Source organism: Balaenoptera musculus, chromosome 1 (genome assembly GCF_009873245.2).
Source record: "Balaenoptera musculus isolate JJ_BM4_2016_0621 chromosome 1, mBalMus1.pri.v3, whole genome shotgun sequence".
NCBI lineage: Eukaryota > Metazoa > Chordata > Mammalia > Artiodactyla > Balaenopteridae > Balaenoptera > Balaenoptera musculus.
In genome coordinates this window covers 183,210,669-183,354,847 of record NC_045785.1, presented here as the reverse complement: position 1 = coordinate 183,354,847, position 144,179 = coordinate 183,210,669, and the positions used below count along the sequence as shown (strand labels likewise).

General features: G+C 46.2%; 3 protein-coding genes and 1 pseudogene across 14 annotated transcripts in view; 1 reads left to right on the top strand and 3 right to left on the bottom strand.

Moving 5' to 3' along the window:
• Positions 1 to 4,830, bottom strand: part of INAVA (innate immunity activator) — a 16,406-nt gene extending 11,576 nt beyond the window's left edge. The window contains exons 1-4 of one of the 3 annotated variants that reach the window (XM_036873366.1): positions 4,651 to 4,830; positions 1,891 to 2,039; positions 1,057 to 1,181; positions 521 to 637 (exon numbers count right to left, since the gene is read on the bottom strand). In XM_036873366.1, the coding sequence (XP_036729261.1) occupies positions 521 to 637; positions 1,057 to 1,181; positions 1,891 to 1,945 (297 nt within the window). In that variant the 5' untranslated portion in view covers positions 1,946 to 2,039; positions 4,651 to 4,830. Of the gene's footprint in view, positions 1 to 520; positions 638 to 1,056; positions 1,182 to 1,890; positions 2,040 to 4,650 lie in introns of those variants that run through there. The other 2 variants (XR_005022410.1, XM_036873358.1) reach the window with 2 other exon arrangements.
• Positions 4,831 to 22,868: 18,038 nt separating this feature from the next.
• Positions 22,869 to 24,754, bottom strand: GPR25 (G protein-coupled receptor 25). The gene has a single exon (XM_036823319.1). It carries the CDS (start codon positions 24,701 to 24,703, stop codon positions 23,582 to 23,584), a length of 1,122 nt encoding a protein of 373 aa, XP_036679214.1. The 5' UTR covers positions 24,704 to 24,754; the 3' UTR covers positions 22,869 to 23,581.
• A 10,052-nt stretch (positions 24,755 to 34,806) lies between these two features.
• Positions 34,807 to 139,653, bottom strand: CAMSAP2 (calmodulin regulated spectrin associated protein family member 2). 10 transcript variants are annotated; one of them, XM_036846573.1, is made up of 19 exons: positions 138,843 to 139,653; positions 120,077 to 120,336; positions 82,840 to 83,001; positions 73,736 to 73,819; positions 67,942 to 67,974; positions 64,967 to 65,108; positions 64,533 to 64,672; positions 59,676 to 59,769; positions 57,563 to 57,647; positions 49,435 to 49,449; positions 49,255 to 49,337; positions 48,913 to 48,982; positions 46,437 to 48,600; positions 43,608 to 43,744; positions 42,978 to 43,198; positions 40,898 to 40,997; positions 40,040 to 40,155; positions 38,351 to 38,469; positions 34,807 to 37,716 (listed from the first exon to the last, which is right to left on the bottom strand). In XM_036846573.1, the coding sequence occupies exons 1-19, from the start codon at positions 138,979 to 138,981 to the stop codon at positions 37,411 to 37,413; spliced, it is 4,470 nt and encodes a 1,489-aa protein (XP_036702468.1). In that variant the 5' UTR covers positions 138,982 to 139,653; the 3' UTR covers positions 34,807 to 37,410. The 10 variants fall into 10 exon arrangements, with proteins under 10 accessions (XP_036702468.1, XP_036702486.1, XP_036702477.1 ...); XM_036846591.1 differs by having other exon boundaries at positions 40,898 to 40,970; XM_036846582.1 differs by lacking the exon at positions 49,435 to 49,449.
• On the top strand, positions 98,752 to 100,326 carry LOC118892260 (annotated as a pseudogene).
• Positions 139,654 to 144,179: the final 4,526 nt, after the last annotated feature.

Below are 144,179 nucleotides of genomic sequence, written 5' to 3'. Positions count from 1 at the left end.
CAGCGTCCAGGGCCCAGGCCCCCGAGCAGCCGGCCCGGGACCCACCCAGCAGCCTGACCCCGAGCCAGGCGGGGAGGGACTGAGGTGGACGCTTCCCTCCCACCCCAAAGGGCTGGGCAGAAGAGCCACCCGTCACACCACGGGGAGGGACCCGAGGGCCCAAGCCACCCCACGGCCCTCCTCCCGTGCTGAGAAAGGGAGGACGGCCCCAGGAGCCAGAGCGGCCCGTCCGCACAGGCCACTGCCTCTCCGGGCCGGCTGCGCTCTTGGCTGGCCTTCTGCCCACAGGGGACTGAATCCCATGTCCTCCCTTGAGGTCCCAGCCCTCCTGGTTCTGGCGCCGGCACGGCTTCCCTGAGGCCACGTGGGCTACACGTTGGCGGGTGCCCCTCATCCACGCGGAGCCAAGAGGCCCGAGCTGCGTGATGCTAGAGCAGAGACCCCTGCAGAGGGGAGGCAAGGCCTGGGGGCCACAGCCGCCAGCCTCGGGGAGCAGGGGCGGTGCCCTGCAGCGCCTCACCTCTCTGTGCAAGGCCCACTCGTCCAGCTTGTAAGCGGCTCCGATCCTGCGGCGGACTTTGGGGGCCTTCTCCCCCAGTCTGAAGGGGTACTCTGCGGGCAAGATGCCCGTCAGCTCCTGCGGGGGAAGCGAGGTCATGCCAGGCCGCTCTCCGCGCACCCAGCCCTTGGCCAAGCAGGAAGAGCCCGTCCGGCGGGCCCTGGGTGACCTGTGCCCGCCCTTCCCCAGAGGCCCCTGCCCACCTCCGCGCGTCCCAGCGTCCAGGGCTGTCCTTCGTCCGGGGATCTGCCCTGGCCTGGCTATGGTCCCCCCAGGCGCCTCCATCCACTCGGTCCCCTGCAGCCCCTCCTCTGCCCGGCCCCATGCCTGGGCCCTGCCGGGGAGAGCTGTCCCCTCGCTGTGCCATCCGGTGCCCCGTCTGACCCCCAGCACTCTCTCAGGACTGGGGCTCCCACTCCTCGGCACCGACAGCCCAGCACGCGGCTCCGGCGCCTGGGGTTAACCCCGCGCTCGTGCGCGGCGGGGCCCAGCCTCACCGCTTCCCGCAGGCAGAGCCGCCTCAGCTCCTGCAGGCAGGCCTCCAGCCGCTCCTCCAGGGCCCTCTGCTGCTTGCGCACCGCGTGGGTCAGCTCCTTCACGGGGGCCACCGGGCTGTCGGGGCCTGCGGCGGGGCAGGGGCGCGCTCAGGGGAGCCTGTCCCGGGCGCTGCTGGACGCCCCCTGGGCTGATGGCGCACACGCACGCAGACGGCCTCACGCCCGCCCAGGCTGCGGGCCGGCTGCCACAGCGGGCCGAGTCACACCCGAGAGACGGCATGTCCCCCGGCGGCCTGACGGCACCGTTACGGCTCGGAGGGACCGGCTGCCCCTCGGCCACGTGCGGTCCTGTGGTCAGAGCCCGTCCCTTCCCGCCCGTCCCTTCCCAGCCGCCACCCACGGCAGGTGCCTTCTTCCCTGGCTCCTCCTCCCTCCTCTCTCTCCCGCACTCTCTCTCTCTCACACTCACACACACACACACACACACACACACGCCTCTTCTCTCTCTGTCCAAACCAGACCCGACTGGGCCCATCGGCTCGGGCCAACCTGAGCCACGGCTCCTTCACGCGAACCAGATAAGTTTTCAGCTTCTTAGGAATCACGGGGCCAGAGCTGAACACGGCAGGTAGCTGTTCAGACAGGATCGACACTCCAGGCCAGACCCCCCCACCCACCCAGGGAGGAAAACTCCCAGCCCTCCCAGGGCCTGCACCCCCCTTCCCTGCACAGCGGCCTCCCCACCGCCCCCCCGCCTTGGGCCCCTCAGCCTGGCCGGGCCTGGAGCCTGGGACTCGAGGAGTTGGTGGGGTCGGGGGGGCCCGAAGCCCTCACCGGACTGCAGGATGATGCCGCTGTCGGTGTCGCTGACCTCATCCTTGCTCTCCATGGTGGACTTCTGGGAGGAGGGGGCACAGAGGAGGAGGGGCCGACACCCTTCCCAGCCTGGGCCAGGATGTGCAGGTGGCCTGGAGTTTCCCCAGCTTTTAAAAGAACAACAAAAAATGATACATGTAAACCCCCTTGCCTCCAAACAGAGCTGTTGAGTCAGGTGGGTGAGGCCGGGAGATGTGGCGTGAGGCCCATGCTTCCGGGGGAGTGAGTCTGGGATGGGGGTGTCAGTGCTGGGGAGCTGCGGACAGAAGGCTCTGTGGGCCTCTCCAGCGCACCTGCCCTGGGCCCAGGCTGGCCTCCTGCCGCCTCCTTCCTAGAGAGACCTCCAAGCCCAGGGGGTGACAGCAGTGGTGGCCACAGGGACCACGATACTGGGAGAAAGACCATAAGGAGAGGAGCAAAGAGAGAGGATGAAAAGGAGGGGACAAGAAAAAGGTGGGAGGACAAGTCAAGGAGGAAGGGAAGGAGAGGAGGGAGGGGAAGCGTCTGTGCCAGGAGGGAGGCGCGGCTGACGGTCCTCAGCCCGAGACCCATCCCGCTGCCCCCGTGGGTGAGGGCACTGGGCACTCAGCCAGGCCCTGTCCCGAGGCCCACGGCCCAGGCTGCCTGCTGTCTGTCTGCACTAGGCGGTCCACCCGAGGGCAGGTGCCCAAAGCCGTGAGCCAACTCCCGGGCCACCAGCTATGCCTGGGAGGCCCCTCGAAGGGGAGGGGGCCCGGACCCCACACCCCACAGCCGGGAGAGAGGCAGCGCGCACGTGCGTGTGTGTTGGGCGCGTGCTGCCGGGGCTGGAGGGGTGACCAGAGTCGAAGCTGCCCGAAGATGGGAAGGAGACCACGGCCACCCTGCTTGCCCGGGCTGGGCGCACGTGTGCAGCTCAGGTACAGTTCCAGGTGTGCGTCTGCCAGCAGCAGTCACCCCGGCCGCACCTGCTGGCGCCCCCTCTCTCCTGGCCAAGTCTGCACCCCTGCTCAGGGTCCCAGCTGGCCAGGACCTGGCAGCAGCTGGCTGGAACCAGGGCGGGGAGTGCGGGCGGGGCCCCGGCAGGCGGCCTGGAAGGAAAGCCCAACCACCTCTTCCCTGAGTCAGCCATTGAGCAACAGTCCGTAAGTCCTTCGGAGCCTCTGTCTGGAGCTTATCCTGCTTCTCCTCAGGGCACCACTGCTGGGCGGGGGAGGTGGGCTCCTCAGCCACCGGGAGAGAAGGAGGCCTGGGGAAGCTGAGCCCGCAGCCAGGCCCGTGGGGGCGGGACCGCTGACGGCCAGGCCCCGGGAGCACCTCTCTGCCCATGGACAGCTTTACAGACCTACGTAAACAACACAGCCTATCAGAGCACCTTGGGCATCAGTTAAAAACCTCGCCCTGAAAAACAACAGGTACCTGCACTTTGGAGTTTCAGTTCTCCAAGGAAGTGTAGAGAGTGGAGGGTAGGATTTTTTTTTTTTTTAAGTCTATACGGGGCCTTTGCAAAGATGCCAAGGAGAGAGCCTGGCCACATGTTCTGGGAACCGAGACCAGGGTACTTGGCGTGAGTTAGCTCTGCCTGGTCCACCCTCCCAAACCCTCATCCCTCCTGGAGATGGAGCGGGACAGAGGGCAGGCGGCTCCCCCGCCGCTCGCTGCACAGCCCTGGGCAGCCTGTGGGCCCCCCCAGCAGCCAGGGGCAGGGCCCCGCCGGAGCGAGGAAGCAAGGCCGTCCTAGCACGTCTGCTTGGACGGGGGAGGGGGTGATGTGGGAGGGAAGCCATCAATTACTCACACTTACTAATTAATAATTAACCATTAAGGAGCTGCCTTGGGAAGCTCTGACAGCTCAGCCCTGCCTCTCCTGCTCTTGCCTGTTGCAGAGTGAGCAGCAATTGCGGGGACCGAGGGGTGGCCCGGCACAACGGCCCCCTCAGCCCCTTCCTCCCTCTGGCCGGGGTCGGGGGCAGGCCTGCTCCAAGTAGGGCAAGAGAGCACGGACCACAGGTTGGAAGCCTCAGATTCCAGCCTGGGTCCTGCCATCACCTATGTGATCTTAGGGGAGCTCACCTCACCTCACCTGGCTGGGCCTCCCGTCCTCACAGGCACGGTGAAAACTGCACGGTACCTGGGGCCCTGGCCAGTCCCCATACTGAATCTGGATAGCGCCAGGCTGAGCAGGAAGGACCCACACACGTGCAGCCCACTCGTCTGCCCCTCCGGAGGCGGCCCTCCAGCTTCGGGGACCCTGTCCCAGGGCCCGCAGGCTCCCGTGGGTGTTGAAGGCTTGGCTTTCAGATAAAGGCAGTTCCGGGAACATCCCCGCCCCTCCGCATGGGAATCCCTCCCTGCCCTCCAGACCCGCAGCCCCAGGTGGCAAGCCCCGTGCACCCCGGAGAACAAGCGAACGAACGCAAACGACGTCCCCAGGAAAAGGCAGAGGAGGACAGAAGGGGAGGAAGGGGAGCGCCGTGCATTTTCCCTCCGGCTGAGCCACTGGGACCCTCTCCTGTCACAAATGTGGCCCCAAAGAGAGGCCCTGGGCCTCCCTCCTCCCGGCCTTCCCCACTCCCGTGGAAACTGAGGCCTGGGAACTACAGCGCCGGGAACTCATCCGAGCCCGCCAGCACCCCCATCACCCCTGTGCCCTGTGGCTGACGGCCACTGCTGGGCCCCCCACCCCTAGGCCGGCTTGCCCCTCGCCCCAAAGACCCGCTCCAGCTGCCCCGCCCTCACCTGCTTCCAGCTCTTAGTCCAGGAGTCCGGGAAACGCCCCCTGGTCCCAAGTCAGGGGACCGAGGGGCCTGGCATGTCACCTCAGGGTGTCCCAGGCCGCCCTGGGCTCTCTGACCCGGTTCCGCTCCACACCGATGGCCGGTGGCTGTCCCTCCCCTGGTCCCGCCTGTGTCCCTCCCAGGCCGCCCGGCCAGGGGAGCCAGGTTGCTTGTTCCGACTTGAGTCAGAGGGAGGAGCGGGTGAGCAAGCCCTTCCCAGAACAGATCCTGCCGCACAGGCAGCTCGGGCCTCTGCACTTCCGGGGGCTGCGGGGGCGGGAGAAAGGGGCTCCCCTCGGAGGAACCCCAGAAGAAGGCAGCCGGGATCAGGCCTTCACGGCCTCAAGGGCCCCCCCTGCCCTGGGCTGAGCCGCCTGCCTCCCCAGATTACGGCTCCGCGCAGCGCCCAGAGCGGGCGAAGTTCCCGGCGCATGGGGAGCACCAGCGAGAAACCTCCACGCTGACAAGGAGGGTCCCTGCTCCCCAGACCCTGAAGCGGGGCCAAGGCCAGATCGGATTAGAAACTCCGGGCCGGGCCGTGACCCCGGCACTCCACGCGGGGCGGCTCTGGGGTCCCAGACAGGCCAGGCCGTTCTGATCACAGACATTTCCCTCCAGAATCATCATGGCCGCCACCTCCCTGTTTATCATTTACAACCATCCCTCCACAGGGCCCATGGCGCATTGACCTGGACCCCAGTCCTCTCCCTAGTCCACAGGAGGGCCACTGGGACCCCAGAGTCTAAGCCCACTCCCCAACCACCGGGGGCCAGAGACCAAAATGGAACTTGTTCCCGACAAGCAATGAGCCTCTGGGTCTCCACCCCACTGACCTTCAAGCAAAACCAACAGTTTGGAATTCAGCCTATTTCATTGGGGGAAGCAAGGGGCAAAGACACTGTTACCCATCACCAGGAGGCAGGAAAACAGACAGTGCTGCACAAGAAGGAGACCCCTCAAGGCTTCCCCCAACACCTCCTTTTCTCACCACGCCCCTCACCCTGGGATCCCAGCACTCACGCATCTCCAGTTGCTCCCCTCCCCCAGCCCCAAGAACACCTCCCCAGCCCCAAGACCACCTCCACAGCCCCCAGTCCCAAGACCACCTCCATAGCCCCCAGCCCACCTCCCCAGCCCCAAGACCACCTCCCCAGCCCCCAGCCCCAAGACCACCTCCCCGGCCCCAAAGACCACCTCCCCAGCCCCCAGCCCCAAGACCACCTCCCCAGCCCCAAAGACCACCTCCCCAGCCCCAAGCCCACCTCCCCAGCCCCCAGCCCCAAGACCACCTCCCCAGCCCCAAAGACCACCTCCCCAGCCCCCAGCCCCAAGACCACCTCCCCAGCCCCAGCCCCCAGGGCAGAGATGACTGAGGAAGTCACCCCCCCAACCATCTTCTGTGGAGCTGTGTCACCAACACAGGCAGCCTCCCCACTGCCCCTGCACACACACCCAGCTCCCCTCACATTCCTGTGCACACCCTCTGTCCAAACAATGTGAGCCCCGAGCCCTCCAGGCTGACTACCGCCTTCTTTCCCCAGGCTGAGGCTGAGGGGCCCCAACAGGGGACAGGCCCCCTGTGCTGGGGGGCCTGCTCTGGGTCTCCCAAAGAGCCTGCAGCCCTTCCCTTCCCCCACTACAGGTTTGTCACTGTCTTCCCACAACAAACAGAGGAATTGACTCTGATGCTGGCACCCAGCCTCCACCTTGCCCATCCCCCAGCTCGGGGGGGGGGGGAGGGAGTGATGGAAGTTTCTAGAATCAACTCATAGCGTATTTTTTAATGCATAAAATAAGATGAAGAGAATCACTAAGATAATGGATTATATTAAATACAGTTCTAAAAACAGTAAAACATAGTAATCTATATATGTTTCTTTACTAACATTAAACAGGATCTAGTAGTGGGCAATTCCGTAGCAATGACGATGGTAAATGATGTTTCATGACCGATGGTAAACCAGGTTTCAAGATAGCTATCACAACTGCACTGTGATATGAAACCCTCTGTGGTGTCTATTAATGGCAAATCACAGGTACTACCAATGATTTCAAGGCAATGCTAAATGTCAGTAAAGGTTAGTGAAAAATAAACCCTTCCCATCCGAGTACATGACCCTCTGAATGCTATCCACAGAGGCTTGGGTGCCCATGGACCCAGTTAAGAAACCCGCCCTCAGGTAACCACCCCCATCTCTGAGCTCAGGGAGAGAAGGACAGAGGACCAACCAATCTCCGCGTTGACCCTCTGGAATCCTCAAAGACCCCTTGTTCCCTCAAATTCACACGCAGCATTTCCCAGCCCAGCAGGATCTGAGGCTTGGAGTGGGACCAGCCAACCAACTCTCCCAAGAAGCCCAGGGCCATGGATCTCCCTGGCTGCCATGCCCTTCAATTCAAAATATCCAGAGTGGGCCTTCCAGAGGCCTGCTGAGAACGTGGGGTTCAGCACCCTGCTCCCAGCCGGTGCCCCAAACCCCAACTGCACCGCATCATCACCAAGACCACCAGGTGGTGAGGAAGTGGGGTTTCCCCACACACTTGGAATCTGATGGTTGAAAGAAGGGGAAAAATTGCATCTCTTTAGGGTTTTCATCTCCTAAGGAAAAGTCCTGAATCAGAAAACTCTTGCACCTCCTGCATCCACCCACTCTCCATTATTTTTTTTAAGTTCCTCCTTTAAGTTTCCTGTGATACATGAGATCGGAAGTCAAAGCAAGGGCCCGACCTGATGCCCCAACCAGCACCCAGCAAAGAAGAGTCTCAGGCGCTCCTACAATTTCACTTAAACCATTAAGGAGCCAATGGTCGGCTGCTCGAGCCAAAACAGTGAAAAGAGAAAGGAGGGAAATATCCCGGGACCCTCCAGGCGAGGGGGGCGGGAGATGGTTCCTTAAACTGTTTTCTTTCCCCTCTCCTCCCTTCCCAGTGGGAAAGGTGCTCGCCTGCAGCGAGCGACTGTGGAGCGGGCTGGGACAGGGGACTCCAGGACGGCCTGGAATGCGCCCTGGAATCAGACCTCTAGGCTCTCCTCAAAAAGCCCCTTTGTCCGGTCCACCCTGCTCCCCTCCCCCACCGCGCCCTCCGCGTCCAGGCGGCCCGAGACTCGGCTCCTTTTGTCTGCCTTCCCGGAACCTGCCAGGGGATCCACAGGCGTGGGGAAGGTCGGAGGAGAAAGGTCGAGGAGACGGAAACATGCATTTTCGGTAGGAACTCGGAATTCCCACCCCCCGGCAAATTCCCCCCATTCCCCGCAGGGCCCCCTCCTCTAAGGCGGAAGACTGTGGGTTAGGGGCTCGATCCCCCCGGCTCCCGCGTCGCGCCCCGGCGCTTCCCCTTACCTGTCCCATGGAGATCCCTCGCCGCCCGCCTGCCCCCGCGCCCCCCGCGCGCGCCTCGCAGCCTCGGGACCTGCTCGTCCAGGCCAGCTCTCCTCCCCCCGCGACTCCTCCCGGCCTCCCCTCCCCGGAGGTATTTCATTTAACTTCGGCATTTGCAGCATCCCAAATGTTAAAGATCCCAAGACATCTGTCCCCTGGGGCGTACCAAGGCCCAGAGGAGAGAGGGGAAAGACGCAGGAAGGGACCCGGGATTCCGATCCGGGAGCCGGGGCGGGGCCGCGCGTCGGGGCGGGGAGGTGCCCGCGGGGGTGGGCGTCCCGCGGGGACCCGGGCGCGGGGCGAGGCCGGCCCCCTCTTCCCGCTTCCGGACGCGCGCGCGGCGGGACTCCCCCGCGCCGCCAGTTCCCGCGGCCCGGCGGGGGAGGCTCCTCCCGGACCGGGGCCGCCTTCCCTCCGCGCGCTCCGGCCGGCCCGGCGGCTTCCGCGCCTGGAGACCCGGGCTGAGCGGAGGGGGTGCCGCGCCCACCCCCAAGGGCGCTCCCCGCCCCCCACCTTGCCGCGGCCCCGCCGCCCCCCGGCGCCCCTGCGGCCCCGGCCGGGCCCCCTCCCGCCGCTGGCGGACCCGGCGGGAGAGGGAGGCGCGCGCTCCGAGGGGGCGCCTCCTGCAGCGTACCGCGAGCCGGCGCCCCGCCCGTCATTCATTCACTCACCCACTGGTTCAGGGAACACACTGAGCACCTACTAGTGCCCGTCCCGGCGGATCAAAGTTAAAGGGCCTCGGGGCTCCCCAAGCTAGCCGAGCAATCACTTGGCAAGAGGGTCAGAGGAAGAAGGCCGACAGCACCCAGGCGGGGGGTGGGGGGCTGACCGAGCTGAGGACCGCACAGCCTGCCCCAGGAGGCCATGCCAGGGAAACTGGGGGTCGGGGCACGAGGAGGAGCCCAAGGCAGCAGCGACGGGATGCACAAAGGCAAAATGGCAAAGCAGCTCAGGAGGGTCTAGGAGCTGAGGGGACTTGGGGTGTGGGGTGAGGAGGGGCAAGGGACTAGAAGACTGGGGCCGCAGGCAGTGGGCCGGCAGGAAGCAAGGCCGCTCCGTGTGGTTGTCCAGGTTGTGCACCAAACTAAGAGGGAACGCTCAGCCAGGCTCCACCCACCAAGCCGTGGGCCTTGGCCAGAGCCGCATCTGCCCAGAGGCGGTGGCTTTTTCCAATTTGTACTGAGGCGCTAGGTGAGCTAAGCTGGCTGAAGAGTCATGTGGGCTGACTAAGGATTTCAGATTTTTATCTTGAAACTGACGAAGAGCTCCCAGGAAACAGAACCAATAGGGGATCCCCGGTGTGTGTGTGTGTGTGTGTGTGTGTGTGTGTACACACACAAAGAGAGGGGAATTGGTCCACGCTATTCCTATTCCAAAGGCTGACAGGTCCACAACCTGCAGGGTGGGGCTGGCAGGCTGGAGACCGGGAGGAGTTGCAGTACGAGCCCAGAGGCTATATGCTTGCTGAACTCCCTCTTTACTAAAGTCAGTCTTCTTGCTATTCAGGCCTTCACCTGCGTGGATGCGGCCCACCGACATTATGGCAGGTCATCTGCTTCACTCAGAGTCTACTGTTTATTTCAATGTTAACCTCATCTTTAAACAAATACCTTCGCAGAAACATCTGGAATAATGTTTGACCAAATAGCTGGGTACCGTGGCCTAGCCAAGTTGACACATAAACTTAACCATCACGCTACTGAAGACTGTCCATCCGAGGACAAGCCGGGCAGACTCACGTTCCGGTCACTTTGGTGTGTGAGCAATTGGCGCGGGGAGAGTTGCAGAACAGGGGCACCGTGGAGAGACGGTATCCAGACAAGGGGTGAATTCACGCTGTGGCATTGGGGGGGATGGGGGGAGTCAAGAGCTCTTTGGGAGCAAGACCTAGTCTGACTCTGTAAGTGATTGACTAAAGGCTTGGCAAGAGGAAGGGGAGGAGCCGGGGGTTCCCGGGTCTGCTTGAGTTCGGGGTAAGGTGTGTTCATTTTAAGGCATGGGTGACAATGTCCTGAGAGCAGCCCGGCCGCAGGAAGGGCTTGGGAGCCGCAGCAGAGCTGCAGCTCCGGGACCGGCTGAGATCGATCGCCTGGGAAGGGTGTGCAGGATGAGAAAGGATGGGGGCGGGGGGAGGAGATTCTGGGAACACTTAAGGGATGGACAGGTCGTAAAGTACCTCCAAAGGTAAGCATTATTATTATTACTCATGCGGTGGAATAATTTGTTGAAATGTCGATTTGCGGCCCCTCCCCCTCCCAGTCACCCCTGACTTTTCTCTGGATGGTAGGCAGTGGCTTCCTGAAGGCCTCAGCCCCGGGCCCACTGAGACAATGCCAGGGGGCCCGAGGAGCAAGGGTAGGGATGTGGCTTTGAGGGCCCGGACACAGAGGGGAGATAGACTGGGGACGGGAAAGAAGACAGCCTGTGCAGCGAGGACCCCGAGGTGCCTCGGGAGGTGATGAGACCTCAGTAGGGATGGGGGTTGGGATGCGGGGCCCCAGATTTCCGGCCTTGACAGATTCTTTCACTGCACGTGTCCAGGGCGCAGGAGCCCTGGCGACAAGAGACCCCCGGGGGCCAGAGCAACTAGGACGGCTGCCTTCCCCCTGCCTTCTGGGCTCCTTTAAGCCTTCAAGGATACTGCATGAGAAAATGCAATTTTTTGCCATCCCAGCAGGCCCAGGACAGAATCAAACTGATTTAAAAGAAATTAAGTAATATATGTGTCTTGCAAGCCTGAGCTTGTAGGTTGAGATTTGCAGCAACACTATTACCTTCATTTACAGGTAAGGAAACTGAGGCCCAGAGAAGCTCAAGCTGAGTTAAAGGCACACAACCAGTAAGGGACTGATGTGCTTTTTCGAGGTAGACCTTTCTGATTCTGTAGCCCTAACCTGTGGCCAAAAAACTCCAGACACGTAAAGGGATCAGACAGACATGGTGAAGGGAGGAAGCATGTCAGGGACAAGAGTTCTGGTCACTGCAGCTCTCACTCGGCCTTGGTGTGTATGGCAGGGCGGGGCAACTGTGGAGGGCTTCATGGAGGCAAAGTTCAAACACTCAGGCTCTGTCTCAAGGGGCCATCACTGCAAATGTGGTCATAAGAAAAAGGCGTCTGTTTCAAAGACAAAGCTGGAAATCCACATTTTCTATGTGAAATCAGATTGGTACACCTTCGATTTTCTTGTTAAAAATTCAGAGGCGTCTGGGCTTCCCTGGTGGCGCAGGGGTTAAGAATCCGCCTGTCAATACAGGGGACATGGGTTCGATCCCTGGTCCGGGAAGATCCCCCATGCCGCGGAGCAACTAAGCCCGTGCGCCACAACTACTGAGCCTGCACTCTAGAGCCTGCGAGCCACAACTACTGAAGCCCACGTGCTACAAGTACTGAAGCCCACACCCCTAGAGCCCGTGCTCGCAACAAGAGAAGCCACCGCAATGAGAAGCCCGCGCACCGCAATGAAGAGTAGACCCCGCTCGCTGCAACTAGAGAAAGCCCGCGCGCAGCAACGAAGACCCGACGTAGCCAAAAATAACTGATTTAAAATAATTTTTTTTTAAAGATATAATTAAAAAAAAATTCAGAAGGGTCAAGCAAACCGTGTCTACGTGCGTTGGGCTATGGTGCAAGGTGCTGCTCCAGGACCCGCCACCTCTAGGAGGCCGGGTCGGAAGCTGGTTTGGACAGGAGGCCCGGAGCTCTGGAAGATGCTGGGCTTGGAAACAGAAGCCGGGCCCTCACTGGGGACTCACCGGCTCAGACCGTGGAGGGAAGGGGTGGGTGCAGTTTGGGAGAGACCACCAAGCCCGGATCAGCCTTCCCTCCTGCGCACTTTGGCTGAGGGGGGCAAGGGCACACCTCCATCAGCCATCAGAGGGGCTTTGGGTGGCTGGGCAGTGGCCTGCCTGCGCCCTGAACCCACCCACTCACACCCCCGCCCCAGTGGAGGGGGCTCACCCAGACCTCTCCCTGCCCAGTGGGAGCTGCCCTGGTCCCGCTGACTCGTCCCCTGGGGCCTCAGGCCCAGCAGAGAGGGTGAGGTTCCCCTTGCGCACCCCTCCCCCTGCTCTGTGGCCCAGACGGTGCCCTGTCTGTACCCTCAGCCAGAAGCTCTTTGGAGACTCCAGGATGACTCGGAGCCGAGGCCCTGCTTCCTCTCCTGACCGCATCCTGCAGCTCACAGCGGGGGCAGGTGCAGGGGAGGCACTGCCCCGGGCCTCTGTTTTGGTTGCCAGAAGCTAGAACGGTCCAGACGGCCGCAGCCTGGTGAGTAGCTCTGCGAAACGGAGACAACTGACTTTGGGGCCAAGCCGGGGGGCTTCATTCCACTTCTTCTCAAGGGAAGGGAACCCCGACACTGGGGCCAGACAGGAGTCAGAGCTGCTTGGAGTGCAGGGCAGACCCATCCCCGGGGCTCAGGCTCAGGGCGGGAAAGGACCCACCGCCCAAGAGGCCAGCATCCTCCAGGCCGGCGGCTCTCCCTGGTTTCTCTCCAGGGTTTAGGGTCCCGCCCCGCACCCTCCCCGCCTGCCGTCTCTCTCCTCTTTCATTTTTCCTGTGCCTTCTCTCTTCCTTCTCTGCTTCATCTCCAGCCCCTCCATCCCGGCCTGCGCACTGCCTGGACCAGGATCCCTGGGGCGCCACCCTCTCCCTGGCCCTGCTGCCCCCGCCGAGACCACCAGGGGGCGACAGTTCCCGGCGGAGCCTCCGGTCTCCGTGCGCCGGCGGGTGGACAGGGATGGAGAGCCAGCCCGGGCCTGGGGCTCTAATCCAGCAGGGTCTCTGCCCCGCTTCCCGCCCGCGAGCCCGCTGGCCCCGCTTCCCCTGCGTCCGCTGTGGGACCACGTGTCCAGCCTGCCCCACCGCCCTGGCCTCTCTGGCCGGACCCCCTTTCCTTTCTGGAGACGCAAAGAGAACTGGGAACTTAAGAAAAGGTAGTGAATGGTGTTAAACATAATACAAGTGCAGAGATAAAGCTAAATACCAGAACAAGGGGAGACAGGCATTTTGGGAGCTTTCCACCGTGGCAGAGACCAGCATCCAGACCAGAAGGCACCCGGGTCCTGAGGGCGGGTCCAGAGGGCGGCTCTGCCCCAAGCTCCCCACCGGGAAGCGCGTCTGCTTGTCAGATGGCAAGTAGTGGTCACTGCCCACCTGGTCCCCACCCCTGTGGCCCCTGCGTGGGCGGGTGCGGTGGAGAATCCCAGGCCCCGGGAGCAGACCCGCCCGCGGGACCCCATGGTGCTGCCCCTGGCAAAGGCTGAGAACTGGGCAGCTGGGGGGGGGGGTGCCCTGCCCAGGGCTGGATTATCGCCAGTACTCCAGTAACCCCTGCCCTTTTCAAAGGCCTGGGCTGGAGGTGCCTCTGAAATAGCGCCGGACCCTCCCGGGGCCCTTGCATCACTTTACCTGGCAGGTGCGAGCGTGCAGAGTGGCTCAGGTTCATCATTTAGGAGAGATGTTAAAACACGTGTTTTGGAGTCAAACAGCCTCGGTTTCTTCCTCTGTAAAATGGTGGTGATGGGATCACGCGTGTGGCCTTGATGAGGGTAATGAAACTGTGCAGATAGAATGTACTCCGCACGGAGTAAGCTCCCAGAAGAAGGCAGTGATTTGTTAAAAGATGTTATTTCGACATTCCTCGTCTTAAAAAAAAAAAGTTTTTCTTCTTTCTCACACTCAATTCTCAGGAAAAATTAATAATATTTCTGCACGATAATTGCATCTTTCATGTTCCAAACCTGTTACCGGCGACCAAGTTCCACTTCCTGTGGTTTAGCAGCTTCAGGCTTCAGAAGGCAAATCTCCTCCTGTGACCAGGCCGCCGGGCCTGCGGCCTTGGCACTGTTAACTGAAAACAAACTAGTGCCTCACACCTTTGGCGTCTCTTAAACTCCTCAGTGATGAGAATGGAAGGGAAGGGAGTGTTTTGAAGGGAAGTTGGTTTAAATTGAGGTCAGATGCTGTTGAAATGTTCCATAAACGCCGCTGCATGTGACCTTTCGGCACCTCCCTCAGAGCTCTGGTTCCAGCCACTCCTGCCCTCACCCTCTGTGACCTGGCGACTTAGGTCGATGCATTTCCACTGATTTGTTCATAAATGCACTCACCAAAGTGTTCTAGGTGCTCTGATCACTCTGTAGGGGGTGGGTGGGTTCCGTGGAGTGGCCGAGAGGTCCTAGGAGGAGCTCAGGCTTGCTGGGCACTTGTGACGGGACGGGCAGAAGGTCCCAGGCTGGAATCGGGGGGAGATGCCACCCGGTTTGTTCAAGAAATGTCAAAACTTCACTGTTGTCTTGGAGGCTGCAAAGTGGGTGATTTCCATATTCTTACCCACTGTTAAGAGCTGGGATTTCCAGCAGGAATAGGTAAGAAATTGAGAAGCAATTAAGATGCACCCACAGGGTAACAGGGAGGGGGGAGGTGAGAGGACAGAGGGACGTAAGCTTTACCATTTCTGTGTGAGCTTTTTGTTGTGAAAATGCATTCCCTGTGTATGTGCAATTTCTGTAATTAAAATAGTGTAAAACTTAATATGAAGACTCTCCACCATTAGTAAAAGCAGAGTCTAGTATAGTGAACTCCCATTTATCCATCACCTAGACTTAGTAATTATCAATATTTCCCTGTATTTCCATAGTTTATTTTTTCTTTAGTGAAATATTTTAAAGAAAAATCCCAGGCCTGGTAACCTATCACTTCTAAATGTTTCAGAACGCATCTCAGAAAAAAAAAAAAAAAAAACTGCACCTTTTCCTATATAAACATGTGGCCCTTATCACAATAACTCCTTAATATTACCTAATACCAAGTCCATTCAGAGTCCTCCAGTTGTCCCAACACTGTCTTTTAAAGTCAGTCTGTTTGTATCTGGATCCAGTAAGGCCTACACGTTGCATTCTGCTCTTTTAATCTTGTGTGGGTCCCCTCCCCACCCTGATTCTTTTTTAATCATGTCAGTGACTTTTTGAAATCAGGTTAGTTGCCTCGTGAAATGACCTACATTCTGTGTTTCATCTGCTGCGTTTAACTTGCTCCTAACCCCACATTTCCTGCAACCTGGAAGTTATCGGCAAAGCCTTGATCGGGATTCTGGCTTCTGTTTTGGGTGAGAACACCTCACAGATGGTGTCGGACGCTCCAGCCCCCTCCTCTCCCAGAGGCAGGTAACCTCTGGTCGCTTCTCTTACCTGGAGGTTCCGGGTGACGGCGATCCTCCACCATCCGACTGTGTTTCCCCCTTGTCACTAGGAGATAATCTGTGAGGTGACATGTCCAGCCCCCATCAGCTCCCACCGAGTGGTTTTAGTATCTTTTTATCTAACAAACACCCATCACTGTGGCCTGAGTCAGTTATTGTACTGAGGCTGCAAAAGGAGATTTTCTATGTCTAATTAAAATATTTTTTTCTCTTAAAAAGCAATAAATTTCATATGATGTGAGCCGTTTCCTTCTTAGTGATCCATTTTCCCAATTCAGGTTGTGACACAAGAAAACCCCCAGAAGATGTCCACACTGGTTTATTAGATTTTACAATAACCTCCCTATTTATACCACATGCTGGGGAGCCCTCGGCAGGCTCTGCTTACGTGTCTTTCCTGGTATAACGTCTGAGAGCACAGTATGTGTGGCTCTCTTGGTGCAGGACCCAGAGAAACAGGCTCTTACAAAAAGCATTTGTGAAGTGGCTGACACATGAATTTTACCTGCAGATTTGATGTCAGTCGTTTGTCTTTCTTTGGCCTCCTGTTGATGGGTTTGTCCATAGCAGTGGATGGCACGGTTGAGTTTGTGTGTATGTGGATGGTTTTCCCTTGACTTTAATTTTTAATTGATGCTTCTAGCCTTTGATGGGTGCATTCTATAAAATATTTAAAGTATTTTTTTTAAAGCAATAAACTAGATTAGTCTCTGGAGAACAGGCTGGGCCCCCAATCATGGGATTGTGGATTCTTTGGACTGACAGGGGCCAGAGAGGACCCCTCACCCAAGCCCACCCAGTGCTGGGCTGGTTACAGCGCCTCAGCAGAGTGGTGACTGTGGGCGAGGCTCTCAGCCCCTCTCACTGCAGGGAACGCTCTGACCTCTGCAGGACATACCCAGGCCGGAGGGACCAAGTGTCCTGGGTCTACTCATAGGCTTTCACTGAAGGGTCCCTGTGATTAACTGACACCCTGGAAATCAGTGACGTACAAAAGCGGCTCAGTCACAAGACGGAATGCTGTGTGTGATTTTCAGTTTCAAGAAAAGAGATATAGAAAAAGAAAAATACAGCTTTACCCAAGTGACGGGTCCACATGGCTTTATTTCCTTCTTTGATGCCAGTGAGGCTACCATCCCCATCTTTTTTTGTGTCGCGGATGGAGACTCAAGTTACCAGGCTTGTCCTGGAGGCGAGCTGGGAGTCTTTTTAATTTCTGTAGTCCTGTGGTCTTGCACACTGACTGGCACATAGTAAACTCAAAATGAAAATGAGTTGAATCAGTGATTTTGAGAAGAGAAATCCAAAACGATGGTATGACTCAATTCCATTTAACGAATGTCTCTCTTGGGTTTTTTACTCCCAATAGTTACAGCAAACATGCAATGCTTAAAATGTGTCAGATAGTCCAGAGCGCTTCACATATTAACACATCTAACTCTTTCACATTCTCTTTGTGGTAAGAAACATTATTCCCGTTTTAGGATGAGGATTTTGAGGTGAATAACGACAGGGAGGAGGCGGCTGAGAGCTGCTGGTGTGTTTCACAGTCAGCACCTGGGGTCTAAAATAATCCTGGTAATTCTGACAAGAACTTGGTTACATAGTTGTTGTGCTACATTTCAAAGTGCTTTGTTCCCAAAGCTGCTGCTACTGGAGAAGGTGAGGCGGTTTCCAGAGGCGCTGGGAGCCCCGAGGAGGGCCGGGTGGCAGGGGGTTTGGGACCCACGTTCAAACCAGCCCTGAGCCAGGAGGCGTAGGTGATCACCGCACACACCAACCAGAGCAGGGGTGCTGGCACCTCAACTACCTGACGGCGGAGGCCCCGCTAGTTACACGCAGCCTGGCCCCGGACGGAGCCTTCAAAAGGACCACTGTGACATCTACGTGGTGGCCAAGAAAAATGCTTCTAATACCTTCCGGGGAAAAAAAGCAGAGCACCTTGTGACTGCAGTAACGTGACGTGGGACCATGACAGGAGAAGGGCTTGGGGGAGAAGGTCAGAAAATGAAAGAGTACAGTTAGGCTGCAGGACCCTGAGCTGTTCTACTGTGAATGGGACCTTGTCTCTGTTTATAGGATCACAGTTTTAGAAAATGAGACCTGAGAAGGTTTGAGGCAGTAGCTTCTATAAAAACCGAAACTTTGTTTGAAAAGATAGAAAGAATTGGGCGAATCTGCGACCCTACCCGGTGCTGTGACTTTGTGGGCACGGGATCTGGTGTAGGGACAGCCCGGGCGTGAGCTGCTTGTTTTAGGGTGTCTGCGTGGCAGGGGATCAGAGGGGAAATGGAGAGTGTGCACACCTGAAGACAGTCATTTTCAGAGCAGGGCGAGCTAGATTAATCACCCCTCGTCTGGCACCTCTTCCTGGGCGAACCACAGCCTCCCAGACGCTGCAGCTGCTTCAGCTGCTTCGCGGGCCGGTGCCTGAGGCTTCTGCCCAGCAAAGCCCAGCACCTTCCACCCCGCCTGTGGGGTTACCCAGGCAGCCCTGGGGGTGGGCTTTAGCACTGCTTCTCTCAGTCCTGACCCCGACCCCAGCATGCCTGGGAAAAGCCCCCTTCCCCCTCTTAATCGGATGCCCAAACTTCATCTCCTGAGGGGACCCTGGTTGTATTAGTTCGGGTTCTTCAGAGAAACAATATATATAAAGACGTTTATTATAAGAAATTGGCCCAGCCTTCCCTGGCAGTCCGGTGGTTAAGACTCCGTGCTCCCGATGCAGGGGGCACGGGTTTGACCCCTGGTCAGGGAACTAAGATCCCCCGTGCTCATCACGGCCACCACCCCCCCCAAAAAAACACACAACAAAACAAAGAGACTGGCCCTCATGGTTATGGAGGTTGAGAGGTCCCAGATCTGCACTAGGCAAGCTGGAGGCCCCAGAGAGCCGACGTTGGGGGTCCCAGTGTCAGGCTGGGCCCGAAGGGAGGAGAAGCCTGACGTCCCAGCTCAGCTGGTCGGTGGAGAGTGGGTTCTCTCTGACTCTGCCTTTGTGCTCTAGTCAGGCCTTGAGTGGAAGCATGAGGCTGCCCCTGTGACGGAGGGCCGTCAGCTCTACTCAGTGTCTGATTCAAATGTTAATCTCATCCCAAAACACCCAGAATGATATTTGACCGAGCACCCAGGCACCTGGTGGCCCAGTCAAACTGACACGTGAAGTTAAGCATCACCCTGATCTTTTGAGAACAGAAGCAGGGCCAGTGATGGTGGCCTTCACCCCAGGGCACCCTTCGGTTTAGTGCTAATTGGTGAGCAACAGGGTAAGCCAGGCACTAGCAAACTAGAGGAGGTGGAGGATGGCTTGAGCTGTGGACCAGGATGTGGGCTTTTCTAAGTCCTGCCCTGTGCGTGACCTCGGCAAGTCAACAAACCTTGGTGTTTGAGTTCCCATCTATAAAATGGGGGTAATAACACAAGTCCTTAAGGCGAGTTACATGAACTCTCCAAGGCTCAATTTTTTCGTCTGGTGAACAGGGAGAATAATATACATGCCATAAAGTTGTTGTGAGGATTAACAAGATAGTAGATATAAAACCCTTAGGTCAGCACCTCTCACATAGTATGTGCTCAATAAATATTAGCCATTATTTTAACACCTACTTCAGAGCTATATTGTGATAATATGTTGTATAAAAAAGGTCTTTGAAATAACATAATAAGATGGTAATATTGTATTCTTTTAAACTTGGGCAGATACCAAATTGGCAAATATTTTTTTTACGATAATAACGCCTGGTGTTTGTTCAGGGTGTGGTGAACGGGCACCCGCATACCTCCAGAGAGAATGTAAATTTTTCAACATTTTTGGCACAATGTACCAACGTCTTAAATTGTTCATAATCTCTGATGAATAATTTCACTTCTAGGAGTTTGTCCTGAACAAAGAATCAGAAATGAATATAAAGATTTTTGTCCAAGGATGTTCATCACAGAATTACGTATAAGAATGAAAACTTGAAAAACAGTTTAGGGGCTTAGTTAAATAAATGCGGTTACATTTCATATAACGATGTAATGTAACCTTAAAAAGATGTTTAGAATAATATTTAACGACCTGATAAAATATGGCATTTTGCAAGTGAAGGAAGCAGGCCACAAAATAACATATATAACGTATATTCAACAAACTGTTACTGAATGCCAAGTTTGTGCCAGACACTGGGTACACACTTGGGAACACCATAGACTCAGTGTTTGGTCTCATACAGATTGACCCCAATTTACTTGTTTATTTATTTATTTTAATTGGATTTACTTGATTTACTTATTTATTTATTTATTTTTGGCCGTGTGGCAGGCAGGATCTTAGTCCCCTGACCAAGGATTGAACCCGTGCCCCCTGCAGTGGAAGCGCAGAGTCTTAACCATTGGACCGCCAGGGAAGACCCCAATTTAGCTGGGAAACAATGTACATGTGTATTATTATATACACAGAAAAAGAAGAAGGTATCTCTTCACGGTAGAATAACGGATGTTTTCCATATTTTTCCTTTATATTTTCCTGTAATTTCCTTTTTTTAAAAAAACAAAGAACCTGCATTACTTAAACAATCGGGGGTGGGGGGTGGAAATTTACAATTTGTAAGAGACAGCCTGGGCCTGGGCATCCCTGGGCATGAGCTGGGTGTCACACGGGAGGGGTAGCAGGGTCCAGAGAAGTCGGGAGGGAGAGACAGAGGCTTAAGCTGCACTGTTGCTGGTCTGCGACCCTGACCAGGCTGCTTCCAAGCCCAGCCCCATCATCAATAAAATGAACCGATCATTCCTGCCTGCCCCGGGGTCATGAGGACCAAGGAAAGCATGTCTATGTGCCTTTTACAAACGTGTGCTGTGCTGCAGAGATGCAAGTGGTCGCTCTTACCTTAAGCAGGTGACTTCCTGGGTCTGGTCCTCCCTGCCCTCTTGGAATGAGCAAAACGGGCCTCTGGCTCTGCAGGCCTGTGGTGGACGTACATAGGGAGCTCACACAGCGCCCACTCTCACGAGAGATGCAATGGCACGCTCAGCAAACACTCTGGTGACAATAGGAGGAGAGTGGTTTCACCTCCTCGCTTCCTCCTTCCCTCCCGCGAAGCCAGCATCCCTGCCCTTTGGCTCCCGGCTCTTTCCATCCTTTGCCCCACTGGCCTGAGCGGGGGTCTTGATGGGCGCGGGGGAGGTGGGTAGCTTCCTGCAGGCCACCCAGCCAAGGCAGGGCAGCATTTAGACCCCATGGGCTCTGACACACGAGATGTCCTCACCATGTCCAGAGTGACGCTGGGGCTGAGTCATCTCACCAAGCGTGGCCTCACGCACTCTGCCATTCCCATGAACTCCCCAGATCACTCACCCAGGGGCCTGGGTGACAACACGGTGCCCTGAGAAAGGGCCCAAGGAAGCCCAGAATTAGTCACAAGTTCAAATCAGAGTCACACAGGCCGATGTGCCCAGCCTTTGCCCAGATGTTGACCTTTAAAAAACCCAGAGCAGCTCCACCCCGTCCTCCTCTTCAGGCCACAGACTCGGGCAAGGGGTGGGGGGGGCAGCCACGGAAGGGGAGAGGCAAGGGCAGCTGGGCCTGGACCGAGCTACTCCTGAGGGTGGGGCTCCTGGATTTCTCATGTATGGCTGTGCACCTGAAACTATCACAACGTCGTTAATCGGCTATACTCCAATACAAAATGGTTTAAAAAAAAGAACGTGATTTCCCTTGATCTGTGAGGCGCCTGAGCAAAATAGATAGAACCATCTCCATCCTTCAGATGAAGAACGAGAGGCTGGAGGGAGCTGGCAGAGATGCCCAAGGCAGGCCCCGCCGGGACTGAGCCAGGTCAGGACCGGCTCTGTCTTTAGCTCCAGCGCTGGGGCACTGGGACTGCTCTTTGTTCACTGACCTTAAAAGAAGCTCGCAGAAAATTTCACGACAGAGAAATGGAGGAGAAGGGGCTACCACTCCCTTACTCCTACAGCCCTTTCCTGTGTGTCCTTTTTGTAGATCATAATACCACGCAACAGACCCCGCTTTTAGCCTTCACGTTATTTCTTATCATTTCGGGTGAAGACGGGGTCCCGATGATCATTCCCTCCACGGGGGGTTCATGCGTGTCCCCTTCCCCACCAGGCACTGGGGACACAGCCTCAAACCAAACAGACATACTCCCTTGGCTTATGGAGCTCGCATTCTCAAGCGAGAGACAACAAAAACAGAGAGAGACCGGACGGCTTCCCATTAGTTGAGAAGAGAGACGCCTATGGCGCTTAACTGGAGCTAGAGAAAGAAAAGCACAAAAGGTGTTTTTTACCCAAAGGACTCTGGGGTTCCTAATGTTTTGCTTCAACAACACCAAGGCTAACAATTATTTTATATCCTCCAGCCTTGAAGTGTGTGGGTGTTTATTTAACACAAGCAATTCTGTTACCCCTTTTTTCTTTTCACTTATCAGCATTTTCCAATGTCCCAGCAGCGGGAGGGAAATGCTGAGTTTTGATAACTACTGTGCCGGGAGGAGATGGAGAAGTTTTCTGTCTGTCTGTCTGTCTTCAGGGAACTCAGTTCATCAGCAAGTCGGGAGAAGCAAGGTGACAGGGGTCCAGGTAGGGGCTCCGTCAGAACAGCCCAGAAAAGCGCTTCTGCTGTAAGCTGAGGCCTCGTCATATGAAACGGTCATCTCTTGCCTCGGAGGGCGATGAGGTGAGGATGGGAGGAGCCCCGATGTACCGAGGGCTTCAAGGTTAAAGTGTCTGGACTCGGTCCTGCCAACCCGGCGGCCCCACAGGCTGCCAGGCCTGCCCCCCTCGGGTGCATGGGGAGGACGTGCCCAGGTGCGCTCCTCCCAGCTTGACCTCCCAGGGCCGCTGACAGGCGGCTTCGAACTGCTCTCACCCATCAGCCCCAAAGACTGGACTCCATGCCTGCCCGGGGGTCTGGCTGAGAGGCGGGCTCTCAGAGAGAAATTCTGAGCTCCTTTCCGCAACGACTGACACTTCTTCAGGCCAAATCCTCTTAAAAGTAGAAACACTGAAATTTCCACCTCTCCAGAAACCTCAAACAATGTCACAGAGTCAGAAAATGGAGACCCTCAACATCTGTACTGGATGGTCTCAAAAGGGGTAGGAAAAAAAGCCCTGGGCTGATCTGAGAATCACAATGACACATTTCCTCTTTGAAGTGACACCTGGCTGGCAGATGACCTTAAATCTTTTATTTTATTTTTTTCTCTCTCTGAAACCTTCAAAATGTGAAGCATCCTTTAAAATAATGGGAATAAAAAGATATGCTGCCCTCCTGTGGGACTGCTGTGCCCACGGTGGGATCAACTCTCTCGGTCCCTGACTTCACTTCAAATCCCGATCACTTTGAGGTCAACCTCAACTCCTGGGTTGAGTTTTGTCTGACCCAGTGTTCCATTCGCCTCTGCTCAAGTAAAGACAGACACAGCTGTCAGGCGAGGGCAGCGACAGTGTTTATTGAGAAAGGGGAACTCACACCGGAGGGCCTGGTGTCCGGGCTGGGGGACAGAGAATCCAAACACCTGATGAGAGATGCCAGAACCCTCTGTCCAGAGGGAAGGTCCAGGATAACTTCCAGGGTGAGTCCTGCCGCTTGTTGGGAGTGGGGAGAAGATACAGAACCGGGGCAGGCCCGGGCTTCTGGGGAAACTGTCAGGAGGAATGGCTGGGTGACCCGACAGCAGGGCTGGTTCCCACGCTTTGGCGAGCTTTGAAAATGAAGATCTGAACTGACGGTGACTAATGATTCAGCAAACTCTGCCACCAAGACCGCTGAGTATAAAGGGCTGTCGGTTTCATAGTCTGTAGGATTTTTTTGGAAAGTGAGGGGCCAGAGGGTCTGGCTTGGAGGAGGTATTTCTCAGAAGGCAATGGCGATTGTAGGGACCAAAGGTAACAGAGCCCAAGACAAGAGTGGCTTTTGGGGGGCTCTGGCCTGTGCTCCTACCCACGGGGCAGAGCAGGGAGGCCCACTTCCCCTTCCCCTACTTGGCAGACCCTGCGGTGTCCGGGCTGCTGTCGGCTCCATCTCGCAGGACCTTTCTTGGGCTGCAGACAAAGAGCCCAGGTGCCCACGGGGCCGAGCGGGAGAAGAGCTGGTCTCAGCGGCCTGGCGTGGGGGGAGTTCGAAACGCTGAGGTTCTGGGAAAGCTGGTGAAGGAGACCCGGGGGGTCTAGGCGGTGCCGGCGAAGCCGCTCTCCGCGCTCGGGAAGGCAGGGCCGGGGAAGGCAGGTAGGGGGTTGGGGGCGGCCCGCCTCGCTATGCCTCCCTCCCCCCTCCGCGCGCCGCTGCCGCGCGCTCCTCCGGGCCGGCCAGCTATGGGCCCACGGCCGAGGAGGCGTTCGTCGTCTGGGCTCGGCCCGCAGTGCGGGCCGGGCTCCGGAACGGGGAGCCGTAGTCCTGGGAGAGCGAGGACGCCGAGCTGCCTCCGCGCGCCGCGCGCTCCGCGCGCCAGCAGGCCCCGCGCCGCCGCAGCTGCGCGCGGAACGAGCGGTCGAGCAGCAGGTAGATGAGCGGGTTGGCGCAGCTGTTGACGAAGGCCAGGCAGGTGGCGACCGAGAGGCCCCAGCGCAGCGCCAGCAGCAGGCGGCAGGGCAGCGGCAGCGCGCGCAGGCTCGCCAGGTGGAAGACGGCGCGCAGCGCGCAGAAGGGCAGCCAGGAGCCCACGAAGGCGCCCTCGACGGCGAAGATGATGCGCAGCGAGCGGCTCCGGGCGCGGCCCAGGTGCGCCGGCCCGCGCAGGCGGCGCGACACGCGGCAGTAGCAGACGACGGTGACGGCCAGGGGCAGCGCCAGCGTCAGCAGCAGCAGCAGCAGGCTCAGGCCCTGGAAGGCGTCGGACGGCTCCTCGGCGCACTGGCTGCCGCGGCCCCCGGGGAGCGGCCGCAGGCGGCGGAAGGCCAGCGAGGGCAGGCCGGCCGCCAGCGCCGCGGCCCACACGCCCCCGCACGCGGCCAGCGCGCAGCGCCGGGTGCGGCGGGCGCGCGCGGCCAGCGGGCGGCCCACGGCCAGGTAGCGGTCCACGCTGAGGCCGGCGAGCAGCAGGGCGCCCGCGCAGCGCGTGCCGGCCATGGCGAAGCTGCTGAGCTTGCACAGGCCCTCGCCGAAGGGCCAGACGCCGCCCCGCGCCGCCGCCGCGGCCCACAGCGGCAGCGTGAGCACGAAGCCCAGGTCGGCGGCCGCCAGGTGCTGCACGAAGGTGTCCACGAGCCGCCGTGGGCCGCGCCGCCCGACCAGCAGCCACAGCACGAAGGCGTTGCCCGGCAGGCCTATGGCGAAGGCCGCCAGGTAGAGCGCGGGGATGTAAGCGTAGCCGTAGGGCAGGTCCCGGGCCTCGCACAGCTCCTGCTCCAGCTCCAGCTCCTCTGGGGCGCCCGACCCTGAGTAGTCCCAGGACGCCGTCCCCGGGCTGGGGCTCCAGGGCTCGGTGGGGCGCATGGCCGGCGAGGCCCGGGAGGACGCGGCGTCGAGAGGGAGGGTGGCTCTTCACGGCCGGTGCCCAGCACCTCCCTTCCTGTCACCCCCGGGCCGAGGCGACTGGGTGGGCAGGAAGGGGTGGGGGAGGAGGAGGAGGGGGGGGAGGAGGGGAGAGGGAGGGGAGGAGGGGGGAGGAGGAGGAAGGGGGGAGGAGGAGGAAGAGGGGAGGGGAGGGGAGGGGCGAGGGGCAGGCTCCTGGGGGTGGAGACGGTGGCCAAAGATTTGGGGCGGGGAGGGGCGGGGAGGGGCTTTCCAGCTGGATCCTTGAAGGAAAAGTCCCCAGGGCTGGGACACCGCCCTGCCTCCCTTGGGAGCCTGCCCTGTCTCTCTCCATAAGTCGCTCGGTTTCTTTGTTCATGAGCCAAGAACGGCAACCGTCTCAGGGGTCTGGTGGCCGGTTGAAGAGGCGCTCAGAGCCCCAGGCGGTCCTCACCCCCGCTTGGCCCCTGCTCCCCGTTGCTGTCTGTCTCTGTGAGGAGACAGGACCAGGGGTGAGGATTTTATCTGGGGAGGAGCCTCCCGCCGCGGTTCCCCTGCCTTCTAGGAAAGAGGGGTTCTGTCATCTGTGCACAGCAGGCATGTTGCGGGGAGCCTGCCCTTGGGGGGCCTACCTACTATCAGGGACTGGCCACCAGGCCCTCAAATGGTGTTAGCTCCCTGAGCTGCTGGGCCGCGTGCCTTAGCCCAAAGAGTGGCTTTTCTGACCAACTCAGGTTCTCAGGGAGCCACAAGGGAGGGTTTGACCCTGGAGAGGGAGGGTCAAACTGTCCAGATGAAAGGAGCAGAGCCTGGAATCCAAATCCCAGCTCTTCCCCATCTTCCTGCATGGGCAAAACCTACCTGTTAAGCCAGACACAGATGTAAGTTCAGTACGAAAGATGACACGAGACGGTACCTGACTCAGCAGCAGATTCGTTGTCCTAAATCAGGAGTCAGGAGCTTAGAAGGAGGGTGAGATCCCTCGTGGACTGAGAGAGGTGGGGAAGGATACACGGAGAAGGGTGGGCATGAAGCCTGGCCTTGAAGGAGGCGGTGGGGCCAGGGAGAGGATGGGGAAGGGTGCAAGGGGATGCTGGACGACTCCAGTTAGGACCCAACTCTTCTTAGCAGACTTCCTCCCATGAGCTGCTGTGTAGCAACTGATGTGACAGTGTGTGTGTCCCCCCAGAGCCCCCGCCCCATCGTCACCAGGAATGAATGAACTGTTGGGCCATCTGGTGTTAAAAATTGGAGGTGGAGTATTTATGCATTTTATAGCATACCGTCCCATTACAGCGAGCTCCTCCATGTGCAAGGCCCTGTTTGGGCATCGCAGAGATGCCGTCCTTGACCTTGGAGGGTCACTGATTAGGAGGCACGGGAGACAGATCCATGTGCAGGACGTGCAGTGGCCAGTGTGCTAGAGGTCGGAGGGCCTGGAGTGAATGTTAACAGAGTCCCCCTGGAGCTCAGACGAGGGAACAGCTGCCTCTGATGGGAAGAGTAAGTCAGAAGTCTTTCCCGGCACCTGAGGTCAGTTCCAGAAAGGAACTGAAAGGTGAATTCTTCGAGCAGCAGAGCCCAGGCGGGAGGAGGGTGGCAGGAGGGGACGCAGGAGAGGCAGCAGGGGACTTGGATGTCACCAGTAGGAGCCACTGGACATGTTGAGGAGGGCAGTCCCCCCATCTGCTTTGCACAGGTCAGTGCAGAACTGTGGACTGGACGGGGAGAAGCTCCAGCCGGGGGACCCCACCGTGGGCTGTTGTCGTTGTTTGTGTTGGGGAGAGGGAGGGTCGGACATAGGGAACTGGAGGAGGGAACAGAAAGGAGAGGATCCGTTCAAGAGAATTGTGGCATCGAGGGCCTCAGCGCAGAGGAGTCGACTGGGCCTGGACGGCCAGTGGGGAACGCCACGGGCGCTGCCCGTCCACTGAGGTCGGGGCCACGGAGAGGCTTGTGTGTGCATTCTGTTTCATGTTGATTTGAGGTGGGGTGATGGAATCATTCTTGATCCACAGCAGGCACTTCTGAGAGTGAAAGAAGCATTATCACAATCACCCTGGGCCATCAACCTGGCCCGTTCTGTGCAAACTGGGACATGAGGTCACCCTAGCTGTGGCCCCTCTGGTCCATGGAGATCCCCAGGGGTGGTGAAGCCTAAGGAGGAGTGGGCGCGCGTGTCCACGCCGTTCCGGGCAGGAATTTCTCTCCTGGGCCAGTTACAAGACGGGAAAGGCAGGCAAGAGAAGAGGCCGGGGAATGGATGGCTCTGGCCCAGCCCTCTACGGCATCCCAGCCCCAAGCCTGGGTTTCTCCTGAAGACCCACATACAGCGTGGGCACCTGAGGGGCCGCGGGAGACGTGGAGCCGTTTTTCTGATGTTTGATCACGTGGTTGCTGGCGAGGGATGCTCTCGTCCTGGGGGGCCTGGGGGCCACAGCCTCCTTCCCCAGAAGGCCAGCCGAGGTGGTGCGCCTTGCGCGAGCCTGGGACAGTCAGGGACAGGCCCAGGGCTGCCCGGGCGCCTCTCAGCCTGGGGCACAGAAGGGGCGTGATTCTGAAAGCTCGAGATGAACGGCCAGAAGCCTCCAGGTGAAAGAGAACAGGGCAAGGGGGCCAAGAGGGCCATGGAGGCAGGGGGTGAAGGGGAGGCAGAGTGGGTTGTTTATTAAAAACACAGAGGTTCTTGTTTCCTGGGCTGTGGCCTTGTGGTCCCGAGCACATGGCGGGTTCTCTCTGCCAGGGCCTGGGCGTTGAGCCTTTCCGCATGTCTCTTGGTGGCAGGAAGCAGCTCGGGCCAGAGCTGGGGACGCCGCTCTGGGCCTGGCCTGCCACGTGTCCAGCTTGGCTTCAGTGACTAAGGCCACCTCCATGACACTGGTCTCTCCTCCCCCCACCTCAGGGGACCCCCCGCAGGGTTAGAAACAGTCCATTGATGGAAACTCATCCCGGTCAGCTGAGAATCCCGGCCACTGCTGATGGGTGTCAACACAGCGGAGAGGAAATAGTCCTCCCTCTCTCCATCCCACCCGGGGGCCTTCCTACGCCAACGGGCCCTCCTCCCTCTGGACGGCTGGAGCCCGGGTGGCTTGGTTACCTGGGTCAGCCTCACCCTGCCCGTGGGATTATCACCTCCTGGGGTGAGGGAGGTTCCCCGTCACCGCGAATGGTACAAGCCTGAGATCAGAGGAGATACTTAATAAGTAAACATCCAATGCTTTGAACTAGATGGCTTCCAGAAGTATTTTTATTTTATTTCTGGCCCTTTATGGGCTGTATATTTAAGCTCTTACCACTCTCCCCCTCAATGTTAATTTTTCTGTACAAATAATCATCTTAACTCTTTCGGAAAAATTTTGAAAATTATCTTGCCTTTTTCATCATAAAAACCACAGTCACGTCGCAGAACGTGGAATAAGAAAAGGCGTCCCAGCCCTCGTGAAGCATGACATGGTAGTGAATTTCTTTCCTACCAGTGAAAGACGTTTTCAAAAGTGGAGAATTCGTCTGTAATCCCATTATTCTTGGGTTTTCTATTTTGTCAACATTCCATTTCAGATGTTCTCCACGTACATATATTTTACACAACTGTTTCAGAGGCATGTATGTAATCAGAATGTGCCCTGTTCTATAGCCTGCTTTTCTCAATTCATGCAAATTCACGTTTTTCTATGTTGCTGAATTTTCTAATCCCTTAATTTTGGACATTTAGGTTGTTTGCAGTAATTTTTGCTGTTATAGAGATTTGTAATGAATAACTGCACTTACGGCTTTTTTCTTCTTTCACACTGTTTTCAGGGTATAAATGCCCTCGTGAAGGTCAAAGGCTATGAGCATTTTCTTGGCTTGATACAAATGCTTGCAGTGATCAGTAATTATCTGGCATTGTAGGAGGGTACGGGTTCAGTGCAATCTTGTTAGAGATATTAATCAGTAAAATATATTTTTCCACTTTAATAGGTAATGAGGTCAAATGGTACCTCATTTTAATCTACATTTCTTTGAAAACAGTAAGACTGAAAATCTTTCTAGATGTAATTCCTCTTATGTGAACTGCCTAATTACGTCTTTCAGACATTTATCTATTATAATCTTTTGTATTTCTTATTAATGTGTATGAACTGTTTATTTAGGATAAACCATTGTCCCATTTGGTTCAAATATTTTTCCAGACCTTTTTCTTCGCGATTTTTAATTTTTTGTTTTACATTTCCATAGTCATTTGTTGCTTTTAGCAGTTTCAGAGTTTAGAATGCTATTTTCTCTTTGATGATCTAAAAACATTCAATTCTATTCTTGTTAAAATTTTGTATCTTTTTTAATCCACCTAGAGTGTAATCTTTTTTTTTTTTTTTTGATTTCTGTCGAACTTTCCCAACACCATTAAATTAAAAATATTTTTTAAAACCCTGCTGTGTTGTGATGTCAAGTTCATTATGTACACGCCTCACATGCTGTGTCCGAGTGTCTGCTTCTGGCCGGTGAGCAAAAACAGGTCAGATTGTTACTGACCTGAGTTTGGCTCCCACGTCAGTTTTATAACTTGACGGTTGTGTGCAGCTGGGCTCCAGTTCCCGTGTCTTAGAGCGGGCGGGAGGGGGTCTCCCTGAGCGGGTGAGAATCACATTAGAGTCCTGGGGAAGGCCCCCCTCCAGCAGGGTCTGAGCAGGGGGGTCATGGGCTCCCCCCACCCCGGAGCTGCCAGGCTCAGCTTCCCCCAGCCCCAGCCCCTCTTTGCTTTCTGGTGGGTGGTGGGTAATGATTTGGAATTGCTCTGGGAAACTGCCAAGGGATCATCCCCATCTGGGGGCTTCTAGACTCGACCACCACAGGTCCCTGGGCCTGGGCTCATGGGTGGTGAACTCCACGGGGTGAGGGGGCTTCTGCTGCAGATGCCGACAGGGCTGAGGCACAGGTGGCATCTCGCCAGTTCTGCGGTCGACGGGTTAACGGCCCGTGTGTGTACCTGTGTGTGCACTGCGCGTGCGCGTGTGTGCATCCGAGCGTGTGTGCTGTGTGCGTGTGCAGGGCAGGGAGGGGTGTCCAGGGAAGGAAGGCGGCGGTCCTGCCCCTGCCCTGCAGCCTGCCCAGCCGAGGGGCGGGGCCCCACCCTGGCTGCCGGGGCCGAGCAGCGTGTCACATGCTCGACTGTTTCAGAAACTCTCAGGAACTAAATCTGGGTGGCTGGGAAGGGGCATCAGTGTACCCCAGCTGCGCCCAGGTGACTCAGAGTGAAAGTGCCTCAGGGCTGCGACCTCACTGCCGGCCTGGGGGTCGGGGTGCCGGGGGGTGGGTGTCGGGGGTGGAGGGTGGCTTTCAAGGAAAGGGAGACGCCATCCCCTCCACGGCCGGGGCACACACAAGGCGGCAGGAACCTGACAGATGGGCGGCAGGGAGGTCCCTCGGCAGGACCAGGACCCCAGAACGTGTTCGGAAAGGAAGTCACAGCTCTTGGTAGCGATTACTCAGCCCACGCAGGCTGCTCACTAGGACCTGCCATTACTTTCCAGTGATTTCACTGAAAGCTGGGGTGGGAAAGTGGGTGCACATTTCTAGTCATTTCAGTAGGAACTGGAGCGGGGTGGGGGGGGGGGCGACTCTCTTGGTGCTGTGACCCTGCCCTTCCCACCCCATCCTGCCCTTGACCCTGCCCTTCCCACCCCGTCCTGCCCTTGACCCTGCCCTTCCCACACCGTCCTGCCCTTGACCCTGCCCTTCCCATCTGACCCTGCCCTTCCCACCCCATCCTGACCCTGACCCTGCCCTTCCCACCCCATCCTGCCCCTGACCCTGCCCTTCCCACCCCATCCTGACCCTGCCCTTCCCACCCCATCCTGCCCCTGCCCCTGCCCTTCCCACCCCATCCTGCCCTTGACCCTGCCCTTCCCACCCCATCCTGACCCTGCCCTTCCCACCCCATCCTGCCCTTGACCCTGCCCTTCCCATCCGACCCTGCCCTTGGCCCTGCCCTCCCCACCCCATCCTGCCCTTGACTCTGCCCTTCCCATCTGACCCTGCCCTTCCCACCCCATCCTGCCCCTGCCCCTGCCCTCCCCACCCCATCCTGCCCTTGACTCTGCCCTTCCCATCTGACCCTGCCCTTCCCACCCCATCCTGCCCCTGCCCTTCCCACCCCATCCTGCCCCTGCCCCCGCCCTTCCCACCCCATCCTGCCCCTGCCCCTGCCCTTCCCACCCCATCCTTCCTGACCCTGCCCTTCCCACCCCATCCTGCCCTTGACCCTGCCCTTCCCATCTGACCCTGCCCTTCCCACCCCATCCTGCCCGACCCTGCCCTTCCCACCCCATCCTGCCCTTCCCATCTGACCCTGCCCTTCCCACCCCATCCTGCCCTTGACCCTGCCCTTCCCATCTGACCCTGCCCTTCCCACCCCATCCTGCCCGACCCTGCCCTCCCCACCCCATCCTGCCCCTCCTACCACGGGGTGGATGCCCCACCTGGCAGGTAACAAAAGACAAGAAAATGACGCGGTGCTTCCTTGAGAACCGCTCTCACGTTACTGGAGAGGATGAATTCTGCCACACGAACCAGCATGACTCGAGGCAGGCCGTGGCATCCTGTCCTGGGTGCGGGCAGCGGGGCGGCCTCGCAGAGGAGAGGACTGCGTCGGGGGCAACGTGATAAGCAGGGTGATGTCCTGAGTGGCCCCAGCGCCAAGGGGTCACAGTCACCCCAGCACCGTCCTCCCCGCAGCTCGACTGACACAAGAGGGTCCGTTAAGATAAGCCCAAGACCGTCCTTACAGTTTGACCTTTTCTACGACTACTTTGATGACTTACCTCGGAATGTCAGACTGTCTTATTTTCGCGGTGTCTACTGGGGATCTCCCTGCCGGTTGCCGTGACGGTGGCCGGGCCGGCTGGGGAGGGCTCCCAAGGCGAGGTCCGGGCCCAGGCGAGGCGGCCCCGGGGTCGTGGGGGGAGACACTCGAGATGCATCGGGACCCGAGGCTCACCTGCGAGAGCCGCCCGACACGAGACGGGGGGCGGAGGGAGGTGAGGCTGGGACACGTGACGGGGGTCCGGGCCTGGTGCCTTCCGTGCTGCACGGGGGAAGGAGGAAAGGACGCTCTTGAAGGTTTCGGCCTTGGTGGCTGGAGGCGGCCAGGAGGGAGCTGGTCCCACTGGGAGGTTGCTGTTCGGTTCCTGAGCAGGTTGGGCTGGAGATGGCCGTGAACTTCCAGGGGACAGGTCAGACGCATGGTGGCGGCGGGCGGGGCGGGGAGGGCCGGGACCCTGAGGGGCTGGAGGCCCCAAAGGAGCGCAGGGGGTGAGCAGGGCCTGGGGTGGGCCTGGGGGAGAGCGGAGCTCTGAGACAGGCCCATAACTCGCGGGGGGAAGATGGGGGCCCAGAGAGAAGGTCAGAAGGTCACCGTCGTGATGACCCGGCAGTTTGGAATTTCGAGCTGCCCCCGGGTCCCAGGGAATGGTGTGTGAACCGGAGGAGTCAGAGCAGGAAAGCCAACGCGGGGTTCTTATTTTGAGGGCAGAAATATCTTTAGTAGGAAAGCAGGGGTGGCCCAGCAGAGACCAGACTAAGTCTGGGTCTGATTTTGAATTCTGGGCCTCCACTGACTCATCTGGCGAATACCGGCTCAGCACTGTTACGTTTACACACGGATCGCAGGGTCAGGGACGCAAGCACAGACTTCCAGTGTCCGCAGCCACAGCTGTGCGCTCCCCCAGGACCCCGCGCTCCGCCGCCTTCACACCCTGTGGCACGCGGGACGGGCAACACAGTGGCTGCCTCGGGCCCCAAGTCAAGAGGGTGCAGTTTACAAGCCGCTACCTTGCTGAAGTGCTGTGGTCGTAAAAGTAGGCCCTTACGGCGACTCAAAATTCAGGTCTGAGACCACGTTGCACGTGCGTCCTACCAGCTGATACTGTAGGACCGTCTTATGTTCCTCACAAGACAGGCTTTCATGAGACTGAACTTGCTGCCTGTTAAGGAGAAAAGGACTCACTTGCCCCCATCACAGCAGAGACTCTACCAGCTGTTTTCGAGGTCTGAGTGCGTCTGCCTGAAGGCAGTCGAGTTCCCTGATGGAAGGGGCCCTACCGTGGTGGCCCTCGCATCCGACGACTCTTTCCTCGATACGTGTAGTCACCCTGTTGGCAGGCTTCGTTCATCTCCAGTACACTCGCAATCTCTCCGTTCGCCCATCCTTGTGAATCTAGGTATCCAAGGCCACGGGGACACACCAGCCTGGTTTTAGCTGCTGCTGCCGTGGGGCTGCTGGTTAGAGAACCGGGCACCAGAGGGAAGCCCACCTCAGCCCCACGTGCCGTTTCCCACCGCTAGTGAACGCGGGACCGCCTTTTGCAACTGTCAGACTCTGCGTCTTTTCGTGCCACAGCACCTGCGGCGGCGGGAAACGCTGCCCCGTGCGGCCCGGGCAGGGAGGGGATCTGAAATCCGCAGGCTGACACGCCGGCTGGGACGCCGCCACTTCTTAGCTTTGTGTCCGTGACAGAGTCACTAACCTTCCAAGGCCTCGTCACCCTCATCTGTAAAATGGAGATGTCAGTGCTCGCGTCTCGAGAGAGAGCAAATCAAAGAACCTTTTAAGTCCTCAGGCGATGTGACGGTTTCCGTTTGGTCGGGGCTGAGAGCCACGTTTCCTTTCTCACATGGACGTGCACACCCCGAAGAACGAACCACTGCAGCCGAGTGTCACTGTCAACGACACACGCCATCCTGTGTGTCTTCAGCCTGCGATGCTTCGCACCCCAGCAGGTGCTCCTGACGGAAGGTGAGGACTCAACCACCTCAAGTCACAGACTGGGGCGAAGCAGAATAAAATACATCAGGAGCTGAGGTTCCACGGTGGCTTTGCTTAATGTGGTAAAAAAAAAAAAAAAAACCCTTAGTGGGCCTTAAAATATTTTTTTGTTAACTCAATTGCTTTTGCCTTCTTCAATGGAAAGTAAAAAAATCCTTTTTTTCTTTCTTTCCGACGTAAATAGGAACTCACTCTCGTCGGAGCATGTGGAAGGGAACCCGGAGGTGCGGAGAGCCGGCCACCAGACGAGGTTCTAGAGCCGCGATGTGAAGAACAGCTGACGTACCCCCCGAGTGACACAAACAGTTAACTTCTCACTTGTCTCTCTGAAAAGCAAAACTGCCATTTTAAGGAGATGCAGGTCTACTTCTTAAGCACCCGTAACTTCCGAGGGAGGGCAGAATTCCAAACTCACGCCCGATTCCTAGGTCAGAGCCTCCCAGCTGTGTTCCCTTTGCTGTTACCTCTCCGTGTGGACAGGTTACGAAACAAAGGCGCCTGTTCCCATCCACCAGGCTACCTTCCTCTGCCCTAAGTAAGGACTCCCAGTGAGCCAGGCCAGGGGGCACACTCCCGGGCACCAGGGTTTGCGCACGCTTCTCTGGTGTCGCCTGAGTCTCACGGTTAAATACTTTGTTTTGAAAACGCAAGTGCAACTCTGAGCTGAGGCCTGAGTGTCCTGTCAAAGGGCCGAAGGCGGAGAACACACTCGGGCTTGGCACCTGCAGACGTTTCTTCAGGTGTGGAATTGTGTAGGAAGGATTTCTGTTGTTGTTAAACAGGTGTTAGATTTTTCTTTTTCTTTTTTTTAAACTGCTCTGGTCTGAATGAGGAGGATCGGCAAAATCAAAGTGAAACTTATAGAATAATGGCCAAGACCTGGCTTCCCACTGCTGCCAGAGACGGCGGGGTAGGGGGTGAGGAGGTTGCCTCGGCAGCCGTTCAATTCCAAAGGTACAGAGGGTTAGTTCTGACGCAGTTTAATTACTAACTCCCAGAAGAAAGTGAAGCAATACGGACAAAATTAGTGTAGGATGAGCACAAACATTTACACACCACCACACAGACCGTCTGAGCCGAGCACAGAAGGCAACAGACTTTCAGCATTGCCTAAGTCAGGGTTCAAACAATATCTAGTATTAGTTACCTCTCATGAATATCTAAACTGTTCGATTTAAACAGAGGTTAAGAGGTAGGAAAAACTGTATGATGAGTTTGCCCAAGTTCGAATATTGCCAAAAAAACCCGTATTTTACTCAAGAAACAGAAAAGGTCATTTGGTGCCATGCTTTTATTCAAATGAAAGGGGAAAAACTACACTGTACCAGGAAGTAGCAAATATGACAGTATTTTACAGCTCAGCGTCGTAAAAAAACCTGTAAGCAAGGCTCCAGAGCAGACGGTAAGCACACCAGACACTGTACACCGCCCCAAGTGTCCATGAGACCACAACTAAAAAGCCGAACTTGGCTTTAAAAACAGCCACATAAAAACTGTAACAGTCATTCTAAAGCAAAATGGAAAAGCCGAGAGGAATGAAAAGCTTTCCAAAGCTGTGTCACATGGCAGAATTTGACAGGCCGCACTGGTAACCATTACAAGTTTGTTTGGCAAACTGAATTGAATAATTACCCTAATGATGTGACCCTCCAATGATGAGAAGCACCAATGTGTTTCAATAAGGTTCATGAATATCTCCAGACTTTATGCAATAGCATAATTTTCATTTGTGTAATTTTAAAAACATAATTTAAAAAAAATCTGCAGACTTAAATACATCCATATTCTTTCTGCATGAAGAAAGTAAAACAATCATACTGAGAGCAAGGAACTTCTGTGGCAATATTCACATTCTACCTTTAGACATCGTGGACATTGTTGGACACACACGAATTTGAGAATAAAGGGTGGTCCTGTCTGATTTTACATAGTTAGTTCCTCCATTGTCTGGCAGCCAATTAAAAAAAATTTAATGGCCAAGTAATATCACCAAGAAGATTGCTTTGATAAAGGAAATTTAATTGATTGAAAAGAACAAATTTAGTAATGTAGAACGCTTATTAATTCTCCTTTTGACTCTCTATTATTTACCACATTTTGATTAGATTCACTTACTATTTTTTTTTTTAAACTAGTCAATCTAAACATGTATTTGACAATCATTTCCTTCTCATTGTGATAGAAACGGTTGTCTGAAAGGTAAAATGTGCAGTCCCCCAGTTTAAATCTCCATATATTATATACACAATATGTATACACTTAAAATATAAGAGTTACATATATCCTGGTCTCTTACATGCAAACAGTAGATCACAAATAATTCTGAGCTACACATATATCTTGCACAGGTACTGGAAAAAATCTGTGAAATTTTTTTTTTACAGTTTTAACAAATATACATAAATATAAGAACATAAATTACAGTAAAATATTGACAGCATTTGAGAAAATGTTGATAACCCAGATGCACTGATGCCTAAAGGCCTTATAATAATAGAAAAGTACAGTTCAGGGACATCTCATTCCTACTCTTTTTAAAAAATAAGTAAATACATCATATGAGATATTAGTTATTTCTCGAAACAACTCAATTAGAGAAATGTATATACTTTAGTCTCTACTTCCCGTGAAAGAAAACAGATTACACATCTCATATATGCTACAATACTGTCTTTCCCTCTAAGTTTACACGGTTTTCACAACACTGAAACATAACAGGGTCACAGAATCATTCAAGTCTTTTCCTGAGAATGAAGTTTTTCCCCAACTAACCCTCTGGTACACACTGTTAAAGGAACAAAGACCACATAGAGAAGATTTCAAGTGTGTACTTAATCTAAGCGGAACCACTTGAAAAGGATAAAGAAGAAGAAAAACTCAACATAAGCAAAAGAATGTGAAGCTATTTTAAAATTAAAATGTAGCCCTTTGTACATGTTTAAAAATTCTAAATATAATTTTTTATATCAAGTTATAAATATAATGTAAAGACCTCTTGAGAACTCATGGCAGGAAGTCTTACATCCTCAGATTCCGAGACTATTCTCCAAGTGTCCTTCACTTCCGCCAGCTTATAAAGTGACATACTTCAAAAGAGATAGAAAGCCTTTTTGTTAAAAGAACAATCCAAATTATTCTGAGTTGGCCAGAAGTGGTGTAAAAACAGCACTGATTTAATCAGCAACTTCTTATAACATCTTCTTGGTTAAGCTCATGGGGTTTAAGTGAACCTATAGCAGCTCTTCACAACTTCTCCTCTTATTTAATAGAGAAACATTAATACTCGAGTGAATAATAAATATGGAATTGTAAATACTTAGCAGAATAATTCTTGCAAATGCTCTAACACCATTAAAACATGAGGGTTACTGTAAAACAAACACTAGTGTCTCTCTCAGCATCGTAAGAACGACGCCAGTTACCTCTGAAGGCCTATTTCCTACTCGCATGATCTCCACATCAAACAAAATACAAAGGTATCTTGGAACAAACCCCCAGGAGAGAAAAACAGCAAAATAAACCATCTGAAGACAGGCATGTACATTAAAAAGTTTTTTTAAAAAAGCAACAAACAAAACACACAATTCGTTATCTTAGCCGTATTTCAACTAGTGTCCATGAGAACTCAGTGCTTCGGTGTATCGAATACCAAAGCAGGCGAACCTCCACCTGTGAGCCGGACAGCGTGTCACCACCTGGCCTATCACCCAGGTGAGTCTCCTGCACTCCAAACACTGCGGTCTACATTCCAGTTGTCATGACAACAGAGCTGGATGTCCAGTTTCAATTAATAAAAGTCTGTTGGCAATTAGAAAGGTTTTCTATAGGCAGGAAAGATGAAGTGCAAATTTAGCATGAATGTTCTGAAGCAAATATTTCCCGGTTCCTATGCTTTAGTGGGTAAAAGTTTCTTGGGCGTCACTGGTCTCTTGGTCTGCCATAAATGGCTGTGAATGGTAATTGCATCCACACTGGCAGATAAAGTTTTAGCGGGGATGTGGCTGAACTGTTTCCTGTCAGAATTATATTTGTAAAGGCCCTCGATCATCTTTTTAGTGATAGATTTAGGGCCTATCCCCGTCAGCTTATTAATCTCTTCAGTCTCTGGGCAGTAAGTGTACAAAGACCTGAACTGGCAGCCTGAATCCCGGAACAAGATTAGGAAGTTGTTGGCATCTGACTTCTCCATTTCCTTTAGGATAAGAAACAAAAATAAAAGCCCTTAAACATTTTGCTGAATATAATTTATATAACTGTGTTACATTTCTTGGCCAGTTTTATGACATGTAATTTCAAATATAAATTCTTAGTAGCCAAAATGAGGCATGCGGTACACGTCCAGCACACGGGGATTGAGATGTGTGCAGAGACCTTACCGCTGAGGTCCTGTTGGCTGTGCCGGAATTGTAATCCTGGAGGGACTTAAAGGGCTGCAGGATCTGCTAACTCTCGGTCTCAGTCAGACTGTCTCTACCACTAACAATCAAGCACTGGTGATCTCCTTCGCGACAGAGCTTCATTTTAAAAACAGGCAGATCATGTTATCTACATTTATGAAACGTGAATGAGTGACTCTGGGCAAGAAAATAATTTATAATTTTATATTATCATCTTAAGTCTATGCCTAGTCTTTAATAAAATCTAAGGTCTTCCAGAATCCCGTTTGAAAGTAAACTCAGTCTAACAATGAGAACATAGTTACAGATCTTTCATATGCTGTTGAAATTCTAGGAGTCCCCTGAAGAGTATTTCCTCCTGAATTGAAAGAGAAGACTCTGACAGTTTTACAATGTTGCCAAATCTAATTTTCATGCAAACATGCTTACCTCCAGTATTTTTTTCTTCTGACCTTCATTTACTTTTCCAGCCAAACAGCAATGAGCTAAAGCATTTTGTATTATGTGCTTATTGGATTTTGCACTGGGTTCTTTGAAGAGCTTTGGTCCTATGGCAGAATTTAATAACAGTAATAAAACAAAAACAGCATTCCTAAGTCAGAAAGACGACTGTGTTTAAACGATGCAACCATCCCTACACTGATTAAACTCTGTAATAGAAAACCACATTCTGTGCCTGAGGGCCTCTGGCTGCTCGGCATTGGCATTGGTCTGAGCACTGTTGCGTCCGCAGGGACACCCCTGGGGGCCTTTGCTGACCTCCCCAGGCGGCTCTCAGGCCTTGCTGTGATCGTCACACTGCCTGTTTCACCTCTTTCTCGCGTTTGGTAAGGTTATTGGTGAGCTTAACGCAGAATGGGACCGCGAGTAATTTTAGCTTTGAAAAGACAAGAAAAAGCTTCATCTTTTTCTTCTTCCATACCTCTGGGGTTTTTTTTTAGCATTTGTTTTTCACAACGGCGTCTGTAAAGCACAGAAGCCCTTTTGCCACTTCGCTAGGACATTCGCGCTCGTGAAGGGCCGTGTGTTGCCAGGCTCCCTCCCCCTCACACTAACTCAGCTCTGCCCCGAACGGCCCTCGGTAGTGTGCCGTGCCGAGAAACTGGTTCTTTGGGAGAGAAAAAACACGAGCCCTGAGTTTTACCTATTTCTAGAGTAAACTACTCCTACCATGGCTGACTCAGGGCCAGCGATTGTTCTGCAGCCGCGTAATTCCTGGAATTTTAACAGTCAGTCCGTGAGCTGGTCTGAGCCGGTCAGGTGCACGCCGCAGCCCTGCAGCTCTGGGCTCTCAGCGGTGCCGCAACACGGCCGTTACGCTGGCCTTAAAGGCTGACACGCTGCTGAAGGAGGCTGTCTTAGAAACCACAGAACAGGGAGGAAAAGCTCACGCCAAGTCAGCAAGCTCTGCCTCCTTGGGCCTTTGGGGGCCACTTCCAGGGCCACACGGACACAGGCGGGACGCAGGCGGTCCCCGCGGCCTCTGCTCCTCCCCACCGTCTTCTCCTGTCCTCCCACCTACCTCTCCACGGCGCTCACATTTCCTCTCCTGCTTCTCTTCCTTAGTTCTTACCTACTTTCCATTCTATGCGGTTTTCCTTCAATAACACCTCTGCAAACAGAGGCTGGAGGAGGGCCTGATGGGGACGGGCAAGGCCGAGTGCCCTCCTAGACCCAATGCATTCCCATGTCTTTTAGAGCCTCTCAACACTTTTTCAAGACGCACTGTTCCAGATACTGAAACCCCAGCGTTAGAGGAGGGGCTCGGTGGACTCTAGCTGTTCCCAATACTCAGGACCGATGCACTGCTGAGGGACCCTCTCTAAAACCTCTTCAAACCCAAACTGCAACACAGAAACGGCCTGCATTTTTAAGGGAGAAGCAGAGGAATGAGGTGTTAAGTGGTACTACTACTTTTTAGAAACTTACCTTAATTCTTCTGGGACAAACCATATCACTGAAACCGACTTACCTGAAAGTGACCACCTGCGTTCACTGTTTCGGATCAGTCTTCCGTGTTTAGACCGAGAGGCAAGTCAGTGAACCTTTCCTAGCACAGCCTGCAGCTAGTCTCAGCCCCGTGTTAAACTGTTTCCCTAAGAATGCACAGGCACTGACCTGTGTACTCTGTTCCAGAAGCCACAGAAGAAGTGGTCGAAGCGTTCTCCCAGTCCTTTTCGCCATTTCTACTGCCACACCGGCTTGGAGATAAGAAGCCTTCTACAGACTCTGATCTAAATAATAAATAACATTTTAATGCCTCAGGTAGAGAAAAACATTCGGGGCTCAGAAGGGTATACGTGAGCACCAACCAAACTCAACCTAGAGGCTTAAAAACAAGAAGACGGTGATAACTTTGTCTCGTTCACAGCTCTACATCCAAGTCCTGAGAACTCAGCAGGCACTCCATAAGTGTCTGCTGAATGACAGAATGAATGTTTGTCCACATGACAATCGGCAATTAATGCAGTAGGGTGGTAATACAAAGATCAGAGCTCAGAGCTGGTGACTGTCACTAGAAACGTTTTTTTTTAGATGGGTATTATAGTATAAAATAATGAAATACTGATTTTTAGCTTCTAAGGTATATATATCCTAGAGAAAGAAAGAGACAGCGTACAAAAAAGATCTTTCCTAAGTCACGAGCAACTTACTCTGGAATTATTCTAATGGGGAAGAAAACTAGAGGCCGGCACTATACAGATGAGGTACTTTCTGTTTTTACCATGACTGTATCACAACAGTAGTAGCAACGACTGATGTACAATTACGGTTAATGTCTTATTGGTGTCATAATTCTAAAATTCTAAAAGATAAAAAACTGAAAGAGGAATAGACCTCTTTACATATAAATTTCTTTTAACAGAAACCCAAACTGTCCTAGTGAGCAACACTTATAAACATTTGTGACTACGGTTCATTCACTGGGAAATATAAAATAACGTTTTCTATGAAAACGCTTATGCTGCAACTTACCTCGGGGTCCTCCTGCCTGAATGCACACTCTCGCTGTCGCCTGTGTTCAGTGACGCCAAAGAAAGGCTAGAGACTGAAAAGACACGATAAATTCGTGATCCTGAATAAAAACAAGATTAGAAATTCAAAAGGAACAACTAGAAAAGAGTCTGCTCATTAGACAACACCAGCATATGAAAATGGAGCTCACGTAGTTTCTTTTCCTTTTTAGATGCATAATATGTTTGCATGCATATACGCACAATTTATTCAAAATTAGCAAGGAACTACTTTTGAGAAATAATGAAATAAGTGAGGAATTAAGAGGTACAAACTTCCAGTTAGAAGATAAATGAGTCACGGGGATGAAATGTACAGCGTGGGGAACATAGTCAATAACTGTGTAATATCTTTGTACAGTGACAGGTGGTAACTAGACTAACCTTGGTGATTATTTTGAAATGTATGGAAACATCAAATGAATCACTATGTTGTGTAACAGGAACTAACACAGTGTTGTAGGTCAATTATACTTCAACAAACAAACCAACTCATAGAAAAAGAGATCAGATTTGTGGTTACCAGAGGTGGGGGGAGGGAGGGGGAACTGGAAGAAGGTGGTGGAGAGGTACAACTTCCAGTTATAAGACAAAGAGTCCTGGGGATGTGATGTACAGCAAGACGACTACAGTTTATAATTTATCTAACACTGCTGTGTGATATACGACACGAAAGCTGCTAAGAGTAAATCTTAGGAGTTCTCATCACAAGGAACAAATATGTTTTTCTTTTCCTTTAATGTTGTATCTATGCGAGATGAGATGATGGATGTTGAGTAAATTTATTGTGATCATCATTTCATGATGTGTGTAAGTCAGATCATTATACTGTACATCTTAAATTTATACAGTGCTGTATGCTAATTATATCTCAATAAAACTGGAAGAAAAAAAAAGAAATAATGATAAAATTAATTGCTGTTAGGATTTATTCCAGAAACAATGTGGTAATACGAGATATAACACAGTGATTATAAGAAAAAAAGTTAACAATAAGAAAAATTAACAGAGAAATTAACAAGAAGAATAAAATATATTTAGGAATATCTAATTACCAGGTAGAAAATTAATTTATTAATTTCAGCCAATACTGGGTATCAAAAACTTTCACTGACTAGAAAAGGTAGAGTTCTCTTTATTTTTTGAATTGAAGTATAGTTAATTTACAATGTTGTGTTAGTTTCTGGTGTATAGCAAAGTGATTCAGTTATATATTATATATATATATATATATATATATATATATACACACACACACACATACATTCTTTTTCAGGTTCTTTTCCATTATAAGTCTATTACAAGATACTTAATATAGTTCCCTGTGCTGTACAGTAGGTCCTTGTTGGTTCTCTCTTTTATATATAGTAGTGTGTACCTGTTAATCCCAAACTCCTAATTTATCTCACCCCCCCGCCGGCCCCTTTTCCCCTTTGGTAACCATAAGTTTGTTTTCTATGTCTGTGAGCATTAGAGGTCTCTTTAAACAGTCAATGTTATGTTATTTTCCTTCAGTTTTAGAATTACTCTAGGAATTCTCTAAAATCTTCCATGGCATTTAGTTTTTATAAAGTAAACATTAAAAAAATAAGAGTATGCATGTTGAATTTAGAAAAAAAAAATATTATCTCAACTCCAGAAATTACAGATTTGGATTTTTGACCATTTATATCTTAAAGGAGGGACTCATGAACTCCTGATCTTATATTCCTGGTTGTACTGACATGTCCTGTACACATTCCAGGCACACAACGCTTATCCTTAAAGTTACCAGTACAGAAAGGGCAGTTAATGATCCAGGGAGCTGACGTCTGAGGGCGAGCTCCCTGCCAGGTTAGTGTTTAAGCTGGATGTTCAGCCCCTGCGTTTGCTCTGTTGGCCGTATGCATGCACACGTAATACACTCAAGTCACCGGAAGCATCCTCTGCTCGTTCTGGTTCTGCACACAGGGAGTGTGCAGTTCAGCCCCGAGCACCCCCAGCCAGCGTGACTGCCCGGGCTGCTGTGGCTATGAACAGACTCCTCACAGTGCACGTGTTACCTGGAGGACCTTTTATGGGTGTTTTGGGGGATTCAATGTGGTCTCTGTGGATAGACTTTGGCCGCTGCTTTTTCTGCTTTGCTCCCTGAGGCCGAGGCTTGATGACCGTGTCCATGTCTTCCATGAGCTTCAGCTGCTTGCGCCTCAGGTACTCCTGCCGGATGAACTCCCGGCGGGCTCGCTCATCTTCCTTCTTCTGACGTTCTTCCTCGGTTTTACGCCTAGGAAACAAGCGGGTACATTTCTTTGTGCACAACGCTGTCAGGTGTGCGCTTACGTGAGAAGGAAGAATGATTCAGCCCCTGGGAAAATGGTTCATTTAAAATGTACTTGAGATAATTTAGGTCACTTAAATATACTATTAATAAGTAACTACTTAAAAAATGCATGTGTGTTGTGTGTGTGGGTGTGTAAAACCCAGGGAAATTACTTTCAATTAATGTTTCTGGAGAACTTTAAGATGTCTCAAACTCAGGATAAAAATATGCAATCAAGTAACACTTTGGGAAAATAACTTCTAAAAAGCACCCCAAATCAGCGCTGTCTCTATATTCTGCAAAGGTCCCTAAACACCGTTAACAAGAGTCAGGGGGACACCACCTCCCACGGACCCTGCGCAGCAGACCCCACCTGGTCTCCTCTTTCTTGTGCTCCATCTCAGCTTCCAGCTGTTGCTTCCGCAGCTGGGTCTCTTTCTCCCTTCTTAATCGTTTCTCCAACAAAGCTGCCCGTTTCATTGCCATATCATTTTCTGCTTTTTGATCATCCTACGAGTGAATGTCATTGAGAAAGAGGAAACATCTGAGGCACCAATATCCTCATGTTCAATGCTTGTGGCCACATGGAGGGGTCACTCTTAACAACTGAAAATCCAAACCGTCTAGTGAAGCTCACTCCAACCCCACCATAGATGGACATGTTCCAAAATTATGAGGGAAGAAATGAATTAAAGTGGTAATACTTTTATCAAGTAACAAAGGACACACACTTCTTTGATTACATGTTTTCAAAACTTAGGAAGTTAGCAAAGAACAACATAAAAAGGGAAAAAAAAAGACAAAGTTTTTTTGGGCCCTGATACATAACTGATAGAGTGGAGAGTTTCCCCACAATTTTTAAAACTGCATTTAAATTGTATTTAAAATACATGCTTAATATAGAAAACTCAAGTAAAAGCATCACAAAAGTTATCTACCCAAAGTTGTATCACATAAATGAAGCTATTGCTGCATGATTTTTTTTAAAAAGTTGAGGTCCTGACAGTTTGCTTGCTGGGTTCTGAACTATGCCACAGGTTTTTCCTTTGAAGAGAAGATGGGCATACTTATACTCCTAACCCCAGAGCTAGTTCATGACCTGTAGGTGTCCTGAGCCTGCTCCAGCTTCTACCTGAACGCTCAGGGAGCTCAGAAGTCAGGAAAGTAACCAGCTGTAGAAGTGGTTCCCTGTCGTAATGATGCCTTGCTTATTAATTCAACAAGTGTTTCCTGTGTGTCTAATACATTCACAACATAATGTCAGACATTACAGATACTAGAATATGAAAAAGACAGGGCACCTTAGGTTAAGGAGCTTCTAGATCCCACGGGGAAGAGGTACAAACAAGGTGCTTTGCACAGAAACCCAGAGAGAGATGAAGTCTGAATGGAGAAATTCAGAAGATACCATTCAAACAGTCAGTCCAAACATTCACACGTCTGTGTCAAACAAACTACACACACTGCAATTTGCCAGGCACTTTACGATGCTCTGGGGATAAGGAGATGCAGTGTCTCTAGGAGTTCACAGTCTAAGAGAAATCGTAACAGAAGCAAATCACAAGGCAGTTGGAAATTCTGGGCCAGCAGCATTACTATGAGGATGTTTAGGATACAACAGACACAGAGGAGAACATATTCACATCTACCCAAGGAATCATGAAAGGCTGCAGCAAACAGATGAGGCTTGAAATTAGTCTTACAAAACATCCCAAACAGAGTTATGGGGGGAGAGGGTGGACCAACAGGCTTGGATCAGTCTGTGAAAGGCCCCTGAATACATGCTGAGGGGTTTAAGTTTATCCAACAGGCAACTCTAAGAGACCCCGTCGAGTTATGCTACCAAGTGGCAGTGTGACGAATGGCACCATGACCGAGGCAGGGAGCCCCGTGAATGAGCTATGACCACGGTCCAAGGGGGGAGTACTGGGCAGTGAAAACTGAAGTGAGGAAACGAGGGTACACATGGACTGTACGTTTTACACCCAAGGGTGCCCCTCTGTTCTCCTTTCTCTGCAGGAGCAGAGGTAGCAAGGTCTCTAAAATTAAACACATCTATTACTGTCTACAGTAGCAGCCTATTTAAAAAAAAAATAGTAAGTTTTACACTGTTAAGAGACAAAACACAACCCACATTCAAATTTCTAAACATTAAAAAGGGCCGAGAGGGCCATCTCTCTATGACCAACTTCAAAGTAACTTACCAGGTTCCAATATTTAATGATCCTAAGTAAAACTAACGATTGTAACCACTTTAGTATTCCCGGGTTTTGACCCCAATAGGACTGCTGTACGTTTCATTTAAAACCCGAAATTATAAACTGTTGCCACTGAGTGCTGTCTTTCTATCCATATTCCAAATTGTGGAGCTATTCAGGATCACAAACTATCTACTTTAGTCCCTTAACTAAAAAAAGAAACATGAGTACCAAACATATACATGTTTCTGATTATAAAAAACCATATTATTCCCTATAGGGAAGTTGGAAAAATATAAAGATAAAAAAAAGGATGACAGGAGAAACATTTTTAAATAATATTAGGCTTTTCTGGTTCTAATATCTATGATAAATTTCAAGATCTTACCATCACGAGGTGACACTGTTCAGTATTTGTGTTAGTTGGCTATAGTATTGTTTAAACATATGTCATAACCAACACCGATCCTGAGATTAGGGGTCATATGCTACACCTTCGCCAATGCTTCTAGAGAAGCTATTTCAATGACAACTGCTTCAAATTATATACTTTTACATGTTTCACCTTGCAAGAGTCCGTCTGGTCAGTTTTCAAAAGATTTTTTAAAAAACAATACATATAAGGTTAGATGGTCAACATTAAGAAAATAAACTAAAACAGACTTACATGCAATGCCAAGTTATGAGCTTTTTACAAAGGGGCCACTGAACATCTTTTGGAAGAGTGTGAATCACTCGGTTTTCAAAAGGCTTTGGTGAAAGTGAAAGAGAGTCAGAGGGGACAAAAACAGCACGTCTAAACATGTACCACGATGTGATGAAAGGAAGACTGTTCTAGAAACCAGTGTGCCCGAACAGAACTGCAGTCCACAAGGGGCGGGCCAGAATACATTTCAGGGTTAATGGCAGACCTGTAACGAGAAGGGCTGTTGCTAAAGAAGCAAGCGCGCCCACTCAAAACACCCGCCAGTGAAGAGGTCTAGGACCACGTGGTCTAGGTTTACCTTAAAGAAGAATCCGCAGCATACTTTCTGGTCGTCATCAGCTTGTTCTTTATCACTTCCTCCGTCATATTTTTCAACAGATACATCAGCCTTTTCAGGGGCTTTCAAATCTGAGAGGGAGACTTCAATCAGATTAGCACTTTTAGGAGGAGCAGGTGGGAAGGCAGGTCTGGAAGGAGGTTCTGCAGGGTGATTCACGCAGTCCTCGCTCAGGGTGGGCCACGCCGTCTCCGTGGCGGGCTGCGCCGGGCCCTCGGGAGCCGCAGAGGGCAGGGCCCGCGCCTCCTCGTCCTCCGGGATGTGTCCCCGCTGCTCCCGAGGGCCCGTGGACCCCTCTCCCTCCTCCTCCTCCTCCGCTCCCTCCTTGCGTCTGGACTCCTTGGCTTCCGGCTCTCCGCCGCACCCCAAGCACACGAAGGACCTGGTCTGAATGGGGACCTGACTCGGGGAGAACCTCCTGAGCCGAGGGAGGCTGTCCACAGACCGAGGGGGCGTCAGCGTTCGGTGCAAGGGCGTGAGCTTTAATTCATTAGGCCTGGGAGTCCTCTGAGTTTTGACGGAGAAGGAGGCGCTCTTCCGGGCAGCGGGCTGCGGAGACGGGTGCGCGGGGCGGGGGGCGTCGGCCGGCGGCCGGTGGGGCTTCCCTGCGCGGGCCGGCCGGTGCGGAGAGGGCGGGGGCGGGGAGATGACCCAGGCCTGCTGCTCGCGCATGTGCATCAGCAGCTCCTGCTGCAGCGCCAGGCGCTGCATCTCCCGCTGCAGGACGAGCAGGGAGGCGTTGAGCCTCTCGATGGAGCGCGTGTGCTCCAGCAGCTCGCCGTCCTGCGGCGGCTCCTCCGCGGGGCCGGCCGGGCTCCACGGCCCCTCGGGGTCGCCGGGCGCGCTCGGGGACGGCGGCCACCTGCCCACGGGGCTCTCCGCGCCCTCCTTGGGGTCCGCCGGGGACCCGCTCCTCGGCCCGTTCGCCTTCTGCGGCTCCTTCTCCGGCGGCCGCTCCGCGTACACTTTCCCGTCTTCCGCGCCGGCCGCCTCCTCCCGGGGCGGGGAGGTGCCGTCCCCTTTCCTTTTCACCACGGTGAGAAAGGCCGTCCGCCCCATCTTCTGCCTCTGCTTGGTGAACGCGGCCTCCATCTTCTTCTTCTGGGCCTCGATGGCCCGCCGTTTCTCCTCCAGCTTCATCCTGAGATGCACCACCTCGGAGGCCAGCAGCTGCGTGGTGTCCCGGCCGTGCGGAAGGCCCGTGTCCTCTGGGGTCTGGGCCCAGGCCACCACGTGAGGGATGTTGAGCTCCGAGCCCTCCGGCGTGGTCTTCTGAGAACTGCTGCCACTGCTTTTTCCGTCGGTGTGATTCAGCTTCCTGAATTTCTGTTCGGCAAAGCTGGTCATCTTCACGCCGGAACTGGAGGAGGCGCTGCTACCGGGCTGGGACCTGGTGCTGATGGTGCTGGGACAGGGACTCGGGGCCTCTCTGGCGTTGTAGTCCGGGAGGAATTTGGACGCGTCGTCCACGTCAGAGTCCAGACTCACGGTGTAGTCTCTCAGGGAAGAGTCTTCATCCATAGTTTCCGGAATGTCTTCTGAAGGGACGTGGATCCCCGTGTCCACCTCCGTGTTGTCAGTGACGGGGCTCGAGGCACCCTTCGTGTCCGCCATGCTCTCGGGGCTGGACTGGCTGCGCGGGATGCTAGAGTGCAGGACGCCCACCTCCTGGCTGTGGAGGAAGAAGCCGTTCGCGAGCTGGTCCGGCCGAGGGGTGTGGGCAGGCTTCTCAGTGTCGTGGATTATCTGTAACGCTTCTTCGATGCTGGGGGTCCCGACCTGGCTGCCAAACTCATCGAGAAACACTCTGTTCTGCAGAGCTCCATTCGGAAGCCTGTGATGCACGTTCTGCTTAGAATCTAGTTCGTCTGTGTTTAGGGGCACGTAGGTCGTCAGGTCGCCGTGAGAGCCCACGTGAAGTTCCTCTTCGATGCTTCCTGCCCCCTCCTCCCCATTTACTGGCTTGAAGGACAAATTTTTCCTAATGTTCTTGGATACACGACTGTTGTTCAGAGTAAGTCCTTCATTACTAATAGAACGAGTGATTCCTTGGTTTGGAGTGGATCTCTGTATACTACTTTCTTTATCAAAAGAAATATCAAATGAAACGCCATGCACTGATGATCTAAAAAAAAATTAAAGAGAAAATCTTTAAATAATCCCAGAAAGGAAACAATCTGATATCACTGAACAACAACAGTTATTTGAAATTATGCTTCCTTTCTTTCCCATTTCTCATAATCACATTGTCCTCAAGGCGAGGGTAAGGCTATCAGGCCACCCGTCACGTTTGGCCCCTTTGGTCAGTCTATCATCGGACCACGTTGCCCTTTTCAAATGCAGGTACTAATTAAATTGCAGTCTGGCTAACAAGGGGGGGCGGGGGGATGGACAGTTCTTGAGAACGTGAGTACACTAAAAGTAAGTCTCTGTTTACCTTTTCTCCTTGGGCCATGTCCCTATGAAGCTGTCAACATAGGACATAGATGAAGACCTTCTTATTCCTCCTTCAAATGCACAAAAGTAAAAGTCATTGAAATCACGTAAAAAAAATTTAACTTACAACAATTCAACAGATTTCACATAAGGTAAGTACATGTGGAGAAATAAAGATCATTTTGTTAAGAAAAGCAAGCATAGAGAAACAGAGCCCTTTTAATGTGTCATATGTAACACTTCTTAGAAAAAAGAACTGGATACTTTTATTTACATTTATTCTCAATCATTTTCTAGTTAACCACTTAAATGGCATTTTCCTAGGCTTTTTCAAATACATTACCTGAGGCTGAAGGATGAGCTTGGGGACGTGAGTGTCTAGAAGGCAAATGAAGACGAGAGTGTGTAAGCGCAGCTCCTTCCCCGCTGCAACGTAAAATACACGTCAATCAAGTGTCATAAAATGTCTAGCTCGTGCATATAAATTTTAGATACAACAGCTGAAGTCGGAAACAACACTCACTTCCGACTCTCCATCCTAAGTGAAAAAAAAAAATAAGGAAACATAATATAGTGTTTAAACCAAAGAATGGTGGTGATTATATGTATCTCTATGTATTTTATGTCTTTTAGCCCAAGAGCTTGAAACACTACTTTCATGTACAGCTCAAATGTCCTTGTGAGATAAGATATGGCACATTATTTTCATTTTACAAATAGAAAAACTGAGAAAGAAAGGAAAGTCATCAACTTGCAATATTCTGGTCGAATCTCAATCTCTGAAAGTACAGGAATGATGAATCCTTGTGAAAGAGCCTGGCACCTCCTGCTCGCGGGCCTGTCTGTAGGTCTTTAACACTTACATTTTTTCTGATTTAACTCCACCCTGTTCCAATTAATGCAGCGGATTACATAGTCTACTTCTCAGTTTCTGATGACATTTGGCCACAATTTAATTTTTCTATTTCTACGTTTTCAGTCCACCACGGCCTACCTTGTAGCAGGCGAAACTAAGCATCCCGACCCCAGTGGGCTGAGAATAAGCTGGGAGCAGGACGCAGTGAACTCTGCAGCTCTCCGTGACTACACTACCTCTCGGCTAATGCGAACTGCGAAGATGAACAGCAACTAAAGGATACAAAGGTAAACCACAATGCTGCATTCTTTTTTTTTTTCATCTTCATCTTCTTTTTTTCCCAATTTGGATTCATTTCTTTCTTTCTTTTTTTTTTAATCAGTCATCAATTTTATACACATCAGTGTATACATGTCAATCCCAATCGCCCAATTCAGCACACCACCATCCCCACCCCACCGCGGTTTTCCCCCCTTGGTGTCCATATGTTTGTTCTCTACATCTGTGTCTCAACTTCTGCCCTGCAAACCAGTTCATCTGTACCATTTTTCTAGGTTCCACATACATGTGTTAATATACGATATTTGTTTTTCTCTTTCTGACTTACTTCACTCTGTATGACAGTCTCTAGATCCATCCACGTCTCAACAAATGACTCAATTTCGTTCCATTTTATGGCTGAGTAATATTCCATTGTATATATGTGCCACATCTTCTTTATCCATTCGTCTGTCGATGGGCATTTAGGTTGCTTCCATGACCTGGCTATTGTAAATAGTGCTGCAATGAATATTGGGGTGCATGTGTCTCTTTGAATTACAGTTTTTTTCTGGGTATATGCCCAGTAGTGGGATTGCTGGGTCTTACGGTAATTCTATTTTTAGTTTTTTAAGGAACCTCCATATTGTTCTCCATAGTGGCTGTATCAATTTACATTCCCACCAACAGTGCAAGAGGGTTCCCTTTCCTCCACACCCTCTCCAGCATTTGTTGTTTGTAGATTTTCTGATGATGCCCATTCTAACTGGTGTGAGGGGATACCTCATTGTAGTTTTGATTTGCATTTCTCTAATAATTAGTGATGTTGAGCATCTTTTCATGTGCTTCTTGGACATCTGTATGTCTTCTTTGGAGAAATGTCTATTTAGGTCTTCTGCCCATATTTGGATTGGGTTCTTTGTTTTTTTAATATTGAGCTGCATGAGCTTTTTATATATTCTGCAGATTAATCCTTTGTCCGAAATTCATTTGCAAATATTTTCTCCTATTTTGAGGGTGTCTTTTTGTCTTGTTTATGGTTTCCTTTGCTGTGCAAAAGCTTTGAAGTTTCATTAGGTCCCATTTGTTTATTTTTGTTTTTATTTCCATTACTCTAGGAGGTGGATCAAAAAAGATCTTGCTGTGATTTATGTCAAAGAGTCTTCTTCCTATGTTTTCCTCTAAGAGTTTTATAGTGTCCGGTCTTACATTTAGGTCTCTAATCCATTTTGAGTTTATTTTTGTGTATGGTGTTAGGGAGTATTCTAATTTCATTCTTTTACATGTAGCCGTCCAGTTTTCCCAGCACCACTTATTGAAGAGACTGTCTTTTCTCCATTGTATATCTTTGCCTCCTTTGTCATAGATAAGTTGACCATAGGTGTGTGGGATTATCTCTGGGCTTTCTATCTTGTTCCATTGATCTATGTTTCTGTTTTTGTGCCAGTACCATATTGTCTTGATTACTATAGCTTTGTAGCATAGTCTGAAGTCAGGGAGTCTGATTCCTCCAGCTCCATTTTTTTCCCTCAAGACTGCTTTGGCTATTCGGGGTCTTTTGTGTCTCCATACAAATTTTAAGATGATTTGTTCTAGTTCCGTAAAAAATGCCATTGGTAATTTGATAGGGATTGCATTGAATCTGTAGATTGCTTTGGGTAGTATAGTCATTTTCACAATATTGATTCTTCCAACCCAAGAACATGGTATATCTCTCCATCTGTTGGTATCATCTTTAATTTCTTTCATCAGTGTCTTATAGTTTTCTGCATACAAGTCTTTTGTCTCCCTAGGTAGGTTTATTCCTAGGTATTTTATTAATGGAAAATGGGAGTGTTTCCGTAATTTCTCTTTCAGATTTTTCATCATTAGTGTATAGGAATGCAAGAGATTTCTGTGCATTAATTTTGTATCCTGCATCTTTACCAAACTCACTGATTAGCTCTAGTAGTTTTCTGGTGGCATTTTTAGGATTCTCTATGTATAGTATCATGTCATCTGCAAACAGTGACAGTTTTACTTCTTCTTTTCCAATTTGTATTCCTTTTATTTCTTTTTCTTCTCTGATTGCCGTGGCTAGGACTTCCAAAACTATGTTGAATAATAGTGGTGAGAGTGGACATCCTTGTCTCGTTCCTGATCTTAGAGGAAATGCTTTCAGTTTTTCACCATTGAGAATGATGTTTGCTGTGGGTTTGTCGTATATGGCCTTTATTATGTTGAGGTAGGTTCCCTCTATGTCCACTTTCTGGAGAGCTTTTATCATAAATGGGTGTTGAATTTTGTCAGAAGCTTTTTCTGCATCTACTGAGATGATCATGTGGTTTTTATTCTTCAATTTGTTAATATGGTGTATCACACTGATTGATTTGCGTATATTGAAGAATCCTTGAATCCCTGGGATAAATCCCACTTGATCGTGGTGTATGATCCTTTTAATGTGTTGTTGGATTCTGTTTGCTAGTATTTTGTTGAGGATTTTTGCATCTATATTCATCAGTGATATTGGTCGGTAATTTTCTTTTTTTGTAGTATCTTTGTCTGGTTTTGGTATCAGGGTGATGGTGGCCTCATAGAATGAGTTTGGGAGTGTTCCTTCCTCTGCAATTTTTTGGAAGAGTTTGAGAAGGATGGGTGTTAGCTCTTCTCTAAATGTTTGATAGAATTCAGCTGTGAAGCCATCTTGTCCTGGGCTTTTGTTTGTTGGAAGATTTTTAATCACAGTTTCAATTTCATTACTTGTGATTGGTCTGTTCATATTTTCTGTTTCTTCCTGGTTCAGTCTGGGAAGGTTATACCTTTCTAAGAATTTGTCCATTTCTTCCAGGTTGTCCATTTTATTGGCATAGAGTTGCTTGTAGTAGTCTCTTAGGATGCTTTGTATTTCTGCGGTGTCTGTTGTAACTTCTCCTTTTTCATTTCTGATTTTATTGATTTGAGTCCTCTCCCTCTTTTTCTTGATGAGTCTGGCTAATGATTTATCAATGTTGTTTATCTTCTCAAAGAACCAACTTTTAGTTTTATTGATCTTTGCTATTGTTTTCTTTGTTTCTATTTCATTTATTTCCGCTCTGATCTTTATGATTTCTTTCCGCTAACTTTGGGTTTTGTTTGTTCTTCTTTCTCTAGTTCCTTTAGGTGTAAGGTTAGATTGTTTACTTGAGATTTTTTTTGTTTCTTTAGGTAGGCTTGTATAGCTATAAACTTCCCTCTTAGCACTGCTTTTGCTGCATCCCATAGGTTTTGGATCGTCGTGTTTTCATTGTCATTTGTCTCTAGGTATTTTTTGATTTCCTCTTTGATTTCTTCAGTGATCTCTTGGTTATTTAGTAACGTATTGTTTAGCCTCCATGTGTTTGTGTTTTTTATGTTTTTTTCCCTGTAATTCATTTCTAATCTCATAGCGTTGTGGTCGGAAAAGATGCTTGATATGATTTCAATTTTCTTAAATTTACTGAGGCTTGATTTGTGACCCAAGATGTGATCTATCCTGGAGAATGTTCCGTGCGCACTTGAGAAGGAAGTGTAATCTGCTGTTTTTGGATGGAATGTCCTATAAATATCAATTAAATCTATCTGGTCTGTTGTGTCATTTAAAGCTTCTGTTTCCTTATTTATTTTCATTTTGGATGATCTGTCCATTGGTGTAAGTGAGGTGTTAAAGTCCCCCACTATTATTGTGTTACTGTCGATTTCCTCTTTTATAGCTGTTAGCAGTTGCCTATGTATTGATGTGCTCCTATGTTGGGTGCATATATATTTATAATTGTTATATCTTCTTCTTGGATTGATCCCTTGATCATTATGTAGTGTCCTTCCTTGTCTCTTGTAACATTCTTTATTTTAAAGTCTATTTTATCTGATATGAGTATAGCTACTCCAGCTTTCTTTTGATTTCCATTTGCATGGAATATCTTTTTCCATCCCCTCACTTTCAGTCTGTATGTGTCCCTAGGTCTGAAGTGGGTCTCTTGTAGACAGCATATATATGGGTCTTGTTTTTGTATCCATTCAGCGAGCCTGTGTCTTTTGGTTGGAGCATTTAATCCATTCACGTTTAAGGTAATTATCAATATGTATGTTCCTATGACCATTTTCTTAATTGTTTTGGGTTTGTTTTTTTGTAGGTCCTTTTCTTCTCTTGTGTTTCCCACTTAGAGAAGTTCCTTTAGCATTTGTTGTAGAGCTGGTTTGGTGGTGCAGAATTCTCTTAGCTTTTGCTTGTCTGTAAAGCTTTTGATTTCTCCATCAAATCTAAATGAGATCCTTGCCGGGTAGAGTAATCTTGGTTGTAGGTTCTTCCCTTTCATCACTTTAAGTATATCATGCCACTCCCTTCTGGCTTGTAGAGTTTCTGCTGAGGAATCAGCTGTTAACATTATGGGAGTTCCCTTGTATGTTATTTGTCGTTTTTCCCTTGCTGCTTTCAATAATTTTTCTTTGTCTTTAATTTTTGCCAATTTGATTAATATGTGTCTCAGCGTGTTTCTCCTTGGGTTTATCCTGTATGGGACTCTCTGCACTTCCTGGACTTGGGTGGCTATTTCCTTTCCCATGTTAGGGAAGTTTTCGACTATAATCTCTTCAAATATTTTCTCTGGTCCTTTCTCTCTTCTCCTTCTGGGACCCCTATAATGCTAATGTTGCTGCGTTTAATGTTGTCCCAGAGGTCTCTTAGGCTGTCTTCATTTCTTTTCATTCTTTTTTCTTTAGTCTGTTCTGCAGCAGTGAATTCCACCATTCTGTCTTCCAGGTCACTTATCCGTTCTTCTGCCTCAGTTATTCTGCTATTGATTCCTTCTAGTGTAGTTTTCACTTCAGTTATTGTATTGTTCATCTCTGTTTGTTTATTCTTTAATTCTTCTAGGTCTTTGTTAAACATTTCTTGCATCTTCTCGATCTTTGCCTCCATTCTTATTCCGAGGTCCTGGATTATCTTCACTATCATTATTCTGAATTCTTTTTCTGGAAGGTTGCCTATCTCCACTTCATTTAGTTGTTTTTCTGGGGTTTTATCTTGTTCCTTCATCTGGTATATAGCCCTCTGCCTTTTCATCTTGTCTTTCTGTGAATGTGGTTTTTGTTCCACAGGCTGCAGGACTGTAGTTTTTCTTGCTTCTGCTGTCTGCCCTCTGGTGGTTGAGGCTATCTAAGAGGCTTGATGGGAGGCTCTGATCAGAAATTTCTAATTTGGATATGTAATTTGATAAATTACAATCTCTCCTTTGGTTGTTGAGAGAGCTATCACCACTTCAAAACTATGATGCTTTTCTTCTCAAAGCTCGTGTTAACTGTATTGTTAACAGATTGAGTCAGGATAATTGTCCTTGACTACTGACCTGGGGCGGTCGTGGTTTGAAGCCGGGTGCTTAATAAACCAAAGCTCACCCAGTCACTCCTCCAAACTCCAGAACTCCACACTCCAGAGGCCCTCCATTCGATCTGCATTCTTATTATTTAATGAAAGCTTAATTCACGAGCTTTCCAAAAGCAGCAACACCCGGAGCACGTGTATACCTTTGCTGTCGCTTAGCTCCCACAGCCCCCGCCCCTGCGCTGCACATCACTCGCGTCCCCGGTCGTTTCCTGGGAAACCCGAGGGAGAGGACCCCACGCTGCTCCCTGTCACATCCGTCTCTCTCATCCCCCCTCCAGTAGCCTTTCCACAGCCCCTACCCTTCCTACGTCTACAACAGGAGCGTAATCCTGAAGAGATGCAAGTTCAGTTATTAAAACAGGTTCACTCTTTTGTTCTTCCCCAAGTAATGGCTAAACTTTTGTACATTCCTACAGCTGCCTTACTTCACGCCTGCATAGAGGATTTTGATGTGGGGTGATTCCCGTACAGGTTAGTAGCCAAATGTGTGCAGTAGCTGCTACAAATGTCTTGCTTTGCTGTCTTCTTCCTTTGGCTTTTTTTCCTCGTAAGGTCACCATTCAGGTGCGATAACATTTGTAGATGTGGCTGCATTATTCTCAGCAAGAGCAGAAATCCCTGAATCCTTCCCCAAAAGTTCTATAATGGGAGAACTACAAATGGACCATATGGAAACTCATAGAAATGAAAGGATTACACAATGACTCTTCAAGGAAAAGGATTCAGACATCCATCTGGTTATAGGAAGTTCTTCTGCTGGGAGAAAGGAAAAAGGTAGCCACTCAGATATCTGAGAGACAGAGAAGAGATGAGTCTTCCAGAGGATCTTAAGACACTTCCCAGTGTCAGAAAGGTGGAAGATCGTCCACTCAAGTTCCTAGAAATAATAATCATGGAATATCCTAGTCTTTAACTGGAAAGTTTCAGAGGTTTTAAAGATTTAACAGTACAAGAGTTACAACCCAGAATATTGAGTGTTTTCTAAATTTTCAGGGAAGGAAATGCCACTATCTAACCAACCCAGGAAAGCACTGAGGAAATAACGTGTACAAAAAAAGTTTCTGACGGGATAAAACAGAGGCGCTCCTATATCAGCCACATTCTAACCTAATCTGTTTGTGGTAAATCTCAGGGATGGTTACGAAATAGAAAACTTAGTGGAAGTAAGAAAATTTATAGGAGTAAATCAGAGGGTAAGGGAAGGAAAATGCTTTCTTAATCTGAAGGAAATACTTAGCGAGATCAGAAGTTCACAGTGCTAAGAAGCCCTACAAAGTCAGTAAGATTACTGTAAGGGTTCTGTCCACGCTCATTAGCACACAGTAGAGAGAGAAACTTCTTAGATGTGAGGAGGGGGTGACAACTTCAGTACAAGTTCATATTTCATGCAGAAAGAACTTTCAATTTCTTACTCATAATTTTTAAAATGTATTTTTAGTAGATCTGCTTGAATTTCTTAAAAAAAAATCACAAAATACATCCGTTTTAAACTTAAAATAAAAATCAGGTCAGTTAGGGAGCCCAAAGTCAATACACATTTTAGGTTCTAATAAATATGCATTAAAAGCACTTATAGGATCTGCTGAAAGACATTTTTAAACAAATTAATGTCTCTATCACATACTTGGGTCAGAAGTCAGGATTATCCTGCTATTAAATGTTTACTTTGCTTCCAGTTCAGTTCCTGATACTAAGAACTAAAGCATTAGATAAAGATTCAACAGTACAATAAATATTCCACTGTGCTCTATGAATAGCTACAGTAACCAGCAAACAAAACAGTAGGGAAAACTGCCTCAAAGATTAAAAAATTGTTAAAAAATTGAAAATTTAAAAATTTCCCCCTGGCCTAAGAGTTACCTATCATTTAAGCATCAAATAATCTCAATTATAAACAAGTTATGCAGCAAAAGTTTAGTTTTAGGCTGATTATTTGGACCTTAGGATAATATTCCCCCACTTTTCAGTGTGATTCATAAAAGCCTATTTATGAAACATTCATTTCAGTGTAAATTTCAATTACGGTGATGTTAAAACAGGCTTTAATAGGGTAAGTTAATTGAAACTTATTTAGTTCAAAGTCCAACTGAAACTTTAAAAACTCTAATGTAATAAAATGTTGATTTCCTTAGTGGATGGAATCGGTGTTCTGGACTCTACCTTGGGGTGAAGTCAGAGCTGTCCAAGGCGTTTCTCTGGGCAGCATTTAAGATAGGAACTGAGGGCAGATCGTCCACAGGTTCAGCTACAGGAAAGGAAAAACACCTCAGAATTACATAGTTAGCAAGTTTCCAACACTGCTTCAAGAATTATGGGCCACAAATAAATGTTTAAGTTTAACCACAATTTTCCTTATTACTTATAGAGAAATCTTAGCATATTTAGTTTTCTCCTTAAATAATTTTCAAAACGACAAGTTTTCTTTAAACTGTTCTTGGAAGTGTCCTGGCTTAAAAAATCCACTTGATTGGGGCTTCCCTGGTGGCGCAGTGGTTAAGAATCCGCCTGCCAATGCAGGGGACACAGGTTTCAGCCCTGGTCTGGGAAGATCCCACATGCCACAGAGCAACTAAGCCCGTGCACCACAACTACTGAGCCTGCGCTCTAGAGCCCGCAAGCCACAACTACTGAGCCCACGTGCCACAACTACTGAAGCCCGCGTGCCCTAGAGCCTGTGCTCTGAAGCAAGAGAAGCCACCGCAATGAGAAGCCCGCGCACCGCAACAAAGAGTAGCCCCTGCTTGCCGCAACTAGAGAAAGCCCGCGTGCAGCAACAAAGACCCAAAGCAGCCAAAAATAAATAAATGAATTTAAAAAAATCCACTTGATTAAGGCTAATTGGGAGAAAAAAAGGCTTAATATAAGATAAATACACCTATTTAAAATAAAAATAAACGAGTGTCTAATTTTGCTAAAAGCTTTCACAGAACTTCAGTTACACATGATCACTTTTACGTCTATGAAATAGTTGGTATTTTGGTAATCAATTAGACAGAATTTCATTGGTTAGTAATTAAAACCACTGGTATAGTTTACAGTTTTTGTAAATAACGCTCATTTATTTTTTGCTTTGGAGATCTAATGTAACAGCTGTTGAATGTTTTGAATAGCGGGCTTCACAGATGAGATCATACAAAGCAACGTACATGAAAACTCTATGTTAACAGTGAAAAGCTGTACGATATCGTTTGTGGTAACTACTGAAGACACCTGGCTTTATGCAGTGGCCTTTGGGAAGGGCCTCAGCTGCTCTCTAGGTCTGCCTCGTTACATGACAGCTCTGCCCTAAGCAGCTCAGAGACACAAACAGGTTAAACACTCATTTCCTGCATGTTTTACAGAATTTGGCCTGGGACGCAGTGGGAGCTCACTCCACTCACCAGAGTGGTACCACCCTCCCACGTCCCTTACCCCTGCCGCCGGAGTACATATTTTTCCCTCCTTCTTGATCTCTTTCTCTTCTTTAATATTTTTTGAGGGAAGGGGTGGGGATGGGGAGAAATAAGGGAAGATACAAAAATGTGGCACCAAGGAGAGCAGCTAGCTAGTTGGGAGGCACAGTAATCCCACTTCGTGTTGGGCAGAGAAGTGGCAGTAGAAAGAACCCAGAGTTACAATGGAGGCAAGTTCTCTAGTGGGCCCACACTTATCATGTGGAATTGATTTTCCCCTATAGAAATAAAACTCTGGTTTTATAATGGAAGCCGATGGAAAATTTGTTCTGCTTTAGAGAAAATATAGAAAGATTTTTTTTGTTCTTCATTTCCAGAGATCTTTATAGTAACTTACCCCTTTATTTCTTACCAGTGTCCTTATTATGAGCAATCAATAGATCGTGGTACTGTAACAATCACAAAACCTACTAGGTTTAAAAATAAATATAACAAGCCCCTTTATGGTTTAAGGGCAAGTTCAAATTACAGATTAAAGCCAAGCCATAATTTGAGTGGCTTCTGGGCAACAATGTTAAAAACTCAGACTCTAACGGGGAACAAAAGCTAGGGATGGGGGTAAAAGATGCAAAGAGAAGAAAGTGGGAAAACAGTTAAAGCTAAAAGTGCCACAACATACGCCGTGGAATGCAGGGCTCTTCTCGCCACCTCCTTTTCCTCCCCTACACCACGTCTCTCACGGAGAATTTAATGGCTTTAAACGTTGAGAGAGAATTTATCAAGGCTAGACTAGAAAACAGCAACAGGCTTCCCTGTAAAAGAATAACCAGGTGAGGCTATCTGAACGCTCCATCCTGCTTGTTTACGGGAACACTGATCACCTCCTTGCGGACGAGCATCGCGGGGCTGGACGAAGGAGGGCTTCACGACCTCAAACCACCAGAAGAGCTCCGCCATGAACACCAGGTAGTTACTCTGTGCGAGAGGCAAGAAGTTAGGAGAGAAAGCAGGTAACTCCCGACCAGAAAGCAATGACAGAGAGTTACCTATTAAAACACAGCTCGAAATAGCATTCACCCATCAAAATCTGTGATTTTTTTTTTTTAAAGAAATGATAAAGCTTATAATCCCTAAGGCTGTGCTGTGTGTTACCGTCTCAGAAGCTTTCCATTCTCAATTATATTTCTTTCTCCTACACGTTTATTATTCTTCTCCTCAGCTGAATCCTTCCTGCGTGGCTTTTACACACGCTCAAACCTCTGCCACTGAACGCGGCCAAACCGGCACCCGATCCTTCATCCTCCGGCTCCGTCCACTGGGCCCGCTCGTCGCTTCAGACTTCTGTAACACCGGCCTCTCCCAGCAACCTGCTCTCAGCCCTCCTCTCCCTAATCCACTCCAGCCTGGCACTCAGGCGCCCTCGCTCTAAGCCGGCATTTGCTCAAGCCGCCCATGTCTGTGTCACTAAATCAAACAGATTTTTTGGTCTTCATTGCCCCCAACCCTCAGCAGCATTCGATACTCCTGATGTCTGAAAACTGCCGCCCACACCCACCAGCTATGGAACGGACCCCGAAGGCACGACTGCACTTGCACGTGCACTTTCTATTTCTCTCACTGTGCCAGTCGCCTTCCCCACAAGTCTGATCGGATCCCATCCTTACTTCCCTGAACGGCAGCCGCCTTCCCAGTGCCCAAAGCAAACCTGGGAGTCACCGCGACACCGGCCTCTTTCTCCCCTCATACACGATTCGCCGGCGAGGCCTGCAGGTTCTACGTCTCAACAGCCCCGGAATCCACCCACTTCTCTCCACCTGCATCGTAACTACCCTCACTCAAACTGTTTTCACCTCTTGGCTAGCACACAGTCATTTTTTCTTCGGCTTATGCAGCCACACTTTTCAAAATGCAACGCCCCTTCCCCCGCTTGCCCTTGCCCTTGGGAGACTGGCTATAGCTTACAAGCGGGTACCTGATGGGGTCCCTTTTCAATTTCTCCAGCTTCGTCTAATACCATATTCTCCAGGGTTCCTCACCTTACCCATCAGACTATATGGTCAAAAGGACAAAGCTGTGCTCACCACTATATCTTCAGTGTTTAAGACAGTGCCTGGTACATAACAGATGTCCAAAAAATATTTATTGAATGAACATATAAATGAATGAATAAATATAAGAAAGGCCAGTCACTGGCAAAATGTCGAAATGTTGTTACGGAATATCTCTGGGTAGTAAGATGATTGTGATTTATAGTTTTTCTTTATACTTATCTCATAGTATACTTTCTAAAACCAAAGTATAAAATTATATTTAAAGCACTGGTGCTAGGTTCCAGCTCTACTAGTTCAGTTCACTGAAAGCTATGTATATCTTTTGGAAAAACACTGTTTAAGTACCCCATAATTGTCTGTTGATAGGGAATTAATTACTATCTTAAGGACCCTGGAGCTCGACATCACTAATCATCAAGGAAATGCAAATCAAAACCACAAGGAGATACCACTTCACACCTGTCAGAATGGCCATCATCAGAAAGATAAGCGATAACAAGTGCTGATGAGGGTATGGAGAAAGGGAACCCTTGTGCATTGTCGGTGGGGATGTAAAATGGTGCAGCCACTATGGAAAACAGTATGCAGATTCCTCAAAAAATTAAAAATAGAACCACCATATGATCCAGCAATCCTATCTGGGTACATAAGCAAAGAAAATGAAAACAGATCTCTTGAAGAGATATCTGCAGTTCCATGTTCACTGCAGCCAAGACATGGAAACGACCCGAGTGTCCACCAGCAGATGAATGGATGAAGATGTGGTGCACATGCAGCCATGAGAAACTAGGGAAGTCTGCCATTTGCAACCGCACAGACGGATCTGGAGGGCACCGTGTGAAGTGAAATACGTCAGACAGAGAAACACAAACACTGTATGGCATCACTTGTACGTGGAATCTGAAAAAGCCAGACCCACAGAAACAGAGAACAGGGTGGTGGTTCCCAGGGACTGGGGTAGGGGAAACGCGGGAGTACTGGTCAAGGGTGCAGACTCCCAATTATGAAATGAATACGTTCTGGGGAATCGAGTAATTATAGTTAATGATAACTGTATTATATACATGGAAATTGCTGAAAGAGTAGATCTTAAATGTTCACAACAAAAATGGTAATTATGTGACGTGACGAGGGTGCTGACTGACACTGTGGTGATAATCATTCTGCTGTATGTAAGTGAATCAAATCAACACACTGTACACCTTAAACTTACACAATGTTATATGTCAACTGTATCTCAATAAAGCTGGAAAAAATTTATTTTAAGCACCTTGGTAAGATAACTGTCCTAATAACATAACTGTACTGTGTTTGGCCACTAGATGTCAGCATAGTAAGAAATAATTTTCCCAGTAAATAGTTTATGGAGAGAATTTCTTTCTGAATTTACGATGATTAAACAGCAATAAATCTGTCACCATATTCCTGGAATGGTACCAGATTAATTTCATTTAAGAGCTCTTCTTTCCTTCTTTCAGTTAAGACAGTCACGCAGCTATACATTAACATTCTTAAACACTCTAAGTGATATCAAAGAATACAGATATACAGAACATAGAATAAAAAGAAAAAGTATACTTTAACCCCTCTCCCTCGAATCCTAATACTGCACTCAGAAGAAACCACTGTTAAGAGTTCTGTGTTTCTCTCTCTACAGACCTTTTCCCACGCATCTGTATGTGTGTAGATGTGCATACAAACAGAAAAAGGATTTTTAAAATATATGTAAATTGCATCATGCCGTATATAATGTGTGCTCCCCGCACGCTTCACTTAGTAACTCCTAGTGAGCTTTCCGCATCAGTAAGATACCCCTGCCTCCTTCAAACAGCTGCTTTACAAGACATTTCAAGTGTGGCCCTCCCAAGGTGAACTGCTGCCAACTCTTCACCACCACGAACAATCCTTGTATGTCCTTCTGTGCACTTTAAATGCGGTTAGAGAATGCCCAACTGCCCTCTAAAAAGAGCACACCAGTTTACAAGTTCCCCACGAGGGGAAAAGAGGGTTCACTCCCTATTCCCCACAAACACTTGTTACTCAAGTAAACAAATGACAAGGTGGCCAGCACCATGGACCGAGCAACCTCTTGCGGGCTTGGAGTCTTAAAATACTCATCTGAGGTCAGAACTGTGGTTCTAATAATTTAGCAGAGAACAGAGAAAGTGACCAAAGTCTTCTCTGCAGATAATTATCTATTTTTAAAGTGCCTGATTTAAGAAAATGTCTTTGTATCTGGATCATGCCCAGACTAAGTTGATCTAAACAGCAGGGCTATCTGTTATTTATTGGAAGTCCAAGGTATACAACTTAAGCAAATGTAACCTTACAACTCAATGTATTTAATGAGGTCATTTTTTTTCTTTGAGATCTCAGTAAAAGTATTTAAAATTTTTAATAGGAAGCGCCAGGAAAAGTATTAAGATAAATATGAAAATATCTCCTAACTTCCATTTTGGTAAAAATGGCAAAGTGTAAACATTCAAAATCAATCAAGGTTTTTCTTCTGATGTGCTGGACAGTGCGGAGTGGGCACTGTTCTGGTCAACAGGGGCAGTGGCTTATTCTGGAAACGCCGTTACCCCTGGCTCCGTCAATCTGCCTCGCAGTAAACGAGAAACGGGTACAGGAAAAAGAGAGAGACCAGAGAACAAGAATTTAAAGCATCACAAGGCACTAGCATTACTCTGGGAGGGGTCCTGTAGCAGCTTCTGTGAAGGTGGGCATCGTAAATACAATTAGGACTGACATAAAGCTGTTCCTCTCAGAGTTCAAACAATTTGATTGTAAGATCATTTATTCCTAAAGCCTTTAAACAGAAGTGTTAACTTCAGGCGGGTGTACGAGAGCTGTGAAGGAATTCTGCAGCTGCAGCTGCTGGTAACACCAAGGCAGCGTTCCCACCATGAAGTTCTGGAACCTGCAGCTCAGAAGCCATCACGCCTGAGACACACGTCTGTCTTCACCACTAGAAAGAATGCTCTGAAAGGACAGGGGGGTCTTTGTGTTGTCTGCTGATTTATCCCAACCACCTAGAACACTCTAAGGCGCTCAATAAACATTTCTTGAAAGAAAGGCACTAAGCAACGGCCCGAAGCTAAGAGGACATTTCTTGAAAGAAAGGCACTAAGCAACGGCCCGAAGCTAAGAGGTCCCGTGACGTCCTGAAGCAAGGGACAAGTGTATGGCTGATAAATGCGATTACTTCCTAAAAGGTTCATTTCCAGATGACCGTAATATTTCCTGCCCTCTTCCTTGCCCTAGGCTTTGCCTCAAGTCCTGGGACCGGAGGGCCCCTTCTTCCCAGGCAGAGTCCACAGTCCTGCTGAGTGGCCACACCTCCTGCACGCTCACCGCAAGCGGCAGTCCCTCCAGGACCCAGAAACGCTCACTGGCTTGTCCGCTATTTTGCTAACAACATCAGAACAACGGTTTAATTCTGTACCATGACATTAAGTTTAGCTTTGTACTATAAAAGAAACCTGTAGCTAACAGTGTAGGTTTTTAAAAAATAAAAAATAAAATAAAATCAGCAGAAAAATCAAACACTATTTTTTCAAAAGTTCTTTTGCCTGAAATTACGGTTAATTTTTTGTAAGCTTAAAGCAGCTATACTGTTTATGTACCTAGTTATATGTTTTTTCAACGAACTTGAACAAACAAAGGGGAAAAGGATGATCGAAATACCTTTATGGAGGAAGCAGCGTAGAGCATGTCTTCCAGGGTGAAATGGCAACACTGGTTCAAATATTCTTGGCAAAATTCTTGAATCAGCTGCAGATTATAGAGGCTATCAGCCAAAGACATGGTTTCTTTCAAGCAAATATCTTCAAACAAGAAAAGAGCAAGGGTTAATTTTGATAATGTACATTTCATATTCATTTTGTAATTATTACCTTAATACAGATAGACAACTACGTAGAATCCGTCTGACCCACACGTATAACAGCAGTGATCACTACACAGAGGCTTAGAGACCAAGCACTCCTTTACTCAACTACTTCCTAGAATTATACATAAATGTTCTTCTTAAAAAAAGCCTTCATTACTTATTAAATTTACTGTCTTAAATATTTTTTACCATCTATCCACAGTTTAGAATATTTCAATGGAACACTTACCTTCTAATCTGACGACACCAGGACAGTAAAAATGAATAAGGGCAGCTAACGCACAGCCATCCGAGCCATCTTTCAGCAAATTTTCTACCAATGGAATGCAAGGCAGTTGCTTAAGCAATGTTTGCTCTTTCCTATAACGAGCCTACATTAAAAAAAAAAAAAAAAAAAGGAGAAAATGAATAAGTACTAAGCAACATACAGGAAAAAAACAGTATTATAGATTCCAATGTATCAGTAATAAAATATAAGTCAAGAGAAATGAGAACTACTAACCAGCATCCTTCTTTTCTAAACATTACCACTAGACCTCACGTTACCAAGAGCACTTTCGTTCTGAAGCGAAGTACGTAACATAACATGACAGTGCTCATTTAGGTGAAATTCACTTAGCCTAAGAATTTACATGTAAAAGCATCACAAAATGGATTTTGAACACTTGTTATCCAAATCATCAGTTCTGCTCTTCTGCAGATGATGACATTCATTCACTTTAAGGTTAGACTTCACTTAGACCACACGTTCTTACATGGAAAGAGTGAGACTCGAGCTGAAAGAATGAGGAGAGTCACCAGAATTGGGAGCAGGCAGAAGAATGTGAAACTATTCTTAAAGGAAATGTGGCGATAGAAACATCACTTTGAGGAACCGGAATAATATTCAAGACCATGAAGATATTCTGGCTTCTCATCTGAATGCTGAGACAATGCAAATAAAGTGTAATGACTTTGAAACTGAAAAAAACCCTCCTGGTTGAGGTTTCATTAACCAATAACAGAGCAAGTATAAGGGTTTCTGCTCCCTCTCAGAAAAACAGATGAAATTCTTGTGTTGTAAAGATTGGCCGGTGTGAGTGGATACAAACTTGTAAGGCGGTTCTCTAGAAATGAGACACGCTGTAAAACTCAGAGGTTACGAGGACGAGCTCTTAAGTCAGATTACCTAGGCTCAAATCCTGGTTCTGCCACTTCTTAGCTCTGTGATCCTGGACAAGGTACTTCAATGCTCATTTCTCGGTTTCCCCATCTGCGAACTGGGGATAATCACAGTACCTACTTCACAGCACCACGGAGGATTACAGAAGATGATGGACATAAAGTGCAATGCACACACGGGCACACAGCGAGTAATCGCCAGAGGTCAGCTGCTACTAGCTATTAGCTCTCCTCAGGCCAAGAAAAATAACGCTGAAGGCTTGATGAAGATGCACACTGAAGTACTTTATTAGCAAAATTTACAATTTTACAATATCAGTGGTTACTGATATTTAAATACAGTTTTTTAAAAAGTATCAAAACTAATTTTTCTTCTAACTTCATCTAAACTGATTATATTTCATAATTAAAATACAATTATGAAATATAATACTTTCGTGAGAATAACAGAAAAATATTATAATTTACTGAAAGGGAAAATTTACTATTTGGTGGTGAGGTCAGACTTCCTCTAAATGATATCCCTCAGAAGAGCATACACATTCAAGGAGGAGACATTTATCCCTATTTCCCTGTCACTGGCTACTCAAGAACAAGATTCATGGAACATTTTTTCCTCTGAAGATTTTCAGAGGATCTTGTTCTTACGAATCAGTGCGGACTAGACATCTGGGTTTAATGGTATGTTCCAAACTCATAGACTACCTATATTCAGAAAAAAAAATCACATAGATACACTACATAAATTCTTTAATTGATTACTGACTTTTACATAATCCTTAGAAAACTTCCTCATTTTGCTGCTGGCAGACAGTTTAAAAATCAGCCATGAAGAAAGAGGAGAGAGGAGGGGAGGAAGGGAGAGAGAGAAAGAAATCAGCCAGTGGCCTCTTCTGGCCGTACGCTGCCCCTCACACTTGGTAGTAAGCACCCTTCCAGGTCCTCCCCCTCCTTTCTTGGGCCGGCTAGAAACAAAATAGTCGCCTCTTGGGAATCCCCTACATTGGCTGGGCTCAGGGCCAAACTTCCCAGATCTCCAGGTCTACCCTTGTTTTCCGCCCACGGTCTGAACTGGACTGAGCTGGGCGCCCAGAGTCATGGAACAAAGAACTGAATTGTGTGCTGTGTTGTACTGCACCCTGCCAAGGAGCACTGCTGCACAGGGCACACACAGACACACAGACAGAGCTTCATAAGGCTGCAGCCACAGAGGCCCGTGGCTTAGGCCAATCGGAGGTTTATACGTGGCATGCCAAAACATCTTCCTGAAGATTATATCCTAGAAGAGGCATCAGGTAGACCAACTTTTAATCCTGAAGTCATGTGGGACTCCCCAAAAGTTCATCTGCAGTTCACAAAGGTTACAGAGTCTTTTATACCTGAACATGCTCTATGCTTTACAAACTTACTGCTCTTTCTACAAATGGAGAAATCTGGCATTTAAAAGGGACATACTTTCTATCTTTCAACATTATGGTGCACTTCTAAGTTACACTTCTGTGTCTGAGGGTGTAAAATACTTAAGTGGTCTAAGCCCCAGATGCCACCGTGAAAGATCAACTCTTCAAGTCAAACCAGAATTGAATCTAGCTCAGGTCCAGTACTGGGAGGGACACAGAATCCGTCACTTCTTTATTACACAAAAAGTATCCTCTACATTTCAGGCCAAAAGGAAATGATTCTTTCAAAAAGATGACTTTACAATACAAATAATTTACATGTGCAATTCATATTCACTTTTACTAACATTATTAAAACTAATGCAAATCTATATCCATACTTTTTTTGTTACCTAGTTATTGATGGTCTGTGAGTACTGACAGACTAGCTTACACTTTAAATTATTTTTAAAGCTTCTAATCCAAATTTTGACTAGATTTTTTAAATCTTTCTGTTTTACTTTATGATCAAAAACACCTTAAAATCCAACCTCTACTTGTGACTAACAGAATTATATGTAATGACCATATCGGCAAGACATAAACGATACCATTCTACAATTACACTTCTGGAGAGCAAGTTGAAGAAGCTGTGCAAACTTACTGGAACCAATTTCCAAAACCATTTGGAAGGAGACTTCGGAGGAAGCAGCAGGAAAAGAGGGGAAGCAAAAGGTAAAGGGAAAATTCATCAGAAGTTTTAAAAATTAACAAGTTATAGTAAAGTTTCTGTTAGTGGAGTTCCAAGTTTATAGTTCTCAAAACATTTTTTAAATGTTAATACTTTACAATTTAGCTTAAACTATAGAGGTTCCTAATGATGAAGACCACCACCTTCCCTCCCCTCACTCCTCTCCCAACATGGACGTGCGTTTTTAGGGTACCCAGGACATGCTGTGTACTTCGGCAGCAAAGAATTTTACCTCCCAGTTCTGGGATCACACATCACATTAGAAACTAAATTTATATCACAAGAGGGAGTAGAAAGATTCTAGGGCTGGACTTGCAATCATTAAAATTCTTAGACATTAGGAGGCCAAGTCTGATAAGGTAGTCTTCTTCCCAGAAGGAAAAGAAGAAAGACTGTTTCATAAGCGCACGAATAAAAGCAAGTAACAATGTAGAACTGAACAAAATGATCATTTCTTTTAATGACATAAAGAATTTCTTTCAATTAATGAGGGATAAAAAACCAGTTGGCAATTCTCACCAGTTATTATTTTTATAGAGTCTCTAAGGCAAGTAGCTACTAACACAAAGAGAATATAAATGTTATTAATTTTACTATCTAGGGGGTGTTCCAAAGAATATAATTTTATGTCTTTAAGAAGATGAATATACAATAAGCCCGTAATTTCAGATAATATGAGAATAATTTGTAACTGTTTATCTTTGTATTTCCTAGCACAGTTTTTTGGCAGCCCTAAATAAATATTTGTTGAAGTGAACCAAACTAAACGGGGTCTGAGTTAAAATTCATGTTCAACTTCTATGCAGAAAGTTTTTCCTACAGAAATTAATAGTAAAAGTAACATTATTTGGAAAAATAATATAAATGAGGTATTTTCAAGAACTTCAAAAATCAGAAAAATGTCATCTCAAGAATCAGAAAAATACCAGCTTCCCACAAAGAGATAATATTTCCAATAAATTTTTCTTATTGCATCAGGAAGAATAACTCTAATAATTTTTTTGCATGTATTTGAATCTCTCATTTAACCAAAAGTTTTTGGCAGCTGCAGTCATAATAGCCATAAAAAGTGCAAGAGCAGGAAGCCCCTGTGAATGCGTCAGGGTTCCCAATGAGTAACGGAAATGTCAAAAACAGGAGTTTTCTTGTTTTTGAGACTAGAAGAATCCATAATACAGAAACTGATGATAATAAGAAATTACTATGGATTATACAAAACAGGAGATGAGTCTCTTGTGGTTCAAATTAGTCCGCATTTCTTGCAAAATATTCAATACTTGAACGTTTTACTAATTCAGACAACTCTGAAAGAGCTCCCAATGGCTGCAGCTGGAAAAACTGAGCAACAAGTCAATACCACAGACTGGACTATAACCCAAAGTATACAATACATATACAGGCGTCCATGGCTTGTAACCCCAAGTACAGAGCACATACACACCAATCCATACTGATACCAATAAACGGCTGAAGGATATAAATAAATGGAGAAAGTACAAATCTCCCTTACAGAAGAATTCCAGATAGTATATATCCTCTTCCCTTCAGGGAGGGAGCTTAACTTCCCTCTCCTGGAACGTGGGGTGGACTTAGTGACCCACTTCCAAAGAAAAGAGCATCAGAGGGGGAAATAGAAACTTTACAATGAAGGAGACCACTTCAACCAAGTGATCAAGGTGGACACCATCAGTGACAAATCGTGTTCACGTCACGTGCTCCCTGATGTGATGTGATGAGATGGGAAGCCACCTCTGTGATGTTCTTCTCCAAAGGCCCACAGGCCCAATCTCATCACAGGACACAGGAGACACACCCCAATTCAGGGACCCTGGTAAAACACCTGGTCAGTACACAAACTGGTGTAACCTAAAATAAAGTCTGTAGTTTAGTCAACAATAAGGCACCAATGTTATTTTCTTGGTGTTGCCAAATGGGCCACAATTACCTAAGATGTTAACATTGGGGGAAACTGGATGAAGCTGTACTATCTTTGGAACTTCTCTGTAAATCTAAAATTATTCCACAATAAAGTTGATTTCAAAAATAAATACACACGAAAGTAGGTGAAGGTGGTCAAAAGGCACAAACCTCCAGCACTGCTGCATGTTATGTAGGAAAGTTGCTACGGGGGTAAATCCCAAGGGTTCTCATCACAAGGAACAAACGTGTTTTTCTATTTCTTTAATGCTGTATCTATACGAGATGATGAATGGTCACTAAACCTATCGTGGTCATCATTTCATCATGTATGTAAGTCAGATCATTATGGCGCACACCCTAAATTTACACAGGGCTGTATGTCAGTTAGATCTCAATAAAACTGGGAATGAACGAATCAATGAACAAATGAATAATGATGGACAGAAACAGATTATAACCCATTAAATAAAATAAGAATCCATCAGTTCATACAGATAATAAAGAGATGATAGGTAGATTGATAAACAGATGAGGTCAGATTTGCTTACAATAGAATCCTAACTAATAAACGTAGAAGAAATGATAAAGTTAGAGAATTGCCATTTTGTAACCACCATAGTAAAAAGTTAACTGAAGTAGGTAACATCAATAAATGCTAAATCTAGGAGGTGGGGAAACACTGAAGAGGAACAGGATATTTACAGTCTCAAAGTACCCTCCTCTCAAATTACTTATTACGAAAGGAAAAATAATAACCATGCAGTCAAAAAACCCAAACAATATCTTAACCAACTGATCAAAATTAGTATCACCTAGTAGAGGCAAATGGATATCACATGCCTCTGGATACAATACTGTGAAAAGGACACACTTTACATAGTATTCTAGGCTAAAAAAAGCACAACTTAATCTAACTATGAGGAAATATCAGAAGAACTGAAATTGAGGGATAGTCTATGAAAATGACCTGTATTCTTAAAAAATGTCAAGGTCACGAATGAAAAAGAAAAGCTGAGGACTGTTCCTGTTTAAAGAAGATGACAGATACAACAACTAAATACCTTACATGACCCTGGACTAGATCCTGGACTAGAAAAATATATAAAGTTCAATTGGGATGACTGACAAAACTGGAACATAGGCTGTGAGTCTGATCAAAGCACTTTATTGACATTAAGTTACCTATCCTGTGGTTGTGTAAATGAATAGCTTTCTTCCTAGGAAGTATACATTGAAATATTAAGGGGTGAAGGGGTATGATACATGCAACCTTCTTTCAAATGTTTCAGAAAAATCTACACATATATATGTCTGTGTGTGCAACATGTAATGCACAGAGCACACAAAATGTTACACTGATGGATCTGGGTAAAGAACATATAAGGGTTCTTTGAACTATCCTTGCAACTTTCTGTTAAATCAGAAATATTTCAAAATAAATGTTCTTAACAAGTTATATTAAATCCATACCAATCCAAATCTTTGTAGGGTGTTGTATCCAAATGCACAAGACTATCGATCTATAAAGCTGCTGAAGAAATCTAATTGTTATAGTACTCTTAGGCAAAGATTAAAATCACGGTACTAGGATATCTAACTAATATGTAAGTTTCTTCAGACCAAATCATCTTTATAAAATATTGCTTGGAGAAAAAAAAGTTACGGTACCATCTCTGAATTTTAAAAATGTTTAAATATCATAAATGTGAGAGTTTATAATGAAGAATTTTGTTTTTACAAGAATGTAAATCAAGAATAAAATGATTATAATTTCTAGCCAAACCAAATAGTTCAAAGGCCAAAAAATCCCACTGTTGGGTAACAGAGCAAGACTTCATAACCTACTCTGTGCTTGGCAGTGTGTTCTTCATGAGGACCCCTGTACTTTACAGACTACGTGAAATGAACACTTACTTTCACAAAGATTTTAACAATGAGAAAAAGGATAAAATTCATTTGAAAATGAAGGTATTGAATCTAAAACATGGCACAGATGAACTTATCTATGAAACAGAAAGAGACTCACAGACATAGAGAACAGACTTGTGGTTGCCAAGGAGATGGGGAGATGGGGGAGGAAAGGACTGGGAGTTTGCAGTTAGCAGATGCAAACTATTGCATACAGGATGGATAAACAACAAGGTCGTACTGTACAGCACAGGGAACTATATTCAATATCCTGGGATAAACCGTATGGAAAAGAGTATGAATAAGAATGTATCTATGTGTATAACTGAGTCGCTCTGCTGTAACAGCAGAAATTAATACAACACTGTAAATCAACTCTACTTCAATAAAAAAGTAAATGAAGAAAGATAATAATAAAAGAGGAAAAAAAAGAAAATGAAGGTATAAATGCTATGTTTGTGCTAAAATAAAAATGTGTACTAACCCAACTATTTAAGTGAAGCACACTCATTCATTCATTTACTCAATCACTCACTCAGCAAATCCTGGTTGTGAGGTTAGTATGTACAATTCCGTGGGCCAAGTGCCGTGAAAAAGTCAGAGTGACATGATCCAGTAGTGTCTGGATACCATACAGTTTGTTTTTCTTAAAGGTCACTTAATCTGCAGTTGTTTGGAACACAAATAGCATTTTTTCCCCACAGAAACAAGGTTTACTGGATCCTATGTCAGCATATAAAACCCCCATTTAGTTCATAATGTGTATGCAAAACTACAGAATTAAATCATATATATAATAAACGAGGTTTCCATGGAAATCCTGTAACTTAGGATGATGCTGAACCTTATTCCTGATTAGAGCCAGGAGCAAAATGGGGGGCGGGGGGGGGGGCGGGCAGGATTAAATCCATCTCCAAGGCAAGGGTTTCTACTACTAAAGGGGGGAAACTGGAAGGAAAGGGCTGGGGGACTCGAGGGACAAGGCGGGGGCAGAGCTGGGGGAAGCCGGGAAGCGGGTACAGATCTCCACTGGGGACGGTGGACAAGAACCAAGCCCAGGGAAACCACTGTGATCCCAGGCACCGGATTCAGACAGAAGTGTAGGTGGTCTCCGCACAACTTGCCTGGCGAAGCTGGGGACGCACAAACCAGCTTTTTCCCTTTCCCTCCTCTGGTCTCCTCTCTTACAGAGTATCAGTGACTAGCAGCATTCGCCCAAAATGAACAGAAGTGCTGTACAATAATGAAGATACTTAAAATAACCCAGATGGAAAATAAAGTCTCTGCATAAGATCATTTCTTATACCTCAATTCAAATGCTAGACAACATGTTTAAAGGGCTCTCATTATAATATATTTTAAAAGATGTAGGAAATATACTTTAGGTCTTAGTATATAACAAACACAAACACACAAGTGTTCGGAGAAAAAAAACTCTAAGAGCCTGTTCAAGAAGTTTAAAGAATTAATCCGTGTTAATGTTTCTTCTTCCTTCACAAAATAACCATATGTACAACTTATAATTCCTGGAATGTAATTTTAGAGGCTGGTCTTACTACAAGTCATTATAAGGCTGATACACTGAAAACTGTTTTCCTGTTTCATATATTTTACCAAAGAAAGGCAAACCCATTATTTTTTGCCAAAAGAATGTCAGAAGCTGAGCTCTAGTCATTAACAATTTTTCCTAAACACCGTCATCCAACTAACCTTCATTCTGCACTGCTACTTACTTGGTATTTATGGAAACGCTTTCTAGGGTACAGTTAAGACCACCAAAAAATAATTTGATGAACACACAATTAACGCTTCCCCAAACAGCACACACATATGAACACAGGGTCTCACAAAGGCACCTTTTTTTCTTAGGAACATGTACCTTTTGACCTCCTGAAGCTTCCACTGTGTGGTGGTCTTTCAATTTCTGTTCTTGTTCCATTATGTCTTTCAAATGTTCATTTACCTTAAAATATAAAAACATTAATTTGAATTTATAGTCAAATATAACAGTAAAATAACATGTACCTTAAAAGGCCTGTGTTCAGATCTCTGATGTCAAATACCAGTACCACGCAAATGAACAGAAATTCATTTTCCCAACCAGAAAAAAGTATCTTACAGGTGTTTTGTTTGAAATTCTAAAATTCATGACTTTACCAAATACTTGTTGAGTACCTAGTACATGTCAGGTACTAGTTGGAGTGCTAGGGGGACAAAAAGGCACTTGATAACTTCTGTTTTAATGCTTGGGAAACAATAAAACTTTTTTCAGTAAAAAGTTTACAATCTCTTTTAGGACTACTAAGTGAAAATTATTTTCCTCAAAAACACTCTGAATCAAATTCTTTTTTTTCTTAATGTCTTCCTTGTCTTTTATTCTTTTCTTTAAAATACATTTATTTATTTTTTTATTTTTGGCTGCGTTGGGTCTTTGTTGCTGCACGTGGGCTTTCTCTAGTTGCAGTGAGCAGGCTTCACTACAGTGCGCAGGCTTCTCATTGTGGTGGCTTCTCTTGTTGCAGAGCACGGGCTCTAAGCGCCCAGGCTCAGTAGTTGTGGCTCACGGGCTCTAGAGTGCAGGCTCAGTAGCTGTGGTGCACGGGCTTAGTTGCTCTGCGGCATGTGGGATCTTCCCGGACCAGGGCTCGAACCCGTGTCCCCTGCGTTGGCAGGCGGATTCTTAACCACTGAGCCACCAGGGAAGCCATGAATCAGATTCTTAGGCTGTGATCTCATAGGCATGTCCCTGGATCATGAGTGGGTTTTAGTGTGGTCATAAGGCCACAGTTAAATTACATGAAAAATTTTTGCATATGGGAACTTCTTAGGGAGAAGGTCTGATTTATCTAACAGATTGTTCAAACAGCCCATAATTCAAGATGATTAAGAAACAATCTGTCTAGTGCAAAAGTATTTCTTCAGAATAGTTTAGACAATTTTGGATTCTGAGTTACTGATTTTAAGGTCAGTCCAGTAATAATAAGCAAATGTTCAAGTTAATTAATAATGGCGTTCTGGAAAATCTGAATGGTATTATCAACCACTGTAACTCTAAACTAAATCAATAATTTTCTAACCTCTTCTGTTGCTTAAAATTCAGTTCAGTGCCTAAGAAAAAAAGACTAAAGAATTTGAATTTATGATAAATTTAACTAACAGTTACGATACTCTCCGAGGCATTAGAAGGAATTTAACCAACACACAGATTCATCTTGGTTTGTACTGCCAAGTAGGCTGCCGTGCTCTAAGATCTCAGGGCACCGACTTGGCGGTGTAAAACACTCTTCCGAAGAGACAGCGTAAGCAGAAGCGACCCGGCTCTGACTCAAAACCCCCACTCACAAGCCATGACCTTAATAATTTCCTGATATCAGAGCCTTCGCTGCCAGCTGGAATAAAACCTACTTCACAAGAGGTTTGGAGACTATGGCTCTAGGACGGTCCCCAGTGATCCCCTTGAGTGTGGGCAGGGCCTATAATTTGCTCCTACCCAACAGAATACAGCTAAGGGGATGGGATACCACTTTGGCGCTTACGTCTCGCACACTAAGCCCCACTCTCTCCTGCTGGCTTTGAGGAAGCACACAGCCACCCCTCGAGCTGCCCTACGGAGAGGCCTGCGTGCTAAGGAGCTGGGGGCAGACTCCAACCAACAAGGAACTGAGGCTCTCCGTCCAACTGCTGGACCTAAGCCCTGCCAACAACCACGTGGGCTTGGAGTGGACCCTCCACACCCAAACTTTCCAATAAGACCCCAGGCCTGGGCAACACCTTGACCCAACCTTGTGACAGACCCTGAAGACGGAGCATGCAGGTAAGCAAGGTCTGGATCCCTGACCCACAGAAACTGGTAACACTGAGATGACTATAATAAGTAAGTAAATAACTGAGCTAACAGAAGTTTTAAGCAGTTAAGTTTGTGGTAATTATTACAGCAAAACAACTAATACAGAGAATAAAAGAGATAATGTATAAAATGTACCAAGTAAAGTGCATAATACAGAGCACAGACCCCATAAACAGAAACTACTGCCATGACTTAGAAACAATACACCCCCAATGTAATTCCAGAGAGTTAAATGTCTGTAAGGGCTTTAACAAATCCTACTCAAAATACTTTAAGTTGATGTAATGGCATAAATCATCCAAAATACCAAACTCATGATTATAAGAAAATTTTACATGTTGATAATTCATTAACTTTCATAACAGGGAAACTACACGAAAAGTACAAGACATGGTCACTTCACGTTATTTAACCTACCTGGGTACACAAGACAGATAAATGAGATAATTAGCTTAGTAATTCTTAAGCCAGTTCCCAGATGCTGGTTAGAAAGTTCTAGCACTAAAGTTGAGTCATGACATTCTTTGTGCAACTCACGGATAAAAGTTAAAGATGTGTGTGTATCAGAGAGCCAATCGTGACCTGGAGGCAGTTCACCACTGGAACAAGCGCTGAGGACCAGTGAACTAGAGAACATACAACAAACAGCTGGCGCTGGCATATGAATTAAAAATAAATGTGCTAAAACGTCATATGCATTTTTAAATATCCATTAATTTAAAAATGTACACTAGCTTTTATTTAATCTTTTTCATTTAAAAATACAGAATAGTCATGTGTATCCTTGCCTTGATGTAAGTCTGAAGTCAGTCAATATTTGTTCCTTCCTCCTGAATAATACAAAAACCTTAGAAAGGCTTTAATTCAAATCACCTCCTCTCATCCCTCATGTTACTTTAACCTAGCAACATAGTTCTTCCTTTTTAAGGGCCTCAGATTTAGGCACGATGATGATTTTTTTAATAACACTTGCTTAGATTTACCCATGGTGCACACCAACTCCCCTTTTTATCATTGCTCCCTACACCCCACCTTTTCCTCTAGTTCCACTCCTTTCTTCCTGAAGTACAACCTTTCAGTACTTCTTTCTGCAAAGGTCTGAATGATAAACCACCTCTGCCTGAACAAATCTCGATTACAACTTTAGTCCTGGGCAAAAGTACAGAACTCTAGGTTCATCGTTATTTTTCTTCGGCACTTTGATGATTTTGCTGCACCGTCTTCTGGCTCAACTATTACTGCTGAGATGTCTACTATCACGTTCCTTTGAGAGAGGAACTGTCTTTTATCTATCTATCTTTGGATTCTGCAGTTTCATTGCTATATATGTAGGCGTGGATTTAATTTATCCTGCTCCAAATTCACGATGGTTCCTGAATTTGAACGTCTATGCCTTTCATCTATTGTAAAACATTTTCATCCATTGTCTCTTCAATTATACTCTCCCCAGCCTACCCACTCCCTGTTAACTCCTTTTGGAATTCCAATCAGGCCTCTAGGCAAGTCTGTTAACCTCAATGTCATATATCCCATCTCATCTCTCTGGGCTGATTCTGGGTAATTTCTTCTCGTTAATTAACTCCCCTCTTCAACTATGTCTAATCTTCTGTTTAATCTTTTTATTTCAATGACTAAAATTTTCAATTTCTAAAGTTATATTTTATTCTTTTTCCAATATACCCTCCACACTGCCTTACTCTTTCCTATGGCTTTTATTCCGTGTTTTATTTTCAGCCACTCAAGCGTTTACTTTTGTCTTTTCAGACTGTTCTGCTCTCTGCAGCTCTCGGCGTGTGGGCCTTGTTTGTCAGGTTTGCTGGCTCTCCCGTGTGCGTGACGGCATCTTCATCATTTCCTAAACGCCGGTTGTTGGTACTTTTGCATCTGAGAGAAGAGTATCCCTCCCCCACTGCTGGGGACCCTCACGGTTTGGGTGTAGAAGTGACCTTCAGAGTAACCTTTCCTCTGCTGGTGTGCCAGGTGCCAGGAAGATACCACTGGCCTGGCACTGGGCCTTCTGGTCATCTGCTGCCCCCCAGCCCATGCTCAGTCCAGGAGGCGCCCTCCCCAGACCTGGAGGGAGACGCGAAGTCAGCCCACGACGACCCGACAGGCCGCGTCTTCTCGCCAGGGGGTGGTTTCGGTGTGGGCCTGAGAACCACTCTCCTGAGGGAGACCTTCTGGGGGAAGGTTCCTTTGCTATTAGCAGCGCCCGGAAGACCCTACTCTCATCTTCGCCGGACACCGTTATGACTGCACGTGTATGACCTCTGGAATCACCGAAGCCATTGTAAAACCACGCATGGAAGTAGCCCTGTGGCAAAGCTGGAACCCCTGCATTCCTGATGACACTAACACTGACACAGCCCACCTCCAGGTGGCACTTAAGAGCAAAGACATCGCGGCTGGTGTGCTCGTTTCCACCGAGGGCTTGAGCTCTTGGCGGGTCTACACAGAGGTCACGGTTCCAGCTTCCCGCAGCCGGCAAACCCCACGGCCTCATCTGGCATCTAGCGACTCTCAAGCCCCGGCAGAGGCTCAACGGCCCCTGAGAGGCCACCAAAGCCTGCAGCCCCGCTTTGTTTCTGGCACCCGACAGTTTCCTTTTCTGTCTCTGATGCTCAGCTCTGTAGCATAAACCTTTCCAACTGCGTTTTATCAAACATGTCCAGGAGTTTGTAACAGGAAGGGCTACCACTGAACCTGACACGCTGCCAAAATAACTAAAATGTTCTGTCCTGGCAACATGTGTTACAAGGCCTCATAATGTCCACGCATTTGAAGCATTCTGACGGATTTACCAATTAAGGCGGGTAGGGGTTGACAGGGCCCAAACCTGGGAAAGTTTATAACTTTTTCTGGGTTTTTGATTTGGTCCTTTTTCTTAGCATTTTCTTTTCTTTTTTTTTAAGTTAAAAAAGAAACCCTTTAGAATTCAGTATCAGGTAGTTGTAACTGATCTGTCAGTTTGGAAATATCTTCATGATTATTTTAAAAGTCCTTATCTGATTCTCTCGGAAAAGCAAACTGGTCACACGTGAACATCCTGAACCCCTATTCCTTCACTTCCTCATCCACACAGTCAACAGCTATTTACTGAACGCCGGACATTATATTAAGAGGCTAGGGACACAACGGTGCATAAATACAGTCTAGTCCCTACCCTCATGGAACAAGGGAGACAGAACAAAAAGGGAAAAAAGGGTAAAAAACTCCCCCCAACAAAAGCAATCTGTAAGGAGTGGTACAAATCAATAAAGAGGTGAGTAGAAAACCACGGGAGTGGGGAGACCTATCTGAGCAGGGACGCTGTCCCAGAGGCGGCCTCTGAAGCTGCAGCCACGACACAGAGAGGAGGATGCAACACAAGCAAAGGCCCTGTGGTGGGAAAACCTGGTGTGTTCGAGGGAGTGAAAGAACAGTAAGGCTGGAGCCTGGTGAGCCCAAGGGAGGCTACAGATGGAACTAGAGAGAGGGAGGGCCAAGTAACAGAAGGCTCCTGTATTTGTAACTCTTGTGTGCCCTGCCTGACTTAGCCGTTACAATCTTGTCCTCTGTGACCTTGCTTTTCTTAAGTGTAAACTCATTTACAGTCAACAGTGCTGATAACTATTCTAGCCATGTAATTCCCATTTTTCTATGGTAGCTTTTTTTTTTTTTTTTAAATACTTTGTATATCCAGAAGAAAAGGCAACTAGGTCAGGATGAGCCAAAATAAGAGCCAGAAGAAGCAGTACATACTCCAGTGGAGAGCGGAGGGTGATGTCACAACCGGAGAATAGACGCCGACGCCGGGGCTGGTGGAACAAGCGAGAAAAAGCTACTCTGAGCTACTCTGAGGTGCAGGTTCGATCAACTGGTTCCAATCCTGATCTGAAAACTGAAGAGGGTGGACATGGCTGCCTAAAGGTGCTGGACGTTCCTAATTAGGTGATCTCCTTATCTTTCCGTAGCCTCCCGAAGTTCTACGGTGCCGAGCCTGATTCTGTGGCTGAAACTCCCTCTTCCATGTACTGAACACCATCGCTTTGCCAAACACTGCACCGGTCCAGGCACTAGCACTAAAAAAAGAAAGACGGGCACAGGACTCGTCCTCATATCGATTATTCTACTTTGTTTAAATGATTGAACTCTGAAAAGTGCTATAAAGGAAACAGAGCATCACAGTAGAAAATAAGACGTGCCAGGTGCCTAGTTTAGACAGGCTGTGAGGAGAAAGCGCCAGCCAAGCTGAGAAATGATAGTGCAGAGGCGCTGAGCCGCACAAAAGGCTGGGCGATGGGCCGCCCAGGAACGGGAAACATCGCGTCCAAAGGCCCAGAGGTGAGCCCCACAGCTGGGATGAAGGGAGGGAGGGAAGAAGAGGAACAGTGGTCCTGACCTAGGACGGAGGTGCACACAGGGGTCGGGCTGGATGGTACTTTTGTCGGCACTGGTACACTTGACATTTTCAGTGTAAAATGTGAACTCAACATGATCCGAGTGGCCTGAAAGCACATTCTGGGGGTCCGGGTTCTGGTCCTGCTGGAGCGGCACGTGTCACCTGGAGCTTCCCAGGGACACTGAGGAGAGCCCTGGATGAGACAGCAGGGCCGGGAGGGTCGGCCGCTGAAGGAGGAGCACGCCGGGTTCAGTCCGTCTGCACGGGTCTGCCCTCAAGCTGCACGAGGCTGAGCCGCTGGGCTCAAGCAGGAAGCTGCAGCCTCGGGGGCTTGAGGAACAAAGGGGGCAGTCATCGGCGTGGCTGGGTACCAAGGAGGACGGGCAGCCTGGCAGGAAGCGCTCGTGAACAGAGGAGACCCCAATCCCCACAGAAGCTGCCACAGATCCTTGGCTGGCCCGCACTGTGCTGGCAGGAAAGGGCCCCAGAGCCCAGGCAGGGGACAAGAGCTGGCAGCCCGGCAGGGAGGTGGTGTGGCGCTCGGGCGTGGAAGACGCCCGGGCGTCCGCTGAGGCTTCACAAGGCTCACATGTGAGTTCGAGATGAGGACGGAAAAGCAGTCACTGGATTTGTCCAAATGGGAGCCTACAGTGACCTCAGCAGCGACTTCAGGGTGGGAGTGGGCGAGGGGATGGAGAGGTTCTGTGTACAGAGTAACAGGGTCCGATTTGGACGGGGAAGCTTTGTTTACCAGGCTGGGAGACACCAGAGCAGTCTTATTCTTACGAGGACGATCCGACAGGGAGGGAGTCGGGTGACGGAGGACCGTGAGTGTGGCCCACAGACCGGCGCTGGGAGCATTGCGCGGAGCTTCTCAGAAACGCAGACTCTCCACCCCAGCCCAGACCTACAAGCTCCCGGGAGATTCTTATACACATTAAAGCGTGAGAAAAACTGAAGCTGAGGACCAGTGGCCATGAAGAAGGGAAGAGAGAGGAGTTCTAGAGCAGTAAGTAAGGGGGACTGGCCTTTGACAGGAAGGGGACACTCTCCACTGTGAGAGCAGCAAAGAAAGACAACGATGCTGATGAGGAAAGGTCTCCAGATGCGGCAGCAAGAGGAGGGACTTCCCGCCGGACGGCTGCCCATCTCGACGCTACGAGACGAGCACTCGTGACGTCCGCAGCTGACGGCGATGGGGGAAGGGCTGGGGAAGGTCCGAGGAGCAGAGGAGGACGGGCGGTCATGCTGAAGTGCGGGAAAGGGACCTGCGCGGGGACACGCCTGTCGGGCTGGCAGTGAGCGCGGCGTGTCCGTCTGAAGCTGGTGCTCAGGAATGCACACTAGCCTCCCCGCGTGAACTCCTCCAGCAGTGTTAACCTCATAGGTGCACCTATGGGATAAGGCGGTAACTGGGCCCAGCTGGGGTTTTATCAAATGCGCACAAGGGAAGGAGAAGGATGCGGAACTGACCTTCCAGGCAAGACTCTAAGTTCAGAAAGGAGAAATGTGAAGTCAAGTGAGACCGGGAGAGTTAAAGGGCTCGGTGGTTTGGAACTCACGACAAAGGTGAACATTTTTAATTGTGGGGGTGTGAGAGTGAGGGAAAAGAATTAATCAAGAACGGGAGGTCTGCGGTGGGTCGTGAAGGCCACGCGGTTTCTGACGATGAGTGGGTCCAGGATAGGACCGTGACCCCTACAGCTAACGAGCGGAGGGCAGAGTGCCACACGGGCCTTTGACACTGACGCTGATATTATGGACCACGATGGCAGATGCAGGAATCTTCACACTTGGCTTCTTGTTACAAGCGCCACGCAAGCATTCAAGGGAGGACACCTGAAGATGTAACTTCTTTTAAATCCGTTCAGGTCTTGCTCACAGATTAGGTTTAATTTTCTCTGGGGTTACAGTTGTAAATGAAAGAGAATCAAGAGGAATTAACTGTTCAAATTGGTAAAGGGAGCGATAAATTGACAATTTAAGCATCTTCAGAGCACAAATAACTAATCACAGTTCTATAAAAATTTCCAAGAGGAGGAATCTACAATCTATAAAGTCTTATGCAAGTCAGTCAAGCAAACCTAAAAATCATCTAGTTGGAAATGAGAAACTTATTTCATTCCTGGATGCAAAAAATACTTACTGAGCACTCACAGTGTATAGTTAGTTCCCTACTTGGAGTGCTCTAAATTTTGTAATAATCTGATATGAACTAGATTAATCATTAAATGTAACTACAGATATTGTGGAATACATAAAATCTATTTCCATCATTCTCCAGTCTAAAGGGAATGGGAAATTTCAAGTAAGATCACACAACTTTAGTTTTTCACTTTGATTTAAAACAAAAGAGTAATGGAATCTGTCTTAGTCCATTCAGGCTGCTACAAACAAAAATACCACCGGCTGGGTGGTCTGTAAGCAACAGAAATGTATTTCTCAGAGTTTCGGAGGCTGGGAAGTCCGAGATCAAGGCGCCAGCAGACTGTGTCTGGTGAGCCTGCTTTGTCCACACGGCAGAAGGGGCGAGGGAGCTCTCTGGGGTCTCTTATAAAGACAGTGGCACAGGTCCCACGCCTGAGGGCCAGGCCTCACGACCTAACCACCTCCTACACCACCACATTGGGGCTTACGACTTCAACATATGAACTGGGGGGCAGGGGGACACAAACATTCAGTGTGGAGCAGAGTGGGGACGGATGATGTTTTCTGGTTCTGAGACTTTTTTTTACCCGAGGGAGCATATCCCTACCTTATTTATCCAGTACATGACGGCATCCTCAATGTCATAGGGCAGATCTGTGGCTTGGAAGAAAGCCGAGTACTGCTGAGCACACGCGGCCACCTTCTCCACGCTGACCATCTCCACGGTGTAAGCCATCATGAGGGTGTCCATCATGGCCAGGTGAGCACTCTGGAGACACAAACCGAGAGCAACCGTTAGAAACGGCTGCTTATATACGTTTAACATGTTAACAATATTTCCCAACAAACAGGAGCACAACTAAAGGCTATGGAAGACAAGCCTTGGTAAGAAAGCATAAATGGTACAGGCCAGAGGTGAGCTAACGGAACCCAACTAATGTATCACTTACATATTGCTTACTGGGGATCTATGCTCAAGACACTCATTATCTTCTACTCAAAGGATGCTCCTTTTCCTGCTTCTCCTGCCTTTGAAGAGGTCGCTACCATTGGCTCGGCAATACAGCTTCCAACTTCAGAGCAGTCTCTGAGTAAGTGCCCTCCTCACTCCTCTCCTCTACATGGTAGAACTGTACACCACAGGGTAGAAATGTACACCACAGGGTAGAACTGTACACATGCTACTTGTAAGCTGTCTCTCAAGGCCACTCTCCCGGTCTGGTGACCTCCGCTCCCATTCAGACACCACCATGTCTCACCCCTGAACAAGGCAAAAATCCTGATTTTCCTGGCTCCAACTTCTTCCTCATCCTCTTCATCCAGCACGGGACTTAGTCTTTCCTTTGTTGCTGTTTTTTGGGAGGGGTGGTTTCAAACAGAGACAGTTATATGGGGGGAGGGCGGGTTTCTTAACATTTCCTAACATTACAAAGTATCTAAAGTCGAAAGTACCCTCTCCCCCTCCTATTTCCCAAGCAGTGTCTACGGTTTGGTACGTATTCTTACCAAAAATGTAATTTTGGTAAGAATTTACACTGCTTCCTATTCTTTGGCATCCCAAACAACGCTACAACCTTGTGTTTCTCCAGGGACGATTCTCCACCGTGGGACTACTGGGCCCGAGAGCAACTGCATGCTAAGTTTTGATGAATAATCACTTATCTGCTCTCTAGAAAGGCTGCAGCTACTTTCATATCCCCCAAGAATGTTAGCAAGGGTGCTTGTTTCCCCACACCGTTTGCCAACAGTAGACATCATTTACTTTTTATCATCTGTATCAGTCTGAAGGTTAAAAACCCCACTCTTGTTCAGACTTTGCATTTCTCTGACTGAGGATGGGCATCTTTTGTATGTTTGGCAATTATTTGTATTTTTTCCTTGGAAAACTGCCTGCTCATGTCTTTGGCCTATTTTTCTCTTAGGTATATTCACCTTTCTTTCTTTATTTCTTGACTTGTAAGGGCTCATTATTTATTAGGTACATTAGCTCTGCACCATTCAGGTAGCAAATACTTTTTCCTAGCCTGTCTTTGGACTTTCAACTTTATTTGGAATGTATTATGCTGCAGAGAAGTTCTAAGTATTTACTCGGTAAAATCTGTGAATCTTAACGTTCTCCTTTACGACTCTGGAATTTCTCCCAAGTTTACAAAAGGCTCCCCGCACACCCCCAAGTATATAGAAATAGTATCCTCTACTTTTTCTATTATTGATACTTTAAATCCACGTGGAATTTATTTTTGAAGATGTTATCAACTAGGGACTAGTTATTTTTCCAAATCAGAGACGTCATCGTATCATGCTCCCGTAAAGTCTACCTCATCTTCTATATAATAAACTCTGAGGCCCCTCCCTATCAATCCAGTTTTACAACCTGCATTTCCTTCCCCGAATCTACATTCCATTTAGAACAGCCTCGGAAGAGTGTCTGCTGTTCCCCCAACCTGTGGCCAGGCTTCAAGCTCCCATGCCCTCCCCTGCTGTCGCCTCCTCGCATGGCAGACTAAGTCCTGCTGTCGGTCTGCCTGTCACCCTCTTTCCGATCCCCTTTCCCATCAAAATTGATCATTCTTCCTACAGAGTGAGTACACTATTTCTACTTGCATGAAATTCTTGTTTTCTTTCAGTTTTACTGCGATGTAACTGAAATACCACACCGTGTAAGTTTAAGACTGGACATACAGATATTGTGAAATGGTGACCACAAGAGGTTTAGGGGCACGTGCACTGAATTCTGACTTAACTACCTGAAGCAGGGCAGGGGAAACAGTGTCTGCAAGAAGCTCCCCGGGAGAGGCTCATGAGCAGCCAGCTGAGGACCACGGACTGTCCTGCTGCAGGACAGGCACCAGCCCCCTGGGGAGACGGTGAGACCCCAAGGGCAAGGGCGCTGTCTGAGCACCTTCGCCTTCCCTACACCTCACACAGTACCTGACAGCGAGCAAGGGCTAAAGGAAGGAAAGGGCCTGGTCTACTGCTCACTGTAAAGAGGGAAGAGCTAGCTTGACTCTGGAGGCTGAGGAAGTGGGTCCTGACTTGGAGGTGGTGGACCGGCGTACTGGAAACTGAGCAGTGTTTACAGGAAGGCACGTGCTCTGTCTGAAGCAGAATGCCTGATAATGGTGATCAGAAAACCAATGGTGACTCCAGGTGCTGTGCTGAGGGCTTTATTAACATACCAGCTCTTCCATTTCAAATCTTTTCTGAAGTAAGGCTGGAGATAATATACATTTGTTATAACCCTTAAAGCTCTGAAGGAAGCATCATTTATGTTTTTAATGGGAGGAAGCTGAAGCTCCAAAAATTAAATAGTTTGTCCAAACCTATGTGCTCCTTCTACTGTGTCGTGCAGTTGGCAGAAGCTAAGTCACGTAGCAATAGTTGGGCAAGAAATACGTTCTGGAAATGATAAATAGACATCATATGCAAGAAAGAAAAATAAGCATAATTATTTGAACCTCAAGTCATGTTTTCACATTCTCCCTCTTTTTCAGGCGGGTACTGTCCAGAGACCCCAATTCCTTCTTCAGACTCAGAGTGGACACGGTATCAACCGCAGCGCGCCCTTTCACTCAGGTGATTTCTGTGTCCTCTCTATTCACTCGAGCCCTAGGGAGCGGGGTCCTGTCTTTCTCATCTTTGTTCCCAGCACAAGGTTTGGAGGGGAAAGTCTGAGTAATTAGTATTTACAGCATTACAAAGCATAACTCTTTTGAACAAAAATGTGGGAAAACATCTCAAGAGCTGTAAAACCATTCACCTCCTCTTCACTAAGACTCTTTCTCTTGGCAATTTATTCTACAGATACAATTTAAGAGAGAAAAAGGAGCTGTATGAATGAAACTGACCATTACAGAACTGTATATAACAAGAAAGGAAGCAATGTTACAAGCACAATGAGCAATTTATGCCATCCTAAGCTATTTAGCAATAGGGGAAAATGTGCACAATACAATATTGAGTAGAAAAAACAATGCCATACTATAACAATGCTCAAAATAAATATATACATATAAATGGGCAGACATAAGTGTATGTACATATACATCTTGAAAATATATATATATATAATATATATATAAAACAGGAAGGGAAAAGGAATGAATAAAAATAAAACTTACTTAGAAATGACCTTGTTATAATATGCAAAAAATACATATAAAATCTATAGTTTACTTCAAAAATTAGGATAGTAAACACTAAGTATAATTAGTAATACATTTTCAGAACAAAGCTCATCTCACTGATTACTTTACTTCCTAAATTTAAAAACACATTTAAAAATATTCTACTACTGTGTTTACAGATATTTCCACAAGATATTCACCCACTTTTAAACTAAGAACCTTCAAATTTTATTATTTTTTTTTTACCCCTTAACTTTATGAGGTAGAAGTAAATTTAAAAATTACGTATAACAGAAACTATATACATAATGAATCTAGAAAGCATCGACAGTGAAAAATAAGCTGTAGGCTACAATCAATCGATTTGGAATGATTTATGTCTCTAAATAAAATACACGCATTTAGTTTTTTACCCACAGCATTAAGGTCAGAATAATGATAACGGCAGCTAGCACTGAGCGTTAGGCTCCAGGCGATGTTCCCCGCGTTTGTATCAACTCACTTGATAACACAGCACTGTGAGATGCGCTGTTATTAAACCTATTTTACAGAGGAGGGATCGGAGCCACCTGTCCGAGGTTACAGAGCCAGGAGGCGAGCCGGGGTGTGACCTGAAGCCTGGCGCAGAGCTCACACGGCCCACCAGCGGCCTGCAGACCCCAGGGCTGGGCGCCCGGTGGCACCGCAGAGCCCGCCATCCAGAAGCAGCAGCAGAAAGGCTAGTTAGGAAGGAAACGCAGGAAGGTTTCCTGCATTTTAGTGAAAAAGGCAAGGACCAGGAGGCCCGGGAACTCACTGAGGCCGCTATTAGCGTCTACATCTGGGTTACGGGTTACAGTTTTGTTATCTCCGACCAGTGGAGTCTAGACAAAAATGATTTACATTTAGGTATCAGAAATGAAGGTTAAGGCTTTTAAATGAAGAAGAGCATTGAAGTGTTGTAGGAAAGAAGGCTATTTATTAATGAGCCTCACAGATTAATAACATCCAAGTTCTACTATTTCACGGCTTTTTTATTCTTTTATCAGATGAAGGACTAAGAAAATATTTCCTAAACTGAACTCAGGCCTGTGGCGCAGTGGCCAGTGCACCAACTATGTCCAAGCCCTCCTAGAGGGACACGGGAGGGAACAGACTTAACAGACCGCCATGAACATGAAGAACTGGAATTATTCTGCTAAAATGGCACACAACAGCATATACACATCACACTATAGTTTGTCAAAGTTAATTCCGATTCAGAAAATAATATTTTACACATCATTTATTTATATAAACAAGTTCACCATAATTTTCATTTATCCTTCATTTACATGGAGATACAAGGAAAACAGCACTTAAAGCCCTACTGAGATACCACTTCCCACCAGGAAGGCCATAATTAAAAAGTCAGATAATAACAACCATTGGCGAGGATGTGGAGAAATGGGAGCCCTTGTGCCCTGCTGGTGGGAATGTTAAATAGTGCAGCCACTGTGCAAGAGTCTGGCAGTTTCTCAAAGAGTCTGCCCCAGCAGCTCTGCTTTTAGGTTTATTATACCCAAGAGAAATGAAAACGTGTCCACACAAAATCTGTACACAAATATTCAGAGTAGCATTATTTCTAATAGCCAAAAAGGTGGAAACAACCCAAACGTCCATCAACTGATGACTGGATAAGCAAAAATGATATAGCCATGATATTTTTTTTTAAATAAATGTATTTATTTATTTTTTGGCTGCGTTGGGTCTTCATTGCTGTGCGCAGGCTTTCTCTAGCTGCACTGAGCAGGGGCTACTCTTTGTTGCGGTGCACTGGCTTCTCATTGCAGTGGCTTCTCTTGTTGTGGAGCACAGGCTCTAGGCGTGCGGGCTTCAGTAGTTGTGGCACATGGGCTCAGTAGTTGTGGCTCGCGGGCTCTAGAGCGCAGGCTCGGTAGTTGTGGCACACGGGCTTAGTTGCTCCGCGGCACATGGGATCTTCCCGGACCAGGGCTCGAACCCGTGTCCCCTGCATTGGCAGGCGGATTCTTAACCACTGCGCCACCAGGGAAGTCCCCTAGCCATGATATTCTGAATGTAATATAATTCGGCAATAAAACGGAACGAAGACTGACATAAGGCCACAACATGTGTGAACCTGGTAAACAGTGTTTTCTAAAATGGATTGTGGCAATGCTTACACAACTCTGAACACACCAAAACCATTGCACTGTACGCTTCGAATGCATGAACTGCATGGTGTGCCAGTTATACCTCAAGTTGTTACCCCCCAAAAGATTAGATTGATTTATGATGCTCTGCTGACCCTTTTCCAGTGTAAACACCTCAAAAATGACTGTTTAGGTCTAAGTTAGGCAGTTAGCTATATCCATGTGTTTGCAAAGTATCTTTAAAAGGACTTCAAGGTGAAGGGACACTTATTCTTCTGGACAGTGAAGTATTTTAGATATTATTAAAAAATAAATTAACATTTGCTTACTACCATAAGTTTGTTTTCTACATAATGTTAAGCAGGAAACGTCTATATATGAATCGATGACAAAAATAAAAATAAATAAATATGCTAAGTTAATTCTATTTTCCTCCCATAGATATTTATGTTCACTTTCTTTTTTTTTTTTTTTTTTATGTTCACTTTCTTAAGGCTCCAACTAATCTGGATAAAAGGTATATATAGTTTACTTTAAAAGATTATTATTTATGATCTTTCTTAGATACTGTTAATTATTTTAGTAGCTAGGATCTTAGCGATAGAGTTCTATAGTTGGTATGAGAATAGAAATTTTCCAGAAAAACAATTTATTTCCAATCATAATGTCGGTCCCCTTATATGATAAGAAAATCTTAGCATATCAAAAATTCAGGCTATCAAAAGTAGGCTGGTCCAAGGAGCAAAAAGCACTGGTCTTAAAAACAAAGGCAGGAGAAACTAACACACCACTGTAAAGCAATTATACTCCAATAAAGATGTTAAAAAACAAAACAAAAAAAAAACAACAAAGGCAGGACTTCCCTGGCGGTCCAGCGGTTAAGACTCCGCGCTTCCACTGCAGGGAGCATGGCTTCGATCCCTGGTCGGGGAACTGAGATCCCACGTGCCATGAGAGGCGGCCAAAAAAAAAAAAAACAGAGGCAGACCATCACTGAAACGGCAACGAGTTCAGCTGTAACCTACAGGAGGATGCAGGCACAGCTGTTCCAGTCATAGCGATGCTGTATCCAACCTGTAGTAAACACAGTCAGGACCAAAGCGGGCCACCGTCGTTCTGCTACAGCAGACGGAACGGCGGAACTGGGCGCCCTGGCGAGGGAGGTGATGTCCATGAGATTCAAACGCTTAACATGAATGACATTTGCTTGTGACCACACGAAAGTGACACATCGATTTTATTTGGACGCATCTGGTTAGACATGTGAATGGGGTAAAGAGAGAGTTAAAAAGTACGATTACTAGCATGGAACTATTAGCACAGCGATACTTATTTAGCTGCCATTTAACTCTGCCTACATTGAAAAAATACAGTACGACACACAATAAAGCAGTCGAGAGTTCTCTTTAATCTGTGTCCATAAGGGCGGCACGAGCATCTGGCTCACATTCTGTCATTTGCATTTGGTGAATCTGATAATCACACACCCAGTGGAGAACTGTTTCCAAGATAATGTTGAACCAAACTGATATCAAGCTTTATTACAAAAGGAATACATGCAAGAAACAGTGCAGCCCAAATGTCTATCAAAATGCAAGTCCCAGGGGCTTCCCTGGTGGCGCAGTGGTTGAGAATCTGCCTGCCAATGCAGGGGACACGGGTTCGAGCCCTGGTCTGGGAAGATCCCACATGCCGCGGAGCAGCTGGGCCCGTGAGCCACAACTACTGAGCCTGCGCGTCTGGAGCCTGTGCTCCGCAACGAGAGAGGCCGCGACAGTGAGAGGCCCGCGCACCGCGATGAAGAGTGGCCCCCGCTCGCCGCAACTGGAGAAAGCCCTCGCACAGAAACGAAGACCCAACACAGCCAAAAATAAATAAATAAAAATTAAAAAAAAAAAAAATGCAAGTCCCAGACCAATGAAAGAAATGATGTCTCCCGAGCAGTTCCATCACTTCCTCTGGGCTATATTTAACCTCAAATGGCAAGTTAAGGATGTTTAACTGAGGCTGCACCGGGTGGACACAGACAGGAACTGCACATCAGTAGCAAATAAATACGGTAAACACAGGAAATAGTTTACAGCAGTGGTCCTAAATCTGGGTCATCATCAAAAATCACGAATTTCCTGGCCCCAAACGTCAGAGAGGCCCCAGAACAGCATCCTAACAGGAATCCTGCCCCCAAAGGCCCTCATCGCAACAGACTGACAGTGACATCACTCCACAACCCAACGCCATCAGGGGCTTCCCGGGGCCCACCACCCTTCCAGGGTCTCCTCTTCCACTGCTTCTCTGCGTGAAGCTATGGTCCAGGAGCACAGGTGAAGAGCAAGCAGAGTGCCTGCGTTCAACCTTGACTCTACACCTGCTACGTAATCCTGGGCAAAGCCCTCAATTTCTTTATGCTTCACTACCCTCAACTGCAAAGTGGGATGACAACAATAGTACGGGCATTTCGTGCCCTAACAATAACACGGTTTACGTCAAGAACAGGGTTGGGGTAGACCACTCGAAAGATCTGCACCTTTGTGACCAGGAGGTAACCTGGAGAGCCCGGCTTCCACCTGGCTGGAAGCTGCCCCGGTACGCAGGGAAAACTGCACAGGAGCAAGTGTGGAAATGCTGCCTGCTTTCTAATTAGAGGCGGGCTGGTGGATGGTGACACGATGACACAGATGCATGTGGATCTCAGCCAGCAGAGGTGGACCCGGGAGGCAGTGCAGCCGTCCCCAGCCAAGAGTGCACTCGGCCGGGGCTGCCCTCGGGGAAGGGCCCTGGGCAGATGCCCCTCTGAAGACTGAAACAGGAAAGGAGGCTGTGGTGTCAGTTTTGGATTGGAGGTTGCCCTAAGACCTCATGATCCTACGTGTATATTTCTCCTAGCCCTATCTTGAAGAAAGGGCCTAGAAGCAATAACACAATAAATATAACTGTGCCCAGATCCTGGTTTCTAAATAACATCTCCACATTAAAATAAACCCAAGGCTCTTTAGAGAATGGCTGATTCCAAGTCAGAGACAGGAAAAGCACAAAGTGAGCCTGGAATAGCTAGTTGTGTCAGAAAGAAAAAAGTATTCAAAGACTGATGGGGAGCTGTTAAAAGGATACAGGAGCCAGCCTGGGCGGGGGGGGCTCCCATTGGCCAAATATGGGCCCACGTGAGTACAAAAAAGATGAACAACAATAATGAATTATAACACAAGTAATCAAAACCAAAATGAATCCGTGAGTCCACAGTGATAATCACTAAAGGGGAAAGGAGGATGAGAAAGCTTTTCTTCACAGAACAATGCCAGGTAAGAGATATAAAAGGAATGACAGAATTTTTAAATCACCACATTGCAACCACCGCTGCAGTAATTCATTCAGGCACAGGTCACCCAGAGATGCTAAAACCGCTAGGTGGAGCGTCACTGGGAAACACAATGTGCAATAAATGTCAAAGTATCACTCCACATGATGCCCCCCTGATTACAAAGGGAAAAGTGGTCAAACTCAGAATCACCAATAGCGGGACATGATGAGATTTAATCAAGAGCATAACACATCACCTCTTCACGTCATAGCACTCATGTCAAAAGATTTTACTCTGAATCTTGTATTGACATTGTTATCCCACAAAATTACGTTTACCGAGCAAGCGCTAAATGCCGTCTAGCTAAAACAGGAGCTGCTGACGCACGCACAGAATAAGCTGCTTCTGTTACCTTTTTAACTCCTAGGTGATTGTTGGTGGCTTTCCTCCCAAACCATACCTCACAAGGAATGCATTCCAAATGTGTATCTGTCCATTAAACAAGTCATGAGATGGGTACAGGAGAATGTACGGCCTTAATGAAGTTCTAATATAAGCAATACTTGCCAGTCCTGTTGCTACAATTAGATACAGAAACTGAGGAGGTTTCAGTAAGCCAAAAAGAAAATATATATAAAATCAAGAAAAAAGCTTAAAGAATAAAATGCCTTCAACTGAGGTTACACATAAGCCCCCTAAATGATTCGTCAGTACACAGAGCAAGAGGTCACAAGTGGTTTTCGGTCAGAAAACTGTCCTGGCATCAGTGCCATCCAGATGAGGCAGGCTTCTCTGCAGCACCCCTTCCAGAAACAATGCCACTCCTAAGAAATTTTAGGATCTAAAGTGAAAATAAATTTTATTTCTTTTAGTTACTCTTTTGCTTACCACACATTAAGTAACCATTTTTATAACAATACATACTTAAATATATTATTTTGAATTAATTCATATACTAATATTCAGTTTAAAAAAGACCTAGGAAGAGAAACAGGGCAATAGAAACCGATCACAATTGTTAAAATTTACTGACCTCTTATCACAGGTCAAGTACTACATTAGACGCTTCCCCGGCCTACTCTAATTCATCCTCACAACTGTGGAAGGTAGACAACAGTGTCGTTCCTTACATAGACGAGAAATTGGACTGCAGAGAGGTTCAGAACCAATCCAAAGGCAGACAGCTATTTGCTGCCACTTGAGCCTGTCCTGCTCTAGCGACAAAGGGCTCCATCACCACCACTCTGCCTCATCAGCAGAGACGCGTTTGCCAAAGGGCACAAACCATTTCTGCTCCAAACTGTAGCACTTCCTTTCAATCTTAAACATCCATCCTTCATGAACTTTTTTTAAATCAAGCTTTTTATTTTGAAATAATTATAGGTTCACATGCAACTGTAAGAAGTAACACAGAGATGACACGTACCCTTTACTTGGTCTCCCCCAATGGTAACATCTTGTAAAAAGCACACCGTAATGTCACACCCAGGACACTGCATTGACACAACTAAACTACAGAACGTGTCCGTCACAAGGGTCCCTCCCTCCTGTTGGCCTCTTATAGCCACATCTACTTCCCTCCTGCCCCTCCCTCTCCTTAGACCCTGGCAACACTGATCTGTTCTGTTTTTATAATTTTGTCCTTTCAAGAATGTTACATAGATGTGATCATACACTATGAAACTTTGGGGATTGGCATTTTTTACTTGGCATATTCTATGAAGATTCATACAAGCTGCTGTATTTATCAATCGGTTGTTCCTTTTTATTGCTGAGTAGCGTTCCAATAAAGCTCTTAAGACACTGATTACTTGAGATTATGACTGTTAACACTTTTATAAATGTAAACACATCAGCTTGAGCTACACATGAAACATCCAACAGAAACGATCTCACTTACACTCTTAGGGGTCTGCTAAATAGATTACACTGAAGTACTAAATTAGTCAGCATCATAGGTGGTTGAACTTTCCCAGTTTAACTTACCTTTCTTATGAATGTTTAAAGCTCTAACTAAAGTTTGCACTCTTAAAAAGAAGGTTGTAATGGCACAGTTACAGTAAGAAGCAGTTTATTTTTGGTCAGTATTAACTGAATTCTTAACCTAACTAGCTTATACGAAAGGTAAATGTCGTGGAGGTGTTTAAAGAAATAATAACTATAGGTGGTAGCTGCCCCAGAACACGTCTTCGATGGAGAGCACAGGAGAAAGTCTAGAAATGTAACAACCCGCTCCAGCTCCCAGTGGCATGTCAGGCTCTCCAAGTGGTGACAGGAGGCGGTGGGCTCAGAGATACCCGCACACGCAGGGTTACCCACTTCCTACCAAGCGTGCTCAGCCCGAAACAGACGAGTGCACGCACGTGTGCACCTGCACACGTATACAGAAAAACGCCAAGCCTCAAAGATTTCACAAGTACTTGTCGGGCAGTGAATAAAATGCACATCTTAGTTTTTGTGCTTTTGTATATAATCTTCAGTTGACTATTTTTAACTCATGAGAAAAAAATCTAAGCTAATTTCTACTCATTTCTTTAGGTCTTGGGCTAAACGTGGTATCACCCAGAAAGGTTTCCCTGATCACTACTCCCCACCTCTGACTAGATTAGGCTTAGGTGCCTCTCTGGGAGGTTCGCCAGCACCTAGCAGCAGCTGGTACCATGAAGCAGTTGCCTCTTCCTTGTCTGTCCCTCCTGCTGGACTCTAAGTGTCCCCATGGTGTAGCTCCGTATTAATATACATTAGGTGATCAACAGAGAAGTGCCTGCCGAATGAATGAGCATGCAAGAAACACACAGTGTAACACTGACTGGAAGAGCCAGTCCTCTCATGACACACCCTAGAGAACTGAAAACAGGTATTCCAACAAAAACGTGCAAATGAATATTCATAGCAGCATTGTTCATAGTACCCAAAAAGTAGAAACAACCTAAATGTCCATCAATTTATGAATGGATAAATAGAATGTGTTCCATCCCTACAACAGAACGCTTGTTGGCAATAAATAGGAATGAAGTATGGCTATGTGCATAGAAGAACCTTGAAAGTATTATGCAAAGTAAAGGAGCCAACCAAAGAAGGCCACATATTGTATGAGTCCATTTGTATAAAATGTCCAGAATGAACAAATCCACAGAGACAGAAAGGAGACTAATGGTTGCTGTGGGCTGTGGCAATGGAGTGGGGAGGTTCGGGAGTAAGTGCTGATGGGCACAGGCTTTCAGGTGTGCGGTGGAAAGTTCTGGAGCTAAGTAATGGCGATGACTGCACAACACTGTACTTAATGCCACTGAACTGTACTCTTTAAAATGGTAAGTTCTATGTTTTATACATTTTATGATAAACAGATAAATAAATAAACTGGTCATACAACCAAAAAACCCCAAGATTTTTCCATTATTAATGAAAGATTTCGACCCATAGAACCAAAAATTTAAGTGAACCCTTTGCAGAATATATATAAAGAAAAACGCACATAGGCATCTCATAGTCAAACTTCTGAAAAAAGGGGAAATCCTGAAAGAAGCCAAAATATTAATATACGAAGAAAAACAGAATTAAAAAGAGAAATAGAGAAATCCATAATTAGTTGAAGTTTTTAATACTTCTTTTTCAAGAATCAGTAGAATAACTGAACAGAAAATCAGAAGGGGTATGGAAGACTTGAAAAGCATCAAGCAAAACGACCTGCTGTTTACAGAACACGATACCAAAGAACAGTTCTTTTCAAGTACACATAAACACTCACCAAGACAGATTCAAATGCTGAGCCATAAAACAGTCTCAACATATTTAAAAGGAATGAAATCATACAAAGTACGTTCTCTAACCACAACAGATGTAAATTAGAAATCAATAATAAAAAAAAGATATCTGGAAAACATCTAGGTACTTGGAAATTAAATCATCTGAATTTCTATGAGGCAAAGAAGAAATCACAAGGGAATTCAGAAAATATTTTGAACTGAATGGTAATGAACAACATTCATTACTTTTTTACTCCATGTCAAAATTTGCAGGTTGCAGTTAAAGCAGAGCTTAGAGGGCAACTTATGGCTTTCAGTGTTTATAACAGAAAAGAATACTTTTAAATCAATTACTTACGATTCCATCCTTAAAAAGCTAGAAAAAGAGGAGCAAATTAAATCAAACTAAGGAGAAGAAAGGAAATAATAAAACTAAGAGCAGAAATTAATGAAACAGTAAAAAAGCAAAAAAAAAAAAAAAAAGAAATGAAAGCTGGTTCTTGGAAAAGATTAATAGACTTGATAAACCTCTACACAAATTAATAATATCAGAAAAGAAAAAGGGGGCATCACTACAGGTTCTACAGATATTAAAAAGATAATAAGGGAATATTATGAACAACCTAGTGCTAGTAAATTTGACAAATTTAGATGAAATGAACAAAGTCCTTGAAAAGACACAAAATAACCAAAATTGACATAAGAAACAAAAACAATATTTATAGCTGTAAATATAATTTACAGCATTTATAGCATTCACCACCCACCTAAACCTATTTTTTTTTTAATGAAGTTGTAATTTTAAAACTTTCCCGCAAAGAAAACATCAAGCCCTGATGGTTCACTGGTGAATTCTATCAAACATTTAAGGAAGAAACAATACCAATCTTAGACAAAGTCTTTCAGAAAACAGAAGAGGAAAGAACATTTTGCAACTCAACGTGTAAAGTCAGTATTACTCTGATTCTGAAACCAAAGAAATTAGAAGAAAAATATCTTTCATAAAAATGGCTGCAAATATCCTTGAGAAAATATTAACAAATGAAATCCACCAATATATAAAAGAGATAATACATCATGACCAAATGAATTTAATTCCAGGAATTCAAGACTGGTATAATATTTGAGAATCAATCAATGTAATTCACATGTTAACAGAATAAATGAGGAAGCCATATGATCGTATCAACAGAGGCAAAAAACGCATTTGACAAAATACAGCACCTATTCATGATTTAAAACACACACACATACACAGAATTCTTAGCAAACCAGGAATAGAAGAGAACCTCCTAAACTTGATAAAGAACATCCTACAGATATTCAAAATTCCTACAGATAACATCATACTTAACAATGAGAACCAAATACACTCTCCTTAAGACCAGGAATAAGGCAAGGATGTCTGGTCTCACCACTTTTATATAACATTGTCTGGAAATCTCAGGCAGTTCAATAAGAGAAGGAAAAAGAAGGCAAACATACTGGAAAGGAAGAAGTAAATCTGTTTATTCATGAACAACAGGATTGTGCATGTAGGGACTACTCCACAAAAAACCTACCAGGAACAAATGCAAGGTTGCAACATACAAAAATCAATGTTCAAAATTCAACTGTATGCCTCCATATTAGCAATGAACAATTGGAAATTAATTTTTTTAAAATTCCATTTATAATCAAAATAAAAAATATGAAATAAAGTAAAATTTCACAAAATATGTGTAGAACTCATACACTAAAAACTACAAACACTGCTGAAATAAATTAAAGAAGACCTAAGTAAATTGGGAAGAGACAGCATGTTCACACAGGAGGAGTCAATATTGCTAAGATATCAATTCTTCCTAAAATGATCTATAGATTCAACACAATTCCAATCGATATCTAAGCTAAATCTAAGCTTTTTCGTGGAAATACAAAGAACCTAGGATAACTAAAACAATTTTGACAAACAACAACAACATTCAATGACTGACACTGCCAGATTTAAGACTTATTGTAAAACTACCGTGATCAAGACTGAGTGGTACTGGCCTAACAGACACATGTGTCAAAGTCAGTCAGTGGGGAAAGGACAGTCTTCAACAAATGGTTCTGGAACAACTAAAAATTCTTGTTAAATAAATAAATAAATAAATAAACCGTGACTCTTCCCTCCCATTATACAAAATAATAATAATCCAAAATGAATCACAGAACTAAATGTAAAAGCCAAAACTATAAAATTCTCGAAGAAAAAAACAGAGAAAAAACTCTTTTACAACCATGACATAGGCAAAGACTTCTTAGGACATAAAAGCACTAACTATAAAAGAGAAAAGTTATAAATTGGTCTTCATCAAAATTTAAAATTTCTGGAAAGACATTATTAAGAAAATGAAAAGGTAAACCACAGACTAGAAGAAAATATTTGTAATACATATAATGGACAAAGGACTTGTAGTCAGAATATAAAAGAATTCTTACAGTAAGAAAATAAAAAGCCCAATAAGAAAATGAGAAAAAGATTTAACACACAAAAGACAACATATGAATGACCAATAAGCATATAAAAAACACTAAACTACATTAGTCATCAAGAAAACGGAAATTAAAACCATACGGAGATACTGATTCACATTAGAATGGCTAAAATTAAAAAAACAACACCAGGGCTTCCCTGGTGGTGCAGTGGTTGAGAATCTGCCAGCCAATGCAGGGGACACGGGTTCGAGCCCTGGTCTGGGAAGATCCCACATGCCGCGGAGCAACTAGGCCCGTGCACCACAACTACTGAGCCTGCGTGTCTGGAGCCTGTGCCCCGCAACAAGAGAGGCCGCGATAGTGAGAGGCCCGCGCACCGCGATGAAGAGTGGCCCCCGCTCGCCGCAACTGGAGAAAGCCCTCGCACAGAAACGAAGACCCAACACAGCAATCAGTCAATCAATCAATCAATGAATAAATAAATAAGCTTTAAGAGAAACCATTGGAGAGATTTAAAAAAAAAAAAAACACCACCACCACCAAAAGTGTTGACAAGGATGTGGAGCAACTGGAATCCTCATACACTGCTGGTGGCAAAATTAAAAATACAGCCACTTTGGGAAACTGCTTGACAGATACTTAAAAGTTAAACACGTGCTTACATATGGCCCATCAATTCAACTCCTAGGTATTTACCCAAGAGAAATGAAAATATATGTCCTCACAAAAGTGTACACAAATGTTCACAGCCACTTTATTTATAATAGGTCAAACCCTGTAAACATCAATGTACGCCAATAGGTGAATGAATATTGTGGTTTTCATAAAATGGAATGATACTAGGCAATAAAAAGGAACAGACGACACATAACAACATGACTGAATCAACAAAATATGAGTGAAAGAATCCAGTTTCAGAAGTTCATTGTTCCCTGCAGCGGTAAGTGCTGTGAGGTGGCGGCACTGACTCCCGGGAGCCGGGCACAGGGACAGCTGTCACGCTCGGACCTCCTCTGTGGACCCCTTCTGGGTGCGCCGAACCATGGACGGCGTGGGGCTGGCCGGGAAGAGCCTTCACACCGGGCTGACTCTGACGCTCGGAGCTTCGGCCTCTGGGGTGTCTCTGGGCATCTCCGAGCTCAACGTGAAGATCCTGGTGAAAACTTGAGAGTGGACCACATTACAGATTGAAAAAGGAGCCTCAAAGGAGTCAGTTCTTAAAAACTCAGCTTCCGTTGGTATTATCCAGAGATGAGTCACCCACGGAAAATGGGCTGTCCGGTCTGTGAGGAAGGGACTTGGAGCTGTCTGACGTGTTTTATTTCTCCAAGAAGGGATTGGAGGCCATTATGGAAGATGAAGTGACCCAGCGGTTCTCCTCAGAGGAGCTAGTGTCATGGAATCTCCTCACAAGGACAAATGTAAACTTCCAGACATCAGTCCGTGGTGCTCACCGTGGTGGGGTGCTGGGCGTCATAGTGCGCTACCGTGTCCTACTGCCTCTGAGAGTTACCTTGGCTTTCACTAGGATCAGTCTGTTGGTTTACAGGAAGTACCCTGGTTGGACAGCTGTCAGAAAGCAGCCTCAAGAACCGGCTGAGTGAACTGGTCCACTGCCAGATCTGCGTTCGTGCCCTCTCTGTACTACTCGCTATCGTAACACGCAGTACAGACCCCAGAAGGGAGGCATTTGTGTGGCAACCATACCTCCCTGTAGATGTTTTATCTTGACAATGGATGGGTGCCATGCTACGGCTGGCCAGGTGCATGCCTGGTGGATGGGAATTATTCAGAGCTATGGTCAAGGCTTGTCCACATGTCTGGTCTGAACGCTCAGAAATGAAGGACTGACACCTGGTTACCAACAGACTAAAAGAACATATTGCTGCTAAGAAAAAATTACCCATACTAATCTTTCCTGAAGGAACCTGCATCAACAATACTTCCGTCATGATATTTAAAAAGGGAAGCTTTAAAATTGGAGGAACCATACGTCTAGTTGCAATTAAGTATAATCCTTAGTTTGGTGATGCATTTTGGAACAGCAGTAAATACAACACGGTGAACTACCTGCTTTGAGTGATAACCAGCTGGGCCACTGTCTGTGCTGTGTGGTATGTGCCCCCCATGACCAGAGAGAAAGGAGAAGATGCAGTCCAGTTGGCTAATAGGGTTAAGTCTGCTACTGCTGTACAAGGAGGGCTGACTGAGCTTCCTTGGGATGGAGGGCTGAAGACAGCCTAGGTGAAGGACGTCTTTAAGGAACAGCAACAGAAGAAGTACAGCAAGACAACTGTGGGCAATGGGTATCTCAACACGGAAGCAGACTGAACGCCACCCAGGCTTTCCAGAACTAGTCCTTGGAAATGAAGTGTGGTGGAGTTTTTTTTTGCTTTTTTTTGGGGGGGGGGGTGCACTGTTTTGTTTTACCGTTTTTTTTTATTGTTAATCTTTTCTACAGGAGGACTGTCTCTACCTCTTTATGCCAGAGGCAGAATCCACGGTGCCCTTTTTGGCTTCTGTTGTTGTTACAGCATTAGCCTCATGAACTGTAAGTAGTTTACTGAGTTTGAACATATTCTGCCTTTTGTAAAACGACTGTGTCATTGTGAACTGAATGAAATATTTGTACCGGAAAAAGGACTTCTAAAACATCTGTGGAACTCAGTTGTGTTTGGAACTCGTTGATAGTGTAATTCTCAAGAAAATACCCCGAAGTGTGTTCATGATTAGCTCTCTCACACCCTCTCCTCCCATTCCCTTCCATCACTTAAACATGGATTTCACATCACTCGAGTTACTGTTATGGTTTTGTTCTACTACAAGGTTGAAAAGAAAAATGGAGGACAGTATTTAGGAGAAAGGACAGATTTGTGGCCACTTGATCTGAAAGTTGAAAGGAAATTAAATATCTTTTACTAGCGTGTTAGAAGAGACCTTCTATTTGGTGAGCTTTACCAAAGAAAATGAGTCCATGTTACTGTGTGTGCACATTTACAGGTAGGCAACTTGTGAATAAGTTAGCCAGCAATAGGTGACACTGAAATAAGTTTTTAGTCTTCCTTGTTTGTACGCTAAAGATCTATACTTAAGGCCTCTCCCATCTGCTGATTTGTTTGATCTTGTAACCAAACACATTTCAAACAGGAGCCTTTGACAACAACTGCAAATCCCACTGAGTGTCTTCAGCAGGGGAAGGAGTGAAGGAAGCACTGTTCCTCCCCTTCCACCCCTTCGTCCTTTATTTCAGAATTTTCCCAGTTTCTTGAAGAGGAAAATAAGTGGTAAAACTACCTTTTGGAAACTGAGCTTTAACTTTCTTTAAAGGGGAAAATAAGTGTTTCCCGACTCTGCAGCATAAGCAATGTTGATAGCAATATAGTGTCATCCAAGTGTTATTTCTCTTCTGGTAACCAGGTACAAAATGTGACACCGTTTTACGGTGAATATAAATAAATTCTACATTTCTAAAAAAAATAAATTAAAAAAGTTCATACATTATGCTTTTATCTATATGAAATTCTAGAACAGGCAAATCTCACCTACAGGGACAGAAAGGAGATTGATGGAGATCTAGCATGGGATGCGGATACGGAGCTGACAGCAAAGAGGCACAAAGGAATTTGGGGAGTCAATAAAAACATTTTATATTTTAACTGGAGTAGTATTTACATGAGTGTATACATTTGTCAAAACTCAAACTATTTACTTTAAATAGGTACACTTTATTTAAATTATGCCTCAACAAAGTTGATTTTTAAAAAGAAAGCTCTGGGGGCTTCCCTGGTGGCGCAGTGGTTGAGGGTCTGCCTGCCAATGTGGGGGACGCGGGTTCGAGCCCTGGTCTGGGGGGATCCCGTGTGCCGCGGAGCAACTGGGCCGGTGAGCCACGGCTGCTGGGCCTGCGTGTCTGGAGCCTGTGCCCCGCAACAAGAGGGGCCGCGACGGTGAGGGGCCCGCGCGCCGCGATGAGGAGTGGTCCCCACTCGCCGCAACTGGAGAAAGCCCTCGCACAGAAACGAAGACCCAACACAGCCAAAAATAAAAAAAAATTAAAAAATAAAAATTAAAAAAAAAAAAAAAAGAAAGCTCTGACCTGAAAGTCACTCAGACTTCATTGAGCGTCCTCTTCTTCATCTGTTAAATGTGGATAATACTTACTTCCTCACCCCACAAGGCATCAAATGAGATCAAAGTACATCAAAGTACTCTAGATGTTGTTATGTGACACAATGATTTATAGTGTTTTATTACTTCAGGCATTAGACAGTCAGTGTATGACTATGGGAGTAGCCTGCAGAATAATTTATTACCTAAAGATAATCTTCAAACTTCATCGTAATCATCTCTTTTTATGTTTCCCCAAACAAATGCTACATGGATCGATACTTTAAGGAATGAAATTAGGAGTGTGCCTGGCCCACTAAGAGTGGTGCTGCAACGAGCCACCAAAGACAGTGGAGGCAGGAAAAGACAGCCAGCGCTGGGACAACAAAGCGCGCGGTGCTTTACGGAAAACCCACGAAAGCAGATGATTATATCCAACACATCAAGATTTAAGTACAGGACATCTGTGTTTTTCAAACGTCCTAACCATAGTGACCTGGGCAAGTTTTATTTTTGTGACCGTTTATATATGGCAGCTCAGGCTCGTCCACCACCCCTCAACATAATTGCTGCCACCTCATGCCAACGACGTAAAATGACAGCTATGTTCTTTCATTTGCTAACCAATACGACATTCCTAGTATAGCTGAACCAGTCACATATGGTGTACTTCAAAGTATGTTTGTGTTTTATAGCTTTCCAGATTTGAAAGTTTTCCAGGCGTATGGATGCTGAGCCAAAAACTGTGCTTCACATCTCAAAATCTAAAACAAGCTGCATAAAATACACTGAAATATGCTTCATCATATAAAAATAACCATCAGTAAAAGCTCCAGTTAACACTCAAAAAATTGCCCGAAAGGAAGTCTGTCAGCAAATTTCTTTCAGCTGGGTATGTATGAAAAATGCACTGACAGTACTACCTTTACCAGGAAAAAAAAAGAAAGTGAACCACATGAGGTTCTGACACAATCATAGCTGTTCCCTAATTTGCCCACCGTGCAGTCAGGATTCATCTGCCAAGCACTGTCCATGGGGAGGAGAAAAAGGAAGGTCATGATGTCTCTCCCTGGTGACATGGAAGGTTACCACCCAGGTTTTTAGAAACTACAAAGACAAGTTAAAGTTGAATAACAGTGGGCAAAATTTCACAAGATTTGGACACAGCTATGGCAGAAACTCAAACAGCAAAGTAAGAAGTAGGAACACCTTTCCTCCAACCCACCGAGTAGAGGTCACCATTTCCTTCCAGATGAAGGCCTGTGGGCAAGCAGTGCCGAGACAAACATGCCACAGTGGCAGAACTAAGACACCAAACTTCACCGAGGCCGGCATCACGGCCTCTACACATAGATACTGGCCAGAGGTAAAGAGCTGTAGATCTGGGAGGTACCTCACTAGGTAACTGGCAGGAAAACGAGTGCTTACGTGAAAGGAGTTTAAATATGTACAGGAGCCAGTGCACTTAGAACACATGCTGTCAGCCACGAGACCCCCAAACTAATCTGGTGACATAACTCTCAAGAAACGCTCCTACCTACGATAAAACTGTCAAATCTCCCCTATGTTCATTCTAAGGTGAAGAAATGTGTAAAGGGATCAAAAGACTACCAAGTTTTTTTGTTAACCCTCTGAGCTGGTAACACAATACCTTACTGCCCACATAAAATGCCACCGCTATAGTTTTGGTAGACCATAACAAACATAACTCCTTTAAAACATTAATTTTTAATGACCCATTAAGTACTGACATTATTCAAATCTAAATTCTAATTTAGATCATTAAAAAATTCAAGAAATAATGCTATTATTTACCAATAACAATGCTGTTTAACAAAGGAAAGATAGAAAAAAAATCAGTTTTCCTTGTATTTTCAGGCTTTCTTCAGTAACATTCTTAGAGCTATATGGAAACTAGCGGTGTGGCATAAATTCTGCCAAAGATGGGAAGGAAAAGCTGATTATAAACAAGTGGTACCAGTGCACCATACTGCAATTAATAAAATGTCAAAATACCCAAAGCATTTCTGAAACTATATGCCTCATCATTTTTTTAAAGGAAACTTACATTTTTTTTTTCAAAACTACTTCAGAAAAATCTATGAGATCATTCTTAATATATCATAATGTTCTACATATTAAACAGACAGGTTAAAATATTTTCCCTGTCTGGGATAACAAGACCAAAAACTAATTACCGAGCAAAATGAGGATAAAAATCATGAAGAAAAATAGATGTCGTCAGAACAAGACGACTCTTGATACTATCAAGAAATGTTCAGTTCTTCATCCTACACCCTTGTCTGTTCTCCACAGTGTCTTCTGTGCATTACTTAAATATTTGTTGTTTCTAACAATTCCACCCCTAACCTTCTCTCTTTAATCTAAAACGTGCCCTCCCCGGTCATCTCAATCCCATGTCTTCAACTATCCAGGACTACTCAGGTGATTCCCAAATCTATTTTCAGCACACACCTCAACGGGCGTCTCTTCCTGGATGTCCTGAAGGCATCTTAAACCTAACCCATCCCAAAGTGAAGCCTCTATTCACTGCAGCATGGCCATTTCCGGCACTGCCGATTCCTCCTCTCCCCTTTTCCCTATCTCAATAAAGGTCGCTACAATATATATGCACTCAGTCTGCTCAGTCTTAGTTACACAGTCTCATTATTTCTATGTTTTAAACATGGAACTCTGATCATGTCATTGTTACACTTACAAATCTTTCAGTGCAGGGAGGTTCTAAACATCCATCAAGGAACTGGGCAAATAAATTATGGTCTTTTCACACCACAGAGTATTGTACAGTCTTCAAAAATGATGGCATGGGTCTATATTCATCAATATGAAAAGATGGTTATGACCCTTTCCAGGCGCTCTCCCTGCCCCTAACTCCACCGTCCGCCATGCCTTCCCAGCCCTAACTCTCCCTCCTCAGGACTCTGTTTAGTTTCTCTATCTGCTAACAAGCAAATTCCTTCCATGGTTTGTTCAGATTTCTGAAGCAGAGACTCTCATTGGCTTCATTTACCATCTTGGGCTAAGCAACTAGGCAGAAGCTAGGGGTCAATGACTCCTTGGATTTAATCTGCTCCTACCAAAAAATGGCTCTGGCCAAATGCAATAAAACTCCGAAGTTACTTTATAATTAAAATATTTCTAGAGAAATACCATGTAACTATATAATGAAAGAATCTGAGCAACAACCTAAAATCTACTGTAACTGGATTTAGTTTCTAAAATATATCCTTGGTATTAATAGACCTAACTATATCTCAAGCATACTTCACTTCATGAAAACAAACTGGTAAAAATGCATTAATTAATTCTGTGTTATAAACAGAATTAATTAATGTGAATTTTTAAAAAATTTCAGCTTTACTGAGGTATGGCTGACATAAAGTTGTTAAGACATTTAAAATGTACATCCTGGTGATTTGATATATGAATATGAATTGTGAAGTTTTAAACAGCACAGCTGGATACAGAAAGCAGAGGTGGAGAGAGAAGTCAACACATGATCCTCAGCTGATTATCTGAAAGCAGACAGGCACTTACTGTATTAAAATGGTAAAGCAGAAAGCCAACAATGTCATCACTTAATTAGATTCTCAGGGCCTCCCTCCCCCAGAAGACCTCATCTGGAAGCTCAGTAAACATGCGTGTCGTGTCATGAGTAATTACAGCTCACGCTACTCAAATCTGTAGGCAAACAAAAACAAAAACCACATCTCTACCACTCTCTCAGTTGTAATTCTGAATGACTTCTCTTTCAAAGTAGATTTAATTCTTAATTTAAATATTCACTAACATCTCTTCTTCCTTCACTGAGGCAGCGTCTTCTCTGGGCCAAGAGCTGGGAACACAACGTGATCAACACGGCCCTGACTTTGTGGAGCTGATTCTGTACAAAAAGCACCCTCTCTGTTGGCTGGATGGATAACTGTAAAGTAGTAAACAATTTTTCCCTATTTAGAACTTTATCTGAGGAATTTCATTTTGGCTCCAGCATACAAAAATAAGCTGAACTCTGTGATTCACTCTTTCTAAAAAAATGACTTGTTATAGAGTTTAAAAAAAAAAAAAGAAAGAAAGAAAAAGAAAAAAGCTTTAGCAGATAAAGCCGTTTTTTGTGTGGAAGATCAGTACTCCCTCTCCATCCTCATCTCCCAAACAGAAACAACAAAAGGCTTAATAGTAGGGAAAAAACTGAACCTACTGCAATATAAACATATATCATTATGCTGTACACCTAAAACTAATACAGTGTTATATGTCAATTGTATCTCAATAAAAATAAAACACTGTAAGAAAAAAATGGAGATAAATACGATATTCTATTTCCTTCCAGATTATTATCCAAGATTTTCCACCATCTCTTTTCCAGTCAGTTTTAAGTGTTTTTCTGAAGTAGCTTTATCATCCAGACCAAAAAAAAAAAAAAAAATCTAAATAAATCCTTTTAATCATAAAATTGGCTTAAGGAAAAGGAAATACACTCTCTCTTCTAAGCCCTCACATCCTTCCCTTTAGTCCATACCCAGGAAAGAGAAATATTGATAAGAAATGGACTCCAGCCAAAGCAATTGTGAGAAAAGAGAACAAAACTGGAGGTGTCACGATCCTTGACTTCAGACTATACTATACTGTCATCAAAACAGTACGGTACTGGCACAAAAACAGACATATAGATCAATGGAACAGAATAACGAGCCCAGAAATAAACCCACACATCTATGGTCAATTAATCTACAACAAAGGAGGCAAGAAATACAGTGGAGGAAGGACAGTCTCTTCAATGAGTGGTGCTGGGAAAACTGGACAGCTACATGTAAAAGAAAAAAATTAGAACATTTTCTCACATCATACACAAAAATAAACCTCAAAATCAATTAAAGATCTAAATGTAAGACCTGAACTCCTAGAAGAAAATACAGGCAGTACACTCTTTGACACTGGTCTTAGCGATCTTTTTCTGGATCTGTCTTCTCAAGCAAGGGAAAGAAAAGCAAAAATAAACCAATGGGACCTCATCAAACTTAAAAGCTTTTGCACAGTGAAGGAAACCGTCAACAAGACAAAAAGGCCACCTACTGAATGGGAGAAGGTATTTGCAAATGATAAGGGGCTAATACCCAAAATATACAAAGAACTCATACAACTCAAATCAAAAACAAAACAAACAAAGACAAAAAAAAAAAAAAGACCAAAAAAAAGCAACCAAAAAAAAAAAAAAATTAAAAAAAGGGCAGAGGACTTGAATAGACATTTTTCCAAAGAAGACATATGGATGGCCAACAGGCATCATGAAAAGATGCTCAACACCACTAATCATCTTGCTCATGACCAACCTCAGTGGCCTTCTTTCAGTTCCTGAAACACACATCCAGGCCTTTAGCTTGCTGTCCCTTTTCCCTGGATTGTTCTTTTCCCAGACGTCACACATGCTGCTTCTTTCTGGTATTTAGGTCTCAGTTCAAATGTCAACTCTCTAGACAAGCCTTCCCCGACCACCTCCTATGGAAACAGCATGCTTCACTCCCTCTGCCTCTTTCTTTCTGATTTATCTTCTTCCGAGCATTTACTACTATCTGCAATTATTACAATTTGTTTAGCTTTTTATTGCTCATCTTCGCTACTAAAATATTAGCTCTGTGAAAGCAAGGCTTGGGCTGTCTTCTCATCACCATCTCCTACCGCCTAGGCCCACAGTAATTCTCAGCCAGTATTACTGAATGAATCAAGCAGTTCATACTGTACAAATTACAAGTCAAATAAACGTGGCCCTAAGATTTCAAGTTCCTGAACATGTTTCCTCCAGGAAACTCTTAGTAGGAACTTTATCATCCAGACGTGAAGCTGATTTATTTTGAGGCTCCCTCTGTCAGCGATGCTCTCCCCCTTATCTCGGCCTAACTGACCCCTCGTGGAGACCTCTGCTCATTCTCACACGCAAGGCTGCCCCAACCATTCTATCCATGATGGGCACGCACACAATTCCCTCGATCACTCCATCCCATCATCCCGCTTTTATCTGCTTCATAGTCCTCATGACTCTCTGAAGTTACCTTTTTAATCTGTGTACTAGTTGGACTGTTTACCACAAACTAAATATTTTAGCTTCAGGAAAACAATAATCAGCATTCTTAGATCCCTGAAAGTATAGAAGAACTTCCTGAAAAGACAGGCCCCTGGGACAGCTTTGTAACACAGCTCGCTTTGTAACACAGCTCATTAAAACCCTCTTTTCAACCACAGAACAGTGCGAGCTCAGAAGAAATCGAGTATTACCAAGATTTTTTTTTTCCCCCCATTACAGAAGCTCATTTATCCAGGTGTCTAAACACAGGCAAGCATTCAAATGGAACAGTCTGTAAAGTTTGTTTTTTTTTTTTTTTGGTAAAGTTTTTAAATAATCATCTATTTTCCTTCTTTAAATCTCATCACCGACATTAATTAAAAACCATCTGCTGAACTACCACAATCTACCAAGCTACAAAAATGGGTCTGTATCATGGGGGTGCGGGTGGGGGATCAATCTGTTGGACACAGACTGGGGTGTCGGTGGCCGAGAACCACTGCTGGGGCCGTGCACCGCTGGGCAGCACTGGGCTGTAAATGCGCAGATTAGAAGAATCCGCATTTCTACACCAAACCTGCTAACACAGCTCAATCTTGGTGCTCCAATGATACCTGCTAACGCTGTATATCATATAAATAAAGAAAAATCATCCTCTACAGTACTACCTACTTAAGTTTAGTAACCTACAATGAATAGTTATCTTTCTTCTCTTTTGAAAAGATGAAAAGTCCTAGTTAATATACATTTACTTCACCTTCAGTAATCATCAAAAAGTACTGCTGACAGGTCTGTAATATCAGATAACTTCCTAAGTATCTTAGCTTTTGCTACGTTGAATATGTTATGGAGATGAGATTACAAACCGAAAGAATAAAACTTTCATTATTTACAAGTGAATTATCTATTTTACAGACAAAGTTTGAAGTAATTTGTTACACCACACTTTAGACACTAGCTCTGAAAGTCAAATTTTTTTAAAAGAATACGCATCTGAATCCGTAATGTATACTGCATTTCAAGTCAAATAAAATGATTAAAATTTTTAAATTGGAAAATAAGACAGATATCAAAGTGTTATTTCAGGAAAATTAATCTGGCAGCAGTATACCACAGAAATTAGATAAGACAGATAGACAGATATATATATATATATATATATTTTTTTTTTTTTTTTTTTTTTTTTTTTTTTTTTTGCCTCACTGTGTGGCTTGTGGGATCTTAGTTTCCAGACCAGGGATTGAATCTGGGCCCACGGCAGTGAAAACGCTGAGTCCTAACCCCTGGACTGCCAGGGAAGTCCCCAGGTAACATAAATCTTAAGGAGGCAAGTCCACATACAAACTCTATTCCCACAGTTCTTTTCATTAAAACAGATACACGTTGGTAACTTGTATATTAGAATACATTTTTAAGAAAAACATGAGTATGGTTATTTAGTTTTCAGTACCAACACTGTCATTTCACCATTCTTCCCTATAAAAAAAAAACTTAACTAAACAAGCAATTTTAAACGTGGGTTTATGCCCCACTCATGGTCACGCGTGAAGTAGGTTCAGTCAATTGCAGTCCACATTTTTTCCAAATAGAACAGGAAAAAAATCAAGTTACAAGGATAACTGTCACATGCGTGTATCTAGCTAGACCAGGCGTGGGTCCTGAGGCAGAATGTATTTCTAACTGTGAGTCTTAGTCAAGAGAATTTCAAAACTCCAGGCCAGATGGTTGTGATGGTCTCTTTTCGCTCTAAAAACTTTACTTTTACGGTTAAATCTGTCCTCACCTGGAAATAAAGGGAAATGAGTGGCTTCTTTATTTAATGTTTAGCTACGTTTCTTTTAATGGCAGGCAGCGGAGTCTGTTGAATTAATTTCGCTAATTTAAACAACAACTGGGACTTACTGACGGGGACACTGAAGCAGTGCACAGACTCTGGGAGCGCTGGACCAGGGGGCTCAGGAAGGACAGAAACCGAAGGGCTCCGGGGCCTCGGCAGGGCACCTGCGAGCTCGGCCTCGCCTTCCACCACTGTGAGTTTCTCTCCGCCGCACAATGCAATCAGCCCTCCTACCCCTGGATAAACCAGCAACAGCAGGGAGGGAGTGCAGACATGGTCTCTGGGGAAACAAACTCTCCACCATCCCAATTTGTCTAAAACATCTGATTTTTATGGCCGGAAATTAACATTTCATTTTTAAGCACTATGCACTAAGCATAATATTTGGTTCGATATGATCAGTATACATAGTGTATGTGTATATTAAAACATTAAATTATACACCTTAAACATATACAAGTTTTATCAATAAAGCTGGGGAAAAATGAGAAATATAAAATATGTTTTCAACAGATAAAGGAGACTGTGCACTATGTGTAAGAGCAAGTCTTTTAAAATGATGAACAGTACATTGAACATTATCATAAGGACGATATTTTTCATTTCACATATTCTTAAAAACTTGGGTTATTAAAAGTCATATTTTTCTAAAGCACTTGTTGTGAAAATAAATCCTGGTGTAAAGCATTTTTAAAATTTAAAAATTATTTTGCAAAGTGAATCACTCTATTTTTTAAAGTCTGTATCTTCATATGTCAGCTGCCACTAAATGAGACGTCCCTATGTAAGAAGAGTGCCTGCTGTGATCTGAATGTCTGTGTTCCCCCAAAACTCCTATGCTGAACCCTGAAGCCCCAGGTGATGGCACGAGGAGGCGGGGCCTCTGGGAGGTGGTCAGGTCCCGAGGTGGGGTCCTCGTGAACGGGATTCGTGCCCTTGTAAGAGAGGCTCCGGAGAGCTCCCTACACGTTCCCCCATGTGAGGCCACAGCGGGAAACTGGCAGCCTACAACCCAGAAAAGGCCTTCACCAAAACCCCACCATGCTGACTCCTTGACCTTGGCCTTCCCAGCCTCCAGAACTGGGGGGGGGGGGGTAAATTTCGCTTGTTCATAAACCATGGAGTCTGTGGGATTCTGTTATAGCAGCCTGAAGAGACTAAGACAGCCCCTCGGTTGGGCAACCAGAACAACTCCCCTTCCCGCCGACCCGCCCTGCCCTTGGGGCTCCTAACCCACTCCTCTCACCATTCCGTGTGTCTGCTGCACACCTTCTCTCTGTGTCACATCCTGCTTCACACTGACATTCTCTGCCGGTCTCCCCAGAATCCACGCAGAATAAAATCCACAAGGACAGGAACAAGGGTGGCAGCACAGTGTATGTGCAGAACAAGCACTGGGTCAGGAGTCAGGGAGGCCCGAGATTGTCACTGTTCTGTCACCAACTGGCTACACAATCACCATCTGTTCACTGCCTCTTTGCACACCTCTTCCAGTAGGAACTGAACAAGTAGCTACTAACAACATCCATCCGTAAAGTTTCCTTACTTGTTATAAAAAGAGATGGTAATAACTGCCCTATTTACTTTTCCTAGTTGTTACCAAAAAAAAAAAAGTGTAAATGCTTTATAAGCTGTTAAGCACTACAGAAATAGTAGGGTTGTTTGTGTGTGTGTGTGTGTTAGGGTTTTTGCAAGGCCATACGTATAAACAGGATGAGCATGGGCTTGGGAGTCAGCAGATACAAGCTAAGCCCGAGCATCAGCATTTCTCACCTGTCTGGCCTTGGGCAAGTTAACTCACCTTTCGGAGTGTCAGTTTCCTCATCTATAAAACAGTGATACTAACACCTGTATCAGATATTGCATGGATAATTAACATCTGTAAAGTATGTTCAACTCTCCTCATACCTGACTTCATCCCCACAACTCTCCACCTTCGGTCCTAACCCATTTTCACACCACAGATCCTTCAATCCATGTGACTCCTCACCTCAGGTCTCCAGGAGCATCTTTAGGGCAGAGACCATAGACTTCATCACCAACGCCTAGCCTAGAGTACATAGTGGGAACTCAGTAAGTACATTAAAGAAGTGAATTCCCATCCATCTTCTTGGTAAATACATAAATGTAACATAACAAACTAAAAAACCAGACATTTCTAACAAAATGCGTATCAATCTTACTTCATTCCTTAGTACAACAAAGACCCACTTTCACTTACATACATCCCTATGTTTTTCAACAGGTGCTAAGAAGAAAAGAGAAGCTTAAGACGAGACTTAGAGTAACCTTTATCTTTCTGACCAAAAATAAGACGTAAGACCATCAGCTCAAGATTTTTAAACTAAAAGGCTGTCCCTTCACTTATTTTGTTTTTTTAACCTATTAGGTAAAAGGATCAGCATTCAAAACCACCAGAAGGAACAGAGGATGGGGAGCTAAAATCTAGACCCTGAGGCTCCCAGAACGAAGCAAAACCAAAGAGCTGGTTTTCCCAGCTTCTAGCAGTAAGCCAACAATTAATTACTTGGAGTTGATGTAAGGGCTAAAATCTTTTGGCCAGTCCTTATCCTAGGTTCTCTTCTTCATTTCCCAACTGAGGACTTGACTTCAGACTATATTACAAAGCTACAGTCATCAAAACAGTGTGGTACTGGCACAAAAACCAACATACAGATCAATGGAACAGGACAGAAAGCCCAGAAATAAACCCATACACTTATGGTCAATTAATCTACAACAAAGGAGGCAAGACTATTACATGCAGGAAAGAGAGTCTCTTCAATAAACAGTGCTGGGAAAACTGAACAGCTACATGTCAAAAAATGAAATCAGAACACTCTTTAACACCACACACAAAAATAAACTCAAAATGGATTAAATACCTAAACGTAAGACCTGATACCATAAAACTCTTAGAGGAAAACATAGGCCGAACACTATCTGACATAAATCACAGCAATATATTTTTCGATCCATCTCCCAGAGTAATGGAAGTAAAAACAAAAATAAACAAATGGGACCCAATTAAACTCAAAAGCTTTTGCACAGCACAGGAAACCATAAACAAAGCGAAAAGACAACCCACAGAACGGGAGAAAATATTTGCAAAGAATGCAACCGACAAGGGATCAGTCTCCAAAATTTTCAAACAACTCATGCAGCTCAATACCAAAAAAAACAAATACCCAATCAAAAAATGGGCAGAAGACCTAAAGAGACGTTTCTCCAAAGAAGACATACAGATGGCCAAGAGGCACATGAAAAGATGCTTAAAATTACTATTAGAGAAATGCATATTTAAACTACAGTGAGGTATCACTTCACACGGGTCAGAATGGCCATCATCAAAAAAATCTACAAACAATAAATGCTGGAGAGGATGTGGAGAAAAGGGAACCCTCCTACACTGTTGGTGGGAATGTAAATTGATACAGCCACTATGGAGAACAAGACGGAGGTTCCTTAAAAAACTAAAAGTAGAACTAGCATATGACCCAGCAATCCCACTCATGGGCATATATCTGGAGAAAAACTTGGTTCAAAAGGATACATGCGCCCCGATGTTCACTGCAGCACTGTTTACAATAGCCAAGACATGGAAGCAACCTAAGTGTCTATCAACAGAGAAATGGATAAAGAAGATGTGGTACATATATACAATGGAATATTACTCAGCCATTAAAAAGAATGAAATAATGCCATTTGCAGCAACAGGGATGGACCTGAAGATTATCACACTAAGTGAAGTCAGTCAGACAGAGAAAGACAAACACCATATGATATCACTTACATGTGGAATCTAAAAAAAAATGATACAAATGAACTTATTTACAATACAGAAACAGACTCACAGACTTAGACAAGGAACTTATGGTTACCAGGGGGGTGGGGGGGGGGTAGGGACAGCTTAAAAAAAAAATCATCTCAATTCCACCTCAAAAACGCTTCTCCTGCAATTCCACGGCCTCCAGCGGTGTCTCTCCCACAGCAGAGTGACTGTAGCACGAGTCTGATGCCCTCCTCCCTGGTTTAAAGCCCCATCACTTCCAGGATGAACTGACACTTGGGGGACACAGAAGCTCACCCGTGCCCTGTCCCCATCCAACGCTCTGGCCTCGGTTCTCATCAGCCCCGACATGCACCCTGGGCTAAAGCTGTGACGGTGCACACGGCTCTCACACCCTTGGCACTCACGCACCACCTACAACAGGCGCTTCTGTGCCCACCTGGCAACCCCTTCAGAGCCTTCAAGACTCAGACTAAGAGTAGGACCGAGCTTGGTGCCTCTGTACTCCTGAACCGTGCGTACTACAGTTTGCTTATGTTTCTATAATCTCCAGTAGAAAGTGAGCCACTGAAGGACAGGGACTCTTTTTCATCACAGCAGGTAATACAGAGTACACGACAGAAGCTCCGCAACTAAAACTGAATAAATTAATAAACGGCCTGACTGACTTCAGTTTTATTATAAATATAAAGGTTACTGTGAGATCATCTGGTAAAATAAGCACCAGTTGTCAAGTTATTTCCATGAGAAAGTAATTTGGAGTTCTAAATAACTGTTACAAATAAACTCAAACACAATAAACACGGTTGTAAGATATCAAAAGATAATGTGAATTTGTAACTGAGGCGTACATGTTACCTCGAAATACTAATGGAGCCCAAACTAGGTACATGATCCATGGGAAACAGAAAGACCCGGCGCTAGGCATGAAGAAAAAACCCTGCTCAACAATGGCTGTGAGAATTTAAGATAATTTTTCACAGACGAGCTCTGCTCATAAGTTTGTAAGGCATTATTATACAAGGGTGACTAGAAATAAGTACCTTCTCAACCACTACTATCATGTTACATTTATATAATCCTTTTCCTCTAAAGTGCAATTTTTAACCTTCTTCAATGGGGAAAAGATTTTTTAAAGCTCCTACATGGGTACAGGACCCTGAGTTCAGTGACAGAGGTGCCAAGGAAATCCCAACAACCGCTGCTGACTGGACCAGTGTGTTGGCAGTTGGCAGGGAGGGAGGGAAGGAGGACGAGGAGGAAGAAGGACTACACGATGCTCCCCCCAGCTCGGCTCGTCCGTCCCACGCTTTCCGTGTGCCCAGCAGAATGGGTGGTAACCGGGGGATCACCATGCACAGTGTTAAACCACCGCCCAGGAAGACCTCATCACAGCTCTGCTTCACCCGCCCTCCGTCCGCAGCCCCGCACACAAGGCTACGGGCGCAGAAGCCAGGGCAGAGGGCCGCGCAGACTTCCAGAGGCACACGGCCCTGCTCCCTCCCGCCTACAGCCCCTCTCTCCTCCCACCCGCTCCTCTCGGCCCACCTCCCAGGACTTCCCCCCAGGACTTCCCTGATCCAGGCAAAGACGAAACTACAGCCAGCCGCCGCCGCAGAGCTGGCCTGAATCCCGCCTGCCTCCGCCCCTCCCTGCGCTGGCTCCGGGGCCGCGTTCTCAGAGCCTCGGCTTCCTCATCCGGAGAGCGGGGACCATACACTGTCCTCTAAGGATTGTTGTAAGATTTAAATCATGTGAGACGGGGGGTGAAAGCTGGAAGCACACTGCCTGGCACAGAGTAAGCTAAACCAAAAGGGCTTCCAGGTGGGGTGCTACATGAACATGTACACAGCCGGATATAAGCAAATCAGCACCCAAAGTGCTTCACAGTGTTTTGCCGGGTTTTGTTTGCTTGACGCGGGCTGGGAAAAAAAAGTCAACAAACCACCACTACCACCACCAAAAACCCCAGAAAAATAGTATGAGAACTTATTCCACGATCCTGTAACCACAAAAAAAGTTACAGACCCTCAGCTTCGGCTCGTAGCCTCCTCTAGGAAGCCCACCCTCTTTTTTAGCCTCATCTCACATTTATGTCTCCACACAGGCAACACTGTAATTAGTGACACGTACGCTTTCAGTTCAAACTTGGGTCAAGAATTCCTTCAGGCCAGTCACCTCTGTCACCCACCCCTTTCCCCAACCACTGAAACCCCATTAATCATTCATCCTCTGAAGCCTTTCCTCATCCTCCCCGGCAGAAATCATCACGCCCATCTGTACGTTCCCAACGCCTATGGCTTAAACTCATACTTAGAGCACTTATTTCATGCTAAGTAGCATTTTTTCCAATCTTCTTCCTCACTGGATTCTAAGTTCCACATCATTCAAGTGGAGGTGTCAGTGGTCAGGTGAATGCACAGACCACAAAACGTAATAAAATAAAGTAACGCTTCTTTACCTACAGGAATGTGCTTCTTGAGGGTAAACAAATATTTCCATCATCCTTCTGTGTTTTAAACACAGCTTCACCGGCCTGCCACTACTACAAAGCAGTGTAACGGACAGCAGCAGGGATGAGTGCTAACTTTCTAGCTTCTGTTTTCTGAATATCCAAAAACTTCCCTTATAACAATCCTGACAGTTCACTGAGAGAACATTTTATGCCTTACTTATCAAATGATTTATCAGCCCACTTTAATTTCCATTAATTAAGCAGAGCGTTAAATCTTTTTGCTACTCATTAAAAGAAAGCACTTCAAAATAAAATTTTTGTTATATGATGATGATTGTTCCAAAACAAGATCTGATTAAATAATAAACGTTATTTTATAAATCAAATATGAAAATCAATCTCCTTATTTCATATCACACATACTATATACATTTACTTTAGTGGGGTTTTATAAATATCAACTCTTATTTCCTACATATACAAACACGGCTGGAAAGCTGATTTACAACCAAGAGTTTGATTCATAAGCAGTCTACGGTTTAGATAGTATGAGTCCAAATATTTAAGTGCTCAAATTTGCTTCAAATTACAGCACTCTAAATTAGAAAGTCACGGTTTTAGCTCATTCCGATTCTAATTCTACTTTTGCTACTGAATAACAGTGTTACCCTAGGCAAATCACTTAACCTCTGTAAATTCTAAGTTTTACATATTTGAAATGACTCTGGATTAGATCAAATTTCCCAGATCACATTCTTGATCATACAAATCACCTTGAACACTTGTTTGAAAATACATGTACTGACCCGTCTTCTAAAGGCTCTATGCTAGCAGCTCTGCCCTGGGGGCCGGGGGTCTGTGTTCAAAGTCCCCACGGACTCGTGTCCCCCAGGCTCCTCCTGACTGGGAAGTTTTCTACCACACACTGGTTTCTGATCTCTAACGCTCTTTCTGGCTCTAAAGTTCTATGGATTTAAGATTTTATGACATGGATCAAATCCCCCAGCCCAGGCTCCTCCTGACTGGGAAGTTTTCTACCACACACTGGTTTCTGATCTCTAATGCTCTTTCTGGCTCTACAGTTCTATGGATTTAAGATTTTATGACGTGGATCAAATCCCCCAGCCCAACCTGATGACACCGAACACGATCCACGTGCAACTTCGTTTTGCTGTGGAGGAAAGTTCAAAAGCTATCATTCTTAACATCTGGCTCCACTTGCTGTACAAGTCCCTCAATTTTCACGCCATCCTACATACCAGAATTTGTGCTGACAAATAATCTGATAGCTAACCTGATCTGGGCCAGAACACACTTCTGGTTGAAGGCGCTCCCCTGTGGTTTCAACGCACACAACTCGCCGTACGTCTAACGCTGACTCACGTGTTAGTGTCAGCTCTCAGAGCCTGTGCTTCCAGCCCTGCAACTGTGCCTGGTTCACATCTGTCCTTTACTCACATATGTGTGACAGCCATCAGGCAGACCACAACTACAACCCCTTCTAGCAATCTGACAGATAACGATTAGGTGCTGAATAAACTTTACTACATCATAACTATCAACTGGCTTTGAAACATAATGCCTGAAAACACTTGCCCATGGATAGAAATATAGAAGAAAACATTTTAAAGGCTATACTCTCAAAATCTGTCTTTAAAAGCACTGTGATAGAAAGCATATGCTCTCCAACGGGTGTTCTCATTTTAAAAAAAAGGCATTGCTTTCAATCCCCACCCACCCCAAGTTAATAAAATCTGGTTAGTCAAACTTGCCTTAGAATGATATTTCCGCTACCACCACACATTTCTTTCCCCCAAAAGGCTGTGAGGCAGCATACAGAAATAAAAGATCTCAAACATGCCAAGATAATTTAGAGGTGGGAAGGGTGGTAGGGGTCAATATATTCAGTACAGTTAAACATACCAGTTTTCATTATACTTCTCAAAGAGCAGGACAAGGCAGGAAACTGATTCTTCGTACTCTAAAAGCAGACCAAACAGTTTCTCAGGAAACAAAGCTTTTACCAGTACTCTGAGAAATTTTCCCACATAGGTCTTAGAAAATAGTTATACTACAGCATCGTCAATCAAAATTTCACAGCAACTGGAAAACTTTAAATCAAACTGTAAGAAAAACTGAAAAGTATACAATTAAAACACAGATCAGTAGGTGCGACACTGCAAGGGTGAAGGTGATGTAGTCAAGCGTGAGTGCCTGATGCCCACAGACAGAAGCCAGACCCAGAGAACCAGAGGCCGTATCATTTACATCACGTTCCTTAAACCTCCTCTACTGGAGTCAGATTTAACAGCAGGATCGATACAGAGTGAAAGAAACCTGACAGGAACGCGATTAGTCGTCTACCAAACCTGTATCTTCACACGCACAAGCTGCACTAGGAAAAATAATGAAGAAAATGTGGTAAGTTTGTTTCACTCTTATTAAAGAGGATCTAAACTAGATAACCTCCTCTAACGCTAGAAGGACCAGGTCATGTGACGTGTATCTTTGGTACCTGAAAGAACGGGTACTGAGCAAACACAGAGACTCAATGTCGCGGACGTGCTTTATAACCATCCATTTGGCCTGAACCGTGGAAGTAAAAATAATCAGAGCAGGAGCGTCCCGCAGTGCAGCGACTGTAGAGAGGTGGCGGTGAGCACCTTTGGGGACACCTGAGTAGAACCTGCTCAGCCCTGGTGCTGGCAAGCCATTCACGTGTATGACGTGCACAGAGACAGGTGCACAACCATCAGGGAGAACCCGCAAGGTGGACCTGAAGCCGTCAGTGAGAGGTGAAAATCTCACATCTGATAATAAACACTCTTAGTTTTCCTTAATAATTCTATTATAAATCTATTAGTAAATTCATTAAATTTTTCTTGAGACATTATTCTCCATTCCTTGAAAGTAATAGTGTTTTTTTTTAAGAAGGAAAATAGGCAGGAAGCAAAAGTGGGTCAATCATCTCTTTCAGCACTATATTTGGTAAACTAATTTTCGTTCATTCTTTGAAATTCTTCAATTTCAAAATTTCATATAGTCTTCTCGTATATCTCTCTCCTTCCTCCGAAGTAAGACAACCAGTCTCATGCAAGAGCATGATTTAATTAAATGTGCGAATCCACTGTTCTAATGCCATTCTCGACGATGCCCAGGGTTCTGTAAACCTGAGCTAAAGCGGTACCGCAGATGGAAGCAGCATACGATGAACTCGAGCATCTGTGTGTCTCCAGAGACTATCATGAGAGAGGCCTGCCTGCTAGTCCCAAGCCAGCGCAGAGCCCTTCATTGTGTGTTTTCCACAAGAACGAATTCAAGTTGTTAAATAAACTAAAATATCTGATATGCAGACATTTACCAAGAGGTCATTCAAGCATGTAAATGAACACTTACAAATCCCATCTCTTTCCTCATGAGAATAAAAGGATGCACTTTACATCTCTTCCAGTCTCTATGATGGAAAAAAGTTTTTAAATCAAAAAAGAAATCACTTTACTTTAGTTGGAAATTATGTAGTTCTTTCTCCCAGGTATTAGAATAGCACCAAACATCCCAAAATAGTTTATTAAAATCTTCCTTAATTTGTTCACTTTGCTATACACCTGAAACACAACACTGTAAATCAACTATACTTCAATTTTAAAAAAATGTTCCTTAACCTGAAAATGAGGCTTGTAAGAAAAAAGGTATTTTTTCAACTCTAGGCAGAGATGACAAACCGATTGTAAAACCTATGTCCCTCTGTATTATAATACAATTCACAAACGTACACACTTGAAACAAAATAAGCTTGGGTGTATAAAGACTCACCATCTGTATGGGCTTCTTGTGGAGATCGCGTTCTGTTACCAGTTTTTCTTGGTCAGTGACATAAAGACCTTTCTGTGCTAAAGCCTGGATGACAGCATCATGGCCCAAAAGGGGTTTTGCAGCGTCGCTCTTGAGGATGAGGCTCCCAGCGCGACAGTACAGCTCGGCCGAGAGAAGCAAATTAACAACAGGCGGCTTAATGTGCTCTTGGTCGTACTGGTCTGTGTAAAACGGCTCTCCAAGCTCCTCTGGCACATTTTCTACAAAGATTAAGGGGAAACAATTTCTTACAAGATTTTTATAAAAGAAACACAGTTTATCTAATAATTATTCATGTCTTAAAAGTTAAGATTCCTTCTAAAAATAATAACCCTTTAACTGAAAAGATGATTTATTCGACCTTGGCAGGTAATCTGGAACGAGAAAGAGATAGAATTTGCCTTTACAGAAGATAACGGTTCCGAGTATATGCTAAAAAGCGACTAGCAAGCGATCAAGGAGAGACGTCTTCTGTCCAGCGAGTCTGCAGAAAGTATTCCCACGTGCACGCTCGAACACGGAGAGCGAGCCACAAGGCTCCGAAAAGCCCATTCCAGTGAATCCGCTCACGTTCAAGCGGTCAACCCGGAAACGCACAATAACAGCTATTTCCGGGGACTGCCAGGCCTCGACGCCTGGGAGTATAGAATCCTTTGCCCACAGCTGCCTAGCTCGCCGCTGCCAGGCAGAACCCGCCCGCCGCGAGCCGTCCCTCTGCCTCCCGCCTGGCCTCTCCCTTCCCGCTACCGCCGCGGTTCACGGAGAACCACCCTTACAAGCCCGCAGCACCAGGAAGCCCTGTTTCCTCCGCCTTCCCACCGACCCCCCCCCACCCCACCCCACCCCAAAAAGCCTTCCTGGGCACCCAGCTGCTCCCTTCGGGGGAGACAGACAGGGCAGCTGGGCGACGGGACGGTCTCTGCGTTTCTCTCTGGCGGCCAGGCCATCCCCCGGGAAGAACGCCAGGCAAGGACGGGCGTCGTCCCCCACGAGGAAAGGCGGGCATCTGAGCAGGAAGCTGGCGTAGAGCCACAGCCACAGAACCTGGCAGCTCTGGCCCGACACCAGCCAGGCCCCCGCCTGCCTTCTCCGGGGGACGAGGGGTCGGGGCCACGCACCACCCATCGCGGATTTGAGGAGCCTCCTGAACAGGCAGCTCTAGCATGAGCTCGGTAACGCCACCGCGCTCAGCAACGTCGGCCTTCCAGAAAGCGTATTCGCGAGCATTAATATACTCCGCAGCAGTTTTACCTTACAGTTTTTGACAAGTCCTATCATTTAGAAAAATATTTTCATCAAATAATAGTATCATAATGATTGCACGTTCACTTTATATATGAGTATGGTTCTAGAAATAATCCTTACCCTCAAGGAGCCAGTAGTCTACAAATAATCTAGACAGACAGGTAAAGTTCAGCAATTCAGAAACTGGAGACAACACTAAGCAATAAATGATCAAGGGGCTTCCCTGGTGGCGCAGTGGTTAAGAATTCGCCTGCCAATGCAGGGGACACGGGTTCGAGCCCTGGTCCGGGAAGATCCCACATGCTGCAGAGCAAATAAACCCGTGCACCACAACTACTGAGCCTGCGCTCTAGAGCCCGCGAGCCACAACTACTGAGCCTCTGTGCCACAACTACTGAAGCCCGCACACCTAGAGCCCGTGCTCCACAACAAGAGAAGCCACCGCAATGAGAAGCCCGCACACCGCAACGAAGAGTAGCCTCAGCTCGCCGCAACTAGAGAAAACCACGCGCGGCAACGAAGACCAAATGCAGCCAAAAAGAAATAAATAAATTTAAAATGAAAAAAATGAAAATAAAAAAAAAGAGAAAAGAAAATCAGAGGAAGCATCAACTCCGGAAGCAAGATCATAAACTTAGTTTTACATATGCTGAGTTTGAAACAATAGCAAAAGTATCCAAGTGGAAATATCCAAAAAGCAGCTGGGAATACAGGACACTGCAAAGAGGTCAAGAGTAGATGTACCAATTTGGGATTTTGGAGACATCTAAAAATATCATCCTCATTTAATAACTGAAAACACTTTCCTTCCTTCATAGCTGCATTAATCAGTAGTGAGCCAGCCTTAGACTTAGTGGCTGCCTCAGCGTGATATGTGAGCTCCGTTGTAATCTACAGAACACGGTGCTGGCACTCACTTAAATTTTAGTATCACAGGAGCTAAATGGAAGCTACTCGTAGAGCAAATTTAAAAGGGGAATTATTTGATTTTAAGATAATTATTATAAAATGTATACATAATAGATTTTTCCCCCCATAACAATAAAACGTGACTAATGCAGGTGAGTTGGTCCCTAAACATTAGCTGTGCAAAGAAAAGTGACTGCCCATTATCAGGATGACAAACTTCACCACACCTGTACATCCGCTTACATTTATTTACGGCTTTTACATCCATTCTCACACATGATCTTTATTACAACTTGGTGGAACTGTCAAATCAGACAATACACAGAAAAATATTAGGAATGTATAATACTTAATAAGGGCCTTTATGTGCGGGCACTGTCACAAACATGCATTCTGTCGTTCAATACTAACAACCCTCTTGCCCCTATTTTACAGATAAGGAACTCAAGAAAGGTTATCTTGCCCAAGGACACATAGCTGATAAATGCAGAGTCTTAGCTCTAAACTTTGTAGCTAAGCAGATTCAAAAATAACAATGGTTTGCCAGGATCACCAAGCTGGAAGGTGGAAAACATATAGCTTAGGGGCTATTTTCATTTTATTATGAGAAACCCACAAATCTAAGTGATGAAAGCGTAAGTTTCAAAAAAGATCTCAATGCAAGGAAAAGGGAAGGGATCCACAGCAAGTCAAAGAATGTTTCAAGAATATGACAAAAACAGATTATTCCACCCCAAAAGAATGCAAAACTGCATATTGAGTATTGTAAAGTAGGTCACTTTTAAGAACAAGTCTTCAAGAACTAAATATGCTTAAAAGAAGACTTCGAAAATGTCCATCATTTTGCCAACAGTACAAGACTATCATTTTTTAAAAAACAGTTTGGAGCTGTATCACATTTTTAAAACAAATGAACTGAAACCACATATTAGAAAATAAACAGGCAAAATCAAAGATAAGAGGTTTCACCCTCCCCCTCACCTCCAGAGTACAAGAAGGTAAGAAATTAATACTTCAGGAAACTGAAACTCCACTCCCAGAATTGCAAAGGGTAAGAGACAAGTTCTTCTTGTGCACCAGGACTTAAGCAAGAACCTACCTTACTCATGTTATTATAAATCCTGACGAGGGCTAAGCTTTGAAATTAACAATCACCTGAAATGCTTGGGCACAGGCAGAGGGCACAGAAACAGTCTTGCTCAAGACACTTTTCTATAAAGCTGAGTTAGTACTAGTTGCATCCGTACACCAGCAAATGACACAGATTTCCTTAAAACAGTGAACGGTCAGGGGGTACAAGGGGAATGCAACTGAGAAATATCACCACTCAACCATGGGAACACTGCCTTATTTTCCAAATCTAAAAATTATGTCTAAGGCAATTACTAAGACAGAATTTGTGAGTTTCAAAAACTCCAAGTAAAAGTAAGCCCTACACCTGGAACTCTAAATTAACCAAAAGACACAAAAAAATGGTCAGTTAACATTTTTTTTTAAAATCATAGTACCAGTAATCAAAAGTTACAATGAGACTTTGCCTATCAAAATGGCAAATAATTTTTAAACCCACTGTTGACAAGGATGTATTAAAATGAGTACCTCACAGAAATCCAAAAAAGAGGGGATATATGTATACGTATAGCTGATTCACTTTGCTGTAGAGGAGAAACTAACACAACGTTGTAAAGCAACTATACTCCAATAAAGAGTAATTAAAAAAAAAAAAAAAAAAAAGAGTACCTCCTACATGACCAGAGGGCAAGGGCCATAATTATTCCCCATAATACAAACCGCAGCATCTTAGTGCCTGATACATGGCGAGCATGAAATAAATATTTGATGAATGAAAATGTTATTATTTTTTTTTAAATTTTAGTCATTAGTCTTGTCCTAAAGGGACTCCCAGATTTCAAATTTCCCCTCAACTCCCAGATTCTGTACTAGTAATCCTAATTTACTCCTTGTACCTGCTTTGAAAAACCTGACAGTTTTCCCCTAGGCCACTCTTTACTTCTGCAATAGTATCCCTCTCAAAACAAAACCTTTCTCAGTTAACCTACATTCACTACCATCAGGAGGCAGCATGACAGAGTGGGGAGAACTGGGGCTCTGGATTTAAAAGCTGTGTCTTACCTGACCCGGGACCGTGAGTGCAGGAATTGTCTGTCCTGAGTTCAGGCTCCCCAGCCTGCGCAGGTGTGCAGCCGTGGCTGCTCTTGCCTTCAAGTTCCTCCACCTCTGGGCCCACCACACCGCAGACGCTACAGGGTGCCACGTCTGTCCCTCGGGGCCTGGGCACCAGCTGCTCCCCTGCCCCTCATCCTCCTCCTGCGGTCGGCCCTTCCCATCGGGAGCTCAGTCAGCGGTCATCTCCCAGATACACCTTCCCTGACCCCAGGCAGTCATCCTGTTTCAATTACTACTATCCCGTAATATTGAGGTTTGCTTATTTCTACCCCCTCCCGCTACGGCGCAGCCTCGAGGAGAGCAGGATACTTTGCTGTCCTCTGTCACAGCACCTAGAACAGTGCCTGGAACACAGCAGGCACTCAAATATTTAAGCATGTACAAGGTAAAGTACCCAAACTGAGCCTGGCCTTCAAAGAAGACACCAGTGAAGTTAGTGCCCCCGCGCCCTCCACACACCCAAGACATGCTGAAGTCACCTCCTCCACTCCTCTCCCTGCCCTGAGAGACGCAGGGACCTCTCCTGAGCTCCAGATCCTCACAACCCTTCACGTCGCAAAGAAACCCCAAACCCAAAACCAGAGCCCGGTTTCTCAGAGACAAGGGCAGTAGGAAACATGGAAAGGGGGGAATCAGAGCGAGCTCTGTGGAGCTGGACTGAGATGGGAAGTGTCAGTATGAACACGTGGTGTCTGACATGTACCTGTGACAGAGGGAGAAGCAGCTGTAGCTGCGTGTCACATCTGCACGTGCGTGTTTCCTAGCTCTGTCTGCTAAATCCCAGCGGCAGTAAGCCTCGCACCTATATCTCAGTTTCTAATACGCCTCCCATTAAAACGAACCAGGACTCCTCCAGAAATGGCTGTTTCCTCCCGGGCTGGAGCAGGAAAACTGCAAGATCAGCTAAGAACTTGTGTGTGTGTGTGTGTGTGTGTGCGCGCGCGCACGCGTGTAAGGAAAATAAGGAAAAGCTAACAAATGATGGGACCATGTCAAAAGGTCACAGGATTCAGCCGGAAGGAGATCCCATTGACCAAATCTGAGACAATCTGAACATCAAAATAAATAATGACAATAAAAGATTATAACCCACTGAATAAAACAAGAATGTCCACCCTGATGTAAACAAATAAATGAATAAGCATGTGAAAGAAAAAGAAGGGAAAACTCTTCCTTGTAGTAGAATACCAACTAAAAATGGGATAAAATAAATGGGATAACAACTGATTCAAGCAAGAATCATTTTGGATGCTAAATTGGTGGGTTTGATGAACAGGGTATTCCAAATTATCTCCCCACAAATTGCTTCGTAATTAAAGATGGAAAATAATAACTTTGTAGCGGAGAGAAGTGGCAGATACCGCCTGAAGCAAGTGATCAAAGTCTGCATCACCAACTGAACGTACATCGTGTGCCCCTGACACAACCCACTGAAAACACAGCACCTCTTCTGCGGTCGTCCCTCCAGGTTTGTATAACTTGAATCCATCAAGAAGACACGTTAGACAGATCCAAATGAGGGACATTCTATAAAATAACTGGCCTACTGTTTTCATAAGATAAAAACACATTTTAATAAAGGGAACAAATCGACCCTGCAGGCTCAGACATTTGGGGGGTACTGAGAACTGGCATTTCCTACCTCCTGCCCCCACCTCCCTGGCATCTCGGCGTGTGAGGGAGGACGTCAAGCTGACCCTGGGAGGAACAGAGGGTAAGGAAACTGTGCTCTATCTAGATATTTCTCCTCTGGGGCTGCCTGGCTGCCCAGTGCTTCATCTCTGGTGCCTCCTGGGCATCCCTGCCCAAGCCCCCCGAGGAACGCAGGCATGCTGCCAGGCAGGGGGCAACAAAGCACACCTGCTGCTGGAGAGACAGGTGATGGAGGTGGCAGGGATGAGAGGGGGTGCGAGGGCGGGTCAGCTGGAGGCGAGCAGGGAGGGAAGGAGGGAGAGTAGAGAGTAGGTGGTCAAAGGACAAGAAGGAAGAAAGCCAAAGAAGATGGGGTGGCACCAGGGGACAGGAGGAGGAGGGGGTCTGGAAACGTCTCCGGTTCCTGGGTCTCCATCACCTCTTGTCTGGGGCAGGGGTCTGTGTACTGTTCCTTCAGACTACCTAGGTATTCTTGCTGGGACACTGCCCGCAGCCACACCAGAATCTCATCATCGTCCCAGTCATGGAGCCCAGGGGCGGAATGAGGGCCCAGCATTCCAGAGAGGGCAGAGGACCACGAGGCAGGAGGTGGCCCAGTTGGTGCCTGCAGGGAACCGCCTGCTTGTGCCAGGGGCACAGGGCAAAGACAGTGCCCAGGGCAGGGGCCTGCCACGCAGCTCAGCATGCAGCTGGGGTGCTGAGGCTTCACAATGTCAGTATCACGGAAGACAGAGACAGACTGAAACGCCGTTCCAGGTTAAGGAGCCGACCGAGACAAGTCTACTAAACGTGATGCACAATCCTGGACTGCATCTTGGAATGGGAAAAAAAAAGCAGCAACACAGGACATTAAGACAATGGCAAATCTGAATAGGGGATGTGGATTAGATAATACGGTGTCGAAGTTAAATTTCCTTATTTTTATAATTTTACTGAGATCATCTGAGACTTAACGTTCATCTTAGGAGAGAGCCTGAAGTATTTAGGGGTAGAGGGTACAGTGTCTCTAATTCTTTCTCAGACAGTTCAGAAAACATTACGTGTGTGTGTCTGTATATACAGACACACACAGATTTATGTGGGGGAAGGGAAAGGGAGAGAATCATAACGCAAATGGGACAAAAGGTTAACAACTGGTAACCCTGGGGAAAGGGTATGCAGGAGTTCCTTGTACTATTCTTATACATTTGAAATGACACTGAAGAGAGTCATGAAACCTCAAAATGCCCCAAATCAATTTTCTCCCCAAGCGTAATCATTCCTGGTGTTCCCTGCATCACAGAAGTACAGCAGCATCTAGGCGTCCCTCAAGCCCCAGACCAAATCCATCACCAAATCCAGCCCAACCCTCCCCTTCTCGCAATCTCGACTCACACCTCCTGGTCCTGGCTCTCGGAACTCTGCATCTGCACTACTGAATTACTCCTAAACTTGTCTTTGCAATGTTCACACCTGTCCCCACTCCAAACCATCCTCTACTGGAGCCAGAATCTGCTTATTTCCCGTAGGCAAACTTGAGCATGTCACACACCCTGCCAAACCTCAGGGTCTTCAATGACTTCTGCTTCTTTAAGGACTCAAAGCCTTCCTCTGACCTACAAGAAAGATGTGACCCTGCCCCTGGCGGCCCACTCGGTTCCTGGAACCATGCACGCTCGCTTCCCCTGCAAAGCCTTGGCACACTCTCGTCACCACTGTTCAAATGCTTTCTCCCTATTCTTTACTCCCTTCCAGATTCTTGGGGCCAGCGATCCATTCAGTTTGGTCCAATTTTCCCCCAGTAAAGGGAAAGAACAGAACAGTTATCCTGCCTTTCCTGTACTTCAGAAAATGTACTTTTACTTCCGAGGCTATTCAATTCTGTTATAAAAGATGCATAAGTTTGTAAAATAGATGTGAAACCTTTTAAGATATTTGAAGTATAGATAAGTACTAGTAAGCAAAAAGTTGTTAATCATGGACAGAACTCAAAGAATGTATCAAATAAAGGTAAGTGATTAGCAGCATATGTATGTTAAACATAGTAAGGAATGGAAAAAGCAAAAGATACCTAATATTCATGAGGTCCCAAGGTGCTAACTATTCATGATACACAAGATACACCAGGCAATAAATATTCATGATATATTAAATATACATGAGACTAAACAAACAATAGGCAATGAACACTAAATATACATGAACACTTAAAATTCATGAATGCTTAACTGGGCCACCCATCAGTGACACACATTCTGGCCTACGTGTGCTCTGCCCAAGGCACACAAGGCCCAAGGCTATTCATCAGGCTTCCCGACAAGCCACAGCTGTGGCAGGCATGCATGTCCTCTGAGTCTCTGGTGGAGCAAGTGTGCGGCCTTGTGTCACTGTGGGCCTCCTCGTTCAAACCTCAGCGCTGGTTGTTGTGACCGTACCATCTGTGGGCAAGGCTGATGGAGCAGAAAGAGACAGACAAAGAACGAGGCGTGGTGTGCTGCAGGATTCGGGGAGGGTGTGTTAATTCACCCCCCCTCTTTCCTTCCCCTCGCTTCTCCCTGTAAACTGATTTAACAATCCATGTGATTTAAGCACTCTGATTTGGTCTGTGAGTCTTCCTGCTCCGTGACCTCCAGGGTGGGTGCCTGAGAGTTTGTGGTGGAAATTTCTCCCCCAGGACACCCAGACATTTAATACAGGGAAGAGAATTCCCACTAACAAACAAAGAAGTCATGACACAAAGAGAAATAACGAGACATTAAGTGCCTCCTGGTGGAAGTACACAAACCTATGGAGTATGCAAAAAATAAAAAAAAAAATCAAACTTGAATCTGTACAATTCTCTATATTTAACTGTCAATGTATAAGAAATACAGGGAACAAAAAGAAACCTGTTAAACAATACCGTGGCGATCCAGGCCGTGGGAAAAGACAGGACAAATACTATGGTTTCTCCAGTAAGTAAACTGTAAGGAAAACAAAATTAGATGGAGGGGGAGCCTATATATTTTAAGAACTTAGAGAGACATACCAAATTGCAAAGGATGGTCCCTATTTGATATTGACCGGAACAAATGAACTGTAAAACAGAAAAGTGGAAACAAAAAGATGACTGGTGATGTGGAGCTGTGTGATGACGGCAGGACCACGGTAAAGTTTAAAAAGGGAGCGCCTGGGGACTTCCCTGGTGGTCCAGTGATTAAGACTTCACCTTCCAATGCAGGGAGTGCGGGTTCGATTCCTGGCTGGGGAGCTAAGATCCCACATGCCTCCGGGCCAAAAAAAAGACCAAAACATAAAACTGAAGCAACACTGTAACAAACTCAATAAAAACTTAAAAAATGGTCCACATCAAAAAATCTTAAACAATAAACAAACAAAAATAAAAAAATAAAAAGGGAGCGCCCGGCTGCCGGAGACACTAGTATGTTTATAGATGCAATGACACGATGTCCGGGACTTGCTTTAAATAACCGGCGGGTGGGGGGGGGGGGAGGCGGTGAGCCGCTGGCCGTGGAGGTCAGACGCGAAGTTCGCTGTCATCGTAGGTGTTTGAGATTTGCCATCGTCACACGGCTTCGTTTGCTTGAAGAGGAAGGAGGAGGCAGGACAAAGGCAGAGAAGTTTCTCTGAGGAGCCCTGGGTGCCGTGGGACAGGACGTGAGAGAGGGCGGGGCGCGGGAGAAGCCTGCCCCCCCGCCTGCCCTCCGCCGACCCAGGTGCGCTTTCCGTGCCGCGGCGAACACGTCCCGGGCCGCCCCGCTCGCTTTCCTCCCCCGCTTCCCCTACACACCTTCCGCCGCCGAGCTGCGAAATCCAGGCGCCTCCGGCCGCGCCTTCACCCCCCAGGCTGGGCCTCCTGTCCCGCTTCCTCGCTTCCCCTCTGGTCACTCTCTGCGGCTCTCCTGTCCTGGGGACCTCCCCACACTCTCCCGCGGGGTGACTGGCACTTACCCACCCTGCGTATCTCCATCACCTCCTCGCCTCTCATCCCCGAGATCTTCTGGGCCCCACGCGGGGCTCTTCCAGGGCCCAACGCACACACCCCCGTCGCGGCGCTGCTCTCTCCCGCCCTCTTTCCCTCGCACACACAACCTGGCCCTCTCCCACTGATCTGTGCCTCAGCAAGGAAAGTCGGTCTTCCCACGCCCCACAATACCATCTTTCCTTCGCCGTGTCCAGCCAACCACCAAGTCTTACCTTTGACGCGCATCCACTTCCTTCCGTATCCATCCGCCTTCAAGCCGCTGCCACCTCTCACCTGGACCATAACAACCTCCTAACTGCTCCCCCTTCACAACCCTTCGTCTCCCTCCAGTGCATTTTCTGCTCTGTATCCAAGACATCTTTTTCCTCGCTGTGGTCAAATACACGTAACATTAAAATCGCCATTTCAACCATTTGTAAGTGCGCTCCCAGAGATCTTTTGAGAAACAGTCTTCCAACAACATTACCAAGTTTAAAACACAAACTGAGTGGCTCAGGGTCCAGGAGGGAAGGAGACTTTCCACTAGACCTAGCCTTTTATACCTCTGGACTTTTGAATCGGTGTCTGTCTCACCTCTTCAAAAAATGTTAAGTGTCAAAAGTAAAATTTCAAGAACTTATAATCAACACCTCTAAAATCTATGTTAAAAAAAAATGGAGGTAGCTAAAAAAGAAAAAAGGATATTTCTGCTGTTTCAAAATCTGTTACAATACAAAATTCTACAAAACACGTAAATTAGAGAAAAATTTACAAGTCAGCACCCTCGTAATATGAATGTCATTAAAAAAAAGAATGGAAAACAAGAAGACAGTTGAAAGAGAGTCTTGAAAGTAGCAGTAAAATGCCAGCAGAAAAAAATGAAACCATCTACTTTGAAACTTTCCTTTGCTGAGGACAAATGTCTTTTAAAGTATTTCAAGCATTTCAAATATTTTTTATTCCAAGAGCCTAAAGTACTCAAAATTTGCTTGTAATTCCCATTTTAGAGATAGAAAATGGTTTGAAGGAGACGGCCGGGAGTGGGAACGGGGGTAGATTCAAAATAACTTTTTAAGATCATACACACACATTCCCAGGAACCTGTATTTGTTAAATATGGAGTAAGGAGACGAATACTTTTTCAGTGAACGGAAATTCTATTTCTTTACCTCAAAAAACCATTTTCAGGTGCTTCATAAACTCGACTAGGCCTAACACTCGGGGTGCAACCGTGAGGGTTACAGAGGGAGTTCGGTTTTCTCTCTAGTGCTGGATTCCCAGCCTCTGTTTTATCTTTCCCAGTTCGTAGTTGAAAAAGTTGTTTTTTTTTTTTAATTTTTGAATTTTATTTTATTTATTTTTGTATACAGCAGGTTCTTATTAGTCATCCATTTTATACACATCAGTGTATACATGTCAATCCCAATCTCCCAATTCACACCACCACCACCACCCCGTCCCGCCACTTTCCCCCCTTGGTGTCCATATGTTTGTTCTCTACATCTGTGTCTCAATTTCTGCCCTGCAAACCGGTTCATCTGTATCGTTTTTCTAGGTTCCACACATATGCGTTAATATATGATATTTGTTTTTCTCTTTCTGACTTACTTCACTCTGTATGACAGTCTCTAGATCCATCCACGTCTCTACAAATGACCGAATTTCGTTTCCGAAAAAAGTATTTTTAATAAAAAGAATTCTTTGAAATTATTAAAGAAATACAATTCCATTCCACAATGGGAAACAGAATATCCAAAGGTAGCCTAAGTGTGAGGTGGATCAATTCATGTTTCAATGTATATGCTTTTTCTTCTAAAGAAGGCGAAACAAATGCTTATTATCATGACTATTCAGCAAGCAGGGGAACTGAGATAAAGACTTTAGGAAAAAGCCCCCCAAAAAGGGAGCAGGTGGTAGAAGGAGAGCTGGAAAGACACTACAGTGTTGGGGTGTCGCCCTTTAACCCAGAATGTTACGTTGATGCAGAATGCGTGTTTAAAAAGAAAAGGAGAAACCATGCAAGGCACAGGAAGGAAAGTGCTAAACGTGATCAGTGAATACAATTATTATCTCAGCAGAAGCACCACGCTGTGACTAACAAATGTGTAATATTAATTTAAAGATCATTATTTGTAATTTACCAATAGAAAAGGTCCATAAACTAGTACCTAAAAAACTAGATCCACTGGGGGGGTGGGCGGGGAACGACCCTGAAATGACAGACCAATGCTAAATATGTTTCCTATTTCTGTACTAACTAATCAAATACAAACAGGTTTGTTGAAGAAAAATTAAATATACTTTTAAATTCCACGAAAAACAAAAAATTTAAGACTTACATTTGAAAGGTTTTCACGCTTTCTTTGTGCCTTCACTTCCAGTATTATACTACAAAGCTATAATGAACTCTAGGAAGAGTATACCACAGAGGTCAAAATACAAACTTTAGTATAATAAAGGTTTTGACTCTAATTTTTGTTCCACCATTTACAAGCTGGATGATCGAGGGCAAGTTATTTAACCCCTCAAAACCCATTTCCTCTTTTATAAAAAGGGCAAACTATCATATTTCCTAAATTCTTATTTTCCACTTGAATATCTGTGAAATCAGGACATGTTGTAACAAATTTGTACTTTAATGTCCAAAAAACCTTTTTAAATTGAAGGTGTATCTCACAGTCTTCAGAGCAGTGATTCTTAAGCTGGGGTCGTACTGGCCCCAGGAGACAGCGGCAATGTCTGGAGACACTTCTGGGTGTTACAACTGGGGAAGAAGTAGGAGTGGGGAATACCACTGTCACCTAGTGGGTAGAGGCCAGGAGGCTGCTAAAATCCTACAATGCATAGGACGGCCCCCTCAACAAGGAAGGAGCCAGCCAGTAGTTCTGCAGTGGGAAACCCTACCTTAGAGTGGCAGAAGAAGAAATAAAATAATATCTACTTAATAGGGTCGTTCTCAGAATTAAAATAAGGCATATAAAATGTTCAAAACTGTACTTAACACAAAGTATGTGCTCAATAAATCATAGTAGCTTTTTCAAAAATCCAACGTGCTTAGGATAATTTATTTATCTACTAAACAAATACCAAATTCCCTAACGTGGCCCTTCAAACAATCCCAATTTACCTTTCAAGCTGCATCTCCCACTACTCATCACATAAACCTCCTCCAATCCTGCTGGTCTATGTTGTTGCACTAACGGCACTTGGGTTCCGAGCTCTGTGCTGGCACACAGACCACGTGCTCCACCCGCCACCCGCATCTGCCACTCAGGCATGGTTTAAATACCTGTAGCCTTTGACACTGTTAATAAGACCACCCGCCTGGAAACTTTCTCCTTCCAGGGCCTCAGTATCTTTACACTTTCTTAATTCTTTTCCTAACTCTCTGCTCTAATTCCATCTTCTTTTCCTCAGCCTCCTCCTAAAACTATTCTAAGTGTTCACCACCCTAGATTCTGTCTCAAATCTTTTCTATCGCTCTACGGTGTCATCTACTTCTGATTTCAATTACACTTTATAGGCAGAAGATTCCCAAATCGCTATTTTGTAGCCTCACCTGGTCAATCATACTCCCTACCCACATTTACAGCTACCTACCTTACTAGATTTCTCAGATAAGGTATCTGGCCAACACATCAAGCTTAAGGTTCCCCAGAACAAAGCTGACTTGCCATTTAACTTGCTGCTCTCCATCTCTGCCAATGGCACTGGACTCACCCTCCCAGTCACCAAATCTCAAAAGCTCAAGTAACCTCATTCTCCTTACAACCTCAGGGGACCTCATCCTCTCCCCATGCACCCCAAATTCAGTCATTTAGAAACACTAGGGGGCTTCCCTGGTGGCGCAGTGGTTGAGAGTCTGCCTGCCAATGCAGGGGACACGGGTTCGAGCCCTGGTCTGGGAAGATCCCACATGCCGCGGAGCAACTGGGCCCGTGAGCCACAACTACTGAGCCTGCGCGTCTGGAGCCTGTGCTCCGCAACAAGAGAGGCCGCGATAGTGAGAGGCCCGCGCACCGCGATGAAGAGTGGCCCCCGCTTGCCGCAACTAGAGAAAGCCCTCGCACAGAGACGAAGACCCAACACAGCCCAAAATAAATAAAAATAAATAAAGAATTAGAAACACTAGGGATTATACCTTTGCAATGTTTTTTCTATCTCTTGCCTCTTTTCCATTCATTTGACTTCTCCCCAAACAGCACACGGTAAAGTGGGCTGCCTGAAATCCGGCTCAGAACACAGCACCGTAAGCTGGGTGGCTCTGGGGGAGTCCCTAACCCTCTGGGCCTCGTCTCCTCATCAGTAACACTGGAGTGATGGACAGTTTCCACCTCTCAAGGCTGGCATGAGGATTAAAATGAGATGACACACGGAAAGTGACCGACACACAGTAAGTACTCAATTAATATTAGCAGCATTTCCGCACAGCTGCTTCAAGCTCTCACAATCTCTTGCCCAGACTCCTACAAGAACTCCCCAAACAGGCCTCTCTGCAATCAGTCTCTCTTAACCACAGTGCTGTCTGCTGACAGCACATCCTTCACACGTGCATGAGAGTCAGGTGTGAGACAAGTTTTTGAGAAAACGTGTTGGGATATACAAAGAAATGAAATAAGGGTTATTTACAATAGCAGATGATTTTCTATTCTGCTATATGTTTTGTAGTTTGTATCAAACTACACGGTATGAAAGGGAGAATGATAGTTGATAAAGTTGAAATGATAAAGTGACACTAGGAATTGGGCCTTAAGTGCCACATTACGAACTCCAAATGCTGGGAATTCCCTGGCAGTCCAGGGGTTAGGACTCAGTGCTCTCACTGCGATGGCCTGGGTTCAATCCCTGACTGGGGAACTGAGATCCTGCAAGCCTCACAGAGCTGCCTCCAAATGCAAGAATTTAGTAAGGAAGAAGGTCATAAAAGGGTTTGCACCCACCATTTTCCCCAAAGCACTTAAAGCAAACTCAGTAATATCACCGCTAAATGGGTTAAGCTGTTCAAATACATTAGACTCAGCACAGTTTAACTTCCCCCTCTTCCGCAATTTGCTTAAAGTATCTAATTGGTTTACAGATTAAAATTCACCTAAACAAACTTATTCTTCATTTGATCAAAACTGTACCTGCATTCTTCCACAAAATAAACTATGAAGATTTGGGTTATTTGGAATATTTTTAGTGTAAAGAAAAAGAATATGATTCCAAGCTCTGATAGAAGACTTCAAATTAAGTAAATACTCTATTTGCTTTCTAGGTATTACAATGCTAGTGCTTTATTTACTTTTTATAGTTCAGTACTTCATTCTGTGCCCAAAATTGATTTCTAGCCATCATTTTAAATGAATTTTCCAACATACGGTTCTAAAATTGACTTCTTTTTAATATGTCAAAAGTTAGAAACTTTCTAACGGAAAAAGACTAAACTGGTGCCTGAAGACCGGACATGTCATCATTAAAGAAGTGATTTTAGTAAATCATAACTTAAATTTGGGCTAATGTTTTGGATGATTAACTGAATACCACTAGCAATACCTCTGAAATATGTTGTCTACTAACATATAACAGTGTCTGCAGCAAATGCAGAAAATTTACAACAAAAGAAATGAAACGTTACATTTTTTCAACTCACTCCATATAAATTTATACTTTGAAAGACTGTTGATTAAAGAATAAACAAAATGTACAAAGATAACATTCTTAATAATATAATTTCTTGTTACTAAGTGACTCTTAAGGTCTTCTAAGCTTGATTTTCATTCCATTTTAAATATGACTTTCATCCACTCTGTTGCCAAGACAACTGTAAGTACCAACAACATTCATCTAAACCATCTCAGAGTGTGTTAAGATCTGCCCATCCTTTAAAGAAAATAAATCAATAAGACTTCTAACGCGTGCTGTGTGCCCATTCTGCACACTGGCAGATGAGAGGCTTACTGTGCAGAGTGGGGTAAACAGCGCAGACTTAAGAGTCAGAAAAGATCTGCACTGGCCCGCGGGATCCACCGCTTGCCAGATGTTTAACCTTGAGCAAATTCATCTGAGCATCTTCCCTCACCTGCAAAATGAGGACAATATCTTTCCAGAGGGATGCTGTGGGAATAAACGAAGCAATGTGTTTGAGGTATCGGGCATACAAGAGGCATGCCTGCCCTCACCAACGCCATACCCTTTCGTCAGACAATCAAATCAAAGCTCATGTCTGCCCGTACTAAAACTGTGACCGTGGGGAAGTTGTTTCACCTCTCTGCACTGGCGTCCTCTCTTTTTTAAATGAGGAGTACGCTACCTACATCACAGAGCTGCTGTAAGTCCCAAATACACGACATAATGCAAAGCATCTAGTGCAGTGCCCAGGCACAACATACATTCCACGGATACTCTGTTCCTTCCTCTTCTCTTCTTCGCCAAGTGTGTTCAACACTTGTTTCTCAACTGGTCCAGGATCTAGTAAACTTGCCTGACAGGTATCCAGGGAGTAGGCCGTTTTCTGGTTAGGAACCCTTGTGAATCCAGGGCAACACTGTGACATCTGTACTACAAGTTTCCTCTCAGTTTCAGAAGGAAAGAAAATATTTTTGCTATTCCCTCTGCCTTCCATTTTGTACACATTGCTTTTCCACAGAGGTCACTATATCAATTTCACTCTTCCCATCTTTTCTAAATACTTAAATAGGGACTTCCCTGGCAGTCCACTGGTTAAGACTTCGCCTTCCAATGCAGAGGGTGCAGGTTCAACCCCTCGTCGGGGAGCTGAGATCCCACATGCCTCCCGGCCAAAAAACCAAAAACATAAAACAGAAGCAATATTGTAACAAATTCAATAAAGACTTTAAAAAATGGTCCACATCAAAAAAACCTTTAAAAAAAAAAAAAACTTAAATAGCTTTCATTTCTCCTCTAAATGGATATTAGCTTCAGTATGCTGCTTAAGTTAAAACCAAAATACATCTATTATTTTCACCACCGATATCAGTGGTGCCAGAAAACAAAAATATACTAACACTTTGTGTTTCCTCCCAGGTGTTACTCTACACATTTAGTTCCAAAGAAATCTTTAAAATCTAAATTATTTCAAAATAAATTTTTTATTATATTTACTCCTGATGCTAGTTTTAAAACCTTTAACATCGGGACTTCCCTGGTGGCACAGTGGTTAAGAATCCGCCTGCCAATGCAGGGGACACGGGTTTGAGCCCTGATCCAGGAAGATCGCACATGCCGCGGAGCAACTAAGCCCACGCGCCACAACTACTGAGCCCACGTGCCACAACTACTGAAGCCCGCGTGCCTAGAGCCCGTGCTCCGCAACAAGAGAAGCCACCGCAATGAGAAGCCCGCGCACCGCAACGAAGAGTGGCCCCCGCTCACCGCAACTAGAGAAAGCCTGAGAGCAGCAACGAAGACCCAACGCAGCCAAAAATAAATAAATAAAACCTTTAACATCTTTCTACTTCAATATCAAAGCATGATAATTCAAATAAAACAAAAGCTGTCATAAACACAAAATCACTGTAACGTGAAGCTTCCCTCAAAACTAATTCAAATAGTTTTCTAAACACTGAGATTCATTTGCTAGTTAACTAAATATGCAGCCCTGATAGTCACCTGTGTGTGTATCCAGCTGTGTATGTTTAAACAGTAAGAATGAATTAAAACATTTACCCACAAATTTTCACGGTCCTAAAATTGGAAATAAGCCATCCTCTTCCCCTCAAAAAAAACAAAACAAAAAAAACCCCTGTATTTAACATCTGGAGAAAAATCTGTAAATATAAGAAACTTCTCAATAAATATTTTACACATCCAATATTTATTAACTAGGCCACAGAAATCTTACAAAATAACTCAAAGTTATCAGATGAAATTACCTTCCATGAGCATCTCCACGTGAGAAGGCAATGCTTTCAGAGCTCCACAACATGGGCTCCTAAAGCAACAGCTAAGGAATTACAACAGGAGGCCCTTTTCCTGTCATTTTGCAAAGACTGGGTAAAGGCGGGAGTGTCTGACGCCTACCGTCCTATACAATTTGTGTCAACAGCACATGCCCTCCAAAAACTCTTCTATTTAAAAAAAAAAAAAAAATCCCACAGTAGGGAGTTGTTGTTTTTCTTAATTTATGAAGCCAAAATATTTGGGAAAAGGAATGTGTCTGAACACGAAGTAAAAATAGGACATGACACACAGCAAGCTAAATATCGGGTTTTAGTAACTGGTTTAATAGAGCCTGAAACGTGTACGGGAGGACACGGGCTTCAAGAATGACGACAAAAATTAATACTGCGCTCCGACAGAGGCCACGGTACAGTCCACGGACCCTGAATCGCAGCCACGGTTACAAATGTCAAAATCAATGTAGTCTGTGTGCCATCCACCTCCTTCCAATAATAACGAAACCAACTCAGATTTCTCGGTGGTGTAATCACAGCTATGACTGTGGGGGAAATGAATGCAGCACGATGAGGAAAATACCACAAATTAAAACCACCCCATGTAAAAACATGACCAAATTGGTCACTGGGAGGGGGAAAACAAAAAACAAAAAAACACACCCACTTTTGCTATCCAATAAAAGGAACCTGGCCGCATCCCACCTGCCCAAATCAAGGGCTCCTGATTGAAGAGCAAACCTGCGTTATCCCCCCTCCTTTCTTCTTCCATCGCGTCCCCGAGCCTGTGCGCGGAGACACGCGCGAAGGGGACCAGAGGATGGGAAACAAAACGGGGACGCGCGCAGCCTGCGGGGACGGAGGGATGGAGGGATGGGGGGCGGGCACCACGTACCTGTCCCGAAGGCCTTGGCCACCAGCCAGGCCAGATTGCAGGCGATTTTGGCCCTGGAGAAGTCGTAGTGGTCGAAGGGCTTGATGGCTGGAACAATGAACGTCCTCCTCCCGTCCCGGGGGTCTGCAGCATCCCCCATCTTCACGCGCTCGGGGCGCCGGCCCGCCCTTCACATGGTGCTGCCGGCCGCGGGGTAGGCGCTGGGGGGTGGGAGTCGGGGTCTGGGTCCAGGCCGTGGTCCGGGCCGCTCAGAGCATCGGCCCCGCGCGCCCGGCCCGGGATGAGGCGGCGCCGCGTCCGGCCGTCCCGCGAGCCTCCCGCGAGCGCGCGTGCGGGCGCCTCCCCTTTGTCTCGGCGCGGCCGGGCCCGGGCGCGGCGGGGGCGTCCTCAGCGGTCACGTCGCGGGGGCCGTCCCGCCATCGCGCCGCCCGCAGCGCCGCCCTCCGCTTGCGGCCCTGCCCTCGGGGCGCCCGCCGGCCGGAGCGCGGGGCCGCTGGGACTCGCCGGGGACGCGGCCGGGGGACTCGGGCGGCCCCCACCCGGCGCAGCCGGAGCCGCCGCGGAGAACGTCAAAGTCCCTGCGGCGCGGGCGCCGACAGCCGTCCCTCCTGGCGCCCGCTCCCCGCCACCGCCGCGCTGCCGCACCGCGCCCTCCGCCTTGCGGACGCCGTCAGCCCGGCGCTCGGGCCCCGCCCGGCCAGCCCTGCCCCGCGCTTCCCCTGCGGCCGCCCGCGCTGTAGCCGCCTCCGCCGCCGCAGCTGCGGTTTTCCAGCTGCCGCACTGGACCGAGAGACGGCGCGGGTCTGCGCATGCGTCCTCGCGCGGCCCGCCCCGCCCGCCGCCCAGCGGGGGTCCCGGCGGCCCGCGGAGCATGCGCGGTGGCGGCGGCGGCTCTGCTGGTCAGCCGAGTGCACATCCTGGCGTCCTGGCCCGGCGTGCGGCAGCCGCTGACCCTGCTGGAGAGGCGGGGAGGGAGGGGGAGACGGGCCTCGCTGTGGCTTTCGTGTTTTCGCGACGCAGTGCTGAGGCACAGAGAACTGATGTTTATTAAAATGCTTATTTGGTGGCACACACTTTGCTGCCAACTTGTGCGTAAACAATTCCATCTAATCCTCTAAGTAACCCGAGGGGGTGGGTGTGATCGCTGATTGCCCACAAAGGTATAGAGGTCAAGTGGGGTGATTAAGTCACACGTGAGGCTTGACCAGGATTGAGGATCTGGGAAGCTCCCCACCGGTGTTGATTTCATGACTTCAGGATACTTTACTCCATGCTCTCCACTTAAATGTCCTCCCTCGGGAGGGGAGGCACATCCATCAGCGCCTCCAAACAAAGCATCAGTTCCTGCACGAAGCCAACCACATGACCTGGCATCCACAAACCCTTGTGGCTGCATTTTGTCAGAGCCGCTCCGTTATCCCGAAGGGGCATCTTCTCAGATGTCAGTGTCCTGGCTCGGCCGTGCTCCTTCTGTCCCCTTGGCTCACTCCTACTCGGCCCGCAAGGCTCTCACAGGAATCACCTCCTCCTGGAAGCCTTCCCTGACAGCTCTTGATCCTCCCCGTCAGGGCTGCCAGGCAGGTGCTCTTCTGTTCCCAGAGCACCGTGTTGTTCCGTCCCAGTTCTTGCACATACTGTACATGCAACCATCTAGGACTTGTCTGTCTTCCCACTGATGACAGCGTCTATCTCCTGCACCCATGTAGGGCCCAACCCATAGTACTTGCTCAATTAATGTACAAGGACTCGGGATGGATATCATCGTAGTTCACTCTTGTTGAGCTTATTTAACTCAGAATTCCTCACATTATCTCCTTTCAATACATTATCGAATTTTAATCATTGTCCAACCCTGTGTTATCTTCATTTCACACACATACAAAAAAGGAAAGCTCAGAAAAATTTGAAAATTACCCCATGTCACACAACTAGTAAACTGGTTGACCCAAGATTTGAACCCAGGACTGTCTTACTCCAAAGTCCATGCTTTAACTACTAGGGCTTCTCTGGTACTCCCTGCCCTTAAGATGGAAGCAGGACATACGAAATATGGGGGGTGGGGAGGGGGCTTTGGACCCTACTATCTAAAAGGGCAGCTCCACTGGCAAGCAGGCCCCTTTGATCCCTACAAATACTCCCCCGGAACCTAGTAGGGCATTACAGATAAACCTACTAACAATATGGGCTACAAAAAGAACGTGAGTGACAAGAATAACACACCACAGGGTGGTTGATGTCATTTTTCAATAAGTGAATGAATATTAATAAAGTATTTCTCATGGGCAAGGCCTTTTGCTAGATCATTCAGGGGATAATAAAACTAGCATATGAATAATAGTTGACACAGCACATTCATATGATAACTACCTTAATTCTCACATCCATGCTGTGAAATAGGCGTTATTACTATCTTTCAATTCTAGATACAGGACTGAGGATCAGAGGGATTAAGTTGCGTGGGCAAGATTTCATGGTTGATTCATACTTGAGTCTGACTTCAAAAACAAGCACAGGTCTTCTGGCTCCACTCCCCGGGCTCCTTTCCCTGTGCCTGTTCCCTCCCCAGATTATGGAGGCTGACATGTACATAAATAAATATAATACAATGACGTAAAAGAGGTAAGTGCACATAAAGTGCAGAGGGAACATCCAGAGAGAGGGATCAGGAGGGTTTCGTAGCGACTTCTGTTAAACCGAATGTACTCAAGTTCACCTTCAACGAAATCCTAAAGTGACAAGTCAAATTAAGAGAAACCTATATACTGGAAAGGTTGAAGAGAGATGCCAAAGCATTTCACCAGTCACCGTGACCATCTGCAAACCAATGCAAGATTCTCGAGGCCAGAAACCACGCCCAACCAACTCCATACTGTGTTTGTGACCTAGCACAGTGCTTCGCTCACAGAGGGTGCTGGGTGAATGCTTGTTGAATTTTACTGAAAACGATTTCAACCTAAATAAACACGATGAGGAAGAGAAGGAAGCACAGACAGTTGCTCTGCTTGTCCTTTGATTCAGTGGTGATGCATTTAGTAGCGATGGCATAACTATGATCCCAATTGGGGGGGAGTGTGTGTAGGAATGGAAAAAAAAATGCCTACACAAAGAGCAGCTTTTACTTTCAGGGAGGCTGTGAAACTTGGGGTCATAGTAGGAGGCTATTATTAACAGAGAAACACCCTGAGTACAAAGAAGAAGGATTTACTTTCAGGGAGACAGACACTCTAATAGGGTGCTCTTTGTGATACCTTCCGAATGATCCCTTTTAACGATTGGAAATCTCTGCAGAGTACCGCTGTCAAAAAGAAACGCTCTCCGCTGCCTTCTTGAGGTATCTGACTTCATTAAAAATCAGAAACAAAACCCAATGATTCTTTGGGCCAGCTTGTCCAACTGTACAACCATCCCTCTATTTTTTATCTCCAGGTTTGGAATCTATCCATCAGGCAACAGTTACACTATTCCTACATGTCTATTCCTCCTCCTCTCTGTTTTAAAAGTTGATCTCCTTTCTCCTGGAAAATCCACAATGTCAGCCAGACTTCCTTCCTTGGGGCCATCCTCCATTTCTCTGTCTTTGGATAGACTCATAAATTTATTCATTCATTCATAAGCCAATATTGATTGAGTACCTGGGTGCTGAGGCTGCAGTGTCGAACAAGAGAGCTGAGAAAGCAAATTTTGAATGGGAAAACTGAGAGATCTCGGGGCCTGGGCAGCCCAACTCTCCTCCCGTTGGCATGATTACATCTTCATAGGCTCAAAGCCTCGTTACTTCACCCACAGAAATCTTCATTGCGTCCCCTCGGAAACAGAGAAACACTAAATACTACACTACACTAAGCACTACAGTAAGAATGCACGTTATTTCTTTAACTGAATGCACGTATTCACATACTGTCATCCACTTTCAATTAGTTACACTCACAGGAGCTAACGCTTATTGAGCACTTTGTGTGTATCAGGCCCTGTTCCACATACATTAACTTATTTAACCTTCACCACAGCCCGATTTTCCTCATTTGGCAAACGGAATAACCAAGGTACAGAGGACTTAAGAAAGTGGTGGAGACCTTATGTTATTTTGAAACTCAAGGAACTAGAATAAGTCACCTTTGAATCAGCCAGGTTAAGAATGACTGGCAGGGGTGGGGTAGGTTTAAAAAAAACCAAGAATGCTTAGTTAACCGATGACAATAAGATGTTAAACTGGCTGAAGTATAGCCGCATCTGGTAAACCAAGTTGGGGTAGAAGAGTGTGGGCCGAATGGCGGGCACTCCATCATTTCTAGACACGGTTGTGGTTTTCGCCCGCAGAGCTAACAGAGTTTTACAAGGATTACCTCATCAACCTTCACAGCGACTCCAGCAAGGCCTGTGTGGTCTGAGGCCAAGTGTGGAGCTGGGGCAGCTGAAACCCTGGGATCCCCGAACCCTCCCAGCAGGGCCCCGTGAGTCAGTGTCTAAACCCAACCAAGAAGCCTGGCCCTCAGCTTCCCAGGGGCGGCCCTCCCGTTTCCCAGATCCCTAAGACCTTTGTCCTTTATTTATTCCCTGCTCAAACCTGCGTCTCCAGTAATGGACAATGCTTCTACCACTTTCAGAATCATTGAAGACGGGTAAGGATGTTGGAGGAAACAGAAAGAACACCAGTCTGGGGGAACTCCCTGGTGATCCAGTGGTTAGGGCTCTGCGCTCTCACTGCCGGGGCCGGGTTCAATCCCTGGTCAGGGAACTAAGATGCCACAAGCTGCATGGCGTGGCCAAAAAACAAAAAATCAAACAAAACAAAAAACAAAAAAGGGAGTGAGGGCTTCCCTGGTGGCGCAGTGGTTGAGAATCCACCGGCCAATGCAGGCGACACGGGTTCGAGCGCTGGTCGGGGAAGATCCCACATGCCGCGGAACAACTAAGCCTGCGCCACAGCTACTGAAGCTCGCGCACCTAGAGCCCGTGCTCTGCAACAGGAGAAGCCACCGCAGTGAGAAGCCCGCGCACCGCAACGAAGAGTAGCCCCCGCTCGCCGCAACTAGAGAAAGCCTGCGCGCAGCAACGAAGACCCAACGCGGCCAAAAATAAATAAATAAATAAATAAATAAATAAATAAATAAATAAATTTATTTAAAAAAAAAAAAAAGGGAGTGAGGACCTTGGGGTCCACTACTGTTTGGCCACATGATTTGGGGGAACACATGTCACTTCTCTGCTCTCCGATTTCCACTTCTGTAAAACAAAGGAGGTAGAGTTAGGCAAATTCTAAGGTACTCCCAAAGCCTACAGGCCACAATGGGAGGGTGACATCTCTGTACTTTACCAGACCATAACTGAAGGTTTAAT

Excerpts from the sequence above, each read along its gene's own strand:
- GPR25 (XM_036823319.1), bottom strand. The coding sequence starts at position 24,703 with ATGCGCCCCACCGAGCCCTGGAGCCCCAGCCCGGGGACGGCGTCCTGG.
- CAMSAP2 (XM_036846573.1), bottom strand. The coding sequence starts at position 138,981 with ATGGGGGATGCTGCAGACCCCCGGGACGGGAGGAGGACGTTCATTGTT. Across the intron at positions 64,673-64,966 it reads TGGTGTCGTCAGATTAGAAG|ATATTTGCTTGAAAGAAACC; the intron begins GTAAGTGTTCCA and ends TCTTGTTTGAAG. Across the intron at positions 43,745-46,436 it reads GCTGCGGATTCTTCTTTAAG|GATGATCAAAAAGCAGAAAA; the intron begins GTAAACCTAGAC and ends ATTCACTCGTAG.